This window comes from Embiotoca jacksoni, unplaced genomic scaffold, assembly GCF_022577435.1.
Source record: "Embiotoca jacksoni isolate LCO1_2020_lvr unplaced genomic scaffold, fEmbJac1.0.p SCAF_64, whole genome shotgun sequence".
NCBI classification, from domain to species: domain Eukaryota; kingdom Metazoa; phylum Chordata; class Actinopteri; family Embiotocidae; genus Embiotoca; species Embiotoca jacksoni.
Window position 1 is genome coordinate 1,267,052 of NW_027185419.1, and position 125,943 is coordinate 1,392,994.

Here is a 125,943-nt window from a genome sequence, read left to right on the forward strand (position 1 = left end):
GTTACCATGGCAACGCGAACTTAAACACGAAAAGGTCGTTTAAAGAACATTAAACGGATTAACCTGCACTTTAAACCCACATTTAGACTTCATAACAAGCTTCAGATCATTTTAGAAAGACGGGACTCTTAAAAATACCATTTATAAACACTTACATCAACTTTCCCTGAGATAACGTGTGAGAAATGCCCTTTAAATGTCTTTCTAATAAATACATCACAACTATTAAAGAGTGTTTTGTTTGATTCTCATTTGTAAAAGTAAATTTTATAAACTATTTTATAAAATTACTGAATGGGATTGGACATTTCGCCTTGAATATTACCAACCTGAGACGTTTTTTATTCCATGAATAAAGGTGATTTACACTTTTTAACGTGGACGTTGTGTCCCACATCAGGAAGATTTGGCTTTTCTGAGATTTGGCACTAAAAGTCCTGATTTGCCTTGAATCTGTCTGATTATGTACACTGTACGTAGGGGCACAGATGCTCCTGATTGGCTGATGATTTGAGGTCAAAAATGATGCTGTAAACTCTTTAAAAATTTAATAATAATATTAATAAAGTACAGAAGTAAATAACAAAAGTACATAACTGTTATCAACATATTTCTTTTGTGTTTTAAAAGTAGGCAAAATCATAATAAATGATATTATTACTGAAGTTGCACTTCTTTAATCCAACTTATTGTACTGAATAAAAAGTGTTATTATTCACTCTGAAATTTAATGGCGTAGAAATGTCAAGTAACATCAAATGGAAATACTCAAGTAGAGTATAAGTACCTAAAATTGTACTGAAGTACAAATATGTGCGGGTAAATGTACTTTTCAAGGCTTTTACTCTTTAATGTTAACAAAAAGCTTAGAAACATGTTGTAGAACATGTTCTGCAGAAGATGCACAACCTCAGCACAAAGCACCGAATGGATATGATTATATAATTGAGTAAAATATTCTGTTTTAAAAAAAAAATATATCTAATAATGATGCTTTTATTTTATTTTCCTCATTTGAATATCAGCTGATATTGATCAACGGACTCCTGCGGTCAACATTACATTTTTCTCAATTTTGTAGTTATAGATGAAAATCTGCTTCTGCACCTTTGTGAGTCCATCAGGTCTGAGAGGAGGAGCTTCTACACAAGACAAGGATATCATGTTCATGTTTCAGGTTAAGGAAAGCTGCTGTTTATATTGTCACTTAAGGTTTGATGCCAATAACTCTACATATCTCTCTGTCATAATGCAGTTAAATATTATTCCTGGAGAACATGAGTTAAGGGACATTTTTAGCCCTTATTCTACACATTCATTGTTTACCTTCTCGAGATCTGACCGAGAGAAATGACTTGATGTTTTTAAATGTTCCTCAGCTGATGGAAACAAGATTTAACTACATTTGGAATTGAATTGTCAAAGGAAAGGTAAAAAAACAACTACAAACGGACACCAAGGTTTATGGTGAGGGTTCAGAAAGATGTCATTCTGAAGCAGGGATGAATTTTAGGAGACTGAAAAAGGTGATTTCTGATTTGGTTTTTAGTTGGAGAAAAATTATGAGACATCCAGCATTTTATAAACTTTATTTGTAAAGCATTTTTCATTCAGGAAATTCAGCTCAAAGGGTTTTACAGCAAGAAAATGACATGCAGTGTTTCACAATAAAAACAGACATATCGGACCATTTAAAAATATAGAAAAGAATTTAGATGCATAAAAAAACTAATAAAAGGCATAAAATTAAACAAATAAAAGTCAACAAGAAAACATATTATAGAAAAATAATTTCAGATTTTGATTGGTCAGATCACAGGACAGTTTTCCATTTCATCTTCACGTTATTGATCTGATGCCAATTAACCTAATTAGTTATGAGATGTTCCAACAGATGTTTTTTGTTTTTTTTGCGTTACACAACTGTTCCAGTCTTTTGTTGCCCCGTTCCAACTTTTTGAAAACGTGTTGCTGCCATCAAATACAAAATCAGCTGATATTGTTCATAAAACAATCAAATCGATCAGTTTCAACTTTTGATATGTTGTCTTTTGTTTATTTCCATTTATATATGGGTTTATGTGATTTGCAAATCATTGCATTCTGTTTTTATTTACATTTTACGCAGCGTCCCAACTTTTTGTTGGTAACAGGGTTGTCCATGCATCAAAACTACTTTTGGTTTTTGGATTAAAAAGATTGACTATCATACCCTCCATGTAATACTCCAATTTAACCGGGTTTCTCCACCCTTGCTTCAACAAACGAATCACCACATGAGCAGCATTAAAAAAAAATAAACTTACAATCTAATATCTCACAATATACTCCAAAAATTACAGTCATCTCACCAGACCTCAGAAACAGAAAGATTAATAAAGACAACACAAGTGTGACATTAGCTGAGACACTTCACAAGAGTTTAAGTCTGAACTCTGTGAAGCCTGATCTCAAGTTTTTTTAAAGTGTGACTTCGACACCAGAAGAGGATCTTTGCTCTCTTTGGGCGACATTGTGCGTCTTCCTGCCATCTAAGGATGAGGAGGATTTCTCCTCTGCGTGATCTCGTAGGTCACAGGTGTCTGAATCCTCTCCGGTGTGAACACCTTCATGTCGTGTGTGATTACCAGAGGTCGAGAAGCTTTTCTCACAGTGTCGGCTCTTGAACAATTTCTTTCCCGTGTGGATTTGTGCACCTGCAATGCTCTGCTTCTAAACAAAAGAGATACACAAAATCAGTGGATGTCAGGGTTTCCTGCAACATTTAATAATGCCTTACATGAAATGAGGAGCAGCTGTCTCAATATCAGAGGACATTTTTACAGTTTGAATTAAAACATTCAGCTTATGAAGTAAAGCATCACTTGTGCAGCAAGAGCAATGCTGTCGGGGTTTAAACTGCATCTACGTGTTAAACTCACATGGTGTTTAAAAGAGTTCGTAGCTTCAGGTCTGTAAAATGGTTCTGATCCAGAAGTGTCTTCAGCTGCAATACCAGCGAGTGCCACTAGAGGTCGGCTCCAAAAAGCCTCCGGCTCCATAGACTCCCATTCAACTTCTCTCATCAAATCCAAAGTGAATAAAATGTGTCCATCAGTTATCTCGGTGTTGTTAGCTAAAGTCACTCCTTCTTATTAGTTTTCTGGAGGTCCATCTGAAAATAATCCGACGATACTACGTCCCGCCCACCGATAGCTGTAACCCGACCATCCTATCGGCACTGAACACTCAGCCAACCGCTGCTTTGGAACAACTTAAATGTGTGAAGCACCCCTGCTCTAACGCTCCAGCAATACTAGGGTTGCTTACTTTAAATATATACTGTTTGAATGTGCAACAGGAAAGTTTACTCACTCTATGGGAATTTGTTTTTGCACTTCAATATACTTCTGTTTTTAAAGTATTTTCCTTATAAAGTGGAGCTTTATTTGTCCAAAATGTACATTTTTTGGAAGGTTTTGCTTGTAATTCAATATGAACCAATCACATTGTGCGTTTCTAGTGTTGTGACATCCCAAGTGTTCACTGTGGTGAATATTTATTCAAATCTTTTGCTTGACTGTCGCATGCGGAGGAACTTGCCACCAAAAAATTAAGTTACTATAAACAAGTTTACAATAAATACACACCTTCTTTATTCTGGAGTCGATGGAGCATCTCTTAGTTTTGGTAGTGTATTAAAAAAGTGTTGTCAGCCTAAAAGATGTGTATTTCCTTCATGCATTTATGACACGCCAAATTACACATTTAAAGCAACTGCAAAACTTTTCCCGAACAACAGAAAGCTAAATTGTCATGACTCCTCGTGAGTCAGCCAACAAGGGTGTTAAAAAAAATAGTCCTGAATTGGAACTGAAATTGAACCGAATTATTGACAGAAAAAGGAAGACATGTTTTAGATTCCTGAAACAGAGGTTTGGATCCGTCGCACTACCTTTACTTAAAAGTAGAGCTGATGACGCCCTCACATAATAACACTGATGGGAGTTGTTGTAAATAGTCTGGCTAAACTTAAAAGAAAAAGTTTCAAAAGAACTCAGAACACCATTGAATATTCAAAACTGATCTGGTTAAAAAAAAAAAAAAAAAAAATCAAGATTCAAAATAATTTCAAAACTTTTAGAAAGACAATATTTTTACATACCTCACAGTGACTGCAGCTGAATGGTATCTCTCTGGTGTGGATCTTTTTGTGTCGATTAGGGGAACCTGAAGATGTAGAAGTCTTGTCACAGTGGTCACAGTGGTACGGTCTCTCTCCGGAGTGGGTGAGTTTGTGAGTTTTTAACTGATTCTGCAGAGTAAAACTCTTCTCACACTGATCACAGCTGTATGCTTTAGTTCCACTGTGGATGAGTTGATGCCTTTTTAAACGACTCATCAGACTAAAAGACTTCCCACACAGATCACAGGTGTGTGGTTTAACTTCACTGTGGATGAAAAGATGCCTTTTAAAGGTACCTGCACGTTTAAAAGACTTCCCACACAGATCACAGGTGTGTGGTTTAACTTCACTGTGGACGAGATAATGCTTTGTAAGAGAAGACTTCTCAAAAAAACTCTTCCCACACTGATCACAGCTGTATGGTTTCACTCCACTGTGGATGAGTTGATGACATTTTAAGGTACTCATGTGATTAAAAGACTCTCCACACTGACCACAGCTGTATGGTTGAACTCCACTGTGGTTGAGTTGATGAATTTTAAAGGCACTCGCACGGTTATAAGACTTCCCACACAGATCACAGGTGTATCGTTTAACTTCACTGTGGATGAGATAATGTCTTCTAAAAGAAGACCTATGAGAAAAACTCTTCCCACACTGATCACAGGTGTGTGGTTTTTCTCCAGTGTGGATGAGCTGGTGAGTTTTTAAATGACGCGTCTGAGTAAAACTCTTCCCACACTGATCACAGCTGTGTGGTTTAACTCCACTGTGGATGAGCTGGTGAATTTTTAAATAACCCATCTGAGTAAAACTCTTCCCACACTGATCACAGGTGTATGGTTTAAGGCCACTGTGGAAGAGTTGATGACTTTTTAAGATAGCCAGCTGGTTAAAACTCTTCCCACACTGACCACAGCTGTATGGTTTAACTCCACTGTGGATGAGTTGATGTCTTGTAAGAGAAGACCTCTCAGGAAAACTCTTCCCACACTGATCACAGCTGTGTGGTTTAACTCCACTGTGGATGAGTTGATGTCTTGTAAGAGAAGACCTCTCAGGAAAACTCTTCCCACACTGATCACAGCTGTATGCTTTAGCTCCACTGTGGATGAGTTGATGACTTTTTAAATGGCTCATTCGGTTAAAAGATTTCCCACACTGATCACAGCTGTATGCTTTAACTCCACTGTGGATTAGTTGATGACTTTTTAAGGTAGCCAGCCGGTTAAAAGACTTCCCACACTGATCACAGCTATATGGTTTAACTCCACTGTGGATGAGTTGATGTCTTGTAAGAGAAGACCTCTCAGGAAAACTCTTCTCACACTGATCACAGCTGTGTGGTTTAACTCCACTGTGGATGAATTGATGACTTTTTAAATGGCTCATTCGGTTAAAAGATTTCCCACACTGATCACAGCTGTATGGTTTATCTCCACTGTGGATGCGTTGATGAGATTGTAAATGACTCATTGGTTTATCTTGGTTTGCTGTTGTTGGGGGAGCTCCGTCATCCTCCTGAGGGAACTCATGTTTCACTCCATTTTTGCTTTCATGTTCCTATGACAACAGACAAATACACAAACAGTCAGTAAGTTAAATGCATTCGTGGAACAATCTTATCCCACAAGTCTCACAAGGATGTCTGGCAAGCCATTTGGTACAAGTTCCTCATTGGTAGGAACCACAGTTACCAACCAGGACTGATATTCATCCCCTTCTTCTTAAAAACTCTTTGATCTGTACGATTCATTCAAATAATGTTTAACCTAATTGTCACGAATTGGCAATTGTCACTTAAAAAGGTGAAACGTCGGCCAGGAAGTTACACACGCACAAAAAAAACTCTTCTGATCCAAAACCATTTCAGAAAAAGTTAGGACGAGATGTGAAATGTAAATAAAAACATAATGCAAATTTACAAATCTCTCAAACCCATATTTAATTGGAAATGGAACAAAGACAACAATATGTGCTAAATTGTCACGACTCCTCGTGAGTCAGCCAACAAGTGTTTTAAAAAAGTTGTCTTGAATTGGAACTGAAATTAAACCGAATTATTGACAGAGAAAGGAAGACATGTTTTAGATTCCTGAAACACAGGTTTGGATCCGTCGCACTACCTTTACTTAAAAGTAGAGCTGATGACGCCCTCACATAATGACACTGATGGGAGTTGCTGTAAATAGTCTGGCTAAACTTAAAAGAAAATGTTTCAAAAGACCTCAGAGCAACGTTGAATATTCAAATCTGATCTGGATAAAAAAAAAAAGATTCAGAATAATTTCAAAACTTTTATAAAGACAATATTTTTACATACCTCACAGTGACTGCAGTTGAATGGTGTCTCTCTGGTGTGGATCGTTTGGTGTCGATTAGGGGAACCTGAAGATGTAGAAGTCTTGTCGCAGTGGGACAATCTCTCTCCAGAATGGGTGAGTTTGTGAGTTTTTAACTGATTCTGTAGAGTAAAAGACTTCCCACACTGATCACAGCTGTATGATTTAGCTCCACGGTGGATGAGTTGATGCCTTTTAAAGGTAAACGTGCGGTTAAAAGACTTTCCACACAGGTCGCAGGTGTATGGTTTAACTTCACTGTGGATGAGTTGATGAATTTTAAAGGTACTCGCGCGTTTAAAAGACTTCCCACACAGATCACAGGTGTATGGTTTAACTTCACTGTGGACGAGCTCATGCTTTGTAAGAGAAGACCTATCAGTAAAACTCTTCCCACACTGATTACAGTTGTATGGTTTCACTCCACTGTGGATGAGTTGATGAGTTTTTAAGGTACTCATGTGATTAAAAGACTTCCCACACTGACCACAGCTGTATGGTTGAACTCCACTGTGGTTGAGTTGATGAATTTTAAAAGTATTCGCGCGGCTAAAAGACTTCCCACACTGACCACAGCTGTATGGTTTAACTTCATTGTGGATGAGATAATGTCTCGTAAGAGAAGACCTCTCAGAAAAACTCTTCCCACACTGATCACAGGTGTGTGGTTTTTCTCCAGTGTGGATGAGCTGGTGACTTTTTAAAGTACCCATCTGACTAAAACTCTTCCCACACTGATCACAGGTGTGTGGTTTAACTCCACTGTGGATGAGCTGGTGAATTTTTAAATAACCCATCTGACTAAAACTCTTCCCACACAGATCACAGGTGTATGGTTTAACGCCACTGTGGAAGAGTTGATGATCTTTTAACTTATCCTGCCGACTAAAACTCTTCCCACACTGATCACAGCTGTATGCTTTAACTCCACTGTGGATGAGTTGATGACTTTTTAAGGTACTCATGTGGCGAAAAAACTTCCCACACTGATCACAGCTATGTGGTTTAACTCCACTGTGGATGAGTTGATGAATTTTTAACTTATTCTGCCGACGAAAACTGTTCCCACACTGATCACAGGTGTATGCTTTAACTCCACTGTGGATGAGTTGATGACTTTTTAAATGGCTCATTCGGTTAAAAGATTTCCCACACTGATCACAGCTGTATGGTTTATCTCCACTGTGGATGTGTTCATGAGATTGTAAATGACTCATTGGTTTATCTTGGTTTGCTGTTGTTGGGGGAGCTCCGTCATCCTCCTGAGGGAACTCATGTTTCGCTCCGTTTTTGCTTTCATGTTCCTATGACAACAGACAAAGACACAAACAGACAGTAAGTGAAATGCATTCGTGGAACAATCTTATCCTACAAGTCTCACAAGGATGTCTGGCAAGCCATTTGGTACAAGTTCCTCATTGGTAAGAACCACAGTTACCAACCAGGACTGATATTCATCCCCTTCTTCTTAAAAACTCTTTGATCTGTACAATTCGTACGAACAATGTTGTTGAAACTAAAAACTGTAATTGTCACTTAAAGGTGAAAAGTCAGCCAGGAAGTTACACACACGAAAAAAAACTCTTCGGATGTACAACCCCGTTTCAGAAAAAGTTGGGACGAGATGTGAAAATGTAAATAAAAACAGAATGCAAACTATTTGCAAATCTCTCGAAACCATATTTAATTGCAAACAGAACAAAGACAACATATCGACATGTATTATCGTTGTATGAAAAATGTGCTCATTTTTAATTTGATGGCAGCAACACATCCAGAGGGACTGGTGATATAACCTGTGGTTTGCTTCACCAGTAGACGACACAACAAATGATGATAATTAAAACTGCAAGCAGTGATATATGAGCCCTCGCATGTTGCGCGACGGCTCCTCGAAGCAAAGAGGGACGCATATCTCACCTTAAAGATGCTATTTTTGTCTTGTTTTCTTTCTCCAGCAGGAGGCGCTATGACTAAGACGAAATATGACTATCAGGTTTCTTCAGGGCTGGACTGCTATCAAAGATGTAATGTTTGAGGAAGATCGGAATAGGTACTGAAATGTTACAGTCAGTTGTAGGTTAATGGGGAGACGCTCAAAATGGCCACCATAACACGGTCACACCAATCGACGAAAACAAATTCATGATGCCAAGAGACTTTTCGGTACATCTCGATGTGATACACGGCCAACAAATTTGGTGCATTTAGGTGAAACTAGGTGCCGGGGCTGCAATTTAGGGGGCACTGGTGAGCCGTTTGGCCACGCCCACTCGCAAAACACATATCAGATGCATCGTCTCACCACGCCGGATGTATGTGACACGTTTCGTGAGGTTTCAAGCATCCTTTGACCTTAAACATCAACTTCCTGTTTCACGGCGAGACATCAAACTTTGCCGCAATACCATGACGCCCATTGACAAAGTCGAACAAAATTTATATACATATATGTGTGTGTGTGTATGTATATATATATATATACATATATATATATATTCAAACATGTTTACGTTATTCTGATCCCGACTTGAGGTTCATGGGATTAACCAGCTCGATTTAGCATGTAAAAGTATGAAAAGTGTCATTTCTAGTTGCCACCAGGGGGCGCTATGACAAGAGTGAATATTACCACACAGGGGTCTTCAGGGGGGGGCTGTTATCATACCTGTGATGTTTGGAGAAGGTCGGTCCATGTACAGTATTTTTCGGACTATAAAGCGCACCGGATTATAAGGCGCATTAAGCAAAACAACACAGTCCGGTAAATCAAACTCCGGTCGCGGGCTGCCTCACATGAATGCACTTTTAGTTCAGACATTACATTCCTGTTACGGGCGATCAGGTCGTGACACCGTACCGTAATGCTCCGAATATCCACTGAGCGCAGCGGCTTCGTTGCTTACCAAAGTCGTACTTACACATTTCGACAGATTTTTGAGCGCATTGTACCACATAAAATCGATCAATAAGCACAAGTAACCATACATAAGGCGCGCTGGATTATAAGGCGCACTGTCAATTTTTGAGAAAATTTAAGGATTTTAAGTGCACCTTACAGTCCGAAAAAATACGGTACATAAGATTTAAAAGCAACTTGCAGTTTCATGGGGAGACCCTCAAAATGGCCGCCACTTTACGGGCACACGCATCAACAAAAATTAATTATTTTGATAACTTCTAATCCCAAACATGTTAACTGCACAGAAAAAAATTCAGGTCGGTCTGACAAAATCCGTAGGAGTTCGTTAAAGTACAACATGCGCGAATCGCCCAAAATGGCAACTAAATTAAAAATGGCGGACCTCCTGTCGAGTTGACGTAACGGTGCAATGTAACTTTTTTGTGTGTCTCGGTGTGATACACGTGTCCACCGGATTTCATGTATGTAGGTAAATGTGGCCCCCGGGGCATCTCTTTAGGGGGCGCTAGCAAGCCATTTGGCCACGCCCACTCGCAAAACACATATCACACCTTCGGTCCTCGGGCCCTAAAGAGAAAAATAATCGCTTGAATAACAATAGGGCTTTCGCACCTTCGGTGGACAAAACTATGACAGGCCCCCGAAAAAATATGAAATGGTTTCACCCAAAAAAATATGAAATGGTTTCCCCCCCCCAAAAAAAAAAATATGAAATGGTTTCCCCCGAAAAAATATGAAACCAGTCTGTGATAATCCATCAAGAAATTACTAAAGATTTCATAAAAATTAGGTCTATTGACCATAAATAATAAAAAAAAACTGCTAAGGTTTGACAAAGAAATGTTGATACATTTTCCATTATAGGACTACGCAGCTCTCGTATTGTGTTCGCGAAGAAAACACAAAGGTTAAATATAATGATTAAACAGTGATTTTATAAACCAACCGCTAACATGTCCTCTACATCCATATAGTGATAACAGCCAAAAACAAAACACACATCAGACATAGCAGCATTTACATGTTGAGTTGGAGCTTCGTGACCTGAATATATAACGGCATCTCATGTGCTGCACACACTTTTAATAATAAGCAGTCTTGTGCATCAGCTTGTACCATTTTAAGTTATTTTCTCACCTTTTTCGAGGAGTTCATTTTTCCTCGGTGGCGGTTGACTTTCCTTCCTCCTTCAGACGGGACCTGTAACATCAAAAAATAACGTTGAAAAATAATAAATAAATAAAACTATTGCTTTTCCTAGAAACTTTTTACAAAAAGTTGTGGACAAAACACTTCATGAACACAACAATGAAATTAAAACATTTCAATCTCTAATTAGAATTAAAAAAAACTGCAGGTGTTATCATGTCAAATGATCTGAAAACAAGATAAAATAATGTTGTTGGGCTTTGACATGTTTAACCTTCAAGCTTTCTTCGCGGACACATTACGAGAGCTGCGTTCGTCGTATTTGTTTTTTTTTTTTTTTTAAACCATTTCATATTTTCCGATGGCAGCAAATAATCAGTCCTATAATGAAAAATTTATAATTTTTTTTTTTTTTTTTTCAAACCTCGTCATCCAACTTGATTCCAACGTATTGACACTGGTTTTATATATATATATATATATATATATATATATATATATATATATATATATATATATATATATATATATATATATATATATATATATATATATATATATATATATATATATATATATATAGTGGGTACGGAAAGTATTCAGACCCCTTTAAATGTTTCACTCTTTGTTTCATTGCAGCCATTTGCTAAAATCAAAAAAGTTCATTTTATTTCTCATTAATGTACACTCAGCACCCCATGTTGACAGAAAAAAACAGAAATGTAGGAATTTGTGCAAATTTATTAAAAAAGAAAAACTGAAATATCACATGGTCATAAGTATTCAGACCCTTTGCTCAGTATTGAGTAGAAGCACCCTTTTGAGCTCGTACAGCCATGAGTCTTCTTGGGAATGATGCAACAAGCTTTTCACACCTGGATTTGGGGATCCTCTGCCATTCTTCCTTGCAGATCCTCTCCAGTTCCGTCAGGTTGGATGGTGAACGTTGGTGGACAGCCATTTTCAGGTCTCTCCAGAGATGCTCAACTGGGTTTAGGTCAGGGCTCTGGCTGGGCCAGTCAAGAATGGTCACAGAGTTGTTCCGAAGCCACTCCTTTGTTATTTTAGCTGTGTGCTTCGGGTCATTGTCTTGTTGGAAGGTGAACCTTCGGCCCAGTCTGAGGTCCAGAGCACTCTGGAAGAGGTTTTCTTCCAGGATATCTCTGTACTTGGCCGCATTCATCTTTCCTTCAATTGCAACCGGTCGTCCTGTCCCTGCAGCTGAAAAACACCCCCATAGCATGATGCTGCCACCACCATGTTTCACTGTTGGGATTGTATTGGGCAGGTGATGAGCAGTGCCTGGTTTTCTCCACACATACCGCTTAGAATTAACGCCAAAAAGTTCAATCTTGGTCTCATCAGACCAGAGAATCTTATTTCTCATAGTCTGGGAGTCCTTCATGTGTTTTTTGGCAAACTCTATGCGGGCTTTCATATGTCTTGCACTGAGGAGAGGCTTCCGTCGGGCCACTCTGCCATAAAGCCCCGACTGGTGGAGGGCTGCAGTGATAGTTGACTTTGTGGAACTTTCTCCCATCTCCCTACTGCATCTCTGGAGCTCAGCCACAGTGATCTTTGGGTTCTTCTTTACCTCTCTCACCAAGGCTCTTCTCCCACGATTGCTCAGTTTGGCTGGACGGCCGGGTCTAGGAAGAGTTCTGGTCGTCCCAAACTTCTTCCATTTAAGGATTATGGAGGCCACTGTGCTCTTAGGAACCTTGAGTGCTGCAGAAATTATGTTGTAACCTTGGCCAGATCTGTGCCTTGCCACAATTCTGTCTCTGAGCTCCTTGGACAGTTCCTTCGACCTCATGATTCTCATTTGCTCTGACATGCACTGTGAGCTGTAAGGTCTTATATAGACAGGTGTGTGCCTTTCCTAATCAAGTCCAATCAGTTTAATTAAACACAGCTGGACTCCAATGAAGGAGTAGAACCATCTCAAGGAGCATCAAGAAGAAATGGACAGTATGTGAGTTAAATATGAGTGTCACAGCAAAGGGTCTGAATACTTATGATCATGTGATATTTCAGTTTGTCTTTTTTAATAAATTTGCACAAATTTCTACATTTCTGTTTTTTTCTGTCAAGATGGGGTGCTGAGTGTACATTAATGAGAAATAAAATGAACTTTTTTGATTTTAGCAAATGGCTGCAATGAAACAAAGAGTGAAACATTTAAAGGGGTCTGAATACTTTCCGTACCCACTGTAGATATATATATATATATGTATATATATATATATATTTACAGTCAATAAAACTCATTTTCACAAAATTTTTACTCATCTTTGAGTAAAAAAAAAAGTGTGAATTATTGTTATTATAATGAAAATTAAATTGTAATTTCTTGACGGATCATCACAGACTGGTACGTCATATTTTTTTTTTTTTAAACCATTTCATATTTTCTGATGGCAGCAAATAGTCACACCTGTTGTCAAAACTGATCCAGTTTGTTTTTCAGTGCTTGTAAGGCATAATGGAAAATTAATCACAAATTATTTTGTCAAACCTCGTCAGCCTACTTCATTCCAACTCGCCGACACTGGTTTTACGCTTTTTATTTAGTCATTAGACCTCATTTCTTCTGAAATTATAAATCATTTTTGAGTAAAAAAGAAGCCAAAATTGATCATTTGTAGGATAAATAACATCAAAGGAAAACTTCTTGATGGAATATCACTGTCTGGTGCCTGTCACAGTTTTGTACAAAAATTGTTTTGAAACCAATTAATTTTTTAAAAGATTTGAAACAGTCTTGTTTGATATTTTAGAACATTGCACATAAATTATCGCCCAATTCTGCGGCACATTTTGTGAGTCAACGTCATTCCAACTCAACTAATTTTCACACACCTGGTGTGTGTGTGGTTTTTTTTTATGTTGCGGTCCCGTGTTGGGAAAGGAACATCAAAGGACGAGTTAGGACAGCTGCACTTGTGAACGTGAGTGTGTGTGTGTGTGTGTGTGTGTCTTATTTGGGGGGTTGTAGTCTTGTCAGGTAAATGCAAATCGAAGGTTTAGCTAAAACAGATTGTCACGTGGAGCTTTGAAGGGGCGGTCGCACCACCGGGTCATTTGTGACCCACGAGGACCACAGATGTTATATTTTATTTTCAACAGACAGTAAGTGAAATGCATTCGTGGAACAATCTTATCCTACAAGTCTCACAAGGATGTCTGGCAATCCATTTGGCACAAGTTCCTCATTGGTAAGAACCACAGTTACCAACCAGGACTGATATTCATCCCCTTCTTCTTAAAAACTCTTTGATCTGTACAGTTCGTACGAACAATGTTGTTGAAACTAAAAACTGCAATTGTCACTTAAAGGTGAAAGGTCAGCCAGGAAGTTACACACACACAAAAAAAACTCTTCGGATGTACAACCCCGTTTCAGAAAAAGTTGGGACGAGATGTGAAATGTAAATAAAACAGAATGCAAACTATTTGCAAATCTCTGAAACCATATTTAATTGCAAACAGAACAAAGACAACATATCGACATGTATTATCGTTGTATGAAAAATGTGCTCATTTTTAATTTGATGGCAGCAACACATCCAGAGGGACTGGTGATATAACCTGTGGTTTGCTTCACCAGTAGACGACACAACAAATGATGATAATTAAAACTGCAAGCAGTGATATATGAGCCCTCGCATGTTGCGCGACGGCTCCTCGAAGCAAAGAGGGACGCATATCTCAGCTTAAAGATGCTATTTTTGTCTTGTTTTCTTTCTCCAGCAGGAGGCGCTATGACTAAGACTAAATATGACTATCAGGTTTCTTCAGGGCTGGACTGCTATCAAAGATGTAATGTTTGAGGAAGATCGGAATAGGTACTGAAATGTTACAGTCAGTTGTAGGTTAATGGGGAGACGCTCAAAATGGCCACCATAACACGGTCACACCGATCGACGAAAACAAATTCATGATGCCAAGAGACTTTTCGGTACATCTCGATGTGATACACGGCCAACAAATTTGGTACATTTAGGTGAAACTAGGTGCCGGGGCTGCAATTTAGGGGGCACTGGCGAGCCGTTTGGCCACGCCCACTCGCAAAACACATATCAGATGCATCGTCTCACCACGCCGGATGTATGTGACACGTTTCGTGAGGTTTCAAGCATCCTCTGACCTTAAACATCAACTTCCTGTTTCACAGCGAGACATCAAACTTTGCCGCATCACCATGGAGACGCCCATTGACAAAGTCGAACAAAACATATATATATATAAATATATATATTTTCTTCGGTACTCGGGCCTTAATAAAGCTGCAGCTGCATAAAGAAAAGGGCTCTTTTAACCCTCCCCATGTAATCAGGTCTTTTGTGACCCAGTTTCAAAACCACTTTTGATCAAAAATGGGTTAATTATTTGTCATTTAATTTCCCAAAATGACAGAAAAAAAAACAACAACAAACTAAAATTTAATTACGGTTGCTTGAAAAGAAAATATAGTATCTGTGGTCCTCGACAGCTCACAAATGACCCGGTGGTGCGACCAGACCATTTCACATTAAAAAAAATTTATAAAACTATGACAGGCACCAAACAGTGATATTCCATCAAGAAATGTTCCTTTGATCTTATTTATTGTAAAAATAATGCCCAATTTTGGCTTATTTTTTCATCCAAAATTAGTGATAATTTCATAAGAAAGGTCTAATGACCGAACATTTTAAATAAAAATTGTAAAACCTGTCAATGAGTTGGAATGAATTTGGCTGATGAGGTTTGACAAAAACATGCGTGATGAATTTTTCATTCTGCCCTACAAACTCTAAAAAACAGACGAGGAGGACAACAGGTGGGACGATTTGCTGACATTGGAAAATATGAAATGGTTTCACCCCAATTAAAATATGAAACCAGTCTGTGATAATCCATCAAGAAATTACTAAAGATTTCATAAAAATTAGGTCTATTGACCATAAATAATAATAATAAAAAAAACTGCTAAGGTTTGACAAAGAAATGTTGATACATTTTCCATTATAGGACTACGCAGCTCTCGTATTGTGTCCACGAAGAAAACACAAAGGTTAAATATAATGATTAAACAGTGATTTTATAAACCAACCGCTAACATGTCCTCTACATCCATATAGTGATAACAGCCAAAAACAAAACACACATCAGACATAGCAGCATTTACATGTTGAGTTGGAGCTTCGTGACCTGAATGTATAACGGCATCTCATGTGCTGCACACACTTTTAATAATAAGCAGTCTTGTGCATCAGCTTGTACCATTTTAAGTTATTTTCTCACCTTTTTCGAGGAGTTCATTTTTCCTCGGTGGCGGTTGACTTTCCTTCCTCCTTCAGACGGGACCTGTAGCATCAAAAAATAACGTTGAAAAATAATAAATAAATAAAACTATTGCTTTTCCTAGAAACTTTTTACAAAAAGTTGTGGACAAAACACTTCATGAACACAACAATGAAATTAAAACATTTCAATCTCTAACTAGAATTAAAAAAAACTGCAGGTGTTATCATGTCAAATGATCTGAAAACAAGATAAAATCATGTTGTTGGGCTTTGACATGTTTAAATGAAGGCTTTTATGTTGTATTGATGTTCAACTACACTGCCAGAGCAACATTTCAGACGTTTCTTTTTTTCACTGTAGATTAACACACTTCAACATCTTTTCTTAAAGAATGTAAATAACAGAAGTCCTCAAATATGTTGCTTCTAAAAACCTGCTCAAGTCACCACCTCCGCCTCATTTTGAACCAGGAAAAACCTCTGATGTTGATGTGTAGTTAGAAGAATAATGATGTGTATTTTCTCTTTTCACATTTTTGCATGTATAAAATGAATAACTTTGGATTATGGTGTCTGTTACTGCCAGTAAAATGTAAGATGGTAGATTGCTGGACAACGCTGCTCTTTCAGGAAGAAGAAATCCTAAAACTGGTTCTGACGTCATGCAAGAGATGCACAAAATCACAACTGTTATTTATTCATTAGTCCACGTTGAAATTAGATTTAGTTGTATTACCATCTGTACACTGGTTCACTGCACTATGTGCTTTATCAATATATTGCTCCATTAAAGGTTACAAATCTCTTGCTATGTGTTAATATTCGGTGAGTACCTGATTAATCAAATGTATTCTGACCCACCACGCGGGACGTTAAGGCCTACTTCCGGTCCTTGTCTGTGGCCTGATGTAGCCTAGCCTGCTAACTTAGCTGCTTAGTTTACAGCTCACACACTTAATAATTCCCACCTGCAGAAAAAGATCCTTCTGTCGCAGCTTTCTGCGAACACGAGGAAAACCTTTAATGGAGATGTTTGTGTTCATAAACACGACGTAAACAACACGTTAGCGTCCGTTAGCTCGCTAGCGGTTAGCTCGGGGAGAGCAGCAGCAGCAGAGAACATCCGGGACATTAAGAGCCAAACAACACCAGTTGAACTGAGGCTAACGTTAGCTTCATATTTACCTTTCGGATCACCGAGGCCATAAAACCGACAGCAGCTCGGCCGAAACCGGGTGCTTCAACTTCCGTTAACTTCGTCCGGTGACCGCAGCGGAGGAGGGAGGAGGAGGCAGGAGGAGGAGGAGGAGGCAGGAGGAGGAGGCGCTGATTAAAAGCAGACGTCAGCCGAGAATTAAACTGAAAATTAAATTATTTGAGTTGTAAACAAATTTGCTCTTTACAGTTTTGTTAGTTTTGGTCAGAATGAAGAATTTTGCTTCTGAAACTCGACTTCTTGGCTGCAAATTAAAACCTTTGGTCACAAGTCATAAAACGTTGCTGAAGTCAATCCACCAATAGAAACTCCCGTCACAGCGCATGCCCCGCCCACTACGCCCAACTCAGCTGGAGGTTTTTGACTTGAGACAGAAGGTTTTCAATGTGCAATCTTTTCAATTAATAAACTTAAAACATTAATGAATAGTAAAATACAAAGGAAGAAAAAAGTACAGGACAATTTTCAACTGCTGATAAAAACAGAAGACTGTCACATCTGTGCAGATGTTATTTAGAATTTTACCAGATGTTTTAATGTCGTTAAATACATTAATTTAACGAGAACACAACAGAATGAACTGCGATATATTGTGTGCAGTTTATTGATCATTAATCGCAACGTATTGATCCTCCCTGACAGATAAACATTTATTCTGTCTAACAGGCGAAACCTTCCAAATCAGACAAATACAACCTGAATCTGTCCTTTTTAACTCAAATAAAAAGCTTCTGTAAAAACGACATGTTGAACTCGACCGATCAGCTGTTTCCCATCACGAGCGTGAACGTTTGAAACATGGAATTCAAACATATATTCTGCTTATTGCATCATCAGTAGCAACACACCAACACTTTTGGGAAACTCCGTCTAGTTTACATCAATCAGTGAAAAACAAGATCTATATTCTTTTTAAAATCTATTTTAACGTTTAATGTTTTTTTGTATAGAAAGTTGTATTTAAACCACTATGATCAAATCTGGACTTTTTTTCGTGCGATGAATTCACACAGCAGATATATACATTCATATATATACACATTCATATATAGATCTATGTATATATATCATATATATATATCGATCTATATATACAGTGGGGCAAAAAAGTATTTAGTCAGCCACCAATTGTGCAAGTTCTCCCACTTAAAAAGATGAGAGACGCCTGTAATTTTCATCATAGGTACACTTCAACTATGAGAGACAGAATGGGGGGAAAGAATCCAGGAAATCACATTGTAGGATTTTTAATGAATTAATTGGTAAATTCCTCGGTAAAATAAGTATTTGGTCACCTACAAACAAGCAAGATTTCTGGCTCTCACAGACCTGTAACTTCTTCTTTAAGAGGCTCCTCTGTCCTCCACTCGTTACCTGTATTAATGGCACCTGTTTGAACTTGTCATCAGTATAAAAGACACTTGTCCACAACCTCAAACAGTCACACTCCAAACTCCACTATGGCTAAGACCAAAGAGCTGTCAAAGGACACCAGAAACAAAATTGTAGACCTGCACCAGGCTGGGAAGACTGAATCTGCAATAGGTAAGCAGCTTGGTGTGAAGAAATCAACTGTGGGAGCAATTATTAGAAAATGGAAGACATACAAGACCACTGATAATCTCCCTCGATCTGGGGCTCCACACAAGATCTCACCCCGTGGGGCCAAAATGATCACAAGAACGGTGAACAAAAATCCCAGAACCACACGGGGGGATCTGGTGAATGACCTGCAGAGAGCTGGGACCAAAGTAACAAAGGCTACCATCAGTAACACACTACGCCGCCAGGGACTCAAATCCTGCAGTGCCAGACGTGTCCCCCTGCTTCAGCCAGTACATGTCCAGGCCCGTCTGAAGTTTGCTAGAGAGCATTTGGATGATCCAGAAGAGGATTGGGAGAATGTCATATGGTCAGATGAAACCAAAATAGAACTTTTTGGTAAAAACTCAACTCGTCGTGTTTGGAGGAGAAAGAATGCCGAGTTGCATCCAAAGAACACCGTACCTACTGTGAAGCATGGGGGTGGAAACATCATGCTTTGGGGCTGTTTTTCTGCAAGGGGACCAGGACGACTGATCCGTGTAAAGGAAAGAATGAATGGGGCCATGTATCGTGAGATTTTGAGTGAAAACCTCCTTCCATCAGCAAGGGCATTGAAGATGAAACGTGGCTGGGTCTTTCAGCATGACAATGATCCCAAACACACCGCCGGGCAACGAAGGAGTGGCTTCGTAAGAAGCATTTCAAGGTCCTGGAGTGGCCTCGCCAGTCTCCAGATCTCAACCCCATAGAAAATCTGTGGAGGGAGTTGAAAGTCCGTGTTGCCCAGCGACAGCCCCAAAACATCACTGCTCTAGAGGAGATCTGCATGGAGGAATGGGCCAAAATACCAGCGACAGGGTGTGAAAAGCTTGTGAAGACTTCCAGAAAACGTTTGACCTCTGTCATTGCCAACAAAGGGTATATAACAAAGTATTGAGATGAACTTTTGTTATTGACCAAATACTTATTGTCCACCATCATTTGCAAATATATTCTTTAAAAATCAGACAATGTGATTTTCAGGAATTTTTTTTCTCATTCTGTCTCTCATAGTTGAAGTGTACCTATGATGAAAATTACAGGCGTCTCTCATCTTTTTAAGTGGGAGAACTTGCACAATTGGTGGCTGACTAAATACTTTTTTGCCCCACTGTATATATAACACTATGGTGGGTGTGCGGTCAGGCACAAGGAAACACTATCTATCTATATACTTCCCACATCCCGTTTTATTTAATAATAATAACAAACTTTATTTGTAAAGCACCTTTCATACAGGAAATGCAGCTCAAAAGGCTTTACAGCAAGAAAATGTCATGCAGTGTTTCACAATAAAAACAGACATATAGGACAATTTAAAAATATAGAGAAGAAATTAGATGCGTAAGAACATAAAATGCATAAAATGAAATGCAAATAAAAGTCGACAGGAAAACATACTAAAGAAAAAGAATCTTAGATTTTGATTGGTCAGATCACAGGACAGTTTTCCATTTCATCTTCACGTTATTGATCTGTTGCCAATTAACCTAATTAGTTGAGATGTTACAATAGATGTTTTTTTAATTTTTAGTTCTTTTGAATCTTTACACAACTGTTCCAGTCTTTTGTTGCCCCGTTCCAACAGCCTAAAAGATGTGTATTTCCTTCATGCATTTATGACACACCAAATTACACATTTAAAGCAACTGCAAAACTTTTCCCGAACAACAGAAAGCTAAATTGTCATGACTCCTCATGAGTCAGCCAACAAGGGTTTTAAAAAAAATGGTCCTGAATTGGAACTGAAATTGAACCGAATTATTGACTCAGAAAAAAGGAAGACATGTTTTAGATTCCTGAAACACAGGTTTGGATCCGTCGCACTACCTTTACTTAAAAGTAGAGCTGATGACGCCCTCACATAATAACACTGATGGGAGTTGTTGTAAATAGTCTGGCTAAACATAAAAGAAAAAGTTTCAAAAGACCTCAGAGCACAATGAACATTCAAAACTGATCTGGTTAAAATAACAAAACAAAAAAATCTAGATTCAGAATAATTTCAAAACTTTTATAAAGACAATATTTTTAAATACTTCACAGTGACTGCAGTTGAATGGTGTCTCTATGGTGTGGATCTTTTGGAGTTGATTAGGGGAACCTGAAGATGTAAAAGTCTTGTCACAGCGGTACAGTCTCTCTCCAGAGTGGGTGAGTTTGTGAGTTTTTAACTGATTCAGCAGAGTAAAAGACTTCCCACACTGATCACAGGTGTATGCTTTAACTCCACTGTGGATGAGCTGATGACTTTTTAAATAGCTCATTCGGTTAAAAGATTTCCCACACTGATCACAGCTGTGTGGTTTATCTCCACTGTGGATGCGTTCATGAGATTGTAAATGACTCATTGGTTTATCTTGGTTTGCTGTTGTTGGGGGAGCTCCGTCATCCTCCTGAGGGAACTCATGTATGGCTCCGTTTTTGCTTTCATGTTCCTATGACAACAGACAAAGACACAAACAGGCAGTAAGTGAAATGCATTCGTGGAACAATCTTATCCTACAAGTCTCACAAGGATGTCTGGCAAGCCATTTGGTACAAGTTCCTCATTGGTAAGAACCACAGTTACCAACCAGGACTGATATTCATCCCCTTCTTCTTAAAAACTCTTTGACCTGTACAATTCCTACGAATAATGTTGTTTCAACTGAAAACTGCAATTGTCACTTAAAAAGCTGAAAAGTCGACCAGGAAGTTACACACATGTACAAAAAAAATTCTTCTGATCTAAAACCCCGTTTCAGAAAAAGTTGGGACGAGGTGTGAAATGTAAATAAAGACATAATGCAAACTATTTGCAAATCTCTCAAACCCATATTTAATTGCAAATGGAACAAAGACAATAATATGTGCTAAATCGTCACGACTCCTCGTGAGTCAGCCAACAAGGGTTTTAAAAAAGTTGTCTTGAATTGGAACTGAAATTGAACTGAATTATTGACTCAGAGAAAGGAAGACATGTTTTGGATTCCTGAAACAGAGGTTTGGATCCGTCGCACTACCTTTACTTAAAAGTAGAACTGATGACGCCCTCACATAATGACACTGATGGGAGTTGCTGTAAATAGTCTGGCTAAACTTAAAAGAAAAAGTTTCAAAAGACCTCGGAGCACCATTGAACATTCAAAACTGACCTGGTTAAAAAAAAAAAAATCAAGATTGAGTATAATTTCAAAACCTTTATGAAGACGATATTTTTACATACCTCAGTGACTGCAGTTGAATGGTGTCTCTCTGGTGTGGCTCTATTGGTGTCGATTATGGAAACTTGAAGATGTAAAAGTCTTGTCACAGTAGTCACAGCGGTACAGTCTCTCCAGAGCGGGTGAGTTTGTAAGTTTTTAACTGATTCTGCAGAGTAAAAGACTTCCCACACTGATCACAGCTGTATGGTTTAACTCCACTGTGGATGAGTTGTTGACTTTTTAAGTTAGCCAGCCGGTTAAAAGACTTCCTACACTGAACACAGCTGTATGGTTAAACTGCACTGTGGATGAGTTGATGACTTTTTAAGTTAGCCAGCCGGTTAAAAGACTTCCCACACAGAGAACAGCTGTATGGCTTAACTCCACTGTGGATGAGTTGATGCCTTTTTAAGTTAGACAACCGGTTAAAAGACTTCCCACACTGAACACAGCTGTATGGTTGAACTCCACTGTGGATGAGTTGATGTCTTGTAAGAGAAGACCTCTTAGGAAAACTCTTCCCACACTGATCACAGCTGTATGGTTAAACTGCACTGTGGATGAGTTGATGACTTTTTAAGTTAGCCAGCCGGTTAAAAGACTTCCCACACAGAGAACAGCTGTATGGCTTAACTCCACTGTGGATGAGTTGATGCCTTTTTAAGTTAGACAACCGGTTAAAAGACTTCCCACACTGAACACAGCTATATGGTTGAACTCCACTGTGGATGAGTTGATGTCTTGTAAGAGAAGACCTCTTAGGAAAACTCTTCCCACACTGATCACAGCTGTGTGGTTTAACTCCACAGTCGATGAGTTGATGTCTTGTAAGAGAAGACCTCTCAGGAAAACTCTTCCGACACTGATCACAGGTGTATGCTTTAACTCCACTGTGGATGAGTTGATGACTTTTTAAATGGCTCATTCGGTTAAAAGATTTCCCACACTGATCACAGCTGTATGCTTTAACTCCACTGTGGATGAGTTGATGACTTTTTAAGTTAGTCAGCCGGTTAAAAGACTTCCCACACTGAACACAGCTGTATGGTTTAACTCCACTGTGGATGATTTGATGTCTTGTAAGAGAAGACCTCTCAGAAAAACTCTTCCCACACTGATCACAGCTGTATGGTTTAACTCCACTGTGGATGAATTGATGACTTCTTAAATGGTCCATTCGGGTAAAAGACTTCCCACACTGATCACAGGTGTATGCTTTAACTCCACTGTGGATGAGTTGATGACTTTTTAAATGGCTCATTCGGTTAAAAGATTTCCCACACTGATCACAGCTGTATGGTTTATCTCCACTGTGGATGCGTCGATGAGATTGTAAATGACTCATTGGTTTATCTTGGTTTGCTGTTGTTGGGGGAGCTCCGTCATCCTCCTGAGGGAACTCATGTTTCGCTCCGTTTTTGCTTTCATGTTCCTATGACAACAGATAAAGACACAAACAGGCAGGAAGTGAAATGCATTCGTGAACAATCTTATCCTACAAGTCTCACAAGGATGCCATTTGCAAGCCATTTGGTACAAGTTCCTCATTGGTAAGAACCACAGTTACCAACCAGGACTGATATTCATCCCCTTCTTAAAAACTCTTTGATCTGTACAGTTCGTACGAATAATGTTGTTTAAACTAATTGTCAATTGTCACTTGAAAAGATGAAAAGTCGGCCAGGAAGTTACACACGCACTTAAAAAAAACCTCTTCTGATCTAAAAACCCTTTTCAGGAAAAGTTAGGACGAGGTGTGAAATGTAAATAAAAACAGAATGCAAACTATTTAGAAATCTCTGAAACCCATATTTAATAGCAAATGGAACAAAGACAATAATATGTGCTAAATTGTCACGACTCCTCGTGAGTCAGCCAACAAGGGTTTTAAAAAAGTTGTCTTGAATTGGAACTGAAATTAAACCGAATTATTGACTCAGAAAAAAGAAGACATGTTTTAAATTCTTGAAACACAGGTTTGGATCCGTTGCACTACCTTTACTTAAAAGTAGAGCTGATGACGCCCTCACATAATAACACTGATGGAAGTTGTTGGAAATAGTCTGGCTAAACTTAAAAGAAAAAGTTTCAAAAGACCTTCATTGAATATTCAAAACTGATCTGGTTACAAAAAAAAAAAAAAAAAAGATTCAGAATAATTTCAATACTTTTATGAAGACAATATTTTTACATACCTCACAGTGACTGCAGTTGAATGGTGTCTCTCTGGTGTGGATCGTTTGATGTTGATTAGGGGAACCTGAAGATGTAAAAGTTTTGTCACAGTGGTACGGTCTCTCTCCAGAGTGGGTGAGTTTGTGAGTTTTTAATTGATTCTGCAGAGTAAAAGACTTCCCACACTGATCACAGCTGTATACTTTAGCTCCACTGTGGATGAGTTGATGCCTTTTTAAACAACTCATCAGACTAAAAGACTTCCCACACAGATCACAGGTGTATGGTTTAACTTCACTGTGGATGAGATAATGTCTCCTAAAAGAAGACCTATGAGAAAAACTCTTCCCGCACTGATCATAGGTGTGTGGTTTTTATCCAGTGTGGATGAGCTGGTGAGTTTTTAACGTACCCATCTGAATAAAACTCTTCCCACACTGATCACAGGTGTATGGTTTAACTCCACTGTGGATGAGCTGATGACTTTTTAAATGGCTCATTCGGTTAAAAGATTTCCCACACTGATCACAGCTGTATGGTTTATCTCCACTGTGGATGCGTCGATGAGATTGTAAATGACTCATTGGTTTATCTTGGTTTGCTGTTGTTGGGGGAGCTCCGTCATCCTCCTGAGGGAACTCATGTTTCGCTCCATTTTTGCTTTCATGTTCCTATGACAACAGACAAAGACACAAACAGGCAGTAAGTGAAATGCATTCGTGGAACAATCTTATCCTACAAGTCTCACAAGGATGTCTGGCAAGCCATTTGGTACAAATTCCTCATTGGCAAGAACCACAGTTACCAACCAGGACTGATATTCATCCCCTTCTTCTTAAAAACTCTTTGACCTGTACAATTCGTACGAACAATGTTGTTGAAACTAAAAACTGTAATTGTCACTTAAAGGTGAAAAGTCAGCCAGGAAGTTACACACACAAAAAAAAACTCTTCGGATGTACAACCCCGTTTCAGAAAAAGTTGGGACGAGATGTGAAATGTAAATAAAAACAGAATGCAAACTATTTGCAAATCTCTCGAAACCATATTTAATTGCAAACAGAACAAAGACAACATATCGACATGTATTATCGTTGTATGAAAAATGTGCTCATTTTTAATTTGATGGCAGCAACACATCCAGAGGGACTGGTGATATAACCTGTGGTTTGCTTCACCAGTAGACGACACAACAAATAATGATAATTAAAACTGCAAGCAGTGATATATGAGCCCTCGCATGTTGCGCGACGGCTCCTCGAAGCAAAGAGGGACGCATATCTCAGCTTAAAGATGCTATTTTTGTCTTGTTTTCTTTCTCCAGCAGGAGGCGCTATGACTAAGACTAAATATGACTATCAGGTTTCTTCAGGGCTGGACTGCTATCAAAGATGTAATGTTTGAGGAAGATCGGAATAGGTACTGAAAAGTTACAGTCAGTTGTAGGTTAATGGCGAGACGCTCAAAATGGCCACCATAACACGGTCACACCGATCGACGAAAACAAATTCATGATGCCAAGAGACTTTTCGGTACATCTCGATGTGATACACGGCCAACAAATTTGGTACATTTAGGTGAAACTAGGTGCCGGGGCTGCAATTTAAGGGGCACTGGCGAGCCGTTTGGCCACGCCCACTCGCAAAACACATATCAGATGCATCGTCTCACCACGCCGGATGTATGTGACACGTTTCGTGAGGTTTCAAGCATCCTTTGACCTTAAACATCAACTTCCTGTTTCACGGCGAGACATCAAACTTTGCCGCAATACCATGGAGACGCCCATTGACAAAGTCGAACAAAATTTATATACATATGTGTGTGTATATATATATATATATTCAAACATGTTTACGTTATTCTGATCCCGACTTGAGGTTCATGGGATTAACCAGCTCGATTTAGCATGTAAAAGTATGAAAAGTGTCATTTCTAGTTGCCACCAGGGGGCGCTATGACAAGAGTGAATATTACCACACAGGGGTCTTCAGGGGGGGGCTGTTATCATACCTGTGATGTTTGGAGAAGGTCGGTCCATGTACAGTATTTTTCGGACTATAAGGCGCACCGGATTATAAGGCGCATTAAGCAAAACAACACAGTCCGGTAAATCAAACTCCGGTCGCGGGCTGCCTCACATGAATGCACTTTTAGTTCAGACATTACATTCCTGTTACTGGGCGATCAGGTCGTGACACATCGTACCGTAATGCTCCGAATATCCATTGAGCGCAGCGGCTTCGTTGCTTACCAAAGTCGTACTTACACATTTCGACAGATTTTTGAGCGCATTGTACCACATAAAATCGATCAATAAGCACAACAAGTAACCATACATAAGGCGCGCTGGATTATAAGGCGCACTGTCAATTTTTGAGAAAATTTAAGGATTTTAAGTGCACCTTACAGTCCGAAAAAATACGGTACATAAGATTTAAAAGCAACTTGCAGTTTCATGGGGAGACCCTCAAAATGGCCGCCACTTTACGGGCACACGCATCAACAAAAATTAATTATTTTGATAACTTCTAATCCCAAACATGTTAACTGCACAGAAAAAAATTCAGGTCGGTCTGACAAAATCCGTAGGAGTTCGTTAAAGTACAACATGCGCGAATCGCCCAAAATGGCAACTAAATTAAAAATGGCGGACCTCCTGTCGAGTTGACGTAACGGTGCAATGTAACTTTTTTGTGTGTCTCGGTGTGATACACGTGTCCACCGGATTTCATGTATGTAGGTAAATGTGGCCCCCGGGGCATCTCTTTAGGGGGCGCTAGCAAGCCATTTGGCCACGCCCACTCGCAAAACACATATCACACCTTCGGTCCTCGGGCCCTAAAGAGAAAAATAATCGCTTGAATAACAATAGGGCTTTCGCACCTTCGGTGGACAAAACTATGACAGGCCCCCGAAAAAATATGAAATGGTTTCCGCCCCCCCCCCCCCCAAAAAAAATGAAATGGTTTCCCCCCCCCCCCCCCCCCCAAGCATCAGCTTGTACCATTTTAAGTTATTTTCTCACCTTTTTCGAGGAGTTCATTTTTCCTCGGTGGCGGTTGACTTTCCTTCCTCCTTCAGACGGGACCTGTAACATCAAAAAATAACGTTGAAAAATAATAAATAAATAAAACTATTGCTTTTCCTAGAAACTTTTTACAAAAAGTTGTGGACAAAACACTTCATGAACACAACAATGAAATTAAAACATTTCAATCTCGAACTAGAATAAAAACAAATTGTAGGTGTTATGTCAAATGATCTGAAAACAAGATAAAATAATTTTTGTTGGGTTTTGAAATGTTTAACCTTCCTGCTTTCTTCGCGGACACATTACGAGAGCTGCGTTCATCGTTTTTTTTTTTTTTTTTTTTTAAACCATTTCATATTTTCCGATGGCAGCAAATAATCAGTCCTATAATGAAAAATGTATAATTTTTTTTTTCTTTTTTTTTTCAAACCTCGTCATCCAACTTGATTCCAACGTATTGACACTGGTTTTACACTTTATATATATATATATATATATATATATATATATATATATATATATTTACAGTCAACAGAACTCATTTTCACAAAAGTTGTACTCATCTGAGTAAAAAAAAAGTGTGAATTATTGTTATTATAATGAAAATTAAATTGTAATTTCTTGACGGATCATCACAGACTGGTACGTCATTTTTTTTTTTTAAACCATTTCATATTTTCTGATGGCAGCAAATAGTCACACCTGTTGTCAAAACTGATCTGGTTTGTTTTTCAGTGCTTGTAAGGCATAATGGAAAATTAATCACAAATTATTTTGTCAAACCTCGTCAGCCTACTTCATTCCAACTCGCCGACACTGGTTTTACGCTTTTTATTTAGTCATTAGACCTCATTTCTTCTGAAATTATAAATCATTTTTGAGTAAAAAAGAAGCCAAAATTGATCATTTGTAGGATAAATAACATCAAAGGAAAACTTCTTGATGGAATATCACTGTCTGGTGCCTGTCACAGTTTTGTACAAAAATTGTTTTGAAACCAATTAATTTTTTTAAAGATTTGAAACAGTCTTGTTTGATATTTTAGAACATTGCACATAAATTATCGCCCAATTCTGCGGCACATTTTGTGAGTCAACGTCATTCCAACTCAACTAATTTTCACACACCTGGTGTGTGTGTGGTTTTTTTTTATGTTGCGGTCCCGTGTTGGGAAAGGAACATCAAAGGACGAGTTAGGACAGCTGCACTTGTGAACGTGAGTGTGTGTGTGTGTGTGTGTGTGTGTGTGTGTGTGTGTGTGTGTGTGTCTTATTTGGGGGGTTGTAGTCTTGTCAGGTAAATGCAAATCGAAGGTTTAGCTAAAACAGATTGTCACGTGGAGCTTTGAAGGGGCGGTCTCACCACCGGGTCATTTGTGACCCACAAGGACCACAGATGTTATATTTTATTTTTAACCAGCCATATTTCACTGTAAGTTGCCATCATTGATTTTGTTGTTGTTGTTGTTCTCTTCGGTCAGTTGGGGAAATTAAATTACAAATAAATAACACGTAAATAGACTTGTGATTAAAATTGTTTTGAAAACGGGTCACGAAAGGCCGGAGTACAGCAGGAAGGTTAAATGAAGGCTTTTATGTTGTATTGATGTTCAACTACACTGCCAGAGCAACATTTCAGACGTTTCTTTTTTTCACTGTAGATTAACACACTTCAACATCTTTTCTTAAAGAATGTAAATAACAGAAGTCCTCAAATATGTTGCTTCTAAAAACCTGCTCAAGTCACCACCTCCGCCTCATTTTGAACCAGGAAAAACCTCTGATGTTGATGTGTAGTTAGAAGAATAATGATGTGTATTTTCTCTTTTCACATTTTTGCATGTATAAAATGAATAACTTTGGATTATGGTGTCTGTTACTGCCAGTAAAATGTAAGATGGTAGATTGCTGGACAACGCTGCTCTTTCAGGAAGAAGAAATCCGAAAACTGGTTCTGACGTCATGCAAGAGATGCACAAAATCACAACTGTTATTTATTCATTAGTCCACGTTGAAATTAGATTTAGTTGTATTACCATCTGTACACTGGTTCACTGCACTATGTGCTTTATCAATATATTGCTCCATTAAAGGTTACAAATCTCTTGCTATGTGTTAATATTCGGTGAGTACCTGATTAATCAAATGTATTCTGACCCACCACGCGGGACGTTAAGGCCTACTTCCGGTCCTTGTCTGTGGCCTGATGTAGCCTAGCCTGCTAACTTAGCTGCTTAGTTTACAGCTCACACACTTAATAATTCCCACCTGCAGAAAAAGATCCTTCTGTCGCAGCTTTCTGCGAACACGAGGAAAACCTTTAATGGAGATGTTTGTGTTCATAAACACGACGTAAACAACACGTTAGCGTCCGTTAGCTCGCTAGCGGTTAGCTCGGGGAGAGCAGCAGCAGCAGAGAACATCCGGGACATTAAGAGCCAAACAACACCAGTTGAACTGAGGCTAACGTTAGCTTCATATTTACCTTTCGGATCACCGAGGCCATAAAACCGACAGCAGCTCGGCCGAAACCGGGTGCTTCAACTTCCGTTAACTTCGTCCGGTGACCGCAGCGGAGGAGAGAGGAGGAGGGCGGAGGAGGAGGAGGAGGCAGGAGGAGGAGGCGCTGATTAAAAGCAGACGTCAGCCGAGAATTAAACTGAAAATTAAATTATTTGAGTTGTAAACAAATTTGCTCTTTACAGTTTTGTTAGTTTTGGTCAGAATGAAGAATTTTGCTTCTGAAACTCGACTTCTTGGCTGCAAATTAAAACCTTTGGTCACAAGTCATAAAACGTTGCTGAAGTCAATCCACCAATAGAAACTCCCGTCACAGCGCATGCCCCGCCCACTACGCCCAACTCAGCTGGAGGTTTTTGACTTGAGACAGAAGGTTTTCAATGTGCAATCTTTTCAATTAATAAACTTAAAACATTAATGAATAGTAAAATACAAAGGAAGAAAGAAAGTACAGGACAATTTTCAACTGCTGATAAAAACAGAAGACTGTCACATCTGTGCAGATGTTATTTAGAATTTTACCAGATGTTTTAATGTCGTTAAATACATTAATTTAACGAGAACACAACAGAATGAACTGCGATATATTGTGTGCAGTTTATTGATCATTAATCGCAACGTATTGATCCTCCCTGACAGATAAACATTTATTCTGTCTAACAGGCGAAACCTTCCAAATCAGACAAATACAACCTGAATCTGTCCTTTTTAACTCAAATAAAAAGCTTCTGTAAAAACGACATGTTGAACTCGACCGATCAGCTGTTTCCCATCACGAGCGTGAACGTTTGAAACATGGAATTCAAACATATATTCTGCTTATTGCATCATCAGTAGCAACACACCAACACTTTTGGGAAACTCCGTCTAGTTTACATCAATCAGTGAAAAACAAGATCTATATTCTTTTTAAAATCTATTTTAACGTTTAATGTTTTTTTGTATAGAAAGTTGTATTTAAACCACTATGATCAAATCTGGACTTTTTTTCGTGCGATGAATTCACATAGAAGATATAAATATATATATATTTACATATATATGTGTATTATAACACTATGGTGGGTGTGCGGTCAGGATCAAGGAGACACTAAGATTTCACTTTAATTGTGCTAAATGACTTTAATAGTGTAACGTCATGTTAGACTCATATTTTATATCAATCATTTTAACTTGACACAAAAAACAAACAAATGTACTGACGACAAAGAAACTGATATTTAACTCAAGAGACACATGAAGTCACTGAAAGATGCCAATCAAATCCATCTCTGGCTTAAAAGAACAACTTTCGGTTATATCCCACCCACGACCCACATCCCATTTTATTTAATAATGATAATAATAAACTTTATTTGTAAAGCACCTTTTATACAGGAAATTCAGCTCAAAGGGCTTTACAGCAAGAAAATGACATGCAGTGTTTCACAATAAAAACAGATATAAAGCAGCATTTAAAAATACAGAAAAGAAATTAGATGCGTAAGAACAGATAAAAGGCATAAAATTAAACAAATAAAAGTCAACAAGAAAACATATTATAGAAAAAGAATCTTAGATTTTGATTGGTCAGATCACAGGACAGTTTTCCATTTCATCTTCACGTTATTGATCTGATGCCAATTAACCTAATTAGTTATGAGATGTTCCAACAGATGTTTTTTGTTTTTTTTGCGTTACACAACTGTTCCAGTCTTTTGTTGCCCCGTTCCAACTTTTTGAAAACGTGTTGCTGCCATCAAATACAAAATCAGCTGATATTGTTCATAAAACAATCAAATCGATCAGTTTCAACTTTTGATATGTTGTCTTTTGTTTATTTCCATTTATATATGGGTTTATGTGATTTGCAAATCATTGCATTCTGTTTTTATTTACATTTTACGCAGCGTCCCAACTTTTTGTTGGTAACAGGGTTGTCCATGCATCAAAACTACTTTTGGTTTTTGGATTAAAAAGATCGACTATCATACCCTCCATGTAATACTCCAATTTAACCGGGTTTCTCCACCCTTGCTTCAACAAACGAATCACCACATGAGCAGCATTAAAAAAAAAAATAAACTTACAATCTAATATCTCACAATATACTCCAAAAATTACAGTCATCTCACCAGACCTCAGAAACAGAAAGATTAATAAAGACAACACAAGTGTGACATTAGCTGAGACACTTCACAAGAGTTTAAGTCTGAACTCTGTGAAGCCTGATCTCAAGTTTTTTAAAGTGTGACTTCGACACCAGAAGAGGATCTTTGCTCTCTTTGGGCGACATTGTGCGTCTTCCTGCCATCTAAGGATGAGGAGGATTTCTCCTCTGCGTGATCTCGTAGGTCACAGGTGTCTGAATCCTCTCCGGTGTGAACACCTTCATGTCGTGTGTGATTACCAGAGGTCGAGAAGCTTTTCTCACAGTGTCGGCTCTTGAACAATTTCTTTCCCGTGTGGATTTGTGCACCTGCAATGCTCTGCTTCTAAACAAAAGAGATACACAAAATCAGTGGATGTCAGGGTTTCCTGCAACATTTAATAATGCCTTACATGAAATGAGGAGCAGCTGTCTCAATATCAGAGGACATTTTTACAGTTTGAATTAAAACATTCAGCTTATGAAGTAAAGCATCACTTGTGCAGCAAGAGCAATGCTGTCGGGGTTTAAACTGCATCTACGTGTTAAACTCACATGGTGTTTAAAAGAGTTCGTAGCTTCAGGTCTGTAAAATGGTTCTGATCCAGAAGTGTCTTCAGCTGCAATACCAGCGAGTGCCACTAGAGGTCGTCTCCAAAAAGCCTCCGGCTCCATAGACTCCCATTCAACTTCTCTCATCAAATCCAAAGTGAATAAAATGTGTCCATCAGTTATCTCGGTGTTGTTGGCTAAAGTCACTCCTTCTTATTAGTTTTCTGGAGGTCCATCTGAAAATAATCCGACGATACTACGTCCCGCCCACCGATAGCTGTAACCCGACCATCCTATCGGCACTGAACACTCAGCCAACCGCTGCTTTGGAATAACTTAAATGTGTGAAGCACCCCTGCTCTAACGCTCCAGCAATACTAGGGTTGCTTACTTTAAATATATACTGTTTGAATGTGCAACAGGAAAGTTTACTCACTCTATGGGAATTTGTTTTTGCACTTCAATATACTTCTGTTTTTAAAATATTTTCCTTATAAAGATGTGTATTTCCTTCATGCATTTATGACACGCCAAATTACACATTTAAAGCAACTGCAAAACTTTTCCCGAACAACAGAAAGCTAAATTGTCATGACTCCTCGTGAGTCAGCCAACAAGGGTGTTAAAAAAAATAGTCCTGAATTGGAACTGAAATTGAACCGAATTATTGACAGAAAAAGGAAGACATGTTTTAGATTCCTGAAACAGAGGTTTGGATCCGTCGCACTACCTTTACTTAAAAGTAGAGCTGATGACGCCCTCACATAATAACACTGATGGGAGTTGTTGTAAATAGTCTGGCTAAACTTAAAAGAAAATGTTTCAAAAGACCTCAGAACACCATTGAATATTCAAAACTGATCTGGTTAAAAAAAAAAAAAAAATCAAGATTCAAAATAATTTCAAAACTTTTAGAAAGACAATATTTTTACATACCTCACAGTGACTGCAGCTGAATGGTATCTCTCTGGTGTGGATCTTTTTGTGTCGATTAGGGGAACCTGAAGATGTAGAAGTCTTGTCACAGTGGTCACAGTGGTACGGTCTCTCTCCGGAGTGGGTGAGTTTGTGAGTTTTTAACTGATTCTGCAGAGTAAAACTCTTCTCACACTGATCACAGCTGTATGCTTTAGCTCCACTGTGGATGAGTTGATGCCTTTTTAAACGACTCATCAGACTAAAAGACTTCCCACACAGATCACAGGTGTGTGGTTTAACTTCACTGTGGATGAAAAGATGCCTTTTAAAGGTACCCGCGCGTTTAAAAGACTTCCCACACAGATCACAGGCGTATGGTTTAACTTCACTGTGGATGACATGATGCTTTGTCAGAGAAGACCTCTCAGAAAAACTCTTCCCACACTGATCACAGCTGTATGGTTTCACTCCACTATGGATGATTTGATGACATTTTAAGGTACTCATGTGATTAAAAGACTCTCCACACTGACCACAGCTGTATGGTTGAACTCCACTGTGGTTGAGTTGATGAATTTTAAAGGCACTCGCACGGTTATAAGACTTCCCACACAGATCACAGGTGTATCGTTTAACTTCACTGTGGATGAGATAATGTCTTCTAAAAGAAGACCTATCAGAAAAACTCTTCCCACACTGATCACAGGTGTGTGGTTTTTCTCCAGTGTGGATGAGCTGGTGATTTTTTAAATGACGCATCTGACTAAAACTCTTCCCACACTGATCACAGGTGTGTGGTTTTTCTCCACTGTGGATGAGCTGGTGAATTTTTAAATAACCCATATCACTAAAACTCTTCCCACACTGATCACAGGTGTATGGTTTAACTCCACTGTGGATGAGTTGATGACTTTTTAACTTAGCCAGCTGTGTAAAAGATTTCCCACACTGATCACAGCTGTATGCTTTAACTCCACTGTGGATGAGTTGATGACTTTTTAAATAGCTCATTCGATGAAAAGATTTCCCACACTGATCACAGCTGTGTGGTTTAACTCCACTGTGGATGAGTTGATGACTTTTTAAATGGCTCATTCGATTAAAAGATTTCCCACACTGATCACAGCTGTGTGGTTTATCTCCACTGTGGATGCGTTCATGAGATTGTAAATGACTCATTGGTTTATCTTGGTTTGCTGTTGTTGGGGGAGCTCCGTCATCCTCCTGAGGGAACTCATGTTTCACTCCGTTTTTTCTTTCATGTTCCTATGACAACAGACAAAGACACAAACAGGCAGTAAGTGAAATGCATTCGTGGAACAATCTTATCCTACAAGTCTCACAAGGATGTCTGGCAAGCCATTTGGTACAAGTTCCTCATTGGTAAGAACCACAGTTACCAACCAGGACTGATATTCATCCCCTTCTTCTTAAAAACTCTTTGATCTGTACGATTCATACGAAGAATGTTGTTGAAACTAAAAACTGCAATTGTCACTTAAAGGTGAAATGTCGGCCAGGAAGTTACACACACACACACACACACACACACACACACACACACACACTCTTTTGATAACTTCTAATCCCAAACATGTTAACTGCACAGAAAAAAATTCAAGTCGGTCCGACAAAATCCGTAGGAGTTCGTTAAAGTACAACACCTGCGAATCGCCCAAAATGGCAACTAAATTCAAAATGGCGGACTTCCTGTCGAGTTGATGTAATGGTGCAATGTAACTTTTTTGTGCATCTCGGTGTGACACAGGTGTCCACCTTTGGTACTCGGGCCCTAACGAGAAAAAATAGGAAATGGTTTCATCCTGAAAAAATATGAAATGGTTTCACCCCAATTAAAATATGAAACCAGTCTGTGATAATCCATCAAGAAATTACTAAAGATTTCATAAAAATTAGGTCTATTGACCATAAATAATAATAATAAAAAAAACTGCTAAGGTTTGACAAAGAAATGTTGATACATTTTCCATTATAGGACTACGCAGCTCTCGTATTGTGTCCACGAAGAAAACACAAAGGTTAAATATAATGATTAAACAGTGATTTTATAAACCAACCGCTAACATGTCCTCTACATCCATATAGTGATAACAGCCAAAAACAAAACACACATCAGACATAGCAGCATTTACATGTTGAGTTGGAGCTTCGTGACCTGAATGTATAACGGCATCTCATGTGCTGCACACACTTTTAATAATAAGCAGTCTTGTGCATCAGCTTGTACCATTTTAAGTTATTTTCTCACCTTTTTCGAGGAGTTCATTTTTCCTCGGTGGCGGTTGACTTTCCTTCCTCCTTCAGACGGGACCTGTAGCATCAAAAAATAACGTTGAAAAATAATAAATAAATAAAACTATTGCTTTTCCTAGAAACTTTTTACAAAAAGTTGTGGACAAAACACTTCATGAACACAACAATGAAATTAAAACATTTCAATCTCTAACTAGAATTAAAAAAAACTGCAGGTGTTATCATGTCAAATGATCTGAAAACAAGATAAAATCATGTTGTTGGGCTTTGACATGTTTAAATGAAGGCTTTTATGTTGTATTGATGTTCAACTACACTGCCAGAGCAACATTTCAGACGTTTCTTTTTTTCACTGTAGATTAACACACTTCAACATCTTTTCTTAAAGAATGTAAATAACAGAAGTCCTCAAATATGTTGCTTCTAAAAACCTGCTCAAGTCACCACCTCCGCCTCATTTTGAACCAGGAAAAACCTCTGATGTTGATGTGTAGTTAGAAGAATAATGATGTGTATTTTCTCTTTTCACATTTTTGCATGTATAAAATGAATAACTTTGGATTATGGTGTCTGTTACTGCCAGTAAAATGTAAGATGGTAGATTGCTGGACAACGCTGCTCTTTCAGGAAGAAGAAATCCTAAAACTGGTTCTGACGTCATGCAAGCGATGCACAAAATCACAACTGTTATTTATTCATTAGTCCACGTTGAAATTAGATTTAGTTGTATTACCATCTGTACACTGGTTCACTGCACTATGTGCTTTATCAATATATTGCTCCATTAAAGGTTACAAATCTCTTGCTATGTGTTAATATTCGGTGAGTACCTGATTAATCAAATGTATTCTGACCCACCACGCGGGACGTTAAGGCCTACTTCCGGTCCTTGTCTGTGGCCTGATGTAGCCTAGCCTGCTAACTTAGCTGCTTAGTTTACAGCTCACACACTTAATAATTCCCACCTGCAGAAAAAGATCCTTCTGTCGCAGCTTTCTGCGAACACGAGGAAAACCTTTAATGGAGATGTTGGTGTTCATAAACACGACGTAAACAACACGTTAGCTTCCGTTAGCTCGCTAGCGGTTAGCTCGGGGAGAGCAGCAGCAGCAGAGAACATCCGGGACATTAAGAGCCAAACAACACCAGTTGAACTGAGGCTAACGTTAGCTTCATATTTACCTTTCGGATCACCGAGGCCATAAAACCGACAGCAGCTCGGCCGAAACCGGGTGCTTCAACTTCCGTTAACTTCGTCCGGTGACCGCAGCGGAGGAGGAGGAGGAGGCAGGAGGAGAGAGGAGGAGGAGGAGGAGGCGCTGATTAAAAGCAGACGTCAGCCGAGAATTAAACTGAAAATTAAATTATTTGAGTTGTAAACAAATTTGCTCTTTACAGTTTTGTTAGTTTTGGTCAGAATGAAGAATTTTGCTTCTGAAACTCGACTTCTTGGCTGCAAATTAAAACCTTTGGTCACAAGTCATAAAACGTTGCTGAAGTCAATCCACCAATAGAAACTCCCGTCACAGCGCATGCCCCGCCCACTACGCCCAACTCAGCTGGAGGTTTTTGACTTGAGACAGAAGGTTTTCAATGTGCAATCTTTTCAATTAATAAACTTAAAACATTAATGAATAGTAAAATACAAAGGAAGAAAAAAAGTACAGGACAATTTTCAACTGCTGATAAAAACAGAAGACTGTCACATCTGTGCAGATGTTATTTAGAATTTTACCAGATGTTTTAATGTCGTTAAATACATTAATTTAACGAGAACACAACAGAATGAACTGCGATATATTGTGTGCAGTTTATTGATCATTAATCGCAACGTATTGATCCTCCCTGACAGATAAACATTTATTCTGTCTAACAGGCGAAACCTTCCAAATCAGACAAATACAACCTGAATCTGTCCTTTTTAACTCAAATAAAAAGCTTCTGTAAAAACGACATGTTGAACTCGACCGATCAGCTGTTTCCCATCACGAGCGTGAACGTTTGAAACATGGAATTCAAACATATATTCTGCTTATTGCATCATCAGTAGCAACACACCAACACTTTTGGGAAACTCCGTCTAGTTTACATCAATCAGTGAAAAACAAGATCTATATTCTTTTTAAAATCTATTTTAACGTTTAATGTTTTTTTTTTGTATAGAAAGTTGTATTTAAACCACTATGATCAAATCTGGACTTTTTTGTTTCTCAACTTACAATATTTTTGAATCCCTGCAATTTTACACAAAAAACTCACTTAAATCTCTGCAATCTGAGAAAATCCGCCACAAAATCAAAATATTTATTAACACAACAATCACCGAAAAACTGCAAAAAAAATTGCTAAAACACGTAGAACCACTTCCATATTTTTATTCAGACGTACCTCATAGTGAGTGAGATCTCCGGTGTGGATCCCTCGGTGTTATTTAAGGCAGAATAAAAATATAAAAGTCTTATCGCAGCGGTCACACTTTTACAGTCTCTCCAATGTGGCTATCTTTGTGATTTTTGAAAGCCGAGTACACTGTAAAAAATCTGCCACACTCTTCACAACAGTACACGTCCTCTCCGGTGTGCTTGCGTCGGTGCGTCTTAAGGGACCCTTGTTGGCTGAAAGTTTTTCCACAGAGGTCACAGCGGTGCGGTTTCTGTCCTGAGTGGGTGAGTTGATGACTCAATAAATTTCTTTTATATGTAAAAGTTTTGCCGCACTGCTCGCAGCCATGCGGTTTAACTCCGCTGTGGATCTGCCGATGCGCTTTTAAGGTTTCCAGCCGGTTAAACGACTTCCCACAATCTTCACATCGGTGGGATTTAACTCCGCTGTGAATGAGCTGATGTGTTTTTAAGTAGCTCATCACGGTAAAAGACTTCCCACACAGCTCACACTTGTGCGGTTTAGCTCCACTGTGGATGAGTTGATGTGTTTTTAAGTTACACACCTTGGTAAACGTCTTCCCGCACTGCTCGCAGCCGTACGGTTTAATGTCACTGTGGATGAGTCGATGGGATATTAAGGTATGCTTCCGTGTAAAAACTTTCCCACACTGTTCACAGCTGTACGGTTTCTCTCCGGTGTGGGTGCGCTTGTGAACATTTAGAATCGGCGAGGAACAAAAAGTTTTCCCACACTGATCACAACTATGTCCTTCATCTGTGTTTGCTGCTGTTGGCGGAGCTTCGTCCTCCGGGCACTCTCTGTTTTTGCTTTTACGTTTCTTTGGCGACAAACAAAGACAAATACAGATGCGAGTGAGTCGGCGCGATCGTGCAAACAAGCTTAACCTACAAATCTTTCACACAAGGATGGATATAATATCACAGCCAAACAAAACAACCAGTCAGTCGGAGCTATAACTGCAGTTTAACATCATGTCATGTACAGCACACACTTTAAATAACAAGCAGCCCTGTGATGCAGATCTTATTACATATAATTATATTTTCTCACCGTCTTGGAAGAGTCCATTTTTCCTCTGCAGCGGCTGAGCCGAGACACAATGAGGACTTTCCTCCTTCCCTCCGACACCTTTAATCCCACCAGTCACCTGGAACATCACATCTTTATTAGTCTGCAGCTGTTTTATGTTCAGGAGCCACAGAACAGTTCAAATTTAAACTGTTTGATCTATTTGGGCTTCAATCCTAAACACAATATGATGTTACCCCTTTAAATTCATATGAAAATATTTCCTTACATTAAGTCTTAATTACCAAAACATACAGTATGTGTGTGTAGCAAGGCTTCCCTGAATAGTCAATAAATACTGTAGACAAAAACTAAGATGCACACTCATGGCCAATGGCCCACTGGATATACTATACACAAATCACATCTGTATGTAATTAATTCATTCCTCCTGGTGGAAAATAAAACTCTCACGTTGGTTCTATCGGTGTATTAGTTGGCGATGGTTCTCAGCATTATGTGCTAATATAATGAGAATTGCTAATTTAGCTGCTCAGCTTCCAGCTCACACACTTAATAACCCCACCTGCAGGAACAGACCCTTCTGTTGTAGCTTTCTACGAGCAGGTTGAAAACATTTTAGTGACGATTTTTGTCGTCAGAAATACGACGGAAACAACACGTTAACGTCCATTAGCATGCTAAGTTAGCTGCTAGCGCTTAGCCCGCGGCTAAAGACTTCCTGCTTCTCTGAACTTGTTTTCTGTCACAATATAAACCAGCTGTATCCGAACAGAACTCAGGCAGAGCAGCAGAAGAAGACAACATCCGGGAGACAACGAGGCCAACGTTAACTTGACGGTTAGCTTTGGACAGCTAAGGCTACAAACCGTCGGCGGAGTTCAGGATGACCCCACCTCCTCCTCCCCCGTCGGACACGTTCTACTTCCGGTATCATGACTTCGCTCACAATAACGGCTGATCTCGCGACGTTTGTCATTCACGTCTTCTTCTTGGCATACCGCCACCTACCGTACCGGAGTGCGTAGTTTCAGGGTGATAGTTTCATAACTGGTTTAAATGACGATAATAGTAATGATTAAAACTGAAAGCAGTGGTATGCGGCCCTCGCACGCTGCACGTCGGGGCTGCAGCGGGTCGGGGCAGCACGCGAGGGTCCACATATTCCCCCTTGCAGTTATAATTTTTTTCTCAATCTCGTTCCTTATTCTTCTTTAAAAAAAATTGCTATTTTTGGCGGCTTTAACATCTTCAGAAACTCATGACATTTGGTGCCTGACGCATGTGCAAAGTGATATAGATATTTAATATCACTGCAGACCCCCTTTGAAAACACGTACATCTACTATCCAAAGAATGTCTGCGACAATTTTGGTCGCATTTGAATGAATATTTGTGTCCGATGAAGAGATAGGTTGCAGTAAGCCGAAGGTTTGTTATAATGCTATTTAACTGTGAGGAAGACAGATGGTACAGTGGTTAGAACTGCTGCCTCTTAACTGGAAGGTTTGGGTTTGATCCCCCTTATTCATGACTTTAAAAACAATTTGAAGTCTTTTTTTGAACCGCCACGCCACGGGCACACCGCGACGGAAACACATTATTCTGATAACTTTTAATTCCAAACATGTTCAGAGTGCACAAACTCAATGTGACTTTTCTTTGAATAATTTGGATGACTTTTTTCTCACTTTTTGGAGTATGAACTTTTTATGAACTGACATGCATGCCTCAGGTTACTTCTCACTGTGAGGCAACTGCTCTAACCAGTGGACCACTGCCATGCGTCACTGCATGTTGTCTGAAATATAAAAAATAAAAAAATAAGTCTCTTTTGGGGGATTTTTATTTTTATTTGAGTTCTGTTTAGAGTACACAGACTCAATTTCAAGTTGGTCCAACAAAATCCCGAGGAGGGGTTCGTTAAAGTACAACATGTGAATCACCAAAAATGGTGAATAAATTAAAAATGGCGGACTTCCTATTGAGTTGCATGGTGCAATGTAACTTTTTTGTACATCTCGGTGTGATACACATTTGGCCACGCCCACTCACGACTCCACTAGAATAGGGCATTTTTCACCGGCAGAGATGTGTGTACCAACTTTCATGAGTTTTTGAACATTTATTTTATGTTTATTTATTTTATATGTACTCTATTAATCCCCGAGGGGAAATTTTTTCGCTACAGCAGCATCTCGGGGGGGAGCTGCTGCGGCAGGCTGCCACTAGCGCGGCGCCATCTAACCTGAGGTGCATGTTTTTGGGTGTTGGGAGGAAGCCGGAGAACCCGGAGAGAACCCACGCAAGCACAGGGAGAACATGCAAACTCCGCACAGAAATGCCCAGGACTGGATTCGAACCCTGAACCTTTTTTGCTGTGAGGCGACAATGCTAACTACTGTGCCGCCCCAATATGATAAAGCCTCCAAAAATGCAGTTCTTTGCAGAGAAAAATAAGGACAACATTAGGGCTTTTGCACCTTTGGTGCTCGGCCCTTTATAATGCACTTATCTGAGGCCATTTTTTCCATTAAATATTTGTCGCTCTTGTTTTTAGCTTGAATGCATCAGTTTTATGAATCTGAAACTAAATATACAACCCTGTTGTTGGGACGCTGTGTAAAATGAAATAAAAACCGAATGTGATGATTTGCAAATCATGTAAATTCCTATTTAATTGAAAATCGAACAAAGACAATAATATCAGATGTTTTAACAGAAATTTCATTGTTTTATGAAAAAACAATCCTGGAGAGGCAGAGTCTCAGCAGGGAAGATGGTGAGAGGTTCATCACTGTGAAAGACTGTGTGGGCAAATAGTGCAACAATCTAAGAATAATGTTCCTCAAGTAAAATTAAATAGAATTCGGTGGTTTCATCATCTACGGTTCATAATCAGACATCTGAAAATCCCCAAAAATCGAAAGGGACAAAACCGAAAACCAATATTGTACATCCGTGATCTTCAGGGCCTTCAGGAGGCAATAAAACAATCTGAAATCTGTGGTGGAAATCACTGCCAGGGCTCAGGAGCACTCCTGAAAACCATCGTTTATTAACAGGTAGTCGACGCTTCCACTAATGCAGGTTAAAAAGTTTACACACGCAAAGAAGAAAACATTTATAAACATGATCTAGAAATGTTTCCGCCTTCTCTGGACGCCGAGGCTCATTTCAAGATGGACTGAGGTGAAGTGGAAAACTGTCCTAAGTTTTGGAAATTCTTTTTGGAAATCTTGGGATGCCGCATCGTCCGGATGATAGAGGAGAGGGACCAGCCAGCTTGTTATCAGTGCACAGCTCAAAAGCCGGCATCTAAAACTGCTGTGTAGTATTTTGGCATCTGGTAGCTGACTGTACTTCCTGTATTGTAACAAAAACAAAAGGTTGGATGGGAATGTTTTCTCCTCTAAATGATCACATAGGTCACGGGTGCCTGAATCCTGCTCAGCGGGATCACATTTATAACGTGAGTGACGACCAGAGGACGGGCAGTTTCTCTCATGGCGTCGGCACTGAAATGGTTCCTCTCCCGTGTCGTCATGGCAACATGCAGTGGTGACTGACGACTTTCGTCTGGCCCGGCGACGACAGGGGTGAGAATCGGCTCCTCCTTCACCGTTGCACATCTAAAACAAAAGATACAAAATGACAGTGGAAGCCATAATTTACATGATGTAACTTCATGATTATCAAGCTGTATCTCTTTTGTCCGGTGTTGCACTTGTCTCACGGCCGGCGGTGCCCAGAGACCCGCGTTATCTTTAAACTCCGAGAAAAATAAGGATACGGCGATATCTTTTTTTCATCAGATATCTTAATTACAACCAGACTGAGCTAGCTGAGCTCTCTGTTGCTAGGTGGTTGCTAAGGGTTGGACTACTTTGAGGAGTAGTAAACATTGCGTACGTTACATAAGAGTCTACTGACGCGACTGATTGTTTTTCAGTTCTTAGTAATACCCCCATGTGTTGCCATGGAAATGGTGACCAAACTAACACAGTATTTCATTGAGTCTGTAACTTGTTGTATAATTGCAACATTACACTGCAAGGAAACTGCAAAACCTGTTAGCAAACAACAACCAGCCAAATAAAATGGTATTTCAAAACAGGTAAAATATTGAATCTGAAATTGTCCAGAAAATCCAGGTTTGGATCACTGGAGCCGATAACAAATACAGAGTTGTTCTTAATTGTTGGGTTAAACCTACAAAAACATTCCAATAAATTTCACAGTACAGATAAACATTCAAACTTACTTTCCACACTTTTACGGACATGACGCTGTTTCCTACCTCACAGTGACTTCACTTGCGTGGTCTCCCTCCGGCGGCGATCTTTTGTCTTGTTTGAGGGGAAATTTAAACCTCTTATCGCTTTCGACCCACTGGAGCGGCGTCTCGCCAACGTGGGTAACTTTATGGGCTTTTAAAGCCGAGTACTTCGCGAACAATTGGCCACAGATATCGCAGCGGCACGTGTCGTGTCCGGTGTGCTTGCGTAGGTGTCTGTTAAAGGAACCTCGTTGGGTGAAGGTTTTCCCGCAAAGCTCACAGGAGTGCGGTTTGCTTCCGGCGTGGGTGCGTTCGTGTTTCTGTAAGCTTCCTTTGATGGTAAAAGACTTCCCGCACTGCGCACAGCTGTGCGGTTTAACGCCGGTGTGGAGGAGTTGATGTCTTTTGAGGACACTCGTCCGAGCGAAACTCTTCCCGCACTGCTCACAGCTGAATGCCTTCACCCCGCTGTGGATGAGCTGGTGCTTCCTCACGTTGTCCAGCGAAGTAAAAGACTTCCCGCACTCACCACAGCTGTACGGTTTCACTCCGCTGTGGAAGCGTTGATGTTTTTGAAGAGCGCTCATCGTCGTCATGGACTTCCCACACCCACCACAGCTGTACGGTTTCACTCCCCGGTGGATGAGACGATGTGTTTTCAAGCTACCCAACTGAGTAAAAGTCTTCCCGCACTGCTCGCACTTGTGCGGTTTGACGCCGCTGTGGACGAGTTGATGGGATTTTAAATGTTTAACGACAGCGAAACTCTTCCCGCACTGCTGACACTTATGCGGTTTCACGCCGCTGTGGACGAGATGATGTTTTTTAACGTATTCCTTCAAAGTAAAACTCTTCCCGCACAGCTCACAGCTGAAGGGTTTGACTCCGCTGTGGATGAGATGATGCTTTTTTAAATCACGCTTATGGGCGAAACTCCTCCCGCACAGTTCACAGCCGTGTGGTTTCACTCCACTGTGGATGATTTGATGAGATTTTAAGTGACACATCTGAGTAAAAGCCTTCCCGCACTGTTCACAGCTGTACGGTTTCTCTCCGGTGTGGGTGCGCTTGTGAACGTTCAGAATTGACGTAGAGTGAAAAGTTTTCCCACACTGATCACAACTATGTCCTTTCTCTGTGTTTGCTGCTGTTGGCAGCGCTTCATCCTCGTCCTTAAAGTGCTGAGGTGTCACTCCGGTTTTGGTTTTGCATTTCTATGGCGACAGACAAAGACAAAAACAGATGCAGATGTAAAATTAGATTAGATTTAGACTTTATTAGTCGTCACAGCAGCATAGAAAAACAAAAAGGTGCACACAATAATTATTATTTTAGAAAAAATTAAGAGCAATGAATAACTACACACACACAGACTATATACACCAAAACAAATTAAATTAAATTAAATAAATAATTGAACTATAAATATTTCACACAAAGATGAGTGGCAAGGACCAGTCTTCAGTTGGTACAAGTTGCTCGTAGGGATGTGGGCATGAATTTCAAATAGTCGATTGAATCTCCAAAATCAATTAATATACGTGACTATCGTTCTTGGTTGTAATGCGTCATTGCCGTCAGAAGGTGGCGGTAATGTGCCTAAAAGCTGCCTGCCAAGTCTTCATTAAATAACAGGCAGAAAAAGATCACTCTGCTTTCAGGGGGTCCAGAGCGTTGCAGGTAAAACTACGGTATGAATGTGGGGAAAACATGCAAAGACGACTTCAGCCGTCAGAAAGTTGCACGTGAACTCCTTCAAAAATAAATAAAGAGTAGAGTTTGCACGTTTCTGCTGTTTGCAACGTGGTGGCACACAGTTTTATGTGCAAAGCTCCGCAGTCTGGTAGCAACGCTGTTCCTTCTGTTTATGTTGTTTAATGGCGGCCGGCAGAACATTTTTAGGTGCAAAAACGTGGGATATTTTTGGAAGACTATTTGAATATTCAAAATAATGCCCAGAGCCTTAGTTTGTGGTGGTGCACCAAGCTGTTGTCCATCAGCACCATTAGCCTTAAAATCTACATGACTTTCTGCAATCTGTAACTCACACTATACTCCCCACGGCAGTATAACAGCAGCTGCACACAGTTTAACTAATAAGCAGTCCTATTTACAAGATAACATTATATATAATAATATTTTCTCACCTTTTTCAAAGAGTCCATTTTTCCTCTGTGGTGGCAAAGTGACGGCTTTCCTCCTTTCTTCTGTCACCTGTAAAGAAAAAGTACTGATTTTAACTTTTATCTGATGTATTTAGGATTCAGTCCTGAACACAAAATATAATATAATTAAATTCATATTAAAAAGGTTCCTTTACATTTAGTGTTAATCACTGTAGTTGGGCTGTTTAAGTTTTACAATAAATAAATAAATAAAGTGTCCAGATGAGACAAATGTTTCAGTCGGATAGTTTGGACAGTTTTGAAAAAAGAAGATATATATCCTTTTGTTGGCTTTGAAATATCTAAATGAATGCAAAAGGCTTTAATGTTATATTCATGTTAAGGTACACCTGTTAACTGTAAATAAGGAGCTTAGATAGATTAGATAGATTAGATAGATTAGATAGATAGATAGATAGATAGATAGATAGATACTTTATTAATCCCCAAGGGGGAATTGTTTTCGCTACAGCAGCATTATAGATACAGGAAAGAAATAAAACAGTAAAAAAAATATTAAATATAAAAATGTACAGTATGTACAATAAAATAAAATAGAATAATTAAATTAAATTAAAACTAACTAAACAATAGTGCAAATTTGTTTTTTTATATATATATATATATATATATATATATTTAAACAAACAATAAAAACAGACAACGGTGTTATTGTTGTGTGATGGATTTTGGATTTGGATTTATATTTGATTTTAAACAACTTTGCTGTTTGTTAACTGTGTAAATCATCACACTTACTTTTATTTTGTATGTAGTGTTTTATATATATATATATATTTTTGTAGACGTGCACTTGATCAAAAACGATTGGCGTCGTATTATTAATAAAGAGGTTTTTTTGCATTTTTAAGATGAAATACAATGATTAAGTTAAATTATTGCATTATTATAATACAACTTGATAATTATCAATTAAAAGTCATAATTCTAAAACGGTGCATTCAAACTGGTGATTCTGGAAAAACCTTCAAAGTTTGTTGAACTACAAAGTATTTTCCAAACATGTTGTAGCTTCCTACGAACAGGAATAATTCACAGGAATAATTCATGGGAATAATTCACAGGAATAATTCATAGGAATAATTCACAGGAATAATTCACAGGAATAATTCACAGGAATAATTCATGGGAATAATTCACAGGAATAATTCATAGGAATAATTCACAGGAATAATTCACAGGAATAATTCACAGGAATAATTCACGGGAATAATTCACAGGAATAATTCATAGGAATAATTCACAGGAATAATTCACGGGAATAATTCATGGGAATAATTCACGGGAATAATTCATAGGAATAATTCACGGGAATAATTCACAGGAATAATTCACGGGAATAATTCATAAATAATTCACAGGAATAATTCACGGGAATAATTCATAGGAATAATTCACGGGAATAATTCACAGGAATAATTCACGGGAATAATTCATAAATAATTCACAGGAATAATTCACAGGAATAATTCATAGGAATAATTCACAGGAATAATTCACAGGAATAATTCACGGGAATAATTCACAGGAATAATTCACGGGAATAATTCATAAATAATTCACAGGAATAATTCACGGGAATAATTCACAGGAATAATTCACGGGAATAATTCACAGGAATAATTCATAGGAATAATTCACGGGAATAATTCACAGGAATAATTCACGGGAATAATTCACAGGAATAATTCACAGGAATAATTCACGGGAATAATTCACAGGAATAATTCACGGGAATAATTCACAGGAATAATTCATAGGAATAATTCATGGGAATAATTCATGGGAATAATTCACGGGAATAATTCACGGGAATAATTCACAGGAATAATTCACGGGAATAATTCACAGGAATAATTCATAGGAATAATTCATGGGAATAATTCACAGGAATAATTCATAAATAATTCACGGGAATAATTCACAGGAATAATTCACGGGAATAATTCACAGGAATAATTCACGGGAATAATTCACAGGAATAATTCACGGGAATAATTCATAGGAATAATTCATAGGAATAATTCATGGGAATAATTCATGGGAATAATTCACGGGAATAATTCACAGGAATAATTCATGGGAATAATTCATGGGAATAATTCATGGGAATAATTCATGGGAATAATTCACGGGAATAATTCACAGGAATAATTGTAACTTCATGAACAACGACGTAAACGAGACGTCAACTCCTGCTAGCATGCTAAGGTAGCGTGCTGGCAATTAGCCCCGCGGCTAAAAGACCGTTTTCTTCTCTTTAACTTATTATCCATCACAATAAAAATAAAAACAACTGTGGCTCCGAACATAACTCACGGAGAGCAGCAGAAGCAAACATCAGGGAGATAACGAGCTAAATAAAACGTAAAGATGAATCGAGCAGAAGCTAACGTTAGCTCGGAGGTTAGCATCAGATTAGCCGAAGCAGCAGCTCCGTTTCGCCTCCACGTGCTTCAGCCTCGTCCAACGAGCTTGTCGGCGGACAATAAAATATCGGTGACGACAGAAAGAAAGTTCAGAAAAAACGGTCTTCTGAGTTTAATGGAAAGAAGGACCGTCGTGACGTCGGACGCATTTTACTTCCGATCGCGTGACCGCGTTCACAGCAACGGCTGATCTCGCGACTTTTGCCATTCCCTTTTTTTTTTTTGTTTTTTTTTTGTTTTTTTTTGTTTTTTTTTCCAGTTTATTGGTCCGGTACGGGCTCGCGCCATGTTCCGCTCCGGAATGTGCTCATTAAAACCTTTTAATGTAACTTCCGACATTAATTCACCGTAATATTCCCTCTTCACCGCTCAGAGCTCATAACAGAACATACAACTATATCAATCATTCATTTTGCCGATCACGTGACAGTTGGTGTGTTGTCATGACACTAGAAACAAGGACTACGTCAGCCTTTCAAAATAAGAGCTTTAGAATGCTGTTTAATTCATGTTCATTCAACACAATAACAATTAATCAGTCCCTCCAGGATTTTTTTGCGTTTTTGTGATTGTTGCAATCGAAGATGTAATTTTTGGAGTTTTAAGTGAGTTTTTTGCAAGTTGAGAAAGAAAAATGTGTTGTTGTTTTTTAAATCACTACCTGATAAAGGAATAAATATGTAATGATTTGAACTCCCATGATGCACTGGGAGACCGTTTTTCTGATGTTAAACAGTCCCTGCAGGATTTTGTTGAGTGTTTTATTGTGTTTCTTACGATAAAAAAATGAAATAATTTTGCAGTGGATTTTTCTAAAAAGATGTCGATGTAATCTTTGACGTTTTAAGCGAGTTTTTTTTTGCCTAAAATTGCAGGAATTATAAATAATTGCAAGTTCAAAAAGAAAAACTTTTTTTTTTAAAGCACTGCATGATAAAGGAATAAATCTGTAATCACTTCCTGTGATGATAATTGTGCTGCACATCACAGAAATATTTTAGTTCTCATCTTTTTTATTTATTTATTGAATGTAAGAACCATGGAGATAAAAGTTACCAAAAAAAAAAGTCTGTGACTGTAATATAGAAACAACGACTACATCAGCCTTTCAAAATAAAAGCTTTAGATGCTGCTTAATTCATGTTAATTCAACACATAGACAACTGGACGTGTGTATGAAACTAATTTAACATACAGTAATATGGACTCACTTCCTTTGCTAATAAACATTTAATTAGAACATTTTATTGTGAAGGCCACATTTCCCACAAATCCCATCACTTCCTGTTTCCTCCGGTGAACAGTTTTATTTGGTGATGGAAAAACAGGAGCAGTCTTTCTGGTTGTAAATGAGGAGTTATTTTTGTTAATGAAGTGAGGTTAGTCTGAAAACCTTTACTTTATGTTTGTAAAACTTTCAGCACACATTCTGATCACGACATTTCTTTTTCTGTAAATTCATTACTGTGCCGGTCTCCAGCAAAATTGTACTTCCTACCTGTCTTTGTATCCTAACTAAAAAAAAAAAAAAAAAAAGTAATATAATAATATAATAAATAATTAAAAATGTAAGATTTTCCCTGACTTCATATTTCTGCTAAACTTAAAAGTAAGTGTTGCAGCACCACCCTGTCCGGCTTTACTTCTTCCAGCAGTTGTAGAACGACAATTACTATTATTACCATGTCGGCTCTATAAACAAATTGGTCCGTTTAAAACTTTAGTGGGATTCAACCCGATTCCAGCACAGCTTTACTTAAAACTTGGTTTTGTTTTGCATTATAGTTTTTTTTTTTAATATCTCCCTGTCTTATATGTGTTAGTGAGGACTGTATGAGGGGTATCCTGACTACCAGGTAGGATCGTTAACACTGTGAGTGATTCACAACGGACGCAGGGAGATTCCACGTTCTTTTGTGTTTATTGAAGTCAATGTTATTGTTTACTGGGCAGGTTATAATAATGAGGAACTGTAAAACACACCATCAGGATCACTTCCCAGAGCAGTATAATAATTCTCCTTAACAATAACCTTGTGTAGTGTTTTGGTATCTGATTGGACTTCAGGCTGATGGTCTGAATTCCCCACAACGATTTCTGGAACTCAAATACTGTTGTGATTTTTTTACATTCCTTATATTTACTTGTTTTTAAAAGTCAAAAAGAAAAGAAAACCTAAACTACGAGCTGCTGTTTTTAAGATTCCTGAAATCCAGGATCTGTGGTACTACCTTTCCATTCATCACAGCTGAGAACATTGCTTTCATAATTTGATTGACCAAATTTAAAATACAAAAAATTGACAGCACAGATAAACATCCAAAACTCATCTAGTTACAAAACATGCACGTGTCATTTTTCACACTTGTATTGTGACAACATTTTCACATAACTCATCAGTACTGCAACCGAGTGGTCCCTCTCCGGTGTGAATGTTCTGGTGTCGCTTCAGAGTATCTGAATATTTAAAACTCTTATCGCAGTGGTCACACTGGTACGGTCTCTCTGAAGTATGGGTAACTTTGTGGCTTTTGAAAGCCGAGTACTGCGTAAAGAATCTGCCACACTCTTCACAACAGTACACGTCCTCTCCGGTGTGCTTGCGTCGGTGCGTCTTGAGGGACCCTTGTCGGCTGAAAGTTTTTCCACAGAGGTCACAGCGGTGCGGTTTCTGTCCTGAGTGGGTGAGTTGATGAGTCAATAAATTTCTTTTATAAGTAAAAGTTTTGCTGCACTGCTCGCAGCTGTGCGGTTTAACTCCGCTGTGGATCTGCCGATGCGCTTTTAAGGTTTCCAGCCGGTTAAACGACTTCCCACAATCTTCACATCGGTGGGATTTAACGCCGCTGTGAATGAGCTGATGTGTTTTTAAGTAGCTCATCACGGTAAAAGACTTCCCACACAGCTCACACTTGTGCGGTTTAGCTCCACTGTGGATGAGTTGATGTGTTTTTAAGTTACACACCTTGGTAAACGTCTTCCCGCACTGCTCGCAGCTGTACGGTTTAACTCCGCTGTGGACAAGTTGATGCATTTTCAAGTCTGTAATCTGAGTAAACGCCTTCACGCACTGGTCACAGCTGTACGGTTTTTCTTGAACGTGGAAGAGTTGATGTCTTGTCAAGTTACTCCGATGACCAAAAGTCCTCCCACACTCTGTACAGTTGTACGGTTTCAGCCCGCTGTGGACGACTTGATGTCTCTTAAAGTTACTCATTAAATTAAAACTTTTCCCGCACTGCTCACAGCTGAAGGGTTTCACTCCACTGTGGATGAATTGATGAGTTTTTAAGCCGCCCAGCCGGGTAAAAACCTTCCCACACTGATCACAGCTGTACGGTTTGACTCCACTGTGGCCGAGTTGATTTGTTTTTAAACTAGCCATCGGAGTGAAAGTCTTCCCGTACGGCTCACAGCTGTACGGTGTTCCTTCAGAGAGGGTGCGGTTGCGTGAATTCAGGTCTGCGTGCAACAAAGAGTTTTTCCTCACCGTTCAAAACTGTGTGATTTTATCGCCGCTTCCTGTTGTTGGAGCCTTTTCATCTTCCTGAGGGCGTTTAGGTCGTCTCTCCATTTTTGCTCTTTATACTCCTATGGTGACAAGACAAGGACAAAAACAGATGCAGAAATATGTCATCAATTAGTCAGACTGCCTGTGGTGGTTATGCCAACAATAACTCTGTTATTATCTGTTATTGTTAGTAAAAGGCAATAACGATGATATTGAGAGTTCATGGATTATACTGTAGTGAATACGCTAACTGTGAGGATGCTATCCACTTTATAGTTGGTTACATACATATCGTTATTATTCCAACGCTCAGCTTGAGTAGCGACGCCGTGTGAACGTCTCCGCCCGGATTTACCTGAAATCAATCCTGACGCAGTGAGAGACACGAACAGTAATCTTAACATGTTTTTAAATATTACTGCAGTTAAAAAGCGGAAAACCTGAGTTCACTCTGACCAACACATTTCGAGGAAAACAACGGTTTACTCTATCTGCACTTAAATACGCTACTCTAGGTTTAATTCAATTCAATGTTATTTATATAGCTCAAAGTCACAACACAGGTTATTTCATTCAAAAACTCCTCTTTAAGGGAAAAAAAACTTCAAACAGAAGGAAGGAAAAACTCTTCCTTAAAGAGCAGTTTTTCCCTCCTAGCTTAGTGTTTATCAAAGTTTCAGCGACTGGCGAACAGGTAATTCCTTTTTCTTTCAGAAAACGAACAATTTCGGAAAAGAAAACGCCTTCTGAAATGAGATGAATGTTAAAGGTACGTTGGTCTGTTGTTGCGGTTAAACAGATGCGCAGAAATGTCATGAAAAGATTGGAAAACATCGCGATGTTTATTTTGTAGTTCGTCGACAACGGGTGGCCACGCCCACAATACGGCGTCTCACGCACGCGCAGATCAGAGAACCTGGTCCGGTTCAAACGGCAGCAACGTCCTTCTTCCACGGTGTGATATGGAGCCTCGCCTGCTAATTTAGCTGCTGAGTTTGCAGCTTAAACACAAAACAGATCTCACGTACAGAAAAACGCTTTCCGTTGTAGCTTTCTACGAGCAGGACGGACGCCGCTTATGATTGTTTTGTCTTCATAAACAACGACGTAAACGAGACGTCATCTTTCTGCTAGCCCCCGCGGCTAAAGGCCGTTTATTTCTCTGAACTTATGATCCATCGAAATGAAGAAAAAAACACCAGCAGGCCTCCGAGCGGAGCTCAGGCGGAGCAGCGGGAGAGAACATCCGGCGGATAACGAGCTAAAGATCGAAAGATTAATCGAACCGATGCTAACGTTAGCTCGGTGGTTACCTTTGGACGGCCGAGCGGCTCCTTTGTCTTCGGGTGACGTCACAGCCGCGGCTGATCTCGCGATGTTTGCCTGCAAAGTTTTTCACTGCCGTTCAATTGTGTGTTGATGTCCACGAAACATCGTTTTGCATCATCAATAAGGAGGAAGAGAAATTAGATGTTTTTATTGTGAAACACTGCATGTAATTATCTTGCTGTGAAACACTTTGAGCTGCTGTCTTGTATGAAAGGTGCCATACAAATAAGGTTTATTATTATTATTAGTAGTAGTAGTAGTAGTACGCATTGTTTAGCATGCTTCCCCACTCCAGTTTAAAGTGTGAGCTCTTAGCATTTAACATAAAGTATAAAGTACATTTGTCAGTTGTTTTTTTTTGTTATTTGGTGAGAAACTGAAGTATTCAACACATCAAAACTTGACAAAAACAAAAGCATGATGGTGATGAATACATTATTAAGAGTTCCTCCTGAGAAATGCAAATGTTTGTGAGATTTCATGGCAGTCTATCCGATAGTAGACGAAAGAAAAGAATAAAAACACTTCCTCCACCCATCATAGACCAATTTTGTTTTGCATTCATTTTGAAGTAAATAAGATTTTAACTGCTGACACATATACAAAACATCCACAACCAACTGTTGTTCTCATCAGTTTTATATATATGTCCATTAATACCTGTTAATCTGCTGTCCAGTCTAGATTGAGTACTTTTTTTCCCCTTTTTGTTTCAGGTTTTTTCGATATGACAAGGCGACACCGGTAGATTCCACTTCAGTTGACTTTACTGTTGACATAAACAGGTTGCCGGCACCAATCGATGCCGGATTTACATCAAAAACAGGAAGTGTGCACCACGTATACACAGATCCTAATACATCGGGAGTAAATATCAGTCTACTAGGTAACTCAGAAGAACTAACATGTACTCATCAACATCAGTATCAGTTTAACAGAAGTAATTTTGGCATCAAGATACTTCAGACAACCCAACACCATTGGAATAGAAAGAAGGCCACACCTCCAGGAAGTATCGGACAATCACCGCTTTTTTATATTGGAGTTGACAGTATTGTTCGTGTTTAAATTACCTAAACTCTGGAAAGATATTAACAGGCCTGTCAATCAAACAGACACGCCCCCAAAAACAGGTCTTCTTGAATCTTCTTTTCTAATGAATGAGGGATTATTTTCAGATGGACCTCCAGAAAACTAATAAGAAGGAGTGACTTTAGCTAACAACACCGAGATAACTGATGGACACATTTTATTCACTTTGGATTTGATGAGAGAAGTTGAATGGGAGTCTATGGAGCCGGAGGCTTTTTGGAGCCGACCTCTAGTGGCACTCGCTGGTATTGCAGCTGAAGACATTTCTGGATCAGAACCATTTTACAGACCTGAAGCTACGAACTCTTTTAGAAACAGTCTGTGGTAGCTCCTACAATAAGACTTCCTAATTAAAAGTTTAAATCTCCAGTTATATGATCATTGGTGCTTCCTTCTTTTTTCTAAACACACAAGTATCACCCCTCCCTCCTTAATCCATATATCACTATAGGTCAAAACAGTTAATATATTCTTAATATACAGATTTAAGCTTTGCTTCAACTAACATTTAAATGCTGCTATGATCTAACTGTAAAATAGCAGTTAAATAAGTAGTACACTTAATTACATAGAAAAAAGATCACAGGATTACATGATTTTGTTTTCTAACATGGTGAGTACATTAAATAAAATAAAACCCAATAATCTTGAAGTCACTAGATCATGTCACTGAAGTATGTCAACCCAACAATTTACAATCTGTTGAGTCATTTAGCCTCGAAACCAGAGGAGAGAAAGCACGTTACACAAGTCTACTTCCTGGATTTTAACTTGTGAAATAAAGCAACAACACAACACCAACAAAAATCCAGGCAGTTTGTTTTTTTGGTCTGAATTCCCACTACTTTTGTAAAATTTGGCTATTTCTTATATTTACAACAACAGTTCTCAAACAAACAAAAGACCAATAAATAATATAATCTGAACTATTTGCTGCTGTGGAATTAAAATCTGAAATACAGTATTTGCTTGTCATACCTGCAATTTAATGTTCCACTTCTCTGAAATTGAACCTGTGTTTCCCTACGCTTGCTATGACATAAAAAGCACCACACTAGCACTATTGAAAGAAGTGCAGCCTAAAACCTGTGATCTGATGGACCTCCTGACATCACAGAAATAGAAAGTTACAGACACAAACCAAGACACTTAAAAGATTAAATCTGAATCGTGTGACGCCGGGTCTCAAAGTCTGTAAGTTTGACTTGACACCAGAAGAGGATCTTCGTTGTCCTCCTGTGATCCAAAGACGGGAATGATTTCTCCTCTAAATGATCACGTACGTCACAGATGTCTGAATCCTCTCCAGCGAGTCCAGGTTCATGACGACCAGAGGACGGGAAGCGTTTCTCGCCGTGTCGCTACTTAAATGGTTTTGCTCCCACGTGGACTCATGCGTTTCCTCTGAGGCAACGTGCTGCGGTGAATAACGGCCGACGCCGGTCGCAGCGCCGGCGGGGTCGATCGTCGGCTCCGTTTGAACCGGCGTGTTTCTAAAACAAAGATATAAAATTTAAAAAAAGACAGTGGAAGCCATTGTTTTCCTAATACATTTTATAATGTCATGTTTCTATCTGGTTTCTTCTTTGGAGAGTTTTAACCTGCATTTGTGGACACAGCGATGAACTGCGTTCACAGACGATGGTTTTCACAAGTGTTCCTGAGCCCATGCAGTGATTTCCACTCCAGAATAGTGTGTTTTTAATGCAGTGCTGCCTGAAGGCCCGAAGATCACCACCATCCAATATTGGTTTCCAGCCTTGTCCCTTGTGTTCAGAGATTTCTCCAGATTCTCTGAATCTTTTAATGATATTATGAACCGTAGACGATGAAATATCCAAATTCTTTACAATTTAAAGTTGAGGAGGATTATTCTTAAGTTTTTTCCTTATTTTTGCAGTCTTTCACAGCGTGATGAACCCTCTCACCATCTTCACTGCTTAGAGACTCTGCCCTTTTTGAAATGCTCGTTTTATACCCAATCATGTTACTGATCTGTCGCTGTGGTAACCTAATTAGTTGTGAGATATACGACCAAGTGTTTGTTTGTTTTTTATCTTTACGCTAACTTTTCAAGTCTTTATTTGACCCCGTTCCAACATTTTTGAGACGTGTTCCTGGAATCAAATTCAAAATAAACATATATTATTCATAAAAGAATAACGTTTCTTAGTTTCAACATTTAATATGTTGTCGTTGGTCTATTTTCAATTAATTATGGGTTTGTGTGATTTGCAAAACATTGCATTGTGTTTTTATGTTCACTTTACACAAGTAAAAGAATTTGAACATACCTCACAGTGACTGAACTTGAGAGGTTTCTCTCTCTGGTGTGGATCTTTCGGTGTCGTTTGAGGGAACCTGAAAAAGTAAAAGTCTTGTCGCAGTGGTCACACTGGTACGGTCTCTCTCCAGTGTGGGTAACTTTGTGGGTTTTTAAAGCCGAGAGCTGTGGAAAAAACCTGCCACAGTGTTCACAACAGTACACGTCCTCTCCGGTGTGCATGCGTTGGTGTCGATTAAGGGTCCCTTGTTGGCGGAAGGATTTTCCACAAAAGTCACAGCAGTACGGTTTACTTCCAGAGTGGGTGCGCTGATGAGTCATTAAGTCTCCTTTAACAGTAAAACTCTTCCCACACTGCTCACAGCTGTGTGGTTTTACTCCACTGTGGATCACTCGGTGAGATTTTAAACTTTTCATCAGAGTAAAACTCTTCCCGCACTGTTCACAGCTGTACGGTTTCACTCCACTGTGGATGACTTGATGTGTTTTCAGGTTCCCCATGTGAGTAAATGCCTTGCCGCACTGCTCACAGCTGTGTGGTTTAACGCCACTGTGGATGAGCTGATGTGTTTTCAAGTCTCTTTTCCGGATGAAGGCCTTCTCACACTGGTCACAGCTGTACGGTTTCACTTCACTGTGGACGAGTTGGTGAGTTTTTAAATCTTTCACCTGAATAAATGCCTTGCCGCACTGCTCACAGCTGTATGGTTTAACTCCACTGTGGATGAGTTCATGTGATTTTAAGTCTTTCTTCCGAGTAAAGGACTTCCCACATTGCTCACAGCTGTACGGTTTCACTCCACTGTGGATAAGCTGATGTGATTTTAAGCTATCTAGCCGAATAAATGCCTTCCCACACTGCTCACAGCTGTACGACTTAACCCCACTGTGGGTGAGTTGATGCATTTTTAGGTTGTTCATGTAAGTAAAAGACTTCCCACACTGTCCACAACTGTACGCTTTAATTCCACTGTGGATGAGTTGATGATTTTTTAACTCTTTCATCTTAGTAAAAGCTTTCCCACACTGTTCACAGCTGTAAGGTTTCACTCCCGTGTGGGTCAGTTGGTGTAACTTTAAGCTGCCCATCTGAGTAAAACCCTTCCCACACTTCTCACAGCTGAAGGGTTTTACTGCATTGTGGATGAGTTGATGAGCATTTAAGCGACCGATTTGAGTGAAACCCTTCCCACACTGTCCACAGCTGTACGGTTTGACTTCACTGTGGATGAGCTTATGTATCTTAAAGTTGCTCAACTGAGTAAAACTCTTCCCGCACTGATCACAGCTGTATGGTTTAATTCCACTGTGGATGACTTGGTGTTTTCTTAAGTTGCCCATCACAGTAAAAGCTTTCCCACACTGCTCACAGCTGTACGGTTTCACTCCACTGTGGATGAGTTGGTGAGTTTTTAAATGACACATCTGGGTAAAAGTCTTCCCGCACTCCTCACAGCTGTACGGTTTCTCTCCAGTGTGGGTGCGCTTGTGTACATTCAGGCCCGAAGTGGAACCAAAAGTCTTTCCGCACAAATCACAACTGTATGATTTATCTTTGTTTGCCACCGTTGGGGGAGCTGCTCTGTCGTCCTCCCGAGGGCGCTGAGGCATCGCTCCATGTTCCTATGACAACAGCCAAAGACACAAAAACAGGTAGTAAGTGAAATGCATTCGTGGAACAAAACAGTCTCTCACACAAAGATGGGCGGAAAAAACACTTGGTAGAAGTTCCTTAATTGGTAAGAACCACATTTACTAACAAACTCCAGGAGGATTCAGAATTTGAACATCATTCATTTGATTATTTAATGTTCAGCATCTTCTTTTTCCTTCTGTTGAACTTTTTCCCAACATCAAACAGACCTTTAAAGGTGATTGTTCGTCATATCACGGTCACAACAAGCAGCAAAGATGATCACGGTTTGCAGGATTAGTATTTTTTTTAAATGATAGCAAACTGACGCTTTTCAGCCATGAGCCATCAGCGTTCACGCAACCGTTTTTATTTGCCTGCAATAAAAATGTAGCATATTGCTCAGTGCTGATATTCTGCCATTTTTTTTATTTTTTTTATATTTTCTTCGTAACCGTGCATCCATTTTGTTTTCTGATCCGTGAGTTGTGGGTGCTATTTTTCGGAGACGGAAGCAGTGGAAAAACAGCCGTAACCACGACTATACAAAAAAAAAAAAAAAATCTAGTTGTTTAAAACCACTTTTTAAATCGCGTAGGGTCGGACCCACCGGCACCGACACCCCATCGCACCACATTTGTGAATAGTTTTCAAGATATCAGTATCACAAGTCCAATGTTGTTATGTAACCTAGAGATTTTCTTGCTTTGCCGATAATCGACATTAAAAATAATAAGTTGCAGCCCTAATCGAGATGACAGCCTTTTTCAATGGTAAATATTACTTAATATAATCAATAACAGCAGCTCGTGTACACTTTAAATAATAAGCAGTCCTGTGTCTCAGATAAAATGTCATGATTTGTTTCTTACCGTGTTCAAAGAGTCCATTTTTCCTCTGGAGTGGCTGAAACAAAATGTGTGACGACTCTCCTCCTTCCTTCAGACACCTTTAATCCTACCGGTCACCTGTAACATCACATCGTTATAAGTTTACGTCAGTTTTATGTTTATCAGGAAAGGAAAAGTGCAGATTTTTTCAATTTTAACTTATATTTGATCTATTTAGGCTTAATTTCTAAAAAGGACATGACGTTACCCCTTAAAATTCATATGAAAATGTTTCCTGTGCGTGTGTGTAGACTAGTTTTAAAAAAATTGCAGGTATTATCGTGATCATTTGATGGAAGATTTGGACGTCTTAATTTAATTTTATTCTATTTTATTGTATATACTGTGCATTTTTATATTAAATATTTTTTACTGTTATTTTATTGCTTTCCTGTACCTACAATGCTGCTGTAGTGAAAAAAATTCCCCTTGTGGGATTAATAAAGTAACTATCTATCTTAAACTGCTCTGAAAAAATATGATTTAATTAAACAACGTAACTACGATGCACCTCCACATCATTTGGAGTCGGGAAAACTCTTGTGATGGTGTTGGATTAGCAAGAAAACAAGATCTATTATTCTCATCGAGCTTTCTTTTTTCTTTTCATTTGTTAGATAAATAACGTTGGTTGCAGTGACTTCATCTGCTAATTCAAATTGAATTATTGGTTTATCAGCTTTGAAATTCCATAATGCGGCATTGCCTCCAGTCTATCGTGATTATGTAAAAATAAACCTACAGAACAAAAACGTCTTGAACTGTAAATACATGCTTACATGCTGTGTTACCGGAGGACTCCACCAGAGGGCGCACCGGGGAGAAAAACAATGACACTATTACCCACATTCTGATTTGCATGATGTAAACAATAAACATGGCGAAAATGAGAGGGGGAGCGGGGGATGGGAGGGGATGCATTACTTTTTGAGTAGATCTGAGATCACAGGTGGGACAAAAAAATATACACCAAAAATATATAAATAAATGTGGATTTGCTAAATCTTAACACTTAAAAATGAACTCCTAAGCAAATGTATAAACCCTGAAGATGATTCAATTCAACCTCTCGTTCTCATTAGCTGTTTCTTCTTTGTTTTTTTTACTTTTGTTTGGTATATATTGACATCCATTTGTGAAATATATATATATATATAGTATTGCATTGTATAGGAGGTGTGACCCAAAGTCAGCTTATACTCGACTGACATGTAAAGAAGTGAGACTGTCGTTGTTCTGGACGGTTGTTTTTGGTGTGTTGTAAATAAAGTTTTTTTAAAAAAGGGCCCCTGACTCAGTAACGATGTGTATTTTGCAATCTTTGCGTTATGCGTTGCGTTAATTCCCGAGGACGCGCGCAACCAACCAACGGTCCCAGAAGACGTGAGGCAGCCGCAAAAAACGCGTAGTTTTAAAGCACGTATATCTCCGGCTTTATGGCCTACTTCCGATCACGGAGCCCCTTTAGCCTGCTAACGCAGCTGCTCAGATGAAGGCTCGTGCACACTTTATCATTACAAACCTGCAGAAGAAGCACCTTCTGTTGTAACTTTCCGCGAGCAGAACAAACGCCGCTCAGGATGATTGTTGACTTCACAAACACGACGTAAACAAGACGTTGACTCTGCTAGCATGCTAAGATAGCACTCGCCTCTCTCACCACAATAAACACACACGAGCGGAACATCCGGGAGAGCAGCAGAAGAAGAAAAGAACATCCGGGACATAACGAGCTCAAAGCCAAAGACTCCGTCGGCTTCAGCTGCTTCAACTTCGGGTCTGATGGTGGTCGACGAAAACAGCCGGTGACTGCAAAGGGAGGAGGGGGAGGGGGGAGGGGGCGGGGGGTACAGTGAGATGGCCGTGACGTCAGACACATTCCACTTCCGGTACCGCGGCTGTACTCGCAACAACAACGCTCTTCATGTTTTGTTTTGTGCATTTCATCTGTTTCTTATTAATCTCATTTCTTTTTCTATATTTGTAAGTGTTCCGTTATACACAGCATGTAATTCTCCTGCTGTGAAGCACTTTGAGCTGCATTTCTTATATGACAGGGTCAATACAAATAAAGTTTAATATTACTTTTAATAAATACAAAAAAAAAATTAAATTTTTTCGAACCCCTATTTTGCTTAGTTTTTCTCTCATCACCGTTCTCTGGAATACATATCGCTTACAACTCATAATATTATGAGAAAAATTATGTATAATTAAAATAATGAGTTACACAGGCTTTTTTTTTTTTTTTTTTTTGCAATAATAAACTGCTTAACTTTTTTGCTGAAAATGTGTCTGGTTCATCCAAACCTCTGTTTCAGGAATCTAAAACATGTCTTCCTTTTTCTGAGTCAATAATTCGGTTCAATTTCAGTTCCAATTCAGGACCATTTTTTTAAAACCCTTGTTGGCTGACTCATGAGGAGTCGTGACAATTTAGCTTTCTGTTGTTCGGGAAAAGTTTTGCAGTTGCTTTAAATGTGTAATTTGGCGTGTCATAAATGCATGAAAGAAATACACATCTTTTAGGCTGACAACACTTTTTTAATACACTACCAAAACTAAGAGATGCTCCATCGACTCCAGAATAAAGAAGGTGTGTATTTATTGTAAACTTGTTTGTAGTGTCATGATTTACTGCCCCAGGCGGCCTGTGTTCCTCTAACAAAACTACTTTAACCTAAACAGGTCCTTTGAGTTCATATATTTACAACCTATTTTATTGTCCCTACTTTGAGCCAACCCGGGGTGACGGCACTACGGTCAATACTTCAAACAGACGCAACAAAGCAGCGCTCACTTTTACAGAGATAATCCAGCCATTACTGAGAAGTAATACCACCACGATGCCTGTTTCATTTCATCCAACGGGTTACTCGGGATAGCTCATAAACCTTTACTGAGCCTCGCAGAGAACATCTTACTTCTCTGAACTTTTTAAATATAGAACCTTGAGGACAAGAATGCTCACTTACTCATCCCCCAGAGAGTAAAACCAACGGTTACTCACCTGGAAGAGTCCGGCATCCCGTGTGTGTTGATCAGGGCTTGGAGGAGGCAAACTAAATCACAATATGACAAAGATAAACTTTCGTAATACTAAGTAAAGCTCAGTATTGGGTTTTTATTTCAAGATGGAGCAACACAGATTATAGTGAAGAAATTCAGCAAGGAGGCTATTTACTATTTAAAAGCTAACGTCACTGTGGTTGTTTATCTAAGAACAGAACAGCTGCTCCAACACTCTGGAGAGCTTGTGCTCTTTCTTACATATACATGTATAGGAAGATCCATGTCAAGCCAAAGATTAGAATAAATATTCACCACAGTGAACACTTGGGATGTCACAACACCAGAAACACACAATTTGATTGGTTCATTTTGAATTTCCAGCAAAACCTTTGAAAACTTTCATTTTGGACAAATAAAGCTCCACTTTATAAGGAAAATACTTTAAAAACAGAAGTATATTGAAGTGCAAAAACAAATTCCCATAGAGTGAGAAGAACTTTCCTGTTGCACATTCAAACAGTATATATTTAAAGTAAGCAACCCTAGTATTGCTGGAGCGTTAGAGCAGGGGTGCTTCACACATTTAAGTTATTCCAAAGCAGCGGTTGGCTGAGTGTTCAGTGCCGATAGGATGGTCGGGTTACAGCTATCGGTGGGCGGGACGTAGTATCGTCGGATTATTTTCAGATGGACCTCCAGAAAACTAATAAGAAGGAGTGACTTTAGCTAACAACACCGAGATAACTGATGGACACATTTTATTCACTTTGGCTTTGATGAGAGAAGTTGAATGGGAGTCTATGGAGCCGGAGGCTTTTTGGAGCCGACTGTCGCAGCAACGATACATTTCGTTATGAGGAATGAACGAATAAACAACGATGCAACCAACTGTTTCTTGTCAATTTAATAAAGCCAGATAATATAAGAGTTACAGAGTCAATCTATTTCAGCTGAAAGGGGCGGAGCTTGATGAGTCAGACCAAAACATACAGATAAAAGCCAAAACACAGCGCAGGGAGGTCCTCCGTCGTTTCCCTCTTCACTAGACACTGAAAGAAAAGTTCCTCACACACAAGTGAAATGTACTTCAGGCCTGACTGAGTGAAAAGTTACAGAGAATCATAACAGCATGTAGGATATTACACACATACAAGTTAATGATACATTTTGCCCTTACGCTAACCTCTAGTGGCAATCGGTGGTATTGCAGTTTTAGGCGCATCTGCATTGGCCTCATTTTTCAGACCCGGAAGCTACGAACACTTTTATATACAGTCTGCGGTATATTCTCGCAAAAACAATTGAAAATGAGAATAAGGGAAAGTAAATATGTAAAAAAAAAAAAAAAAGCATGTCAGAAGAAACGTATCGGTTTTATCTGGTGGAAAATTGGGGCGCATTTTGAGGTACTCAATTACTTTTAACAGCACTCCTCGTTTTATCCTGAGGAGGTAACTTTGCTATCAAAGTGTAAATTTATAATCTGGAGTTTATATGCAAAATTGTACTCTCCTTCCACCATGAAAATAACAAGAAACTGAACACTGTATAGAAATTGATATCAATATTAAATGCAGAATAGTTAAGACAACAGAGAATACAGCAGGAGTTTTATAACAGGATGTCACTCAAACCTTTAACACAAGAACAGCTAAGTAATTATAAGAAAAGATCAAACAGTGACAATAAAAACATGAACATTTGGGCGGCACGGTGGTGCAGTGGTTAGCACTGTCACCTCACAGCAAAAAGGTTCGAATCCGGTCCTGGGCCTTTCTGTGAGGAGTTTGTATGTTCTCCCTGTGCTTGCGTGGGTTCTCTCCGGGTTCTCTGGCTTCCTCCCATCATCCAAAAACATGCACCTCAGGTCAGGTTACCTGGCGCCGTGCTAGTGGCAGCCTGCTGCAGCAGCTCCCCCCTGACAGCCCCCTGCTGTAGCGAAGAAATTTCCCCTCGGGGATTAATAAAGTGTACAAAATTAAATTAAATGAATGAAAGAAAATATTTAAAAAATGACCAAATCACTACTAAAGGTTAATAGAGGTCAACAGAGGTCCCAAAAGTAGTGATGGGTATTTTGAGTCATGCTGGCAAACATTTCATACCTAATAAATTTCAGTAACTTTGGTGTTAATTTTTGGTTTGTATAACGAATAGTAACTTTTACGCCAATAAGAAGTCTTGCTGTGTTCCCATGGTAACATGACCTTTAATTTTTACCCTGAAACCTTGCCAGGATTGTTTCCTGGTTTCAGAGTACAGAAAAATCTTCCAAACAAAAACACTGTAGTTTTTTGTGTGCTTATGACAGGCCTTCAAGCTGATGAATGTTATTCAACAGAACTTCCTGGACTGTGACGTGTTTCACCTGATCAACAAACAACAACAACAACAACAACAATCCAGGCTCATTTTTGGGGTTTGAATTCTCACTATTTACATGGAACTTGTACTACAATTGTGCATTTTTTCATTCCTTATATTTACATGTTCTAACAACAGTTCTCAAACCAGGAAAAAAGCAAAAACCCAAATGACAACAATATCTAAACTTCTTGCTGGTGCCTGATCAAAACAGTAAAAATAGTATTTTACCATCATAACTGTCATCTGAAGCTCCACTTCTTTGAAATTGAACCGTGTTTCCCAACGTTTGCAGCGACATATGAAGCACAACAGATCATAAAATGTGATTTCATGGACCGTCGCACTACTTAAATTACAGGCAACTCATCAGACCACGGAAACATAACGTTAAAGACCACACAAGTGTGACATTAGCTGAGACACTTCACAAGAGTTTAAGTCTGAATTCTGTGAAGCCTGATCTCAAGTTTTTTTAAGTGTGACCTCGACACCAGAAGAGGATCTTCGCTCTCAATGTGCGTCTTCCTGCCATTTAAGGATGAGGACGATTTCTCCTCTGTGTGATCTCGTAGGTCACAGGTGTCTGAATCCTCTCTGGTGTGAACACCTTCATGTTGTGTGTGATTACCAAAGGTCGAGAAACTTTTCTCACAGTGTCGGCACTTGAACGGTTTCTCTCCCGTGTGGATCTGTATATGTATTCTGAGGCTACTTGAAGTCCTGAATGATGACGCACATTGATCACAGCTGTATGGTTTAACTCCACTGTGGATGAGTTGATGAATTTTTAAGGTACTCATGTTGTTTAAAGACTTCTCACGCTGACCACAGCTGTGTGGTTTAACTCCACTGTGGATGAGTTGATGACTTTTTAAGGTCTTCATGTGTCTAAAACTCTTCCCACACTGACCACAGCTGTATGGTTTAACTCCAGTGTGGATGAATTGATGACTTCTTAAATGGTCCATTCGGTTAAAAGACTTCCCACACTGATCACAGCTGTATGCTTTAACTCCACTGTGGATGAGTTGATGAATTTTTAAAGTACTCGTGTTGTTGAAAGACTTCCCACACTGAGCACAGCTGTATGGTTTAACTCCACTGTGGAAGAGTTGATGGTTTTTTAAATGGCCCATCTGGCTAAAAGACTTCCCACACTGACCACAGCTGTATGGTTTAACTCCACTGTGGATGAGTTGATGAATTTTTAAAGGACCCATTCGGTTAAAAGACTTCCCACACTGATCACAGCTGTATGGTTTAACTCCACTGTGGATGAGTTGATGCTTTTTTAAGGTATTCGTGTTGTTAAAAGACTTCCCACAATGATCACAGCTGTATGGTTTAACTCCACTGTGGATGAGTTGATGAATTTTTAAGGTACTCGTGTTGTTAAAAGACTTCCCACACTGATCACAGCTGTATGGTTTAACTCCACTGTGGATGAGTTGATGCCTTTTTAAGGTAGTTTTGTTGTTAAAAGATTTCCCACACTGATCACAGCTGTATGGTTTAACTCCACTGTGGATGAGTTGATGGATTTTTAAGGTACTCCTGTTGTTAAAACATTTCCCACACTGATCACAACTGTATGGTTTATCTCCACTGTGGATGAGTTGATGTCTTTTTAAATGACCAGTTCGGTTAAAACATTTCCCACACTGATCACAGCTGTATGGTTTAACTCCACTGTGGATGAGTTGATGATTTTTTAAGGTACTCGTGTTGTTAAAAGACTTCCCACACTGATCACAGCTGTATGGTTTAACTCCACTGTGGATGAGATGATGAATTTTTAAATGACCCTTTTGGTTAAAGCTCTTCCCACACTGATCACAGCTGTACGGTTTCTCTCTGTTTGCAGTCGTTGGGGGAGGTTTGTCGTCCTCCTGAAGGCGCTGAGGTGTAACTCCATCTCTACTTTTACTTTCCTGAAAACACAAACAAAGATACGAACAGAGGCAGTGAGTGAAATGCAGTCCTGGAACAATCTTGAAGTCTCTCACGCGAGGCTGGGGAGCAAAGACCCGTCTTATATTGGTATAAGTTTCTGGAAGAACCAAAGTTACCAACAAGCTTTAGAAGCATTCCTAATTTCAACATCAATCACTTGTCACTAAATCTTTTTCCCGACATCAAACAGCCCTGTAAAGTTGATTACTCATCGCCGTCACAAAGTACAACCCCATCTCTAAAACGTTGGGACGCTGTGTAAAATGTGAATAAAATCAGAAAGCAACGATTTGCAAATTCCATAAACCTACATTTAATTTAAAATAAACCAAAGAAAACATGATACTTTGAAACTGATAAATCTTATTGTTTTATGAAAAAAAGCTGCTCATTTTTGATTTGATGGCAGATCTCATCTCAAAATATTTGGGACAGGGTCAACAAAAAACTGGAGAAGTTGTGAAAAGCGAAACGAAACATCTGATAACTAATTATGTTACCGTGGCAACAGATCAGTAACATGATTGGATGTAAAAAGAGTATTTCAGAGGCAGAGTCTCTCAGCAGTGAAGATGGGGAGAGGTTCACCACTCTGTGAAAGACTTTGTGGGAAAATAGTTCAACAATCTAAGAATAATGTTCCTCAACGTAAAACTACAAAGAATTAGTGGAAAGTTGGTAGACCGCAACAACTTGGATTGGAGGAATCTCAACTGACGTTACGGTGAGCGTATTGCGTCACTTCCCGTCAACAAACATTGTGACTAGTGTTACGTCTCTCTGCTATTTCAGCTTCTTTTCCTGAATTATACATCTTAACTCTCTCCACACTTCTTCTAATCTCAAGTTAAAACTCACGCTTGCTCTTCTTGAGCAATTCTACAGTTAAATCTTTGACCAACGTTCACTTAACTTGGCGTTTTGGTGCTGCAAGCTTAGCAGTTAGCAATGGCTTCCCTCTCTCCCTCCACCTCTTCTTGTTTTTCCTGCTGTGTGACATGTTTAGTTACGACCCTGCCTCCCTTAATGATAATGTTACCTGTAATAAATGTAGTGTAGTTAGGGCTCTGGAGGCCAGGGTCATAGAATTAGAATCACTGCTGTGCACCATGCTGAACAACCAGCTAGCCGTAGGAACTTCTCAGGGACAGGGTGTACAGCTGTCCAGGATACAGGCTTAGTTAGCCGGTACCCCGCAGCACCCGAACAGCCGGGCGGCTGGGTGGCAGTACGAAGGAGGGATAGTCCCAAGAAGAAGCCCACGGTTCACCACCGACCCCTTCACGTCTCCAACCGATTTTCCCCACTCGGTGAAACACCCACTGAGAAACTAACCCTGGTTATTGGAGACTCTATTTAACATGAAGTCAGTGAAACCAGCGGCCAGAGTCAGATGTCTTCCAGGGACCAGAGTCAGATGTCTTCCAGGGGACAGAGTCAGATGTCTTCCAGGGGCCAGAGTCAGATGTCTTCCAGGGGCCAGAGTCAGATGTCTTCCAGGGGACAGAGTCAGATGTCGTCCTGGGGCCAGAGTCAGATGTCTTCCCGGGGACAGAGTCAGATGTCTTCCAGGGGCCATAGTCAGATGTTGTCCCGGGGCCCGAGTCAGATGTCTTCCAGGGGCCAGAGTCAGATGTCTTCCAGGGGCCATAGTCAGATGTTGTCCCGGGGCCAGAGTCAGATGTCTTCCAGGGACCAGAGTCAGATGTCTTCCAGGGACCAGAGTCAGATGTCTTCCAGGGACCAGAGTCAGATGTCGTCCCGGGGCCCGAGTCAGATGTCTTCCCGGGGCCCGAGTCAGATTTCGTCCCGGGGCCAGAGTCAGATGTCTTCCAGGGGCCAGAGTCAGATGTCTTCCAGGGGCCAGAGTCAGATGTCTTCCCGGGGCCAGAGACAGATGTCTTCCCGGGGCCAGAGACAGATGTCTTCCAGGGGCCAGAGACAGATGTCTTCCAGGGGCCAGAGACAGATGTCTTCCAGGGGCCAGAGTCAGATGTCTTCCAGGGGCCAGAGCGGGCGACATTGAATCAAACCTGAAACTGCTGACTAAGGCTAATCATAAATCCAGTCAGATTGTTATTAACGTCGGCAGTAACGACACCCGGTTACACCAATCAGAGGTCACTAAAGTTAATGTTGAATCGGTGTGCAACTTTGCAAAAACAACGTGGGACTCCGTAGTTTTCTCTGGACCCCTTCCTAACCGGACCAGTGATGATATGTTTAGCCGTACGTCTTCACTTCACCGCTGGTTGTCGAGGTGATGTCCCGCTAACAATGTGGGCTTCATTGACAACTGGAATACTTTCTGGGGAAAACCTGGTCTGATCCGGAGAGACGGCATCCATCCTACTTTGGATGGTGCAGCTCTTCTTTCTAGAAACATGACCATGTCTCTTAACAGCCCTAAAACCTGACATCCAGGGTTGAGGCCAGGACGCAGAGCTGCAGTCTTACAGCTCCTCTGCAGCTTCTTTAGAGCTGTCACTCACCCAAAACCTTCAACATCCTGTAGAGGTTGTGTCTGTACCCAGACCATCTATATTTAAACAACTCAAGAAAAGATCTATCAATAAAAATGTAATAAAAGTTTATCCTACCAAATTAATGGATAAAAAAAAATAAAATCTTACAATTAAAAGCGGACTATTAAACATGAGATCTCTCTGGTCTAAATCTCTGTTAGTAAATGACTTGATAACTGATTATCAGATTGATTTACTCTGTCTCACAGAGACCTGGCTGCAACAGGAAGAATATGTTAGTATTAATGAAGCAACTCCTCCCAGTCATATTCATTATCATATTCCTAGAGATTCAGGAGGAGGAGGAGGAGAAGGAGGAGGAGGAGGAGAAGGAGGGGCAGCAATCTTCCACTCAAGTTTATCAATTAATCCAAAGCCTAAACTTAGTTATAAATCATTTGAGAGTCTGACTCTTAGTCTCTCACCCAAACTGGAAAGCAGAGAAACGGATTGTATTGTTGTTGTTTATCTCCCACCTGGTCTTTATTCAGAGTTTCTAACTGAATTCTGACTTTTGATCAGATTTAGTGCTGAGTTCAGATAAAGTGATGATAGTGGGAGACTTTAACATTCATGTTGACATGGACAACGACAGCCTCAGTTCTACTTTCAGATCATTATTAGATTCTATAGGCTTTTATCAGGATGTAAATAAACCCCGTCACCGTGGTAACCACACCCTCCATCTGGTTCTGTCGTATGGGATGGAAACTGAAAATGTAATAGTATTTCCTCCAAACCCTGTTTTGTCGGACCACTTCTTATTAACATCTGAAGTTACAATAATGGACGACACAGCATGTGGGAATAAATCCCACTACAGTAGATGTCTGTCAGATGATGTCGTGGCCAAGTTTAAGGAAGCAGTTACATGTTTATCCTCTTCGATGCCGTGTGTTAAAGCAGTGGAAGACATCTACGTTGATCTTAGTCCCACACTAGTGGATCATCTGGTAGAAAACACTGCAGTATCTCTGCTACAACTCTAGATGATGTCGCCCCTCTGAAGAAGAGAGTCATGAACCAGAGGAAGTTGTCTCCATGGTACAACTCAGAACTACGCTCTGCTAGGCAGCGACTAGAAAGATGGAAAGGAAATGGAGTTCCACTAATTTAGAAGAATTTCACCTGCCTGGAAGGATAGTCTAATATTATATAAGAAAGCTCTTGGTAAGGCCAGAACTTTATATTATTCATCATTAATAGAGGACAACAAGAACAACCCCAGGTTTCTTTTCATCACTGTAGCAGGCTGACAAAGAGTCCCAGTTCTGTTGAGTCCTCTATTCCTTCAGCTCTCAGCAGTAACGACTTCATTAACTTCTTTACTAATAAAATTCTTACTATCAGAAAGAGAATCGGGCCGACCCTTCCTGACACCATCACTGATGTGATGTTAAGCAACAGCAGCCCTGAAAGCAAATGTAGGACCAGATGTAAACTTGGAACATTTCTCTCCTGTTGAGCTCTCTGAGTTAACTAGAATTATTTCTTCATCTGGATCCTCTAGCTGTCTGTTAGATCTCATCCCAACTAAACTTTTTAAGGAAGTCTTCCCTTTAATTAATACTTCCATATTAGATCAGATCAACCTATCTATTGTAACCAGCTATGTACCGCAGGCTTTTAAAGTGGCTGTAATTAAACCTTTACTTCAAAAGCCGACTCTTAATCAGCTGTTTTAGGAAACTACAGACCAATTTATTAGCCTCAGATAATGGACTCGTCTCTGTACTTGTTCTTCTGGACCTCAGCGCTGCTTTTGATACGATTGATCATACGATCTTATTACAGAGATTAGAAGACGTTATGAGGATTAAAGAAACTGCATTAGATTGGTTCAAATCCTACTTATCAGATAGATTCCAGTTTGTCCATGTCAACAATGAATCTTCCAGACAAACAACAGTTAGTTATGGAGTTCCACAAGGCTCAGTGTTAGGCCGAATACTTTTTACTTTGTACATGCTTCCATTAGGAGATGTCATCAGGAAGCACTGCATCAACTTCCATTGTTATACAGATGACACTCAGCTATATATTTCTATAAAACCAGATGAAACTAATCAGTTAGTAAAACTTGAAGCCTGTCTAAAAGACATAAAGGTCTGGATGACCAAAAACTTCCTGCTTCGAAATTCAGACAAAACAGAAGTTAGTGTACTTGGTCCGAAACACCTCAGAAACTCTTTCTGTAATCACTTAGTTACTCTGGATGACGTTGTCTTGGCCTCCAGCAAAACTGTGAGGAACCTTGGAGTCATCTTTGATGAGGATTTGTCCTTTAGACACCACATAAAGCAAATCTCCAGAACTGCCTTCTTTCATCTACGTAATATTAATAAAATCAGGAAAATCCTTCCTCAGCGTGATGCAGAAAAACTCATCCATGTGTTTGTTACTTCTAGACTAGATTATTGTAATTCCTTGTTGTTAGGATGTCCAAATTACTCTTTAAAAACCTGCAGCTGATCCAAAATGCTGAAGCAAGAGTACTGACAGGATTTGACAAGAGAGATCATATTTCTCCAGTTTTATCTTCTCTTCACTGGCTTCCTGTGAAATCAAGAATAGAATTTAAAATTCTCTTGATGACTTACAAAGCTCTACATGACCAGGCTCCATCATATCTTAGAGATCTTATATAACCATATAATCCTAGCAGAGCACTTCTCTCTCAGTACGCTGGTCTACTTGTGGTTCCTAGAGTTTCCAGAAGTAGAATGGGAGGCGGAGCTTCAGTGTTCAGGCTCCTCCCCTGTGGAACCAGCTCCCAGTTTGTGTTGGAGGGGCAGAAACCCTCTCTAGCTTTAAGATTAGACTCAAAACGTTCCTTCTTGATAAAGCCTATAGTTAGGGCTGGCTCAGGTAGACCTGAACCAACCCTTAGTTATGCTGTTATAGGCCGAGGCTGCTGGGGGACCTCGTTACATGCTGATCTTCTTTTCTTTCCTCCTACTCTTTAACTGACTCATACCTCACCATCTTTTTCTCTCCCATAGTTTCTTCTTGTTATCTGTTGTCTCCATTCAGTTCCTTCACTCGTGTAGTTTCTGTTCTTTCTTTTCCAGATGTCCCGTCATGGAGCTGCATGTCTCTGCTCTGTGCTTGTTGTCTCCACCAACAGTTCTTCTCTTCTATCTCTATGTTGTCCTTTTCTCTCTCTGCTCTCCTCTCACCCCAACCCGTGGAGGCAGATGCTCCGCCCACCTCTGATCCTGGTTCAGTTAACAGATGCTCCGCCCACCTCTGATCCTGGTTCTGTTAACAGATGCTCCGCCCACCTCTGATCCTGGTTCTGTTAACAGATGCTCCGCCCACCTCTGATCCTGGTTCTGTTAACAGATGCTCCGCCCACCTCTGATCCTGGTTCTGTTAACAGATGCTCCGCCCATCTCTGATCCTGGTTCTGTTAACAGATGCTCCGCCCACCTCTGATCCTGGTTCTGTTAACAGATGCTCCACCCACCTCTGATCCTGGTTCTGTTAACAGATGCTCCGCCCATCTCTGATCCTGGTTCTGTTAACAGATGCTCCACCCACCTCTGATCCTGGTTCTGTTAACAGATGCTCCGCCCGCCTCTGATCCTGGTTCTGTTAACAGATGCTCCGCCCACCTCTGATCCTGGTTCTGTTAACAGATGCTCCGCCCATCTCTGATCCTGGTTCTGTTAACAGATGCTCCGCCCGCCTCTGATCCTGGTTCTGTTAACAGATGCTCCGCCCACCTCTGAGCCTGGTTCCGTTAACAGATGCTCCGCCCACCTCTGATCCTGGTTCTGTTAACAGATGTTCTCCACCTCTGAGCCTGGTTCTGTTAACAGATGTTCTCCACCTCTGAGCCTGGTTCAGTCAGAGGTTTCTTCCTGTTGAAGGGAGGTTTTCTTCTTCCCTCTGTTGGAGCATTTTCTCTCTTAAAGAGGAGTTTTTCCCTCCTGGCTTATGTGGGAATTGTTGTATTGTTGTGTTTCTATATTGTAAAGTTTTGCTGTAAGGACTTTAATGTGTTCAGTGCCACGAAATAACCTCTGTTGTGATTTGGCGCTATATTAATAAAAATGAATTGAATTGAATAATTTCTTTAAAAGATTCAGAGAATCTGGAGAAATCTCTGAACACAAGGGACAAGGCTGGAAACCAATATTGGATGGTGGTGATCTTCGGGCCCTCAGGCAGCACTGCATTAAAAACACACTATTCTGGAGTGGAAATCACTGCATGGGCTCAGGAACACTTGTGGAAACCAATATTGGATGGTGGTGATCTTCGGGCCCTCAGGCAGCACTGCATTAAAAACACACTATTCTGGAGTGAAAATCACTGCATGGGCTCAGGAACACTTGTGAAAACCATCATCTGTGAACACAGTTCATCGCTGTGTCCACAAATGATGTTAAAACTCTCCAAAGAAGAAACCAGATAGAAACATGATCCACAAACACCGCCGCCTTCTCTGGACTGAGATCATTGAAGATGGACTGAGGTGAAGTGGACAACTGTCCTGTGTAACAGATTAAATGAGATATAAATATATTTTCTCACCGTCCTTGAAGAGTCCATTATTCCTCTGTAGTGGCTGAGCCGAGACAAAATGTCTGCAGACTTTCCTCCTTCCCTCCGACACCTTTAATCCCACCAGTCACCTGTAACATCACATCTTTATTAGTACATATTGAGTGTAGTGGAGCTGCCCCCAAACAGTCGACTCGGGCTTTTATGTTCAACCACAGAGGAAGAGCGCCACTGTTACTGCAGGCCTACTTCCGGTCCTTGTCTATGGGGTGATGTAGCCTAGCCTGCTAACTTAGCTGCTTAGTTTACAGCTCACACACTTAATTATTCCCACTTGCAGAAAACGACCCTTCTGTTGTAGCTTTCTACGAGCACGATGAAAACCCTTTAATGACGTAAACAACACGTTAACTTCCGCTAGCATGCTAAGTTAGCTGCTAGCGACGAGCCCCGTAAAGAATGAATGAAGATGACGCTAACGTTAGCTTGATATTTACCTTTTGGACAGTCGCCGTCACGAACCAACCGCAGCTCCAAGTTTCCGTCCGATTCTCAGCTTCAGAATTTGGATTGAAGAGTCATGCTTCACATCATTTCTTTAAACTTTTGGACCTGTCAGTTCCGTAGACGCGTCTTATATGACGCAACAGATTGAGAACGTGACATCCGGGATCTTTTGGCTTTTCAGCACGCAACTAAAAACAAATCTTCGTTTTACTGGCGGACAAAAACCACAACAACAATGTCATCTACCATCAGTGACGTCATCGTTGGTTTGTGAACGTTATGAAGCCTCCAGTTCAGATTCTGTCCGTCACCATCTTTGATAGTTCGGAGCGGTTTGGGGCAGGAAGTGACCATATTTGGACAAGCTGGGGGAGGAGCCAGCGGTGGATCTGACTGATCTGATTGGAAACTTGATGATACTAACAACTGGAAAACAATCAATGGCATCAGTAGACTCTTATGTTACCTATGTAATGTTTACTACCCGTAGCAACCACCTAGCAACAGAGAGGATTTCTAGTCTCTGACTTAATAAATACAGAACATAGAAACACTAAACTGCTCAGCTAGCTCAGTCTGGTTGGAACAAAGATATCTGATGAACAAAGATATCTGATAAACAAAGATATCTGATGAACAAAGATATCTGATGAACAAAGATATCCATGTTCTCATGTGTTTTTAACATTTTAGCTCCGTGTCATGTGTTCAAACCAAACCGGTCCGGCTAGCCTCCGCTAGGATTGTAAGTGCGTGACTATCCGTGGTGTTACGGTACGGGTGCTCAGAGCGACCAAAAAGGACCAAAAGAGACCCGACTTCACCAAATGGGTCATTTAATAGATCCATAACAAGTAGAAACTACATTATATTACATGTTATATTAAATTCTATTGTAATTCTATATTCTCATTGAAGAGGTGGAGTTATATTTCTAGTGATGATGTCATGAAGATTTGTTCCAAATGTTCTGTTGACCAATCAGATCTCTGGAGGCGGAGCTACTATGTTGTATAATCTTGTTCATGATCCAACCAAAAACTTTTTGCTGGAAAAAGTTGCGTCACATCACCCGGCACTGAAATGGATGTCACAACACCAGAAACACACAATGTGATTGGTTCATATTGAATTACAAGCAAAACCTTAGAAAATTTACATTTTGGACAAATAAAGCTCCACTTTACAAGGAAAATACTTTAAAAACAGAAGTACAGTGCATCCGGAAAGTATTCACAGCGCTTCACGTTTTCCACATTTTGTTATGTTACAGCCTTATTCCAAAATGGATTAAATTCATTTTTTCCCCTCATAATTCTACACACAATACCCCATAATGACAATGTGAAATACATTTTTTTGAAATTTTTGCAAATCTATTAAAAATCAGAAACGAAAAAAATCACATGTACATACGTATTCACAGCCTTTGCTCAATACTTTGTTGAAGCACCTTTGGCAGAAATTACAGCCTCAAGTCTTTTTGAGTATGATGCTATAAGCTTGGCTCCTATTCTTGGGCAGTTTCTCCCATTCTTCTTAGCAGGACCTCTCAAGCTCCATCAGGTTGGATGGGGAGCGTCGGTGCTCAGACATCTTCAGATCTCTCCAGAGATGTTCAATCAGGTTCAAGTCTGGGCTCTGCCTGGGCCTCTCAAAGACATTCACAGAGGTGTCCCGAAGCCACTCCTTTGTTATCTTGGCTGTGTGCTTCGGGTCGTTGTCCTGTTGGAAGATGAACCTTCGCCCCAGTCTGAGGTCCAGAGCGCTCTGGAGAAGGTTTTCATCAAGGATGTCTCTGTACATTGCTGCATTCATCTTTCCCTCCATTCTGACTAGTCTCCCAGTTCCTGCCGCTGAAAAACATCCCCACAGCATGATGCTGCCACCACCATGCTTCATCGTAGAGATGGTATTGGCCAGGTGATGAGCGGTGCCTGGTTTCCTCCAAACATGACACTTGGCATTCAGGCCAAAGAGTTCAATCTTTGTTTCATCAGACCAGAGAATTTAGTTTCTCATGGTCTGAGAGTCCTTCAGGTGCCTTTTGGTAAACTCCAGGTGGGCTGTCATGTGCCTTTTACTGAGGAGTGTCTTCCGTCTGGCCACTCTACCATACAGGCCTGCTGGGTGGAGTGCGGCAGAGATGGTTGTCCTTCTGGAAGGTTCTCCTCTCTTCACAGAGCAACGTTGGAGCTCTGTCAGAGTGACCATCGGGTTCTTGGTCACCTCCCTGACTAAGGCCCTTCTCCCCCGATCGCTCAGTTTGTCCGGGCGGCCGACTCCAGGAAGAGTCCTGGTGGTTCAAACTTCTTCCATTTACTGATGATGGAGGCCACTATGCTCATTGGGACCTTCAATGCTGCAGAAATTTTTCTGTACCCTTCCCCAGATCTGTGCCTCGATACAATCCTGTCTCGGAGGTCCACAGATGATTCTTTGGACTTCATGTCTTGGTTTGTGCTCTGACATGTCAACTGTGGGACCTTATATAGACGGTGTGTGTCTTTCCAAATCATGTTCAATCAACTGAATTTACCAGGTGGACTCCAATCAAGTTGTAGAAACACCTCAAGGATGATCAGTGGAAACAGGAAGCAGCTGAGCTCAATTTTGAGTGTAATTGCAAAGGCTGTGAATGCTTATGTACATGTGATTTTTTTCATTTTTGATTTTTAATAGATTTGCAAAAATTTCAAAAAAATGAATTTCACGTCATTATGGGATATTGTGTGTAGAATTTTGAGGGAAAAAATGAATTTAATCCATTTTGGAATAAGGCTATAATATAACAAAATGTGGAAAAAGTGAAGTGCTGTGAATACTTTCCAGATGCACTATATATTGAAGTGCAAAAACAAATTCCCATAGAGTGAGAAGAACTTTCCTGTTGCACATTCAAACAGTATATATTTAAAGTAAGCAACCCTAGTATTGCTGGAGCGTTAGAGCAGGGGTGCTTCACACATTTAAGTTATTCCAAAGCAGCGGTTGGCTGAGTGTTCAGTGCCGATAGGATGGTCGGGTTACAGCTATCGGTGGGCGGGACGTAGTATCGTCGGATTATTTTCAGATGGACCTCCAGAAAACTAATAAGAAGGAGTGACTTTAGCTAACAACACCGAGATAACTGATGGACACATTTTATTCACTTTGGATTTGATGAGAGAAGTTGAATGGGAGTCTATGGAGCCGGAGGCTTTTTGGAGCCGACTGTCGCAGCAACGATACATTTCGTTGTGAGGAATGAACGAATAAACAACGACGCAACCAACTGTTTCTTGTCAATTTAATAAAGCCAGATAATATAAGAGTTACAGAGTCAATCTATTTCAGCTGAAAGGGGCGGAGCTTGATGAGTCAGACCAAAACATACAGATAAAAGCCAAAACACAGCGCAGGGAGGTCCTCCGTCGTTTCCCTCTTCACTAGACACTGAAAGAAAAGTTCCTCACACACAAGTGAAATGTACTTCAGGCCTGACTGAGTGAAAAGTTACAGAGAATCATAACAGCATGTAGGATATTACACACATACAAGTTAATGATACATTTTGCCCTTACGCTAACCTCTAGTGGCAATCGGTGGTATTGCAGTTTTAGGCGCATCTGCATTGGCCTCATTTTTCAGACCCGGAAGCTACGAACACTTTTATATACAGTCTGCGGTATATTCTCGCAAAAACAATTGAAAATGAGAATAAGGGAAAGTAAATATGTAAAAAAAAAAAAAAGCATGTCAGAAGAAACGTATCAGTTTTATCTGGTGGAAAATTGGGGCGCATTTTGAGGTACTCAATTACTTTTAACAGCACTCCTCGTTTTATCCTGAGGAGGTAACTTTGCTATCAAAGCGTAAATTTATAATCTGGAGTTCATATGCAAAATTGTACTCTCCTTCCACCATGAAAATAACAAGAAACTGAACACTGTATAGAAATTGATATCAATATTAAATGCAGAATAGTTAAGACAACAGAGAATACAGCAGGAGTTTTATAACAGGATGTCACTCAAACCTTTAACACAAGAACAGCTAAGTAATTATAAGAAAAGATCAAACAGTGACAATAAAAACATGAATGAAAGAAAATAGTTTTAAAAAATGACCGAATCACTAATAAAGGTTAATAGAGGTCAACAGAGGTCCCAAAAGTAGTGATGGGTATTTTGAGTCATGCTGGCAAACATTTCATACCTAATAAATTTCAGTAACTTTGGTGTTAATTTTTGGTTTGTATAACGAATAGTACCTTTTAATCCAATAGGAAGTCTTGCTGTGTTCCCATGGTAACCTGAGCTTTAATTTTTACCCTGAAACCTTGCCAGGATTGTTTCCTGGTTTCAGAGTCCAGAAAAATCTTCCAAACAAAAACACTGTAGTTTTTTGTGTGCTTATGACAGGCCTTCAAGCTGATGAATGTTATTCAACAGAACTTCCTGGACTGTGACGTGTTTCACCTGATCAACAAACAACAACAACAACAACAACAATCCAGGCTCATTTTTGGGGTTTGAATTCTCACTATTTACATGGAACTTGTACTACAATTGTGCATTTTTTCATTCCTTATATTTACATGTTCTAACAACAGTTCTCAAACCAGGAAAAAAGCAAAAACCCAAATGACAACAATATCTAAACTTCTTGCTGGTGCCTGATCAAAACAGTAAAAATAGTATTTTACCATCATAACTGTCATCTGAAGCTCCACTTCTTTGAAATTGAACCGTGTTTCCCAACGTTTGCAGCGACATATGAAGCACAACAGATCATAAAATGTGATTTCATGGACTGTCGCATTACTTAAAATACAGGCAACTCATCAGACCACGGAAACATAACGTTGAAGACCACACAAGTGTGACATTAGCTGAGACACTTCACAAAAGTTTAAGTCTGAATTCTGTGAAGCCTGATCTCAAGTTTTTTAAAGTGTGACCTCGACACCAGAAGAGGAACTTTGCTCTCTTTGGGTGACATTGTGCGTCTTCCTGCTATCTGAGGATGAGGAGGATTTCTCCTCTGTGTGATCTCGTAGGTCACAGGTGTCTGAATCCTCTCTGGTGTGAACACCTTCATGTCGTGTGCGATTACCAAAGGTCGAGAAACCTTTCTCACAGTGTCGGCACTTGAACGGTTTCTCTCCCGTGTGGATCTGCATATGTATTCTGAGGCTACTTGAAGTCCTGAATGATGACGCACACTGATCACAGCTGTATGGTTTAACTCCACTGTGGATGAGTTGATGAATTTTTAAGGTATTCGTGTGTCTAAAACTCTTCCCACACTGATCACAGCTGTATGGTTTAACCCCACTGTGGATGAGTTGATGAATTTTTAAGGTATTCGTGTGTCTAAAACTCTTCCCACACTGATCACAGCTGTATGGTTTAACTCCACTGTGGATGAGTTGATGTCTTTTTAAAAGGCCCATTAGGTTAAAACTCTTCCCGCACTGATCACAGCTGTACGGTTTCTCTCTGTTTGCAGTCGTTGGGGGAGGTTTGTCGTCCTCCTGAAGGCGCTGAGGTGTAACTCCATCTCTACTTTTACTTTCCTGAAAACACAAACAAAGATACGAACAGAGGCAGTGAGTGAAATGCAGTCGTGGAACAATCTTGAAGTCTCTCACGCGAGGCTGGGGAGCAAAGACCCGTCTTATATTGGTATAAGTTTCTGGAAGAACCAAAGTTACCAACAAGCTTTAGAAGCATTCCTAATTTCAACATCAATCACTTGTCACTAAATCTTTTTCCCGACATCAAACAGCCCTGTAAAGTTGATTACTCATCGCCGTCACAAAGTACAACCCCATCTCTAAAACGTTGGGACGCTGTGTAAAATGTGAATAAAATCAGAAAGCAACGATTTGCAAATTCCATAAACCTACATTTAATTTAAAATAAACCAAAGAAAACATGATACTTTGAAACTGATAAATCTTATTGTTTTATGAAAAAAAAAGCTGCTCATTTTTGATTTGATGGCAGATCTCATCTCAAAATATTTGGGACAGGGTCAACAAAAGACTGGAGAAGTTGTGAAAAGCGAAACGAAACACCTGGTGGAACATCTGACAACTAATTATGTTACCGTGGCAACAGATCAGTAACATGATTGGATGTAAAAAGAGTATTTCAGAGGCAGAGTCTCTCAGCAGTGAAGATGGGGAGAGGTTCACCACTCTGTGAAAGACTTTGTGGGAAAATAGTTCAACAATCTAAGAATAATGTTCCTCAACGTAAAACTACAAAGAATTAGTGGAAAGTTGGTAGACCGCAACAACTTGGATTGGAGGAATCTCAACTGACGTTACGGTGAGCGTATTGCGTCACTTCCCGTCAACAAACATTGTGACTAGTGTTACGTCTCTCTGCTATTTCAGCTTCTTTTCCTGAATTATACATCTTAACTCTCTCCACACTTCTTCTAATCTCAAGTTAAAACTCACGCTTGCTCTTCTTGAGCAATTCTACAGTTAAATCTTTGACCAACGTTCACTTAACTTGGCGTTTTGGTGCTGCAAGCTTAGCAGTTAGCAATGGCTTCCCTCTCTCCCTCCACCTCTTCTTGTTTTTCCTGCTGTGTGACATGTTTAGTTACGACCCTGCCTCCCTTAATGATAATGTTACCTGTAATAAATGTAGTGTAGTTAGGGCTCTGGAGGCCAGGGTCATAGAATTAGAATCACTGCTGTGCACCATGCTGAACAACCAGCTAGCCGTAGGAACTTCTCAGGGACAGGGTGTACAGCTGTCCAGGATACAGGCTTAGTTAGCCGGTACCCCCGCAGCACCCGAACAGCCGGGCGGCTGGGTGGCAGTACGAAGGAGGGATAGTCCCAAGAAGAAGCCCACGGTTCACCACCGACCCCTTCACGTCTCCAACCGATTTTCCCCACTCGGTGAAACACCCACTGAGAAACTAACCCTGGTTATTGGAGACTCTATTTAACATGAAGTCAGTGAAACCAGCGGCCAGAGTCAGATGTCTTCCAGGGACCAGAGTCAGATGTCTTCCAGGGGACAGAGTCAGATGTCTTCCAGGGACCAGAGTCAGATGTCTTCCAGGGGCCAGAGTCAGATGTCTTCCAGGGGACAGAGTCAGATGTCGTCCTGGGGCCAGAGTCAGATGTCTTCCCGGGGACAGAGTCAGATGTCTTCCAGGGGCCAGAGTCAGATGTCTTCCCGGGGACAGAGTCAGATGTCTTCCAGGGGCCATAGTCAGATGTTGTCCCGGGGCCCGAGTCAGATGTCTTCCAGGGGCCAGAGTCAGATGTCTTCCAGGGGCCATAGTCAGATGTTGTCCCGGGGCCAGAGTCAGATGTCTTCCAGGGGCCAGAGTCAGATGTCGTCCCGGGGCCATAGTTAGATGTCTTCCCGGGGCCAGAGTCAGATGTCTTCCAGGGGCCAGAGTCAGATGTCTTTCCGGGGCCAGAGTCAGATGTCGTCCCGGGGCCAGAGACAGATGTCTTCCCGGGGCCAGAGTCAGATGTCTTCCAGGGGCCAGAGACAGATGTCTTCCCGGGGCCAGAGTCAGATGTCTTCCAGGGGCCAGAGACAGATGTCTTCCCGGGGCCAGAGACAGATGTCTTCCCGGGGACAGAGCGGGCGACATTGAATCAAACCTGAAACTGCTGACTAAGGCTAATCATAAATCCAGTCAGATTGTTATTAACGTCGGCAGTAACGACACCCGGTTACACCAATCAGAGGTCACTAAAGTTAACGTGGAATCGGTGTGCAACTTTTCAAAAACAACGTGGGACTCCGTAGTTTTCTCTGGACCCCTTCCTAACCGGACCAGTGATGATATGTTTAGCCGTACGTCTTCACTTCACTGCTGGTTGTCGAGGTGATGTCCCGCTAACAATGTGGGCTTCATTGACAACTGGAATACTTTCTGGGGAAAACCTGGTCTGATCCGGAGAGACGGCATCCATCCTACTTTGGATGGTGCAGCTCTTCTTTCTAGAAACATGACCATGTCTCTTAACAGCCCTAAAACCTGACATCCAGGGTTGAGGCCAGGACGCAGAGCTGCAGTCTTACAGCTCCTCTGCAGCTTCTTTAGAGCTGTCACTCACCCAAAACCTTCAACATCCTGTAGAGGTTGTGTCTGTACCCAGACCATCTATATTTAAACAACTCAAGAAAAGATCTATCAATAAAAATGTAATAAAAATGGATCCTACCAAATTAATGGATCAAAAAAAAAAATCTTACAATTAAAAGTGGATTATTAAATATGAGATCTCTTTGGTCTAAATCTCTGTTAGTAAATGACTTGATAACTGATTATCAGATTGATTTACTCTGTCTCACAGAGACCTGGCTGCAACAGGAAGAATATGTTAGTATTAATGAAGCAACTCCTCCCAGTCATATTAATTATCATATTCCTAGAGATTCAGGCTGAGGAGGAGGAGGAGGAGAAAGAGGAGGAGGAGGAGGAGGAGTGGCAGCAATCTTCCACTCAAGTTCATCAATTAATCCTAAACTTAGTTCTAAATCATTTGAGAGTCTGACTCTTAGTCTCTCACCCAAACTGGAAAGCAGAGAAACGGATTGTATTGTTGTTGTTTATCTCCCACCTGGTCCTTATTCAGAGTTTCTAACTGAATTCTGACTTTTGATCAGATTTAGTGCTGAGTTCAGATAAAGTGATGATAGTGGGAGACTTTAACATTCATGTTGACGTGGACAACGACAGCCTCAGTTCTACTTTCAGCTCATTATTAGATTCTATAGGCTTTTATAAGGATGTAAATAAACCCCGTCACCGTGGTAACCACACCCTCCATCTGGTTCTGTCGTATGGGATGGAAACTGAAAATGTAATAGTATTTCCTCCAAACCCTGTTTTGTCGGACCACTTCTTATTAACATCTGAAGTTACAATAATGGACGACACAGCATGTGGGAATAAATCCCACTACAGTAGATGTCTGTCAGATGATGTCGTGGCCAAGTTTAAGGAAGCAGTTACATGTTTATCCTCTTCGATGCCGTGTGTTAAAGCAGTGGAAGACATCTACGTTGATCTTAGTCCCACACTAGTGGATCATCTGGTAGAAAACACTGCAGTATCTCTGCTACAACTCTAGATGATGTCGCCCCTCTGAAGAAGAGAGTCATGAACCAGAGGAAGTTGTCTCCGTGGTACAACTCAGAACTACGCTCTGCTAGGCAGCGACTAGAAAGATGGAAAGGAAATGGAGTTCCACTAATTTAGAATAATTTCACCTGTCTGGAAGGAGAGTCTAATATTATATAAGAAAGCTCTTGGTAAGGCCAGAACTTTATATTATTCATCATTAATAGAGGACAACAAGAACAACCCCAGGTTTCTTTTCATCACTGTAGCAGGCTGACAAAGAGTCCCAGTTCTGTTGAGCCCTCTATTCCTTCAGCTCTCAGCAGTAATGACTTCATTAACTTCTTTACTAATAAAATTCTTACTATCAGGGAGAGAATCGGGCCGACCCTTCCTGATACCATCACTGATGTGATGTTAAGCAACAGCAGCCCTGAAAGCAACTGGCTTTTAAAGTGGCTGTAATTAAACCTTTACTTAAAAAGCCGACTCTTGATCAGCTGTTTTAGGAAACTACAGATCAATTTACAACCTGACGTTTATTTCTAAAATCGTTGAAAAATTTGTTGCAAATCAACTTTGTGATCATTTATAAAGGAATGATCTGTTTGAAGATGTTCAGTCTTTAGAGTTCATCATAGCACAGAAACAGCTCTGGTGAAAGTTACTAACGACCTTTTATTAGCCTCAGACCTTCTTCTGGACCTCAGTGCTGCTTTTGATACGATTGATCATACGATCTTATTACAGAGATTAGAAGACGTTACGAGGATTAAAGGAACTGCATTAGATTGGTTCAAATCCTACTTATCAGGTAGATTCCAGCTTGTCCATGTCAACAATGAGTCTTCCAGACGAACAAGAGTTAGTTATGGAGTTCCACAAGGCTCAGTGTTAGGCCCAATACTTTTTTTTACTTTCTACATACTTCCATTAGGAGATGTCATCAGGAAGCACTGCATCAACTTCCATTGTTATGCAGATGACACTCAGCTATATATTTCTATAAAACCAGATTAAACTAATCAGTGAGTAAAACTTAAAGCCTGTCTAAAAGACATAAAGGCCTGGATAACCAAAAACTTCCTGTTTCGAAATTCAGACAAAACAGAAGTTCTTGTACTTGGTCCTAAACACCTCAGAAACTCTTTCTGTAATCACTTAGTTACTCTAGATGACGTTGTCTTGGCCTCCAGCAAAACTGTGAGGAACCTTGGAGTCATCTTTGATGAGGATTTGTCCTTTAGACACCATATAAAGCAAATCTCCAGAACTGTCTTCTTTCATCTACGTAATATTAATGAAATCAGAAAAATCCTTCGTCAGCGTGATGCAGAAAAACTCATTCATACGTTTGTTACTTCTAGACTAGATTATTGTAATTCCTTGTTGTTAGGATGTCTAAATTACTCATTAAAAACCTGCAGCTGATCCAAAATGCTGAAGCAAGAGTACTGATGGGATTTATCAAGAGAGATCATATTTCTCCAGTTTTAGCTTCTCTTCACTGGCTTCCTGTGAAATCAAGAATAGAATTTAAAATTCTCTTGATGACTTACAAAGCTCTACATGACCAGGCTCCATCATATCTTAGAGATCTTATAGAACCATATAATCCTAGCAGAGCACTTCGCTCTCAGTACGCTGGTCTACTTGTGGTTCCTAGAGTTTCCAGAAGTAGAATGGGAGGCGGAGCTTCAGTTTTCAGGCTCCTCCCCTGTGGAACCAGCTCCCAGTTTGTGTTGGAGGGGCAGAAACCCTCTCTAGCTTTAAGATTAGACTCAAAACGTTCCTTCTTGATAAAGCCTATAGTTAGGGCTGGCTCAGGTAGACCTGAACCAACCCTTAGTTATGCTGTTATAGGCCGAGGCTGCTGGAGGACCTCGTTACATACTGAGCTTCTTTTCTTTCCTCCTACTCTTTAACTGACTCATACCTCACCACCTTTTTCTCTCCCATAGTTTCTTCTTATTATCTGTTGTCTCCATTCAGTTCCTTCACTCGTGTAGTTTCTGTTCTTTCTTTTCCAGATGTTCCGTCATGGAGCTGCATGTCTCTGCTCTGTGATTGTCGTCTCCACCAACAGTTCTTCTCTTCTATCTCTATGCTGTCCTTTTCTGTCTCTGCTCTCCTCTCACCCCAACCGGTCGAGGCAGATGCTCCGCCCACCTCTGATCCCGGTTCTGTTAACAGATGTTCTCCACCTCTGAGCCTGGTTCTGTTAACAGATGCTCCGCCCACCTCTGATCCTGGTTCTGTTAACAGATGCTCCGCCCACCTCTGATCCCGGTTCTGTTAACAGATGTTCTCCACCTCTGATCCTGGTTCTGTTAACAGATGCTCCGCCCACCTCTGATCCTGGTTCTGTTAACAGATGTTCTCCACCTCTGATCCTGGTTCTGTTAACAGATGCTCCGCCCACCTCTGATCCTGGTTCAGTCAGAGGTTTCTTCCTGTTGAAGGGAGGTTTTTTTCTTCCCTCTGTTGGAGCATTTTCTCTCTTAAAGAGGAGTTTTTCCCTCCTGGCTTATGTGGGAATTGTTGTATTGTTGTGTTTCTATATTGTAAAGTTTTGCTGTAAGGACTTTAATGTGTTCAGTGCCAAGAAATAACCTCTGTTGTGATTTGGCGCTATATTAATAAAAATGAATTGAATTGAATAATTTCTTTAAAAGATTCAGAGAATCTGGAGAAATCTCTGAACACAAGGGACAAGGCTGGAAACCAATATTGGATGGTGGTGATCTTCGGGCCTTCAGGCAGCACTGCATTAAAAACACACTATTCTGGAGTGGAAATCACTGCATGGGCTCAGGAACACTTGTGAAAACCATCATCTGTGAACACAGTTCATCGCTGTGTCCACAAATGATGTTAAAACTCTCCAAAGAAGAAACCAGATAGAAACATGATCCACAAACACCGCCGCCTTCTCTGGACTGAGATCATTGAAGATGGACGGAGGTGAAGTGGACAACTGTCCTGTGTAACAGATTAAATGAGATATAAATATATTTTCTCACCGTCTTTGAAGAGTCCATTTTTCCTCTGTAGTGGCTGAGCCGAGACAAAATGTCTGCAGACTTTCCTCCTTCCCTCCGACACCTTTAATCCCACCAGTCACCTGTAACATCACATCTTTATTAGTACATATTGAGTGTAGTGGAGCTGCCCCCAAACAGTCGACTCGGGCTTTTATGTTCAACCACAGAGGAAGAGCGCCACTGTTACTGCAGGCCTACTTCCGGTCCTTGTCTATGGGGTGATGTAGCCTAGCCTGCTAACTTAGCTGCTTAGTTTACAGCTCACACACTTAATTATTCCCACTTGCAGAAAACGACCCTTCTGTTGTAGCTTTCTACGAGCACGATGAAAACCCTTTAATGACGTAAACAACACGTTAACTTCCGCTAGCATGCTAGGTTAGCTGCTGTTAGGTCTGTTAATTTTTACTTTTCTACTTTTCTGCTTGTACACCAACCAATGAGCCAAGGTTTTACTTATCACAAAGAAACTACTGATGCACACAGAGTTTATTGCTTGCACAATTTAAGGCATTGTCCTCCTGTTTCTCACGAGACTTATTATTGTCTGTGGACTTATTATTGTCTGTCCACCAGGTGCAGCTCAAGGAGAACACCATGACATGAACATTCGGTGCTCTCTGATAAAGTTGTGACTCCTGAACAGATAAGAGGAACCTTGCAGGAGACAGGAGCAGCACATGAGACAGTGTAGGGTGTCCTCCCCTTTAGGACGCTGTTTCCTGTGACTGGTGGAAGTGAAGCGGAAGTGAGACCAGCCTACGCACCAATGAAGGGAGAGCGAAGTCTAAACCACGCCTCCCCACCTTTTTATGACCAATCAGATAGAAGCACATTCTCATTCAAAACTCTAAAACAGAGACTCTTTTTTGGAAAGTTGGCTGCAGTGAACTGCTCGCAGTCTGTGGTTTTCTGAACAGAAAAGATCCATGTACATGCTGATTTTGATTCTCTGATGTTTAAATAAATTGCTGAACTGAGAAATAACAATTCTCCTGGAATCTCTCTCCGCAAATCAACGAACGCGCTGACACTGCTAGCGACGAGCCCCGTAAAGAATGAATGAAGATGACGCTAACGTTAGCTTGATATTTACCTTTTGGACAGTCGCCGTCACGAACCAACCGCAGCTCCAAGTTTCCGTCCGATTCTCAGCTTCAGAATTTGGATTGAAGAGTCATGCTTCACATCATTTCTTTAAACTTTTGGACCTGTCAGTTCCGTAGACGCGTCTTATATGACGCAACAGATTGAGAACGTGACATCCGGGATCTTTTGGCTTTTCAGCACGCAACTAAAAACAAATCTTCGTTTTACTGGCGGACAAAAACCACAACAACAATGTCATCTACCATCAGTGACGTCATCGTTGGTTTGTGAACGTTATGAAGCCTCCAGTTCAGATTCTGTCCGTCACCATCTTTGATAGTTCGGAGCGGTTTGGGGCAGGAAGTGACCATATTTGGACAAGCTGGGGGAGGAGCCAGCGGTGGATCTGACTGATCTGATTGGAAACTTGATGATACTAACAACTGGAAAACAATCAATGGCATCAGTAGACTCTTATGTTACCTATGTAATGTTTACTACCCTTAGCAACCACCTAGCAACAGAGAGGATTTCTAGTCTCTGACTTAATAAATACAGAACATAGAAACACTAAACTGCTCAGCTAGCTCAGTCTGGTTGGAACAAAGATATCTGATGAACAAAGATATCTGATAAACAAAGATATCTGATGAACAAACGTGATGAACAAAGATATCTGGTGAATAAAGATATCTGATAAACAAAGATATCTGATAAAGATATCTGATGAACAAAGATGTCTGATGAACAAAGATGTCTGATGAGCAAAGATATCTGATGAGCAAAGATAGCTGGTGAACAAAGATATCTGATGAACAAAAATGTGTGATGAACAAAGATATCTGATGAACAAAGATATCTGTTGAACAAAGATATCTGATGAACAAAGATATATGGTGAATAAAGATATCTGATGAACAAAGATGTGATAAACAAAGATATCTGATGAGCAAAGATAGCTGGTGAACAAAGATATCTGATGAACAAAGATGTGAAAAACAAAGATATCTGATGAGCAAAGATAGCTGGTGAACAAAGATATCTGATGAACAAAGATGTCTAATAAACAAAGATAGCTGGTGAACAAAGATATCTGATGAACAAAGATGTGATAAACAAAGATATCTGATGAGCAAAGATAGCTGGTGAACAAAGATATCTGATGAACAAAGATGTCTGATGAACAAAGATGTGATGAACAAAGATATCTGATGAACAAAAATGAGGTGAACAAAGATATCTGATGAACAAAGATGTGATAAACAAAGATATCTGATGAGCAAAGATATCTGATGAACAAAGATGTCTGATGAACAAAGATATCTGATGAACAAAGATATCTGATGAACAAAGATGTGATGAACAAAGATATATGGTGAATAAAGATATCTGATGAACAAAAATATATGATGGGCAAAGATGTCTGATGAGCAAAGATATCTGATGAGCAAAGATAGTTGGTGAACAAAGATATCTGATGAACAAAGATGTCTGATGAACACAGATATCTGATGAACAAAGATATCTGATGAACAAAGATGTGATGAACAAAGATATATGGTGAATAAAGATATCTGATAAACAAAGATATCTGATGAACAAAGATGTCTGATGAACAAAGATGTCTGATGAGCAAAGATATCTGATGAGCAAAGATAGCTGGTGGACAAAGATAGCTGATGAACAAAGATGTCTGATGAACAAAGATATCTGATGAAAAAAAATGTGTGATGAACAAAGATATCTGATGAACAAAGATATCTGTTGAACAAAGATATCTGATGAACAAAGATATCCATGTTCTCATGTGTTTTTAACATTTTAGCTCCGTGTCATGTGTTCAAACCAAACCGGTCCAGCTAGCCTCCTCTAGGATTATAAGTGCGTGACTATCCGTGGTGTTACGGTACGGGTGCTCAGAGCGACCAAAAAGGACCAAAAGAGACCCGACTTCACCACATGGGTCATTTAATAGATCTATAACAAGTAGAAACTACATTATATTACATATTATATTAAATTCTATTGTAATTCTATATTCCCATTGAGGAGGTGGAGTTATATTTCTAGTAATTATGTCATGATGATTTGTTCGAAGTGTTCCGTTGACCAATCAGATCTCTGGAGGCGGAGCTACTATGTTGTATAATCTTGTTCATGATCCAACCAAAAATGTATTGCTGGAAAAAGTTGCGTCACATCATCTGGCACCTAAATGGATGTCACAACACCAGAAACACACAATGTGATTGGTTCATATTGAATTACAAGCAAAACCTTCGAAAATTTACATTTTGGACAAATAAAGCTCCACTTTACAAGGAAAATACTTTAAAAACAGAAGTATATTGAAGTGCAAAAACAAATTCCCATAGAGTGAGAAGAACTTTCCTGTTGCACATTCAAACAGTATATATTTAAAGTAAGCAACCCTAGTATTGCTGGAGCGTTAGAGCAGGGGTGCTTCACACATTTAAGTTATTCCAAAGCAGCGGTTGGCTGAGTGTTCAGTGCCGATAGGATGGTCGGGTTACAGCTATCGGTGGGCGGGACGTAGTATCGTCGGATTATTTTCAGATGGACCTCCAGAAAACTAATAAGAAGGAGTGACTTTAGCTAACAACACCGAGATAACTGATGGACACATTTTATTCACTTTGGCTTTGATGAGAGAAGTTGAATGGGAGTCTATGGAGCCGGAGGCTTTTTGGAGCCGACTGTCGCAGCAACGATACATTTCGTTATGAGGAATGAACAAATAAACAACGATGCAACCAACTGTTTCTTGTCAATTTAATAAAGCCAGATAATATAAGAGTTACAGAGTCAATCTATTTCAGCTGAAAGGGGCGGAGCTTGATGAGTCGGACCAAAACATACAGATAAAAGCCAAAACACAGCGCAGGGAGGTCCTCCGTCGTTTCCCTCTTCACTAGACACTGAAAGAAAAGTTCCTCACACACAAGTGAAATGTACTTCAGGCCTGACTGAGTGAAAAGTTACAGAGAATCATAACAGCATGTAGGATATTACACACATACAAGTTAATGATACATTTTGCCCTTACGCTAACCTCTAGTGGCAATCGGTGGTATTGCAGTTTTAGGCGCATCTGCATTGGCCTCATTTTTCAGACCCGGAAGCTACGAACACTTTTATATACAGTCTGCGGTACATTCTCGCAAAAACAATTGAAAATGAGAATAAGGGAAAGTAAATATGTAAAAAAAAAAAAAAAGCATGTCAGAAGAAACGTATCAGTTTTATCTGGTGGAAAATTGGGGCGCATTTTGAGGTACTCAATTACTTTTAACAGCACTCCTCGTTTTATCCTGAGGAGGTAACTTTGCTATCAAAGTGTAAATTTATAATCTGGAGTTTATATGCAAAATTGTACTCTCCTTCCACCATGAAAATAACAAGAAACTGAACACTGTATAGAAATTGATATCAATATTAAATGCAGAATAGTTAAGACAACAGAGAATACAGCAGGAGTTTTATAACAGGATGTCACTCAAACCTTTAACACAAGAACAGCTAAGTAATTATAAGAAAAGATCAAACAGTGACAATAAAAACATGAATGAAAGAAAATAGTTTTAAAAAATGACCAAATCACTAATAAAGGTTAATAGAGGTCAACAGAGGTCCCAAAAGTAGTGATGGGTATTTTGAGTCATGCTGGCAAACATTTCATACCTAATAAATTTCAGTAACTTTGGTGTTAATTTTTGGTTTGTATAACGAATAGTACCTTTTAATCCAATAGGAAGTCTTGCTGTGTTCCCATGGTAACCTGAGCTTTAATTTTTACCCTGAAACCTTGCCAGGATTGTTTCCTGGTTTCAGAGTCCAGAAAAATCTTCCAAACAAAAACACTGTAGTTTTTTGTGTGCTTATGACAGGCCTTCAAGCTGATGGATGTTATTCAACAGAACTTCCTGGACTGTGACGTGTTTCACCTGATCAACAAACAACAACAACAACAATCCAGGCTCGTTTTTGGGGTTTGAATTCTCACTATTTACATGGAACTTGTACTACTATTGTGCATTTTTTCATTCCTTATATTTGCATGTTCTAACAACAGTTCTCAAACCAGGAAAAAAAACAAAAACCCAAATGACAACAATATCCAAACTTCTTGCTGGTGCCTGATCAAAACAGTAAAAATAGTATTTTACCATCATAACTGCCATCTGAAGCTCCACTTCTTTGAAATTGAACCGTGTTTCCCAACGTTTGCAGCGACATATGAAGCACAACAGATCATAAAATGTGATTTCATGGACCATCGCATTACTTAAAATACAGGCAACTCATCAGACCACGGAAACATAACGTTAAAGACCACACAAGTGTGACATTAGCTGAGACACTTCACAAAAGTTTAAGTCTGAATTCTGTAAAGCCTGATCTCAAGTTTTTTAAAGTGTGACCTCGACACCAGAAGAGGATCTTTGCTCTCTTTGGGTGACATTGTGCGTCTTCCTGCCATCTAAGGATGAGGAGGATTTCTCCTCTGTGTGATCTCGTAGGTCACAGGTGTCTGAATCCTCTCTGGTGTGAACACCTTCATGTTGTGTGCGATTACCAGAGGTCGAGAAACTTTTCTCACAGTGTCGGCATTTGAACGGTTTCTCTCCCGTGTGGATCTGTATATGTATTCTGAGGCTACTTGAAGTCCTGAATGATGACGCACACTGATCACAGCTGTATGGTTTAACTCCACTGTGGATGAGTTGATGAATTTTTAAGGTATTCGTGTTGTTAAAAGACTTCCCACACTGATCACAGCTGTATGGTTTAACTCCACTGTGGATGAGTTGATGACTTTTTAAGGTACTCACTTGGCGAAAAGACTTCCCACACTGATCACAGCTGTACGGTTTAACTCCACTGTGGATGAGTTGATGACTTTTTAAGGTCTTCAGGTGTCTAAAACTCTTCCCACACTGACCACAGCTGTATGGTTTAACTCCAGTGTGGATGAATAGATGACTTCTTAAATGGTCAATTCGGTTAAAAGACTTCCCACACTGATCGCAGCTGTATGCTTTAACTCCACTATGGATGAGTTGATGAATTTTTAAAGTACTCGTGTTGTTGAAAGACTTCCCACACTGAGCACAGCTGTATGGTTTAACTCCACTGTGGATGAGTTGATGCTTTTTGAAGGTACTCCTTTGGAGAAAAGACTTCCCACACTGATCACAGCTGTGTGGTTTAACTCCACTGTGGATGAGTTGATGAATTTTTAAGGTCTTCATCTGGCTAAAACTCTTCCCACACTGATCACAGCTGTATGGTTTAACTCCACTGTGGACGATTTGATGAATTTTTAAGGTATTCGTGTTGTTAAAAGACTTCCCACACTGATCACAGCTGTATGGTTTAACTCCACTGTGGATGAGTTGATGTCTTTTTAAATTACCCTTTTGGTTAAAGCTCTTCCCACACTGATCACAGCTGTACGGTTTCTCTCGGTTTGCAGTCGTTGGGGGAGGTTTGTCGTCCTCCTGAAGGCGCTGAGGTGTAACTCCATCTCTACTTTTACTTTCCTGAAAACACAAACAAAGATACGAACAGAGGCAGTGAGTGAAATGCAGTCGTGGAACAATCTTGAAGTCTCTCACGCGAGGCTGGGGAGCAAAGACCCGTCTTATATTGGTATAAGTTTCTGGAAGAACCAAAGTTACCAACAAGCTTTAGAAGCATTCCTAATTTCAACATCAATCACTTGTCACTAAATCTTTTTCCCGACATCAAACAGCCCTGTAAAGTTGATTACTCATCGCCGTCACAAAGTACAACCCCATCTCTAAAACGTTGGGACGCTGTGTAAAATGTGAATAAAATCAGAAAGCAACGATTTGCAAATTCCATAAACCTACATTTAATTTAAAATAAACCAAAGAAAACATGATACGTTGAAAATGATGAATCTTATTGTTTTACGAAAAAAAAAGCTGCTCATTTTTGATTTGATGGCAGATCTCATCTCAAAATATTTGGGACAGGGTCAACAAAAGACTGGAGAAGTTGTGAAAAGCGAAACGAAACATCTGAACTAATTATGTTACCGTGGCAACAGATCAGTAACATGATTGGATATAAAAAAAAGTATTTCAGAGGCAGAGTCTCAACAGTGAAGATGGGGAGAGGTTCACCACTCTGTGAAAGACTTTGTGGGAAAATAGTTCAACAATCTAAGAATAATGTTCCTCAACGTAAAACTACAAAGATGATGATAGTGGGAGACTTTAACGTTCATGTTGACGTGGACAACGACAGCCTCAGTTCTACTTTCAGCTCATTATTAGATTCTATAGGCTTTTATCAGGATGTAAATAAACCCCGTCACCGTGGTAACCACACCCTCCATCTGGTTCTGTCGTATGGGATGGAAACTGAAAATGTAATTGTATTTCCTCCAAACCCTGTTTTGTCGGACCACTTCTTATTAACATCTGAAGTTACAATAATGGACGACACAGCATGTGGGAATAAATCCCACTACAGTAGATGTCTGTCAGATGATGTCGTGGCCAAGTTTAAGGAAGCAGTTACATGTTTATCCTCTTCGATGCCGTGTGTTAAAGCAGTGGAAGACATCTACGTTGATCTTAGTCCCACACTAGTGGATCATCTGGTAGAAAACACTGCAGTATCTCTGCTACAACTCTAGATGATGTCGCCCCTCTGAAGAAGAGAGTCATGAACCAGAGGAAGTTGTCTCCATGGTACAACTCAGAACTACGCTCTGCTAGGCAACGACTAGAAAGATGGAAAGGAAATGGAGTTCCACTAATTTAGAAGAATTTCACCTGCCTGGAAGGATAGTCTAATATTATATAAGAAAGCTCTTCGTAAGGCCAGAACTTTATATTATTCATCATTAATAGAGGACAACAAGAACAACCCCAGGTTTCTTTTCATCACTGTAGCAGGCTGACAAAGAGTCCCAGTTCTGTTGAGTCCTCTATTCCTTCAGCTCTCAGCAGTAATGACTTCATTAAATTCTTTACTAATAAAATCCTTACTATCAGGGAGAGAATCGGGCAGACCCTTCCTGCCACCATCACTGATGTGATGTTAAGCACAGCAGCTCTGAAAGCAACTGTAGGACCAGATGTAAACTTGGAACATTTCTCTCCTGTTGAGCTCTCTGAGTTAACTAGAATTATTTCTTCATCTGGATCCTCTAGCTGTCTGTTAGATCTCATCCCAACTAAACTTTTTAAGGAAGTCTTCCCTTTAATTAATACTTCCATATTAGATCAGATCAACCTATCTATTGTAACTGGCTATGTACCGCAGGCTTTTAAAGTGGCTGTAATTAAACCTTTACTTAAAAAGCCGACTCTTGATCAGCTGTTTTAGGAAACTACAGACCAATTTACAACCTGACAAAAATCCTTGAAAAAGTTGTTGCAAATCAACTTTTTCATCATTTACAAAGGAATGATCTGTTTGAAGATTTTCAGTCTTTAGAGTTCATCATAGCACAGAAACAGCTCTGGTGAAAATTACTAACGACCTTTTATTAGCCTCAGAAAATGGACTCGTCTCTGTCCTTGTTCTTCTGGACCTCAGCGCTGCTTTTGATACGATTGATCATACGATCTTATTACAGAGATTAGAAGACGTTACGAGGATTAAAGGAACTGCATTAGATTGGTTCAAATCCTAATTATCAGATAGATTCCAGTTTGTCCATGTCAACAATGAATCTTCCAGACAAACAAGAGTTAGTTATGGAGTTCCACAAGGCTCAGTGTTAGGCCCAATACTTTTTTACTTTGTACATACTTCCATTAGGAGATGTCATCAGGAAGCACTGCATCAACTTCCATTGTTATGCAGAGGACACTCAGCTATATCTTTCTATAAAACCAGATGAAACTAATCAGTTAGTAAAACGTGAAGCCTGTCTAAAAGACATAAAGGTCTGGATGACCAAAAACTTCCTGCTTCGAAATTCAGACAAAACAGAAGTTCTTGTACTTGGTCCTAAACACCTCAGAAACTCTTTCTGTAATCACTTAGTTACTCTAGATGACGTTGTCTTGGCCTCCAGCAAAACTGTGAGGAACCTTGGAGTCATCTTTGATGAGGATTTGTCCTTTAGACACCATATAAAGCAAATCTCCAGAACTGCCTTCTTTCATCTACGTAATATTAATAAAATCAGGAAAATCCTTCGTCAGTGTGATGCAGAAAAACTCATTCATGCGTTTGTTACTTCTAGACTAGATTATTGTAATTCCTTGTTGTTAGGATGTCCAAATTACTCTTTAAAAACCTGCGGCTGATCCAAAATGCTGCAGCAAGAGAACTGATGGGATTTATCAAGAGAGATCATATTTCTCCAGTTTTATCTTGTCTTCACTGGCTTCCTGTGAAATCAAGAATAGAATTTAAAATTCTCTTGATGACTTACAAAGCTCTACATGACCAGGCTCCATCATATCTTAGAGATCTTATAGAACCATATAATCCTAGCAGAGCACTTCTCTCTCAGTACGCTGGTCTACTTGTGGTTCCCAGAGTTTCCAGAAGTAGAATGGGAGGCGGAGCTTCAGATTTCAGGCTCCTCCCCTGTGGAACCAGCTCCCAGTTTGTGTTCGAGGGGCAGAAACCCTCTCTAGCTTTAAGATTAGACTCAAAACGTTCCTTCTTGATGAAGCCTATAGTTAGGGCTGGCTCAGGTAGACCTGAACCAACCCTTAGTTATGCTGTTATAGGCCGAGGCTGCTGGAGGACCTCGTTACATGCTGAGCTTCTTTTCTTCCCTCCTACTCTTTAACTGACTCATACCTCACCATCTTCTTCTCTCCCATAGTTTCTTCTTATTATCTGTTGTCTCCATTCAGTTCCTTCACTCGTGTAGTTTCTGTTCTTTCTTTTCCAGATGTCCCGTCATGGAGCTGCATGTCTCTGCTCTGTGATTGTCGTCTCCACCAACAGTTCTTCTCTTCTATCTCTATGCTGTCCTTTTCCCTCTCTATTCTACTCTCACCCCAACTGGTCGAGGCAGATGCTCCGCCCACCTCTGATCCCGGTTCTGTTAACAGATGTTCTCCACCTCTGATCCTGGTTCAGTTAACAGATGCTCCGCCCACCTCTGATCCTGGTTCAGTTAACAGATGCTCCGCCCACCTCTGATCCTGGTTCTGTTAACAGATGCTCTGCCCGCCTCTGAGCCTGGTTCTGTTAACAGATGTTCTCCACCTCTGAGCCTGGTTCTGTTAACAGATGCTCCGCCCACCTCTGATCCTGGTTCTGTTAACAGATGCTCCGCCCACCTCTGAGCCTGGTTCAGTCAGAGGTTTCTTCCTGTTGAAGGGAGGTTTTTTTCTTCCCTCTGTTGGAGCATTTTCTCTCTTAAAGAGGAGTTTTTCCCTCCTGGCTTATGTGGGAATTGTTGTATTGTTGTGTTTCTATATTGTAAAGTTTTGCTGTAAGGACTTTAATGTGTTCAGTGCCACGAAATAACCTCTGTTGTGATTTGGCGCTATATTAATAAAAATGAATTGAATTGAATAATTTCTTTAAAAGATTCAGAGAATCTGGAGAAATCTCTGAACACAAGGGACAAGGCTGGAAACCAATATTGGATGGTGGTGATCTTCGGGCCTTCAGGCAGCACTGCATTAAAAACACACTATTCTGGAGTGAAAATCACTGCATGGGCTCAGGAACACTTGTGAAAACCATCATCTGTGAACACAGTTCATCGCTGCGTCCACAAATGATGTTAAAACTCTCCAAAGAAGAAACCAGATAGAAACATGATCCACAAACACCACCGCCTTCTCTGGACCGAGATCATTGAAGATGGACTGAGGTGAAGTGGACAACTGTCCTGTGTAACAGATTAAATGAGATATAAATATATTTTCTCACCGTCTTTGAAGAGTCCATTTTTCCTCTGTAGTGGCTGAGCCGAGACAAAATGTCTGCAGACTTTCCTCCTTCCCTCCGACACCTTTAATCCCACCAGTCACCTGTAACATCACATCTTTATTAGTACATATTGAGTGTAGTGGAGCTGCCCCCAAACAGTCGACTCGGGCTTTTATGTTCAACCACAGAGGAAGAGCGCCACTGTTACTGCAGGCCTACTTCCGGTCCTTGTCTATGGGGTGATGTAGCCTAGCCTGCTAACTTAGCTGCTTAGTTTACAGCTCACACACTTAATTATTCCCACTTGCAGAAAACGACCCTTCTGTTGTAGCTTTCTACGAGCACGATGAAAACCCTTTAATGACGTAAACAACACGTTAACTTCCGCTGGCATGCTAGGTTAGCTGCTGTTAGGTCTGTTAATTTTTACTTTTCTACTTTTCTGTTTGTACACCAACCAATGAGCCAAGGTTTTACTTATCACAAAGAAACTACTGATGCACACAGAGTTTATTGCTTGCACAATTTAAGGCATTGTCCTCCTGTTTCTCACGAGACTTATTATTGTCTGTGGACTTATTATTGTCTGTCCACCAGGTGCAGCTCAAGGAGAACACCATGACATGAACATTCGGTGCTCTCTGATAAAGTTGTGACTCCTGAACAGATAAGAGGAACCTTGCAGGAGACAGGAGCAGCACATGAGACAGTGTAGGGTGTCCTCCCCTTTAGGACGCTGTTTCCTGTGACTGGTGGAAGCGAAGCGGAAGTGAGACCAGCCTACGCACCAATGAAGGGAGAGCGAAGTCTAAACCACGCCTCCCCACCTTTTTATGACCAATCAGATAGAAGCACATTCTCATTCAAAACTCTAAAACAGAGACTCTTTTTTGGAAAGTTGGCTGCAGTGAACTGCTCGCAGTCTGTGGTTTTCTGAACAGAAAAGATCCATGTACATGCTGATTTTGATTCTCTGATGTTTAAATAAATTGCTGAACTGAGAAATAACAATTCTCCTGGAATCTCTCTCCGCAAATCAACGAACGCGCTGACACTGCTAGCGACGAGCCCCGTAAAGAATGAATGAAGATGACGCTAACGTTAGCTTGATATTTACCTTTTGGACAGTCGCCGTCACGAACCAACCGCAGCTCCAAGTTTCCGTCCGATTCTCAGCTTCAGAATTTGGATTGAAGAGTCATGCTTCACATCATTTCTTTAAACTTTTGGACCTGTCAGTTCCGTAGACGCGTCTTATATGACGCAACAGATTGAGAACGTGACATCCGGGATCTTTTGGCTTTTCAGCACGCAACTAAAAACAAATCTTCGTTTTACTGGCGGACAAAAACCACAACAACAATGTCATCTACCATCAGTGATGTCATCGTTGGTTTGTGAACGTTATGAATCCTCCAGTTCAGATTCTGTCCGTCACCATCTTTGCTACTTCGGAGCGGTTTGGGGCAGGAAGTGACCATATTTGGACAAGCTGGGGGAGGAGCCAGCGGTGGATCTGACTGATCTGATTGGAAACTTGATGATACTAACAACTGGAAAACAATCAATGGCATCAGTAGACTCTTATGTTACCTATGTAATGTTTACTACCCGTAGCAACCACCTAGCAACAGAGAGGATTTCTAGTCTCTGACTTAATAAATACAGAACATAGAAACACTAAACTGCTCAGCTAGCTCAGTCTGGTTGGAACAAAGATATCTGATAAACAAAGATATCTGATGAACAAAGATATATGATGGGAAAAGATATCTGATGAATAAAGATATCTGGTGAACAAAGATATCTGATGAACAAAGATATATGATGGGAAAAGATATCTGATGAACAAAGATATCTGATGAACAAAGATATCTGGTGAACAAAGATATCAGATAAACAAAGATATCTGATGAACAAAGATATATGATGGGAAAAGATATCTGATGAATAAAGATATCTGGTGAACAAAGATATCTGATAAACAAAGATATCTGATGAACAAAGATAGCTGATGAGCAAAGATATCTGGTGAACAAAGATATCTGATGAACAAAGATATCTGATAAACAAAGATATCTGATAAACAAAGATATCTGATGAACAAAGATGTGATGAACAAAGATATCTGGTGAATAAAGATATCTGATAAACAAAGATATCTTATAAAGATATCTGATGAACAAAGATGTCTGATGAACAAAGATGTCTGATGAGCAAAGATATCTGATGAGCAAAGATAGCTGGTGAACAAAGATATCTGATGAACAAAGATATCTGATGAACAAAAATGTGTGATGAACAAAGATATCTGATGAACAAAGATATCTGTTGAACAAAGATATCTGATGAACAAAGATATCCATGTTCTCATGTGTTTTTAACATTTTAGCTCCGTGTCATGTGTTCAAACCAAACCGGTCCAGCTAGCCTCCTCTAGGATTATAAGTGCGTGACTATCCGTGGTGTTACGGTACGGGTGCTCAGAGCGACCAAAAAGGACCAAAAGAGACCCGACTTCACCACATGGGTCATTTAATAGATCTATAACAAGTAGAAACTACATTATATTACATGTTATATTAAATTCTATTGTAATTCTATATTCCCATTGAGGAGGTGGAGTTATATTTCTATAATTATGTCATGATGATTTGTTCGAAGTGTTCCGTTGACCAATCAGATCTCTGGAGGCGGAGCTACTATGTTGTATAATCTTGTTCATGATCCAACCAAAAATGTATTGCTGGAAAAAGTTGCGTCACATCATCTGGCACCTAAATGGATGTCACAACACCAGAAACACACAATGTGATTGGTTCATATTGAATTACAAGCAAAACCTTAGAAAATTTACATTTTGGACAAATAAAGCTCCACTTTATAAGGAAAATACTTTAAAAACAGAAGTATATTGAAGTGCAAAAACAAATTCCCATAGAGTGAGAAGAACTTTCCTGTTGCACATTCAAACAGTATATATTTAAAGTAAGCAACCCTAGTATTGCTGGAGCGTTAGAGCAGGGGTGCTTCACACATTTAAGTTATTCCAAAGCAGCGGTTGGCTGAGTGTTCAGTGCCGATAGGATGGTCGGGTTACAGCTATCGGTGGGCGGGACGTAGTATCGTCGGATTATTTTCAGATGGACCTCCAGAAAACTAATAAGAAGGAGTGACTTTAGCTAACAACACCGAGATAACTGATGGACACATTTTATTCACTTTGGATTTGATGAGAGAAGTTGAATGGGAGTCTATGGAGCCGGAGGCTTTTTGGAGCCGACTGTCGCAGCAACGATACATTTCGTTATGAGGAATGAACAAATAAACAACGATGCAACCAACTGTTTCTTGTCAATTTAATAAAGCCAGATAATATAAGAGTTACAGAGTCAATCTATTTCAGCTGAAAGGGGCGGAGCTTGATGAGTCGGACCAAAACATACAGATAAAAGCCAAAACACAGCGCAGGGAGGTCCTCCGTCGTTTCCCTCTTCACTAGACACTGAAAGAAAAGTTCCTCACACACAAGTGAAATGTACTTCAGGCCTGACTGAGTGAAAAGTTACAGAGAATCATAACAGCATGTAGGATATTACACACATACAAGTTAATGATACATTTTGCCCTTACGCTAACCTCTAGTGGCAATCGGTGGTATTGCAGTTTTAGGCGCATCTGCATTGGCCTCATTTTTCAGACCCGGAAGCTACGAACACTTTTATATACAGTCTGCGGTACATTCTCGCAAAAACAATTGAAAATGAGAATAAGGGAAAGTAAATATGTAAAAAAAAAAAAAAAGCATGTCAGAAGAAACGTATCAGTTTTATCTGGTGGAAAATTGGGGCGCATTTTGAGGTACTCAATTACTTTTAACAGCACTCCTCGTTTTATCCTGAGGAGGTAACTTTGCTATCAAAGTGTAAATTTATAATCTGGAGTTTATATGCAAAATTGTACTCTCCTTCCACCATGAAAATAACAAGAAACTGAACACTGTATAGAAATTGATATCAATATTAAATGCAGAATAGTTAAGACAATAGAGAATACAGCAGGAGTTTTATAACAGGATGTCACTCAAACCTTTAACACAAGAACAGCTAAGTAATTATAAGAAAAGATCAAACAGTGACAATAAAAACATGAATGAAAGAAAATAGTTTTAAAAAATGACCAAATCACTAATAAAGGTTAATAGAGGTCAACAGAGGTCCCAAAAGTAGTGATGGGTATTTTGAGTCATGCTGGCAAACATTTCATACCTAATAAATTTCAGTAACTTTGGTGTTAATTTTTGGTTTGTATAACGAATAGTACCTTTTAATCCAATAGGAAGTCTTGCTGTGTTCCCATGGTAACCTGAGCTTTAATTTTTACCCTGAAACCTTGCCAGGATTGTTTCCTGGTTTCAGAGTCCAGAAAAATCTTCCAAACAAAAACACTGTAGTTTTTTGTGTGCTTATGACAGGCCTTCAAGCTGATGGATGTTATTCAACAGAACTTCCTGGACTGTGACGTGTTTCACCTGATCAACAAACAACAACAACAACAACAATCCAGGCTCGTTTTTGGGGTTTGAATTCTCACTATTTACATGGAACTTGTACTACTATTGTGCATTTTTTCATTCCTTATATTTACATGTTCTAACAACAGTTCTCAAACCAGGAAAAAAGCAAAAACCCAAATGACAACAATATCTAAACTTCTTGCTGGTGCCTGATCAAAACAGTAAAAATAGTATTTTACCATCATAACTGTCATCTCAAGCTCCACTTCTTTGAAATTGAACCGTGTTTCCCAACGTTTGCAGCGACATATGAAGCACAACAGATCATAAAATGTGATTTCATGGACCGTCGCACTACTTAAATTACAGGCAACTCATCAGACCACGGAAACATAATGTTAAAGACAACACAAGTGTGACATTAGCTGAGACACTTCACAAGAGTTTAAGTCTGAATTCTGTGAAGCCTGATCTCAAGTTTTTTTAAGTGTGACCTCGACACCAGAAGAGGATCTTCGCTCTCAATGTGCGTCTTCCTGCCATTTAAGGATGAGGATGATTTCTCCTCTGTGTGATCTCGTAGGTCACAGGTGTCTGAATCCTCTCTGGTGTGAACACCTTCATGTCGTGTGCGATTACCAAAGGTCGAGAAACTTTTCTCACAGTGTCGGCACTTGAACAGTTTCTCTCCCGTGTGGACCTGCATATGTATTCTGAGGCTACTTGAAGTCCTGAATGGTGACGCACACTGATCACAGCTGTATGGTTTAACTCCACTGTGGATGAGTTGATGAATTTTTAAGGTACTCATGTTGTTAAAAGACTTCCCACACTGACCACAGCTGTATGGTTTAACTCCAGTGTGGATGAATAGATGACTTCTTAAATGGTCCATTCGGTTAAAAGACTTCCCACACTGATCACAGCTGTATGGTTTAACTCCACTGTGGATGAGTTGATGAGTTTTTAAGGTACTCCTGTGGTTAAAAGACTTCCCACACTGATCACAGCTGTATGGTTTAACTCCACTGTGGAAGAGTTGATGGTTTTTTAAATGGGCCATGTGGCTAAAAGACTTCCCACACTGACCACAGCTGTATGCTTTAACTCCAGTGTGGATGAGTTGATGAATTTTTAAAGGACCCATTCGGTTAAAAGACTTCCCACACTGATCACAGCTGTATGGTTTAACTCCACTGTGGCTGAGTTGATGCCTTTTTAAGGTACTTTTGTCGTTAAAAGATTTCCCACACTGATCACAGCTGTGTGGTTTAACTCCACTGTGGAAGAGTTGATGGTTTTTTAAATCGACCATCCGGCTAAAAGACTTCCCACACTTCCCACAGCTGTATGGTTTAACTCCACTGTGGATGAGTTGATGCCTTTTTAAGATATTTGTTTTGTTAAAAGATTTCCCACACTGATCACAGCTGTATGGTTTAAATCCACTGTGGATGAGTTGATGGATTTTTAAGATACTCCTGTTGTTAAAACATTTCCCACACTGATCACAACTGTATGGTTTAACTCCACTGTGGATGAGTTGATGCCTTTTTAAGACATTTTTTTTGTTAAAAGATTTCCCACACTGATCACAACTGTATGGTTTATCTCCCCTGTGGATGAGTTGATGTCTTTTTAAATAACCCTTTTGGTTAAAACTCTTCCCACACTGATCACAGCTGTACGGTTTCTCTCGGTTTGCAGTCGTTGGGGGAGGTTTGTCGTCCTCCTGAAGGCGCTGAGGTGTAACTCCATCTCTACTTTTACTTTCCTGAAAACACAAACAAAGATACGAACAGAGGCAGTGAGTGAAATGCAGTCCTGGAACAATCTTGAAGTCTCTCACGCGAGGCTGGGGAGCAAAGACCCGTCTTATATTGGTATAAGTTTCTGGAAGAACCAAAGTTACCAACAAGCTTTAGAAGCATTCCTAATTTCAACATCAATCACTTGTCACTAAATCTTTTTCCCGACATCAAACAGCCCTGTAAAGTTGATTACTCATCGCCGTCACAAAGTACAACCCCATCTCTAAAACGTTGGGACGGTGTAAAATGTGAATAAAATAAGAAAGCAACGATTTGCAAATTCCATAAACCTACATTTAATTTAAAATAAACCAAAGAAAACATGATACTTTGAAACTGATAAATCTTATTGTTTTATGAAAAAAAGCTGCTCATTTTTGATTTGATGGCAGATCTCATCTCAAAATATTTGGGACAGGGTCAACAAAAAACTGGAGAAGTTGTGAAAAGCGAAACGAAACACCTGGTGGAACATCTGACAACTAATTATGTTACCGTGGCAACAGATCAGTAACATGATTGGATGTAAAAAGAGTATTTCAGAGGCAGAGTCTCTCAGCAGTGAAGATGGGGAGAGGTTCACCACTCTGTGAAAGACTTTGTGGGAAAATAGTTCAACAATCTAAGAATAATGTTCCTCAACGTAAAACTACAAAGAATTAGTGGAAAGTTGGTAGACCGCAACAACTTGGATTGGAGGAATCTCAACTGACGTTACGGTGAGCGTATTGCGTCACTTCCCGTCAACAAACATTGTGACTAGTGTTACGTCTCTCTGCTATTTCAGCTTCTTTTCCTGAATTATACATCTTAACTCTCTCCACACTTCTTCTAATCTCAAGTTAAAACTCACGCTTGCTCTTCTTGAGCAATTCTACAGTTAAATCTTTGACCAACGTTCACTTAACTTGGCGTTTTGGTGCTGCAAGCTTAGCAGTTAGCAATGGCTTCCCTCTCTCCCTCCACCTCTTCTTGTTTTTCCTGCTGTGTGACATGTTTAGTTACGACCCTGCCTCCCTTAATGATAATGTTACCTGTAATAAATGTAGTGTAGTTAGGGCTCTGGAGGCCAGGGTCATAGAATTAGAATCACTGCTGTGCACCATGCTGAACAACCAGCTAGCCGTAGGAACTTCTCAGGGACAGGGTGTACAGCTGTCCAGGATACAGGCTTAGTTAGCCGGTACCCCGCAGCACCCGAACAGCCGGGCGGCTGGGTGGCAGTACGAAGGAGGGATAGTCCCAAGAAGAAGCCCACGGTTCACCACCGACCCCTTCACGTCTCCAACCGATTTTCCCCACTCGGTGAAACACCCACTGAGAAACTAACCCTGGTTATTGGAAACTCTATTTAACATGAAGTCAGTGAAACCAGCGGCCAGAGTCAGATGTCTTCCAGGGACCAGAGTCAGATGTCTTCCAGGGGCCAGAGTCAGATGTCTTCCAGGGGCCAGAGTCAGATGTCTTCCAGGGGCCAGAGTCAGATGTCTTCCAGGGGCCAGAGTCAGATGTCTTCCAGGGGCCAGAGTCAGATGTCTTCCAGGGGCCAGAGTCAGATGTCGTCCCGGGGCCAGAGTCAGATGTCTTCCAGGGACCACAGTCAGATGTCTTCCAGGGGCCAGAGTCAGATGTTGTCCCGGGGCCAGAGTCAGATGTCGTCCCGGGGACAGAGTCAGATGTTGTCCCGGGGCCAGAGTCAGATGTTGTCCCGGGGCCAGAGTCAGATGTTGTCCAGGGGCCAGAGTCAGATGTCTTCCAGGGGCCAGAGTCAGATGTCTTCCAGGGGCCAGAGTCAGATGTTGTCCCGGGGCCAGAGTCAGATGTCTTCCAGGGGCCAGAGTCAGATGTCTTCCAGGGGCCAGAGTCAGATGTCTTCCCGGGGACAGAGTCAGATGTCTTCCAGGGGCCATAGTCAGATGTCGTCCCGGGGCCAGAGTCAGATGTCTTCCAGGGGACAGAGTCAGATGTCTTCCAGGGGACAGAGTCAGATGTCTTCCAGGGACCAGAGTCAGATGTCTTCCAGGGGACAGAGTCAGATGTCTTCCAGGGGACAAAGTCAGATGTCTTCCAGGGGCCAGAGTCAGATGTCGTCCCGGGGCCAGAGACAGATGTCGTCCCGGGGCCAGAGACAGATGTCGTCCCGGGGCCAGAGTCAGATGTCTTCCCGGGGCCAGAGTCAGATGTCTTCCCGGGGCCAGAGTCAGATGTCTTCCCGGGGCCAGAGACAGATGTCTTCCCGGGGCCAGAGCGGGCGACATTGAATCAAACCTGAAACTGCTGACTAAGGCTAATCATAAATCCAGTCAGATTGTTATTAACGTCGGCAGTAACGACACCCGGTTACACCAATCAGAGGTCACTAAAGTTAATGTTGAATCGGTGTGCAACTTTGCAAAAACAACGTGGGACTCCGTAGTTTTCTCTGGACCCCTTCCTAACCGGACCAGTGATGATATGTTTAGCCGTACGTCTTCACTTCACTGCTGGTTGTCGAGGTGATGTCCCACTAACAATGTGGGCTTCATTGACAACTGGAATACTTTCTGGGGAAAACCTGGTCTGATCCGGAGAGACGGCATCCATCCTACTTTGGATGGTGCAGCTCTTCTTTCTAGAAACATGGCCATGTCTCTTAACAGCCCTAAAACCTGACATCCAGGGTTGAGGCCAGGACGCAGAGCTGCAGTCTTACAGCTCCTCTGCAGCTTCTTTAGAGCTGTCACTCACCCAAAACCTTCAACATCCTGTAGAGGTTGTGTCTGTACCCAGACCACATATATTTAAAAAACTCAACAAAAGATCTGTCAATAAAAATGTAATAAAAGTTTATTCTACCAAATTAATGGATCAAAAAAAAAAATCTTACAATTAAAAGTGGATTATTAAATATGAGATCTCTCTGGTCTAAATCTCTGTTAGTAAATGACTTGATAACTGATTATCAGATTGATTTACTCTGTCTCACAGAGACCTGGCTGCAACAGGAAGAATATGTTAGGATTAATGAAGCAACTCCTCCCAGTCATATTAATTATCATATTCCTAGAGATTCAGGAGGAGGAGGAGGAAGAGGAGGAGAAGGAGGAGAAGGAGGGGCAGCAATCTTCCACTCAAGTTTATCAATTAATCCAAAGCCTAAACTTAGTTATAAATCATTTGAGAGTCTGACTCTTAGTCTCTCACCCAAACTGGAAAGCAGAGAAACGGATTGTATTGTTGTTGTTTATCTCCCACCTGGTCCTTATTCAGAGTTTCTAACTGAATTCTGACTTTTGATCAGATTTAGTGCTGAGTTCAGATAAAGTGATGATAGTGGGAGACTTTAACATTCATGTTGACGTGGACAACGACAGCCTCAGTTCTACTTTCAGATCATTATTAGATTCTATAGGCTTTTATCAGGATGTAAATAAACCCCGTCACCGTGGTAACCACACCCTCCATCTGGTTCTGTCGTATGGGATGGAAACTGAAAATGTAATAGTATTTCCTCCAAACCCTGTTTTGTCGGACCACTTCTTATTAACATCTGAAGTTACAATAATGGACGACACAGCATGTGGGAATAAATCCCACTACAGTAGATGTCTGTCAGATGATGTCGTGGCCAAGTTTAAGGAAGCAGTTACATGTTTATCCTCTTCGATGCCGTGTGTTAAAGCAGTGGAAGACATCTACGTTGATCTTAGTCCCACACAAGTGGATCATCTGGTAGAAAACACTGCAGTATCTCTGCTACAACTCTAGATGATGTCGCCCCTCTGAAGAAGAGAGTCATGAACCAGAGGAAGTTGTCTCCATGGTACAACTCAGAACTACACTCTGCTAGGCAGCGACTAGAAAGATGGAAAGGAAATGGAGTTCCACTAATTTAGAAGAATTTCACCTGCCTGGAAGGATAGTCTAATATTATATAAGAAAGCTCTTCGTAAGGCCAGAACTTTATATTATTCATCATTAATAGAGGACAACAAGAACAACCCCAGGTTTCTTTTCATCACTGTAGCAGGCTGACAAAGAGTCCCAGTTCTGTTGAGTCCTCTATTCCTTCAGCTCTCAGCAGTAATGACTTCATTAACTTCTTTACTAATAAAATTCTTACTATCAGGGAGAGAATCGGGCCGACCCTTCCTGACACCATCACTGATGTGATGTTAAGCACAGCAGCCCTGAAAGCAACTGTAGGACCAGATGTAAACTTGGAACATTTCTCTCCTGTTGAGCTCTCGGAGTTAACTAGAATTATTTCTTCATCTGGATCCTCTAGCTGTCTGTTAGATCTCATCCCAACTAAACTTTTTAAGGAAGTCTTCCCTTTAATTAATACTTCCATATTAGATCAGATCAACCTATCTATTGTAACCGGCTATGTACCGTAGGCTTTTAAAGTGGCTGTAATTAAACCTTTACTTAAAAAGCCAACTCTTGATCAGCTGTTTTAGGAAACTACAGACCAATTTATTAGCCTCAGATAATGGACTCGTCTCTGAACTTGTTCTTCTGGACCTCTGTGCTGCTTTTGATACGATTGACCATATTATTATTATATATTATTGAGATTAGAAGACGTTACGAGGATTAAAGGAACTGCATTAGACTGGTTCAAATCCTACTTATCAGATAGATTCCAGTTTGTCCATGTCAACAATGAGTCTTCCAGACAAACAAGTTAGTTGTGGAGTTCCACAAGGCTCAGTGTTAGGCCCAATACTTTTTACTTTGTACATGCTTCCATTAGGAGATGTCATCAGGAAGCACTGCATCAACTTCCATTGTTATGCAGAGGACACTCAGCTATATCTTTCTATAAAACCAGATGAAACTAATCAGTTAGTAAAACGTGAAGCCTGTCTAAAAGACATAAAGGTCTGGATGACCAAAAACTTCCTGCTTCGAAATTCAGACAAAACGCAAGTTCTTGTACTTGGTCCTAAACACCTCAGAAACTCTTTCTGTAATCACTTAGTTACTCTAGATGACGTTGTCTTGGCCTCCAGCAAAACTGTGAGGAACCTTGGAGTCATCTTTGATGAGGATTTGTCCTTTAGACACCATATAAAGCAAATCTCCAGAACTGCCTTCTTTCATCTACGTAATATTAATAAAATCAGGAAAATCCTTCCTCAGCATGACGCAGAAAAACTCATTCATGCATTTGTTACTTCTAGACTAGATTATTGTAATTCCTTGTTGTTAGGATGTCCAAATTACTCATTAAAAACCTGCAGCTGATCCAAAATGCTGCAGCAAGAGTACTGATGGGATTTAACAAGAGAGATCATATTTCTCCAGTTTTAGCTTCTCTTCACTGGCTTCCTGTGAAATCAAGAATAGAATTTAAAATTCTCTTGATGACTTACAAAGCTCTACATGACCAGGCTCCATCATATCTTAGAGATCTTATAGAACCATATAATCCCAGCAGAGCACTTCTCTCTCAGTACGCTGGTCTACTTGTGGTTCCTAGAGTTTCCAGAAGTAGAATGGGAGGCGGAGCTTCAGTGTTCAGGCTCCTCCCCTGTGGAACCAGCTCCCAGTTTGTGTTGGAGGGACAGAAACCCTCTCTAGCTTTAAGATTAGACTCAAAACGTTCCTTCTTGATAAAGCCTATAGTTAGGGCTGGCTCAGGTAGACCTGAACCAACCCTTAGTTATGTTGTTATAGGCCGAGGCTGCTGGGGGACCTCGTTACATGCTGAGCTTCTTTTCTTTCCTCCTACTCTTTAACTGACTCATACCTCACCATCTTTTTCTCTCCCATAGTTTCTTCTTGTTATCTGTTGTCTCCATTCAGTTCCTTCACTCGTGTAGTTTCTGTTCTTTCTTTTCCAGATGTCCCGTCATGGAGCTGCATGTCTCTGCTCTGTGCTTGTTGTCTCCACCAACAGTTCTTCTCTTATATCTCTATGCTGTCCTTTTCTCTCTCTGCTCTCCTCTCACCACAACCAGTCGAGGCAGATGCTCCGCCCACCTCTGATCCCGGTTCTGTTAACAGAAGCTCCGCCCACCTCTGATCCTGGTTCTGTTAACAGATGCTCCGCCCACCTCTGATCCTGGTTCTGTTAACAGAAGCTCCGCCCACCTCTGATCCTGGTTCTGTTAACAGATGCTCCACCCACCTCTGATCCTGGTTCAGTTAACAGATGCTCCGCCCACCTCTGATCCTGGTTCTGTTAACAGATGTTCTCCACCTCTGATCCTGGTTCTGTTAACAGATGCTCCGCCCACCTCTGATCCTGGTTCTGTTAACAGATGCTCCGCCCACCTCTGAGCCTGGTTCAGTTAACAGATGCTCCGCCCACCTCTGATCCTGGTTCTGTTAACAGATGCTCCGCCCACCTCTGAGCCTGGTTCTGTTAACAGATGCTCCGCCCACCTCTGAGCCTGGTTCAGTCAGAGGTTTCTTCCTGTTGAAGGGAGGTTTTTTTCTTCCCTCTGTTGGAGCATTTTCTCTCTTAAAGAGGAGTTTTTCCCTCCTGGCTTATGTGGGAATTGTTGTATTGTTGTGTTTCTATATTGTAAAGTTTTGCTGTAAGGACTTTAATGTGTTCAGTGCCACGAAATAACCTCTGTTGTGATTTGGCGCTATATTAATAAAAATGAATTGAATAATTTCTTTAAAAGATTCAGAGAATCTGGAGAAATCTCTGAACACAAGGGACAAGGCTGGAAACCAATATTGGATGGTGGTGATCTTCGGGCCTTCAGGCAGCACTGCATTAAAAACACACTATTCTGGAGTGGAAATCACTGCATGGGCTCAGGAACACTTGTGAAAACCATCATCTGTGAACACAGTTCATCGCTGCGTCCACAAATGATGTTAAAACTCTCCAAAGAAGAAACCAGATAGAAACATGATCCACAAACACCGCCGCCTTCTCTGGACCGAGATCATTGAAGATAGACGGAGGTGAAGTGGACAACTGTCCTGTGTAACAGATTAAATGAGATATAAATATATTTTCTCACCGTCTTTGAAGAGTCCATTTTTCCTCTGTAGTGGCTGAGCCGAGACAAAATGTCTGCAGACTTTCCTCCTTCCCTCCGACACCTTTAATCCCACCAGTCACCTGTAACATCACATCTTTATTAGTACATATTGAGTGTAGTGGAGCTGCCCCCAAACAGTCGACTCGGGCTTTTATGTTCAACCACAGAGGAAGAGCGCCACTGTTACTGCAGGCCTACTTCCGGTCCTTGTCTATGGGGTGATGTAGCCTAGCCTGCTAACTTAGCTGCTTAGTTTACAGCTCACACACTTAATTATTCCCACTTGCAGAAAACGACCCTTCTGTTGTAGCTTTCTACGAGCACGATGAAAACCCTTTAATGACGTAAACAACACGTTAACTTCCGCTAGCATGCTAAGTTAGCTGCTAGCGACGAGCCCCGTAAAGAATGAATGAAGATGACGCTAACGTTAGCTTGATATTTACCTTTTGGACAGTCGCCGTCACGAACCAACCGCAGCTCCAAGTTTCCGTCCGATTCTTGTTGAAACCACCAATTGGTTTCCCCGAGTCCGTTGAGAGAAGCAGTCTTCAGGCAGTTTTAGGTCTTAGCTTATTTTTATTAAGCATAGATTACAAGATATCTTGGAGAGCCCAACATCAACATGACGTCTCTTTGTTGGAGTCGAACTTCCTGCTTTCCAGCACACACATTTATACTATCGGAAGAGGCGTGACCTATAATGTGGCGGGAACATTTGCATTTGTTTGTCTCAGTACTTTTCCACTGTCCTCCGTTTAAGCCACACCTCCTTTTGTCTGATAGGGAGTTGCACCCCACGTGACCCGCCCACACAGGTTCCTGTTTTCTATAATAAGACAAACAGTCAACACATTCAGTTCCCTCCAACACATTTCATTTCCTAATATGATGCACTAGTTGCATCCTACAGTTGGACTCTTGAACTCTCTCTTCCCTGTTTTGCAACAGGTACACCCAAAGGTAAGTTACGCTGTGTACTTGACTTCCGTATTTCGTACACGTGATAAGTTCCTGCATAAGCAATGTGTTCTACAATGATTACAGTCAGTATATATTTTGAGCGTACAGCATATGATCCCTCACATGCACTAAGCAGAGCTGTATCCCACATTCTCAGCTTCAGAATTTGGATTGAAGAGTCATGCTTCACATCATTTCTTTAAACTTTTGGACCTGTCAGTTCCGTAGACGCGTCTTATATGACGCAACAGATTGAGAACGTGACATCCGGGATCTTTTGGCTTTTCAGCACGCAACTAAAAACAAATCTTCGTTTTACTGGCGGACAAAAACCACAACAACAATGTCATCTACCATCAGTGACGTCATCGTTGGTTTGTGAACGTTATGAAGCCTCCAGTTCAGATTCTGTCCGTCACCATCTTTGCTACTTCGGAGCGGTTTGGGGCAGGAAGTGACCATATTTGGACAAGCTGGGGGAGGAGCCAGCGGTGGATCTGACTGATCTGATTGGAAACTTGATGATACTAACAACTGGAAAACAATCAATGGCATCAGTAGACTCTTATGTTACCTATGTAATGTTTACTACCCTTAGCAACCACCTAGCAACAGAGAGGATTTCTAGTCTCTGACTTAATAAATACAGAACATAGAAACACTAAACTGCTCAGCTAGCTCAGTCTGGTTGGAACAAAGATATCTGATGAACAAAGATATCTGATGAACAAAGATGTGATAAACAAAGATATCTGATGAGCAAAGATAGCTGGTGAACAAAGATATCTGATGAACAAAGATGTCTAATGAACAAAGATAGCTGGTGAACAAAGATATCTGATGAACAAAGATGTGATAAACAAAGATATCTGATGAGCAAAGATAGCTGGTGAACAAAGATATCTGATGAACAAAGATGTCTGATGAACAAAGATATCTGATGAACAAAGATACCTGATGAACAAAGATATCTGATGAACAAAGATATCTGGTGAACAAAGATATCTGACAAACAAAGATATCTGATGAACAAAGATATCTGATAAACAAAAATATATGATGGGCAAAGATGTCTGATGAGCAAAGATATCTGATGAGCAAAGATAGCTGGTGAACAAAGATATCTGATGAACAAAGATGTCTGATGAACAAAGATATCCGATGAACAAAGATATCTGATGAACAAAGATGTCTGATGAACAAAGATGTCTGATGAGCAAAGATATCTGATGAGCAAAGATAGCTGGTGAACAAAGATAGCTGATGAACAAAGATGTCTGATGAACAAAGATATCTGATGAAAAAAAATGTGTGATGAACAAAGATATCTGATGAACAAAGATATCTGTTGAACAAAGATATCTGATGAACAAAGATATCCATGTTCTCATGTGTTTTTAACATTTTAGCTCCGTGTCATGTGTTCAAACCAAACCGGTCCAGCTAGCCTCCTCTAGGATTATAAGTGCGTGACTATCCGTGGTGTTACGGTACGGGTGCTCAGAGCGACCAAAAAGGACCAAAAGAGACCCGACTTCACCACATGGGTCATTTAATAGATCTATAACAAGTAGAAACTACATTATATTACATGTTATATTAAATTCTATTGTAATTCTATATTCCCATTGAGGAGGTGGAGTTATATTTCTATAATTATGTCATGATGATTTGTTCGAAGTGTTCCGTTGACCAATCAGATCTCTGGAGGCGGAGCTACTATGTTGTATAATCTTGTTCATGATCCAACCAAAAATGTATTGCTGGAAAAAGTTGCGTCACATCATCTGGCACCTAAATGGATGTCACAACACCAGAAACACACAATGTGATTGGTTCATATTGAATTACAAGCAAAACCTTAGAAAATTTACATTTTGGACAAATAAAGCTCCACTTTATAAGGAAAATACTTTAAAAACAGAAGTATATTGAAGTGCAAAAACAAATTCCCATAGAGTGAGAAGAACTTTCCTGTTGCACATTCAAACAGTATATATTTAAAGTAAGCAACCCTAGTATTGCTGGAGCGTTAGAGCAGGGGTGCTTCACACATTTAAGTTATTCCAAAGCAGCGGTTGGCTGAGTGTTCAGTGCCGATAGGATGGTCGGGTTACAGCTATCGGTGGGCGGGACGTAGTATCGTCGGATTATTTTCAGATGGACCTCCAGAAAACTAATAAGAAGGAGTGACTTTAGCTAACAACACCGAGATAACTGATGGACACATTTTATTCACTTTGGCTTTGATGAGAGAAGTTGAATGGGAGTCTATGGAGCCGGAGGCTTTTTGGAGCCGACTGTCGCAGCAACGATACATTTCGTTATGAGGAATGAACAAATAAACAACGATGCAACCAACTGTTTCTTGTCAATTTAATAAAGCCAGATAATATAAGAGTTACAGAGTCAATCTATTTCAGCTGAAAGGGGCGGAGCTTGATGAGTCGGACCAAAACATACAGATAAAAGCCAAAACACAGCGCAGGGAGGTCCTCCGTCGTTTCCCTCTTCACTAGACACTGAAAGAAAAGTTCCTCACACACAAGTGAAATGTACTTCAGGCCTGACTGAGTGAAAAGTTACAGAGAATCATAACAGCATGTAGGATATTACACACATACAAGTTAATGATACATTTTGCCCTTACGCTAACCTCTAGTGGCAATCGGTGGTATTGCAGTTTTAGGCGCATCTGCATTGGCCTCATTTTTCAGACCCGGAAGCTACGAACACTTTTATATACAGTCTGCGGTACATTCTCGCAAAAACAATTGAAAATGAGAATAAGGGAAAGTAAATATGTAAAAAAAAAAAAAAAGCATGTCAGAAGAAACGTATCAGTTTTATCTGGTGGAAAATTGGGGCGCATTTTGAGGTACTCAATTACTTTTAACAGCACTCCTCGTTTTATCCTGAGGAGGTAACTTTGCTATCAAAGTGTAAATTTATAATCTGGAGTTTATATGCAAAATTGTACTCTCCTTCCACCATGAAAATAACAAGAAACTGAACACTGTATAGAAATTGATATCAATATTAAATGCAGAATAGTTAAGACAACAGAGAATACAGCAGGAGTTTTATAACAGGATGTCACTCAAACCTTTAACACAAGAACAGCTAAGTAATTATAAGAAAAGATCAAACAGTGACAATAAAAACATGAATGAAAGAAAATAGTTTTAAAAAATGACCAAATCACTAATAAAGGTTAATAGAGGTCAACAGAGGTCCCAAAAGTAGTGATGGGTATTTTGAGTCATGCTGGCAAACATTTCATACCTAATAAATTTCAGTAACTTTGGTGTTAATTTTTGGTTTGTATAACGAATAGTACCTTTTAATCCAATAGGAAGTCTTGCTGTGTTCCCATGGTAACCTGAGCTTTAATTTTTACCCTGAAACCTTGCCAGGATTGTTTCCTGGTTTCAGAGTCCAGAAAAATCTTCCAAACAAAAACACTGTAGTTTTTTGTGTGCTTATGACAGGCCTTCAAGCTGATGAATGTTATTCAACAGAACTTCCTGGACTGTGACGTGTTTCACCTGATCAACAAACAACAACAACAACAACAATCCAGGCTCGTTTTTGGGGTTTGAATTCTCACTATTTACATGGAACTTGTACTACTATTGTGCATTTTTTCATTCCTTATATTTACATGTTCTAACAACAGTTCTCAAACCAGGAAAAAAAACAAAAACCCAAATGACAACAATATCTAAACTTCTTGCTGGTGCCTGATCAAAACAGTAAAAATAGTACTTTACCATCATAACTGCCATCTGAAGCTCCACTTCTTTGAAATTGAACCGTGTTTCCCAACGTTTGCAGCGACATATGAAGCACAACAGATCATAAAATGTGATTTCATGGACAATCACACTACTTAAAATACAGGCAACTCATCAGACCGCGGAAACATAATGTTAAAGACCACACAAGTGTGACATTAGCTGAGACACTTCACAAGAGTTTAAGTCTGAATTCTGTGAAGCCTGATCTCAAGTTTTTTTAAGTGTGACCTCGACACCAGAAGAGGATCTTCGCTCTCTTTGGGTGACATTGTGCGTCTTCCTGCTATCTGAGGATGAGGAGGATTTCTCCTCTGTGTGATCTCGTAGGTCACAGGTGTCTGAATCCTCTCTGGTGTGAACACCTTCATGTCGTGTGCGATTACGAGAGGTCGAGAAACTTTTCTCACAGTGTCGGCATTTGAACGGTTTCTCTCCCGTGTGGATCTGTATATGTATTCTGAGGCTACTTGAAGTCCTGAATGATGACGCACACTGATCACAGCTGTATGGTTTAACTCCACTGTGGATGAGTTGATGAACTTTTAAGGTATTCGTGTTGTTAAAAGACTTCCCACACTGATCACAGCTGTATGGTTTAACTCCACTGTGGATGAGTTGATGACTTTTTAAGGTACTCACTTGGCGAAAAGACTTCCCACACTGATCACAGCTGTACGGTTTAACTCCACTGTGGATGAGTTGATGACTTTTTAAGGTCTTCAGGTGTCTAAAACTCTTCCCACACTGACCACAGCTGTATGGTTTAACTCCAGTGTGGATGAATTGATGACTTCTTAAATGGTCAATTCGGTTAAAAGACTTCCCACACTGATCGCAGCTGTATGCTTTAACTCCACTGTGGATGAGTTGATGACTTTTTAAGGTCTTCAGGTGTCTAAAACTCTTCCCACACTGACCACAGCTGTATGGTTTAACTCCAGTGTGGATGAATTGATGACTTCTTAAATGGTCAATTCGGTTAAAAGACTTCCCACACTGATCGCAGCTGTATGCTTTAACTCCACTGTGGATGAGTTGATGAATTTTTAAAGTACTCGTGTTGTTGAAAGACTTCCCACACTGAGCACAGCTGTATGGTTTAACTCCACTGTGGACGATTTGATGAATTTTTAAGGTATTCGTGTTGTTAAAAGACTTCCCACACTGATCACAGCTGTATGGTTTAACTCCACTGTGGATGAGTTGATGTCTTTTTAAATGACCCTTTTGGTTAAAGCTCTTTCCACACTGATCACAGCTGTACGGTTTCTCTCTGTTTGCAGTCGTTGGGGGAGGTTTGTCGTCCTCCTGAAGGCGCTGAGGTGTAACTCCATCTCTACTTTTGCTTTCCTGAAAACACAAACAAAGATACGAACAGAGGCAGTGAGTGAAATGCAGTCCTGGAACAATCTTGAAGTCTCTCACGCGAGGCTGGGGAGCAAAGACCCGTCCTATATTGGTATAAGTTTCTGGAAGAACCAAAGTTACCAACAAGCTTTAGAAGCATTCCTAATTTCAACATCAATCACTTGTCACTAAATCTTTTTCCCGACATCAAACAGCCCTGTAAAGTTGATTACTCATCGCCGTCACAAAGTACAACCCCATCTCTAAAACGTTGGGACGCTGTGTAAAATGTGAATAAAATCAGAAAGCAACGATTTGCAAATTCCATAAACCTACATTTAATTTAAAATAAACCAAAGAAAACATGATACTTTGAAAATGATAAATCTTATTGTTTTATGAAAAAAAAAGCTGCTCATTTTTGATTTGATGGCAGATCTCATCTCAAAATATTTGGGACAGGGTCAACAAAAGACTGGAGAAGTTGTGAAAAGCGAAACGAAACATCTGACAACTAATTATGTTACCGTGGCAACAGATCAGTAACATGATTGGATATAAAAAAAGTATTTCAGAGGCAGAATCTCAACAGTGAAGATGGGGAGAGGTTCACCACTCTGTGAAAGACTTTGTGGGAAAATAGTTCAACAATCTAAGAATAATTTTCCTCAACGTAAAACTACAAAGATGATGATAGTGGGAGACTTTAACGTTCACGTTGACGTGGACAACGACAGCCTCAGTTCTACTTTCAGCTCATTATTAGATTCTATAGGCTTTTCTCAGAATGTAAATAAACCCCGTCACCGTGGTAACCACACCCTCCATCTGGTTCTGTCGTATGGGATGGAAACTGAAAATGTAATAGTATTTCCTCCAAACCCTGTTTTGTCGAACCACTTCTTCTTAACATCTGAAGTTACAATAATGGACGACACAGCATGTGGGAATAAATCCCACTACAGTAGATGTCTGTCAGATGATGTCGTGGCCAAGTTTAAGGAAGCAGTTACATGTTTATCCTCTTCGATGCCGTGTGTTAAAGCAGTGGAAGACATCTACGTTGATCTTAGTCCCACACTAGTGGATCATCTGGTAGAAAACACTGCAGTATCTCTGCTACAACTCTAGATGATGTCGCCCCTCTGAAGAAGAGAGTCATGAACCAGAGGAAGTTGTCTCCATGGTACAACTCAGAACTACGCTCTGCTAGGCAGCGACTAGAAAGATGGAAAGGAAATGGAGTTCCACTAATTTAGAATAATTTCACCTGTCTGGAAGGATAGTCTAATATTATATAAGAAAGCTCTTCGTAAGGCCAGGACTTTATATTATTCATCATTAATAGAGGACAACAAGAACAACCCCAGGTATCTTTTCATCACTGTAGCAGGCTGACAAAGAGTCCCAGTTCTGTTGAGCCCTCTATTCCTTCAGCTCTCAGCAGTAATGACTTCATCAACTTCTTTACTAATAAAATTCTTACTATCAGGGAGAGAATCGGGCCGACCCTTCCTGACACCATCACTGATGTGTTGCTAAGCAACAGCAGCCCTGAAAGCAACTGTAGGACCAGATGTAAACTTGGAACATTTCTCTCCTGTTGAGCTCTCGGAGTTAACTAGAATTATTTCTTCATCTGGATCCTCTAGCTGTCTGTTAGATCTCATCCCAACTAAACTTTTTAAGGAAGTCTTCCCTTTAATTAATACTTCTATATTAGATCAGATCAACCTATCTGTCGTAACTGGCTATGTACCGCAGGCTTTTAAAGCGGCTGTAATTAAACCTTTACTTAAAAAGCCGACTCTTGATCAGCTGTTTTAGGAAACTACAGACCAATTTACAACCTGACGAAAATCCTTGAAAAAGTTGTTGAAAATCAACTTTTTGATCATTTACAAAGGAATGATCTGTTTGAAGATTTTCAGTCTTTAGAATTCATCATAGCACAGAAAAAGCTCTGGTGAAAGTTACTCACGACCTTTTATTAGCCTCAGAACTTCTTCTGGACCTCTGTGCTGCTTTTGATACGATTGATCGTACGATCTTATTACAGAGATTAGAAGACGTTACGAGGATTAAAGGAACTGCATTAGACTGGTTCAAATCCTACTTATCAGATAGATTCCAGTTTGTCCATGTCAACAATGAGTCTCCCAGACAAACAACAGTTAGTTATGGAGTTCCACAAGGCTCAGTGTTAGGCCCAATACTTTTTACTTTGTACATACTTCCATTAGGAGATGTCATCAGGAAGCACTGCATCAACTTCCATTGTTATGCAGATGACACTCAGCTATATCTTTCTATAAAACCAGATGAAACTAATCAGTTAGTAAAACGTGAAGCCTGTCTAAAAGACATAAAGGTCTGGATGACCAAAAACTTCCTGCTTCGAAATTCAGACAAAACAGAAGTTCTTGTACTTGGTCCTAAACACCTCAGAAACTCTTTCTGTAATCACTTAGTTACTCTAGATGACGTTGTCTTGGCCTCCAGCAAAACTGTGAGGAACCTTGGAGTCATCTTTGATGAGGATTTGTCCTTTAGACACCATATAAAGCAAATCTCCAGAACTGTCTTCTTCCATCTACGTAATATTTATAAAATCAGGAAAATCCTTCGTCAGTGTGACGCAGAAAAACTCATTCATGTGTTTGTTACTTCTAGACTAGTTTATTGTAATTCCTTGTTGTTAGGATGTCCAAATTACTCATTAAAAACCTGCAGCTGATCCAAAATGCTGCAGCAAGAGTACTGATGGGATTTAACAAGAGAGATCATATTTCTCCAGTTTTATCTTCTCTTCACTGGCTTCCTGTGAAATCAAGAATAGAATTTAAAATTCTCTTGATGACTTACAAAGCTCTACATGACCAGGCTCCATCATATCTTAGAGATCTTATATAACCATATAATCCTAGCAGAGCACTTCTCTCTCAGTACGCTGGTCTACTTGTGGTTCCTAGAGTTTCCAGAAGTAGAATGGGAGGCGGAGCTTCAGTTTTCAGGCTCCTCCCCTGTGGAACCAGCTCCCAGTTTGTGTTGGAGGGGCAGAAACCCTCTCTCGCTTTAATATTAGACTCAAAACGTTCCTTCTTGATGAAGCCTATAGTTAGGGCTGGCTCAGGTAGACCTGAACCAACCCTTAGTTATGCTGTTATAGGCCGAGGCTGCTGGGGGACCTCGTTACATGCTGAGCTTCTTTTCTTTCCTCCTACTCTTTAACTGACTCATACCTCACCATCTTCTTCTCTCCCATAGTTTCTTCTTATTATCTGTTGTCTCCATTCAGTTCCTTCACTCGTGTAGTTTCTGTTCTTTCTTTTCCAGATGTCCCGTCATGGAGCTGCATGTCTCTGCTCTGTGCTTGTCGTCTCCACCAACAGTTCTTCTCTTCTATCTCTATGCTGTCCTTTTCTCTCTCTGCTCTCCTCTCACCCCAACCCGTGGAGGCAGATGCTCCGCCCACCTCTGATCCTGGTTCTGTTAACAGATGCTCCGCCCACCTCTGATCCTGGTTCTATTAACAGATGCTCCGCCCGCCTCTGATCCTGGTTCTGTTAACAGATGCTCCGCCCACCTCTGATCCTGGTTCTGTTAACAGATGCTCCGCCCACCTCTGATCCTGGTTCAGTTAACAGATGCTCCGCCCACCTCTGATCCTGGTTCTGTTAACAGATGCTCCGCCCACCTCTGATCCTGGTTCTGTTAACAGATGCTCCGCCCACCTCTGATCCTGGTTCTGTTAACAGATGCTCCGCCCACCTCTGATCCTGGATCTGTTAACAGATGCTCCGCCCACCTCTGATCCTGGTTCTGTTAACAGATGCTCCGCCCACCTCTGAGCCTGGTTCTGTTAACAGATGCTCCGCCCACCTCTGAGCCTGGTTCAGTCAGAGGTTTCTTCCTGTTGAAGGGAGGTTTTTTTCTTCCCTCTGTTGGAGCATTTTCTCTCTTAAAGAGGAGTTTTTCCCTCCTGGCTTATGTGGGAATTGTTGTATTGTTGTGTTTCTATATTGTAAAGTTTTGCTGTAAGGACTTTAATGTGTTCAGTGCCACGAAATAACCTCTGTTGTGATTTGGCGCTATATTAATAAAAATGAATTGAATTGAATAATTTCTTTAAAAGATTCAGAGAATCTGGAGAAATCTCTGAACACGAGGGACAAGGCTGGAAACCAATATTGGATGGTGGTGATCTTCGGGCCCTCAGGCAGCACTGCATTAAAAACACACTATTCTGGAGTGGAAATCACTGCATGGGCTCAGGAACACTTGTGAAAACCATCATCTGTGAACACAGTTCATCGCTGCGTCCACAAATGATGTTAAAACTCTCCAAAGAAGAAACCAGATAGAAACATGATCCACAAACACCGCCGCCTTCTCTGGACTGAGATCATTGAAGATAGACGGAGGTGAAGTGGACAACTGTCCTGTGTAACAGATTAAATGAGATATAAATATATTTTCTCACCGTCTTTGAAGAGTCCATTTTTCCTCTGTAGTGGCTGAGCCGAGACAAAATGTCTGCAGACTTTCCTCCTTCCCTCCGACACCTTTAATCCCACCAGTCACCTGTAACATCACATCTTTATTAGTACATATTGAGTGTAGTGGAGCTGCCCCCAAACAGTCGACTCGGGCTTTTATGTTCAACCACAGAGGAAGAGCGCCACTGTTACTGCAGGCCTACTTCCGGTCCTTGTCTATGGGGTGATGTAGCCTAGCCTGCTAACTTAGCTGCTTAGTTTACAGCTCACACACTTAATTATTCCCACTTGCAGAAAACGACCCTTCTGTTGTAGCTTTCTACGAGCACGATGAAAACCCTTTAATGACGTAAACAACACGTTAACTTCCGCTGGCATGCTAGGTTAGCTGCTGTTAGGTCTGTTAATTTTTACTTTTCTACTTTTCTGTTTGTACACCAACCAATGAGCCAAGGTTTTACTTATCACAAAGAAACTACTGATGCACACAGAGTTTATTGCTTGCACAATTTAAGGCATTGTCCTCCTGTTTCTCACGAGACTTATTATTGTCTGTGGACTTATTATTGTCTGTCCACCAGGTGCAGCTCAAGGAGAACACCATGACATGAACATTCGGTGCTCTCTGATAAAGTTGTGACTCCTGAACAGATAAGAGGAACCTTGCAGGAGACAGGAGCAGCACATGAGACAGTGTAGGGTGTCCTCCCCTTTAGGACGCTGTTTCCTGTGACTGGTGGAAGTGAAGCGGAAGTGAGACCAGCCTACGCACCAATGAAGGGAGAGCGAAGTCTAAACCACGCCTCCCCACCTTTTTATGACCAATCAGATAGAAGCACATTCTCATTCAAAACTCTAAAACAGAGACTCTTTTTTGGAAAGTTGGCTGCAGTGAACTGCTCGCAGTCTGTGGTTTTCTGAACAGAAAAGATCCATGTACATGCTGATTTTGATTCTCTGATGTTTAAATAAATTGCTGAACTGAGAAATAACAATTCTCCTGGAATCTCTCTCCGCAAATCAACGAACGCGCTGACACTGCTAGCGACGAGCCCCGTAAAGAATGAATGAAGATGACGCTAACGTTAGCTTGATATTTACCTTTTGGACAGTCGCCGTCACGAACCAACCGCAGCTCCAAGTTTCCGTCCGATTCTCAGCTTCAGAATTTGGATTGAAGAGTCATGCTTCACATCATTTCTTTAAACTTTTGGACCTGTCAGTTCCGTAGACGCGTCTTATATGACGCAACAGATTGAGAACGTGACATCCGGGATCTTTTGGCTTTTCAGCACGCAACTAAAAACAAATCTTCGTTTTACTGGCGGACAAAAACCACAACAACAATGTCATCTACCATCAGTGACGTCATCGTTGGTTTGTGAACGTTATGAAGCCTCCAGTTCAGATTCTGTCCGTCACCATCTTTGATAGTTCGGAGCGGTTTGGGGCAGGAAGTGACCATATTTGGACAAGCTGGGGGAGGAGCCAGCGGTGGATCTGACTGATCTGATTGGAAACTTGATGATACTAACAACTGGAAAACAATCAATGGCATCAGTAGACTCTTATGTTACCTATGTAATGTTTACTACCCTTAGCAACCACCTAGCAACAGAGAGGATTTCTAGTCTCTGACTTAATAAATACAGAACATAGAAACACTAAACTGCTCAGCTAGCTCAGTCTGGTTGGAACAAAGATATCTGATGAACAAAGATATCTGATGAACAAAGATATCTGATAAACAAAGATATCTGATGAACAAAGATATATGATGGGAAAAGATATCTGATGAATAAAGATATCTGGTGAACAAAGATATCTGATGAACAAAGGTATATGATGGGAAAAGATATCTGATGAACAAAGATATCTGATGAACAAAGATATCTGGTGAACAAAGATATCAGATAAACAAAGATATCTGATGAACAAAGATATATGATGGGAAAAGATATCTGATGAATAAAGATATCTGGTGAACAAAGATATCTGATAAACAAAGATATCTGATGAACAAAGATAGCTGATGAGCAAAGATATCTGGTGAACAAAGATATCTGATGAACAAAGATATCTGATAAACAAAGATATCTGATGAACAAAGATATATGATGGGAAAAGATATCTGATGGGAAAAGATATCTGGTGAACAAAGATATCTGATAAACAAAGATATCTGATGAACAAAGATATATGATGGGAAAAGATATCTGATGGGAAAAGATATCTGATGAACACAGATATCTGATGAACAAAGATATCTGATGAACAAAGATATCCATGTTCTCATGTGTTTTTAACATTTTAGCTCCGTGTCATGTGTTCAAACCAAACCGGTCCAGCTAGCCTCCTCTAGGATTGTAAGTGCGTGACTATCCGTGGTGTTACGGTACGGGTGCTCAGAGCGACCAAAAAGGACCAAAAGAGACCCGACTTCACCACATGGGTCATTTAATAGATCTATAACAAGTAGAAACTACATTATATTACATATTATATTAAATTCTATTGTAATTCTACATTCTCATTGAAGAGGTGGAGTTATATTTCAAGTGATGATGTCATGAAGATTTGTTCCAAATGTTCTGTTGACCAATCAGATCTCTGGAGGCGGAGCTACTATGTTGTATAATCAACCAAAAACATATTGCTGGAAAAAGTTGCGTCACATCACCCGGCAACGAAATGTACGAATTATACGTGTGATTGTGTGTAAACGTTCCATCTTTGTTAAATAAATGATGTTTCAACTCAAAACAACATAAACAAATTAAAAAAACGTCTTTCACGCCAACGTGTTCGTCTTTATTTAATAAACACAAGAGAAACGTTTCCAACAGCAGATGTGAGCGAAGAGTAGAAAGTGTCCAGTGGTTTTTAAAGCTGACTTCATCGTATCAACGGGAGGAGGAACGACTTTTTAAAGGCACAGTTCAACGTCTCCAACGTCTTTATCCGCTCATATCCTCCTTTAAACGGTTCCCGTCCCGCCTCCTTCTGGAAAAACTCTGTGAACACTAAAAACCTGCGATGGCGTGGAGGCGGATCTCCGTCCGGTGGCACAGCGTCCGACAGGCGGAGGTCGACCTCTCTCCCCTTCTCGTCCGATTTTGACAAAGAGGAGAGATTTTCACTCCGAGGGCGGGCGGGAGGAAGATGAATGTCTTTTCAGGAACATTTATCAGCTCACTTCTTCTTCTGTGGTCTCTGGAGGACACGTGTCAGCTGATCGTCGCCGCTGTGTCGACGTTCCTCAGAGCGAGTCGTCGAGCGGCGCCATGAGCAGCTGCAGCTCCCTGAAGGCGCTGCCATGGCGACCGACCTGCAGCGCCTTGTTCTTCACGACGGGACTCAGGTTCTTCAGGTGCTTACAGCACGCCTGGCACTTCTGGTGTCTGCAACGACACACACATCATCATCATCACCACCATCCATGTGACCTGAATCGGGCCCTGTGATTGGCTGTCGGACAGATGCTGTGACTCACCTCTCCTCCCGTGTGATGTCGACTCCGACGGACGGCGCCGCCTTCAGCGTGTCTGAAATCAGCATCCAGAAGTGTTTCATGATGAGCTTCAGAGACGTGCAGCCGGTCTGCATGTAGCTATGGAAACGAACACAGCAGAGAGCTGATTGGCTGAAAATCAGCCAGAGAAATCTACCTGTCCTCCAATTCTACGTTCTCCTGCAGAACATGAAGTATTTATAATGAAGAAGAGGAGGAAGAGGAGGAGGAAGAGGATGACTCCCAGTGATTGTCAGCTGGACTTCATCATGTAAACAGTAAACTGAACTTTTTTGTGTTTTATAACCAGCTCATGATGTCATCACTCACCTCTCGTATTTACTCTGCAGCAGTTTGTCGATCTGAGGAAGAACGGTGGTACACAGGTCCAGTTTCCACAAAGAGCTGAAACCACAGCAGAACCTGGTTATACAAAACTGGAACGTCATTCTCTGACTTTCTGTGCATGTGTGTGTGTGTGTGTGTGTGTGTGTGTGTGCGTCTCACGGTTGCAGATTGATGATGTTCAAGATGTCCACCACGATGGACAGATCGTTCATGGAGACAGCTGAGTCCAGAGCACTCTGCAGACAAACACAGAACCGACCATCATCCATCAGTGATGTCATCAACCATCAGTGATGTCATCAACCATCAGTGATGTCATCGTTGGTTTGTGAACGTTATGAATCCTCCAGTTCAGATTCTGTCCGTCACCATCTTTGCTAGTTCGGAGCGGTTCGGAGCAGGAAGTGACCATATTTGGACGAGCTGGGGGAGGAGCCAGAGGTGGATCTGACCGATCTGATTGGAAACCTGACGATACTACGTCCCGCCCACCGATAGCTGTAACCTGACTGTACCACAGACCTGTCAATCAAACAGACACGCCCCCAAAAACAGGTCTTCTTGAATCTTCTTTTCTAATGAATGAGGGATTATTTTCAGATGGACCTCCAGAAAACTAAGAAGAAGGAGTGACTTTAGCTAACAACACCGAGATAACTGATGGACACATTTTATTCACTTTGGATTTGATGAGAGAAGTTGAATGGGAGTCTATGGAGCCGGAGGCTTTTTGGAGCCGACCTCTAGTGGCACTCGCTGGTATTGCAGCTGAAGACACTTCTGGATCGGAACCATTTTACAGACCTGAAGCTACGAACTCTTTTATAAACAGTCTGTGGTAGCAACAGATCTTTAAATCACTTGTCAGACCTTTTAGAAGGAACCTGGACTTGAGTCCTGTCACCACAACATTTATTCAACAGGAGGACGGGTCTCACCTTGATGTCCTCTCTGGCCCACACGGCTCGGACTGTCTGCAGGTTCTTGTGTCGGCTGCTCAGCATCACGCACATGGTGTCGTGGCCCTTCTTGATCTGGGACAGCGCCTCCTCGTCGCTCAGAGCTCCGGGTCGCTGGTTGGGAGACGGCTGCACGGCAACACACATTCAAGCCTCAAGGTTAGTGGAGGGACGGACACGGCGCCACCCAACATTCGTAAACAATACAGACCACTCTGACAAACAAACAAACAAGAAAACAAACAAACAGTTGCCACAACTGCGCTCACAGGAAGGAAGTCGGCCACGTTCAGCCCGATGGGTTCGTTCCTGCTGCTCAGGATGATCTTCGGTTGTGGTTTCAGTTTGGCTGCCGTGACAGCAGGCTGAGGGGGGGGCTGGCTGCAGGCGGGGGGGTTAGCGGACGCCGGGCCCATGGCTGAAGGGGCCGGACGCTTCGCGCAGGAGACCACTGTAGGCTCCACCCTCTGGACAGGTGTGGAGGAGGCAAGGGGCGGAGCCTTTAACTGAAGGAACACGGATACCGAATGAACTCTAATACTGTTGTTCCAGGTGTTGTACTTGTGTTCCAGATGTTGTACTAGTGTTCCAGGTGTTGTACTTGTGTTCCAGGTGTTGTACTTGTGTTCCAGATGTTGTACTTGTGTTCCA

The 125,943-nt window shown here is 40.5% G+C and overlaps 8 protein-coding genes and 1 pseudogene across 18 annotated transcripts in view; all 9 read right to left on the reverse strand.

Annotated features, from left to right (window-relative positions):
• Nucleotides 1-419, reverse strand: part of LOC138213884 (G2/mitotic-specific cyclin-B2-like) — a 6,086-nt gene extending 5,667 nt beyond the window's left edge. For both annotated transcript variants that reach the window (XR_011179577.1, XM_069175202.1), the window contains exon 1: nt 1-419. This exon is cut by the window's left edge and continues 280 nt beyond it. The gene's annotated coding sequence lies outside the window, so the exon portion shown is untranslated.
• Nucleotides 420-1,579: 1,160 nt separating this feature from the next.
• LOC138213810 (zinc finger protein 729-like) lies at nt 1,580-17,344 on the reverse strand. Its single transcript, XM_069175084.1, has 6 exons — nt 17,056-17,344; nt 15,869-15,931; nt 10,568-10,630; nt 6,489-7,811; nt 4,145-5,728; nt 1,580-2,712 (listed from the first exon to the last, which is right to left on the reverse strand). The coding sequence occupies exons 1-6, from the start codon at nt 17,074-17,076 to the stop codon at nt 2,461-2,463; spliced, it is 3,306 nt and encodes a 1,101-aa protein (XP_069031185.1). The 5' UTR covers nt 17,077-17,344; the 3' UTR covers nt 1,580-2,460.
• Nucleotides 17,345-21,016: 3,672 nt separating this feature from the next.
• LOC138213812 (zinc finger protein 493-like) lies at nt 21,017-29,651 on the reverse strand (annotated as a pseudogene).
• Nucleotides 29,652-31,465: 1,814 nt separating this feature from the next.
• On the reverse strand, nt 31,466-47,953 carry LOC138213823 (zinc finger protein 493-like). Its single transcript, XM_069175104.1, has 8 exons — nt 47,678-47,953; nt 45,320-45,386; nt 43,194-44,386; nt 42,308-42,525; nt 36,641-36,777; nt 35,454-35,516; nt 33,203-34,450; nt 31,466-32,060 (listed from the first exon to the last, which is right to left on the reverse strand). The coding sequence occupies exons 2-8, from the start codon at nt 45,335-45,337 to the stop codon at nt 31,809-31,811; spliced, it is 3,129 nt and encodes a 1,042-aa protein (XP_069031205.1). The 5' UTR covers nt 45,338-45,386; nt 47,678-47,953; the 3' UTR covers nt 31,466-31,808.
• Nucleotides 37,749-39,824, reverse strand: LOC138213815 (zinc finger protein 430-like). 3 transcript variants are annotated; one of them, XM_069175095.1, is made up of 3 exons: nt 39,763-39,824; nt 38,915-39,011; nt 37,749-38,681 (listed from the first exon to the last, which is right to left on the reverse strand). In XM_069175095.1, the coding sequence occupies exons 2-3, from the start codon at nt 38,930-38,932 to the stop codon at nt 37,929-37,931; spliced, it is 771 nt and encodes a 256-aa protein (XP_069031196.1). In that variant the 5' UTR covers nt 38,933-39,011; nt 39,763-39,824; the 3' UTR covers nt 37,749-37,928. The 3 variants fall into 3 exon arrangements, with proteins under 3 accessions (XP_069031196.1, XP_069031197.1, XP_069031195.1); XM_069175096.1 differs by lacking the exon at nt 39,763-39,824 and adding an exon at nt 39,459-39,755; XM_069175094.1 differs by lacking the exon at nt 39,763-39,824 and having other exon boundaries at nt 38,915-39,755.
• Nucleotides 47,954-49,689: 1,736 nt separating the features above from the next.
• On the reverse strand, nt 49,690-52,650 carry LOC138213814 (zinc finger protein 98-like). 2 transcript variants are annotated; one of them, XM_069175092.1, is made up of 2 exons: nt 52,612-52,650; nt 49,690-51,378 (listed from the first exon to the last, which is right to left on the reverse strand). In XM_069175092.1, exon 2 carries the CDS (start codon nt 51,170-51,172, stop codon nt 50,147-50,149), a length of 1,026 nt encoding a protein of 341 aa, XP_069031193.1. In that variant the 5' UTR covers nt 51,173-51,378; nt 52,612-52,650; the 3' UTR covers nt 49,690-50,146. The 2 variants fall into 2 exon arrangements, with proteins under 2 accessions (XP_069031193.1, XP_069031194.1); XM_069175093.1 differs by having other exon boundaries at nt 51,587-52,626.
• Nucleotides 52,651-53,376: 726 nt separating this feature from the next.
• On the reverse strand, nt 53,377-60,352 carry LOC138213813 (zinc finger protein 665-like). Of its 5 annotated transcripts, XM_069175091.1 has the most exons (5): nt 60,187-60,352; nt 59,306-59,324; nt 58,509-58,604; nt 56,014-57,626; nt 53,377-55,212 (listed from the first exon to the last, which is right to left on the reverse strand). In XM_069175091.1, the coding sequence occupies exons 3-5, from the start codon at nt 58,524-58,526 to the stop codon at nt 54,987-54,989; spliced, it is 1,857 nt and encodes a 618-aa protein (XP_069031192.1). In that variant the 5' UTR covers nt 58,527-58,604; nt 59,306-59,324; nt 60,187-60,352; the 3' UTR covers nt 53,377-54,986. The 5 variants fall into 5 exon arrangements, with proteins under 5 accessions (XP_069031192.1, XP_069031190.1, XP_069031191.1 ...); XM_069175089.1 differs by lacking the exon at nt 59,306-59,324; XM_069175090.1 differs by lacking the exon at nt 59,306-59,324 and having other exon boundaries at nt 60,178-60,352.
• A 2,075-nt stretch (nt 60,353-62,427) lies between these two features.
• Nucleotides 62,428-120,555, reverse strand: LOC138213809 (zinc finger protein 665-like). 3 transcript variants are annotated; one of them, XM_069175083.1, is made up of 7 exons: nt 120,459-120,555; nt 115,053-115,978; nt 103,517-103,522; nt 101,737-102,744; nt 91,273-92,106; nt 78,535-78,885; nt 62,428-65,744 (listed from the first exon to the last, which is right to left on the reverse strand). In XM_069175083.1, exons 1-7 carry the CDS (start codon nt 120,474-120,476, stop codon nt 64,340-64,342), a joined length of 4,548 nt encoding a protein of 1,515 aa, XP_069031184.1. In that variant the 5' UTR covers nt 120,477-120,555; the 3' UTR covers nt 62,428-64,339. The 3 variants fall into 3 exon arrangements, with proteins under 3 accessions (XP_069031184.1, XP_069031182.1, XP_069031183.1); XM_069175081.1 differs by lacking the exons at nt 78,535-78,885; nt 91,273-92,106; nt 101,737-102,744; ... (1 more) ...; nt 115,053-115,978; nt 120,459-120,555 and adding exons at nt 72,926-73,026; nt 73,393-73,726 and having other exon boundaries at nt 62,428-65,836; XM_069175082.1 differs by lacking the exons at nt 62,428-65,744; nt 78,535-78,885; nt 91,273-92,106; ... (1 more) ...; nt 115,053-115,978; nt 120,459-120,555 and adding exons at nt 109,845-109,945; nt 110,312-110,539 and having other exon boundaries at nt 99,889-102,836.
• Nucleotides 120,556-123,263: 2,708 nt separating this feature from the next.
• The window catches only part of katnb1 (katanin p80 (WD repeat containing) subunit B 1), a 7,866-nt gene continuing 5,186 nt past the window's right edge, over nt 123,264-125,943 (reverse strand). The window contains exons 15-20 of the mRNA XM_069175085.1: nt 125,562-125,798; nt 125,272-125,421; nt 124,493-124,569; nt 124,316-124,390; nt 123,968-124,084; nt 123,264-123,875 (exon numbers count right to left, since the gene is read on the reverse strand). Coding sequence (XP_069031186.1) covers nt 123,734-123,875; nt 123,968-124,084; nt 124,316-124,390; nt 124,493-124,569; nt 125,272-125,421; nt 125,562-125,798 — 798 coding nt within the window. The 3' untranslated portion in view covers nt 123,264-123,733. The remainder of the gene's footprint in view (nt 123,876-123,967; nt 124,085-124,315; nt 124,391-124,492; nt 124,570-125,271; nt 125,422-125,561; nt 125,799-125,943) is intronic.

Excerpts from the sequence above, each read along its gene's own strand:
- LOC138213823 (XM_069175104.1), bottom strand. Across the intron at positions 35,517-36,640 it reads TGGCCTCGGTGATCCGAAAG|GTCCCGTCTGAAGGAGGAAG; the intron begins GTAAATATGAAG and ends TTGATGCTACAG. Across the intron at positions 34,451-35,453 it reads AAATGAACTCCTCGAAAAAG|GAACATGAAAGAAAAAACGG; the intron begins GTGAGAAAATAA and ends CTGTTGTCATAG.
- LOC138213813 (XM_069175089.1), bottom strand. Across the intron at positions 55,213-56,013 it reads TCAAGTTCAGTCACTGTGAG|AAACACGCCGGTTCAAACGG; the intron begins GTATGTTCAAAT and ends TCTTTGTTTTAG.
- LOC138213814 (XM_069175092.1), bottom strand. The coding sequence starts at position 51,172 with ATGGCTAGTTTAAAAACAAATCAACTCGGCCACAGTGGAGTCAAACCG.
- LOC138213810 (XM_069175084.1), bottom strand. The coding sequence starts at position 17,076 with ATGGCCTCGGTGATCCGAAAG. Across the intron at positions 10,631-15,868 it reads AAATGAACTCCTCGAAAAAG|GTCCCGTCTGAAGGAGGAAG; the intron begins GTGAGAAAATAA and ends TTGATGTTACAG. Across the intron at positions 5,729-6,488 it reads TCAACTGCAGTCACTGTGAG|GAACATGAAAGCAAAAATGG; the intron begins GTATGTAAAAAT and ends CTGTTGTCATAG.
- LOC138213809 (XM_069175083.1), bottom strand. Across the intron at positions 92,107-101,736 it reads ACGGGAGAGAAACTGTTCAA|CTGTGATCAGTGTGGGAAGA; the intron begins GTGCCGACACTG and ends GAAACCGTACAG. Across the intron at positions 65,745-78,534 it reads ACGGGAGAGAAACCGTTCAA|CTGTGATCAGTGTGGGAAGA; the intron begins GTGCCGACACTG and ends GAAACCGTACAG.